The 144179-nt window shown below is 38.9% G+C and overlaps 3 protein-coding genes across 3 annotated transcripts; 2 read left to right on the top strand and 1 right to left on the bottom strand.

The window, feature by feature from the left end:
* The first annotated feature begins 41995 nt into the window (after positions 1-41995).
* On the top strand, positions 41996-44711 carry SMIM15 (small integral membrane protein 15). Its single transcript, XM_084225394.1, has 3 exons — positions 41996-42050; positions 42166-42222; positions 42957-44711. Exon 3 carries the CDS (start codon positions 42984-42986, stop codon positions 43206-43208), a length of 225 nt encoding a protein of 74 aa, XP_084081520.1. The 5' UTR covers positions 41996-42050; positions 42166-42222; positions 42957-42983; the 3' UTR covers positions 43209-44711.
* A 41-nt stretch (positions 44712-44752) lies between these two features.
* Positions 44753-102990, bottom strand: NDUFAF2 (NADH:ubiquinone oxidoreductase complex assembly factor 2). The gene is made up of 4 exons (XM_084224638.1): positions 102777-102990; positions 68352-68441; positions 59250-59290; positions 44753-45860 (listed from the first exon to the last, which is right to left on the bottom strand). Exons 1-4 carry the CDS (start codon positions 102901-102903, stop codon positions 45603-45605), a joined length of 516 nt encoding a protein of 171 aa, XP_084080764.1. The 5' UTR covers positions 102904-102990; the 3' UTR covers positions 44753-45602.
* A 141-nt stretch (positions 102991-103131) lies between these two features.
* ERCC8 (ERCC excision repair 8, CSA ubiquitin ligase complex subunit) lies at positions 103132-132702 on the top strand. Its single transcript, XM_084225250.1, has 12 exons — positions 103132-103252; positions 105214-105309; positions 105459-105560; positions 113625-113748; positions 115338-115419; positions 116091-116159; positions 118643-118709; positions 119994-120097; positions 121129-121253; positions 123834-124031; positions 130445-130531; positions 132198-132702. The coding sequence occupies exons 1-12, from the start codon at positions 103176-103178 to the stop codon at positions 132264-132266; spliced, it is 1200 nt and encodes a 399-aa protein (XP_084081376.1). The 5' UTR covers positions 103132-103175; the 3' UTR covers positions 132267-132702.
* The last annotated feature ends 11477 nt before the right edge of the window (positions 132703-144179 follow it).

Raw genomic sequence — 144179 nt, 5'->3', positions numbered from 1 at the left:
ACTGGCTACATGGAAGCCACATCATTGGCTATGTGGAAGTCAAGAAGTAGCTGTCTGGAAGCATCAGCTCCTTCTGTTTTCATGCTCTGCATTCATTTTAATCTGTGCAAGGTGAATTCACAGTTTTCACCTCCCAGCACTTCAGACAGGGAGCACAGAGGTGAAGAAACCACTGTGATTGCAATTTTTCAAGCAGAGTTTGGAAGGTGTCCTACATAAAAATCAGGTGGTCTTCAGATCACCTGTTATAGGGCAAATTACAGAAGAGTAGGAAAGAGATGTGGGAGCTAGGCAGAATTCTTCAATTATTTCACTGCCTCTTGGTCATTGCTGAGTTTTGTAGTGGTATCAACAGGCTACAGCTGAATGTGTGTAACAGTTCCAGAGGAAAACTACAGTCAGGGTGACATCTCTAAAAATACTTCCCAGTAACTTTAGCCCCAAAATTCATGCCACTCTAAGCCATCTTGTCCAACTCAAACTTAGTGCCACCAATAATGGCAGCAATGTTCATATCACATAAAAGAGGCCTTAAATGATGATTTAATATTTCCTCTAACAATTTAATCAAAATTATTTACAGCAATGTTTTACATGTTTGACTGCACTGTTTTACATCTCTTTAGAGCTGCATCAATGAAGACACGAAGTTCTACATCTCCAACTGCCTCTGAGATACTAAAAAAAAAAAAAATCACAAATAGAGGACTTATTATGTTCTCTTGTCACTAGTTCACTCTCATTCCAGCCAGAATTAATTTCTGTTACTCTTGACACTGTTCTGTTAGGAGGCTTAAAGGAAACAGTGCTACTACACTGTGCAAAAGATGGGGAAGAAAAATAGCTCTGTAATGAAAATAAACCCAGCGTTTGATGCAGACAGGATTAACAGATTCACACACTCACAGTCACACTGCAGAAGACAGTTTATGCATCTGGGCTCACACTGAGACTTTTTGCACAAACAGCATCGAAGTATTCACAACTCTGCCTGAAGTTTTTCTCAGTTTTCACTTTGTTGTTGTATTCAGCAATGAAACTTAAAGGTGGAAATTTGGGCCCAGAGGAGCTATGAGGTTGCCACAGGAACTGGGAAGTAACTAGAGCAGGTAGACAGGTGAGGGAAGCTGGGGAGATGTGGGGAGGTAGTGGATCATTTCCAGAAGGAGCAATGAGAAAAACTCTAGCAGGGAAACCATAGCCAAGGAGATGGGTGGGAAATAATGACATGGAGAAGGAGGAGTAACATCAGGAAGGCAGATCTAGAAACCATTTGGTCTCAAATGTGCTCTGACACCTTTGCTAAGATAAGCAAAATGTTCAGGTGGCAGACAGTGCCTGGGAATACCCAAGGTTTTCTCACATATGGTCCATACTCTCCTAATAAAAGCCTGGGGCAGTTTGTTATTAGCTTGCCTGTGCAAAACATACAAGACACAAACCAACAAATTAATACTGAACCCTGAATTTGTAGAATTTTATGACTTTTCATATTTTGTCCCTTCATTCAAATATAACTTTTCAATATTACTATTCATGTACTATATGTTCAAGTAAGGAAAGTTAAGGAAAACCACTACAACTTATTGAAAAGTCATAATCAGGTTGTCATGAGAGTGCCATGCTAAATTTTTTACTTGTTCAGAAAACTAGAAATGTGTTTAAAATGTATTCAAACTTGATTAGATATGGTATTTCTTTTAAAGAACAAAGATTGATGTGCTCAAATGAAAATACAAAATGTGATCTGTTTTTAAATTTTTTTTGTCATTTCCTCTCAAATTTGTTTCGACTGGCATAGTTAGCAATCATCTAGTGTGCTCTGTGGTAGTTTATTTTCCTTAAGCAAAATGAAAACCATCAGGGCAACCTATACCTAGTAGGGTTTCCAACAAAAGCCATTTTTGGGAATGAGGCTGCTCTTCCATTCCACAGTCTCCTGTAATCCCCCTACTTTCCTGCTGTAAATATTTTTCCAAATAGTCAGTCCCTCTCTATTCAATGTGTCATTTGTTATCCCAAGTTTCCCCATGAACAATGGGCAACAGAGTGTTGTGTTCATAGGGTGCAAAGTGACTCCTCTTCCTTTATTAGTTGCAGATGCAAGCAAGGAGGAACAGTCTTCCATATCAAAACCTATACTTTCATTAGAGCCATTCCCACAAAAGCTCCTCCCAGTCTCAGACAAGAAGGTTAACTGTGAACTAGAAAACATCAAAACAAAGTGTACACATGAGAGAAATTCAGTCTCCCAATCCAGCCAGCTCAGCACAACTGCCTTTAGGAGGCATATCCTCAAGATCCAACCACCTTCTTAGCAATCCTGAACAGATCCCGTTCTTGGAAGCCACTGTCTGCATATCTCCTCAGGTAAGAGGGTAAATATACTCTCCTTTTCATGAGTTTAGCAGAAAAGCTCTCTGATTAGTCACTAAAGCAAGACCAGGTAGCCAGGAACAGTCTTCTTCAGTTTTCTTCTGTAACTGGCTACTTGCAGATATGACTCTGTGCAGAGTGAATACCTCATGCATGGGGATAAAACTTCTACCCAGCTACCATCCTGATGGATCCCTCCAGTTCCTGCACCATGCAACCCAAAGCTGTAGTTAACACCAACAGCCAAAGAGGGGAAAACCAGCATCTGGCAGATCATTAAATTATGTGGTAAAAAAAAAAATAAATTATAGGCAAATAAACTTTAATCAAGTGCATAATTGCCTCTGGTACCTAAACTCCAAAAAATTTAATCTATTAAGGTTAATGAAACAAGAAAGAAAAAACACAGAGATTGTATTGCTTCAACTTTGGGAACCTCTGACACCTCCAGCCACAGTCTCTTACCTACAGGAAGCCTTGTCACAGTCCCCGTTGTGCTCCTCTCCGTGAGCAGTCACAGGACTGATGTACTGGAACCGCCTTTTGGATTTTATATTTGCTTTCAAGACAGCTCAGCTGAGTTGCTCCAACAGAGTATCTAAGGCTTCATTGTCTTCATGGACCTCACTAAGGACTCTCTGGGAATTATGAAGTCAATAACATGGCTGTTCCAGCTCCCAGTTTGATTGTCTGGGAACTACATGATGGGCAGAGCACCTATAGCCCTCCCAAACAAACTTCCTATCAAGCAGTCAGCAAGAAAAGCATGAACAAACCACAAACAAACAAAACAAGAATAAACAAATTCTTTCCCAACAACAACAAACCCTAAGGGAGCTCAGGCCTGAACAAAAAATTGGGGCATTTTGTGGTCCTCAGTACCTCTGAGCAGTACTGCTTCCTCTGTATCTGTGCTCACTCTTCCAGGATGTGGTGGATAACTTCTTCCCCTTTACTGGATGTTGCCATTCTCCTTCCTCTTTTAAAATTGCTCACCTATACTTGTTAGTAGCTTTCAGCTGTCAGGCAAGGCAGCTTCATTGGTTATTACTCTCACAGGAATATCTCCGTTTCTCCGTCTCGCTTTACTGACATTAAGTGGACAATTCCGGTTGCCTTGCCCAAATCATAACAAAGAAAAACTGCTTGGAGAACAATTATTTGGCAGCCAGTGTGTATCCTTTGTATCAATCACTTTTGAGAAACATGAAGCTATGTCCACTTAATTAGGGAAACATGGCACATTCAGTCTTATTCTGATCCTACATCTCATGTTTGCCTATTTTATCTCTTAAATGCAGTTATAACTACACTGGCATATTTGCTTTGTTTTCTCAAACCTGTTTTTCTTGTTATAATAGCATGTGATATATCAGCTTTTCATTGCAATTAAGAAAAAAAAAACCAAAAGCAGTAACACTGCAAGTAAGTAAGACTGTGCACACATTCCAAGGCTGTGATAACATCATCACAAGTCATGAGAGCTTTGCTTTTTGAGAGTATCTTCTTGCCAGAATGGCTGGGTGTGGATGCCTTTGGGTTAACAATTAGCTTTGTAGGGTTTTTTGGGTACAACTTTTGATTCCCTTGACTGTGTTTTTAAGATTGGAAGGATGCTTCCTATTGCTAAATGCTACATCTAAATGTGACTAATTACATCAGAGACAACCAGTACTAGTGTTGGTAGGAAGAACACTTATGAGAATGACCATTTCCAGGATCACCTCAGTAGGTTCCTTTTGGCAGGCTGATGGTGTTTAAAATTACTTATTTTAGAAACTTTCTTTCCAAGGCTCCTCATTAGGTGACTTAAAGTGATTGTGCTTCCTTTGATTTACGATCTACTGTTTGTTTTCCAGAAGAATTTGGGGCAAGGAAATTTGACCCCCTCATGATGACCTCCAAGTTGCAACTCTCATGACTCTCAGTACTGATGGATGTCCTAAAAAACTGTATGTTTCTATCTCATTCTAAAATCTCTTGAATACCTGATGGATCATGAGATATATTCAGCAGTTTTATCTCGGCTGAATGCATTCATGATAGCACCTCCATAATAATTTCAAGGTCTACCACTTTTTTGTTTAAACTGATAAGGCCTCATTTCAAGCACCACTTCAGTGTTTTTGTCTCCCTTCCTTCTTGGCCTTTCCATGCCAGGTATTTATGTCTTCTTTTCCTGCTGGCTACTGCATGCCAGCAAACTTATTGCTATGGCACAGAATGTACCCCATGTGTCAGAAGCATTTTTTAACAGAGTCTAATCTGAATGTTGAGTGAAGCCATGCTTTATGTAGAGGAGTTTTAATTATTCTTCGGTCTGTGGAAGTGGAAAGTAAGGCTAGGATGAGGAGGACTGGGTTGTCAGGAAGATAGCTGCAGGGAATCAGAATATATCATTACCTAAGGGAGTGGTATCCTCAGTATTCATCTACTTTAATTCTCTCACCAGACACATCAAATGACAGTGCTGTAGGGCTTAAAAAAATTGGGGCGAAGCTGGGGCAGCAAATGGCTTATAATGACAGCCTGTCTAAATGTCTGAGTGGCAGACAAGTGGAGAGAAAAAGTTTGCAGTACAGGCTAGCTAAGGTGGAGTGATAACACGTTTGGATTTAATCAGCTTTCTTTCTCTAGCTAGGTTTGACAACTGGCTAAGCCGGTTATCTCTGCGTGAACTTCACAGCACTGTCTATTAAATTATTTGCTAAGAAAATTGAGATTTGGCAATCATCATGGTTGTCCAGAAATAACTGTTATTTCATTGAACACAAGAACTAAGGACTTGAATGATTCTTGTTTATTGACAGAAACGAGAGGCAGTCACAGCCTGATTTCTTTCCACATCTTCTAAAATGGACCCAAGTCAGGAGTCCAGTGCAGGTGGAATTAGTGTAAAGAAGGAGCTCTCCAGGAGAGAATGTAGCTGCAGTTCCACCAGCTCTCTTTTTCCCATGAAAATACACGTTTTTCCATTTTTCCATTTCTGTGTTACTGTTCACACATCAAAACCTATTTCCTGCTCCCTAGGCAAATCTGGCTTTTGCTTCCCTAGCTCATTTAGCTCTTGTGGTACTGGTGGTAGCTACCCTTGGCATTGTGGTGCATGTGGCACGAATACTTGGCACAACAGCCACAGGGAACCTGGGAACCCCCTGCTGGTCCCACCAGCCTGTGAGGCCAGCAGATGCTGGATTCACCCAGCACAGCTAGGAGCCCTGGCATATCCCATGAATTCTCATGGGAGCTGAGCTGTCTCACCAGCCCAGGACTTCTCTTCCCTGCCCAGACTGGATGGTAACAATAAGCTGACAAGTGAGGGACAGTATAATACTGCCACACCACTTCAGCACAGGAGACCTAGCAAGCTTTTCCATTTCCTGTGAAAGAGAAAAGATGGAAAAATGAGAAGTGCCCACATGGAAAGATTGGGTTGCTTTTACTTGGCTGTGTGTGTTTAAAAGTTGGGGTTTTAGCTGGGGTAGTCACAAGCCTCCATTAATAGAAACAGAAGAGAAATAGGCACTTCCTGAGATATATTCATGCCATCTGAGACAGCTATCCTAAAGAGGCCAGCCCTGGCAGGTGATTCACCCCATCTAGCAATTCCTCCACAGACTAGAGAGGGAGACTAAACCTTCAGGTAGCAAAAATTAAGTCACATGAGTTCAAGATAGATTAAAATAAACATGGTAATACCATCCTCCAAGTGTTCTGCTAATGTTATTTTTTTCTTTTTTAATGTTTACTGTTATCTGGAGCCAAACGTTTATTTACTAGTGAAATGGGTCAAACCAGCTATTATAGATCTCTCTCTCAATTAGCAGCAGTTTTTGTTACCACATGAGACAACTAATGCACTATTTCCATCCTGTGCCATGATAGCCTTTTAATCAAAGTCTTTTCCAGATATCATAGCCCATGACATCCCAGGGGAAGACATAATGATTTTTCTCTTCCCCTCCCTGCTATTTAAGCAGACAACAAAGAATTGCTCAGACACTAATGTGGCTAGCCACATATAGATCTAGAGTATGTAGTATTATAAATATGCAGTATGTAGTATATAGACTCTTTGAACTTACACACCACTCCAGATTTCCAAATTATTTACCTGTGATAGTGGTCAGCAAGTGTTGCCTTGCCAGGAAACTGTAAAAAGGTCACGGCCAACAGTCCTAATTTCTGCTCTCCTGGTTACACATCAGCTGACACTGCATCTATTTCCTGAACAGATGCAAGAACACACACAGAACAAGATCTGCATTTCTTTCCTGGTCTAGGACCACAGTGAAATAATGTCATGCAAGACAAAAAGGAAAAACCAAGAACAAAATTACATACTCTCCTCTAAATTACCTGCAGTCCTAATATTAAAAAAAAATACAATAAGCAAGCACAGAGGAGTATGGGAATAATGTCACTAACAGACAAGTTATCAGTCAGTACGTGTTTCAGCAGCCTGGCTAATTCAGGCCTCTGAAAACATCATGGAAGAACTTGATGGAGACAAGGAAGAACTTGTAGTGGGCTCCAGAGAACCAAGACAACATGGCAACCCAAGCACAAGGTTCTCTACTCCTTCACAGAAAAGATAATGCTCAGTACAGTGACTAGAAAATGGCATTTTTGCCCAGAGTAAACATGTCAATTCTCAGCAAAGGGTGCAATTTAAAATATATCCTTATCCCCTTGGCAGCAGTATTGCTCAGCTTTGGCAACTCCTCACTCAGCTTCCTTCCACAAATCCCCCTCCAAGATGCCAAATTTCCAGCATACCCATGGATCAGATTTGGATGTCAGAAATACCACTAGGTGTCTACAACTCAGGAACTCTGACTTTCAGCAGTATAATGTCCAAGTGTCTTTGGCTATAGACCAAAGATTCTGAAAGGCCTCATAGAAAGAGGAACAGAGAGGCTGTTCACACATGTTTTAGCCAGCAATGCTATATCTCTTCCTAGGCTGTCAGTTTCCAATCTGCAGTGCACTTGTTGTTCGGTACAGCTCTTCCTAAAGAAATAAAGACTCCAGTTTTCCAACAATATCCATAGGGCATGTGCTACATTAAGATTAAGGGCCAAAGGCACACAGAATTCAAACAACCCAAACTGCAATGGACCCTGGAGGGCTCCCCTGATCAGGAGCTGCAAAAACAGGGAGGCTTAGCTTTGTAGGGGAAAGGCACAGGAACTATCCCAGCTGGTTTTTGTTGTCCCATACTTGCATGTTGGGAAGAAACTTTAGCTCATTACCCCTCCTCATTAGCTCTTCATGGCCTCCTGCATGGTGGCTCAGACTGGAGGAGTGGGAGAAAGACACTAGTGGCTCATGAAGGGTTCATTTTATTTTTTTACAGACTCAATGCAGGGGCTTATTTGCTTCATATCTTGCTTAGTATTAAATCTTTGCAGTAAACAGAGAGCATGGGAACATTTGTTAGAAGCAAACAAAAAGGCCATAAACATCTCTTTCATATTTAAACAAATATTTGTACATCTACTCATTCCCTTTTCTCTGTCTTTAGGTGTGTATTTCTTCGCAGTAACATTTATCTGCGCTGGATTGATTTATTTATTTACATGCTTAGATTGCCATCTCACAGGGGCCCATGTTGCTCAGGTCAAGGCAAAAGCCAGGAAAAGATGAGGTTGTGCTGACAATATAACTTGTAAATCATCCAAAAAGTTTGGCATAAGCTTTGGTGACCTGTGAGTGGCTGCTGGCACTGACTTTGTCTGATGGGGGTTTTATCCTTCTGTCTCAACCTACCAGCCCATAAATGTGGTGCTTCATCTGCCATGGCCTCCACAACAGCATGATCCAGGGCCACCATTCAAGGGCAGAATATGAGGCTTCTTAACTTCAACTTCTGAGGGAAATCTACATTGCTAGTCCCTTCTGCCTTTTGTCTTTGCAGTGAAATGAAACACATATTCTAATAATTTTAAAAATACATTCTTAGAGCGTTCATGTTTTTCATTCCACCATTGCAGTGCCAAAATGTTCAGAACCAGCCCATCTGTTAAAAAATTCTGTTAAAGACTTAGAAAAGCATAACTACCTTAAGCCATTGACCAAAGAGCTGGTAGACCAAAGTCTGCAAGACGAAAACATCATCAGGGGACATGTACTAACTTATTAATGAATCAACAAATTCTGCTCTATGCTGTTGTTCTTTGGTGTGCACAGAATAAACCTTCCAGACTGACACACATCATACACAGAGGCCCATTTCTGGCTTAGGGATCTAGGGACTGAATTGCCTTTGGTTTGGTCCTAGACCTGAAAATAAAAGATTTCACTTAGAAATATTACTCGTTTTCTGAGCAGTAGTAAAACTGATCTGCACTCTAAATATGGCTTTCAGCTGTGTCCCACTTCTCCTGAGGTGTAGCTACTCAGTCTTTTGCTGCTGTGTACTCCTTTCTCATTTGGGCTGCACTGGAGTTTTCTGGGCTGCTCTTGCTGCCATTCCAGGCAGAGCACACAGATTTAGGGACAAGCCCCCTCAATTTCTGGAGGGTTTCAATGAAAGGACAATCCATTCACTGGCTGGCAGCCCTCAGCCCTGGGTTTGGTCATCCATTTGGGCCAAATCCTTCCTTTGGGTATGGTCTAACGTGCTCCCACAATGTGCTCAGTGGCAATCCTGACCACTGAGCTAAGAGCACAATTTAGATGTTAAAGATGAAATAAATCCTGATGCAAAGTCTTTCCTTTGTTCTTTGTTATCTCCAAAAGAATTTCAGTCTCCCTTGCAGCTGTTTTTTTTTTTTCTCAAGTAAAAACAACACTTTTGTGGTCTTTAGAAAGAATTAATAACTGTCAAAAGCCTCTGTTAAAAATAGCCCTGTGGAGCATTTAAAGTGTCATTTCTCTTGCATTGCTACTTTTAGGCATTATGCCTAACTCCATAGGATGCCTTTTTATGTGCTGCCTTAAGTAGTTGCATTTCCTGTTGCAGGGATGAAAGTAACACACGCATTTTAAAAAAATACTCTCCAGCTTCTAGTGGACAAAACTATTTATATTGAATCAGTGAAAGTATCTCTGGAGTAAGGCACCCTTTGAGAATAGTGAAGATCCTGATATTGAACCCTTCATTACAGCAGTGGAACTGCTGCCACGTACCAAACCAAATTCATTGCCTAGGATTGTGACTACAAAAAAATCCCTAAACAAATTAGCAAACGAACAGCAAACCCTCCCTCATGGGTTACCTGCAAGCTCTTACATTTAAATGGGCAACAAACTACATAAGAATTCTTGGATTAGTATTTTCCAGATATAGCATCTCTTATGTCTTTATTCTATAGAAATATTTAATTAAATACTTAACTAAAAATATTATGCAGAAATGAAAGTCTGTTGATATGCTCTGCTCTTCCAAGATGCTTAAAATATTGTTGTATTTAGGGGAAAATGGGTCAAGAAGTCAGGGCAATGTTAAGTTTAAGCTGGGGTACTACCAGTTTCTGAAGATTACAGATTACACACACAGACACACATTTAGACTCATGATAATGTAGTTTGTCTTGTTCTAGGACATCACTTTGTTTGTATGCACACACACACATATTTAGACTCATGATAATGCAGCATATCTTGTTCTAGGCCATCACCAACATATATTATCGATGTCTTGTTGAAATAACAGTTCTGTTCAGTTCTGCTGCTGATGATCTGTGCTGGCAATGAAGGGGCTGGAAGATCAGTTATCCCATGTAGTCCTAGAAACACTCTGCAGGCTCTTCAGGACTCTCAGCTCCTTGCTGCTCACTCCTTGAGGGCCTCACTGCAGCTGGTTCCACACAGGAGCACACAGTGTGGTCCAGGACAGCTAAGTAACAGGAGCAGAGGGAAAGAAAGGAAGGAAGGCAAATGGACATTCTCACAGACTCTGCTGTTGGCTTGAATATCTGTGAGAAGCATGGAAAAAGCCAGTCCAGTCACTGAATATATGCCTAAAATTGATAGGGAGTATCAGACGACTTTTTTTTCGTTCATAATTGTATGTCTCAGATTTTGAAGAATTAGGGATTTTATATTCCACTATATCTTTTCTGCATATAAAGTAATTCTGTAGAAAACAGATGATCAGTTTTGAAATTTCAAAAGGGCTCTGGCACTATTAAAAATCTCTTCCTCAAGTGCAAGTCAGGTTGCTTGTCCATCTTAATTGAAGGGACCAGAACTGTAAAGTGCATCCTGTATTTCAGGGAGTGGGGTCTTGCTCAAGATGAGTAGAAAGTGTGTTGTGCAATGGGGATCATGGCAGTCCTCTATTTTAGAGTCAACCATTTGCCCTCTCTTGAAGGTGTCCTTTTCACTCAAAGATGTTTCAGGCAAAGGAAAGATACTGACTTAATTTTTGATGTTCAGGATGGCTATGTGGTTTTTTGTTTTTTTTTTTTTGTCTTGGAACAGATTGAGGTTGTTTTACATAAGTAGAGAACATGATGTATTTCACTACAAAAGGACAGACAAAAACAGAAGCACTTTTGCAAAAGTACTTCATAGACATAATAGAAAAATAAAGCTGTAATTGTCATAGGGAGTGGAAAGACAGTGATCAAATATCTTGACATTTTAAAAAAGAGCATTTTATGTACACTTTTCACTTTCTAGATTTTAAATCTGCCCTGCCTCCTCTTTTTCTGCCACCTAGACTGTAACCAATTCAAGACAAAAAAAACATGTATTATGACTCAGGATGAGCTCCATTCCTACAAACCAAAATTAATCAAAAAAGAACCATTGGAGGGAGTTCCTTAGCAAGATTTGTCTCTAGTAGAAACAGTACATTTTTTACAGATAAAGATAAGGCTTGAGAGCAAGGTTGGCATCTGGCACTAAATCTTCAGTGCAGAAGACAGAAGGATCTGCTGCACAGAGCTCCATGGTGTGCAGCCTGGCTGAGCAGTACTTGCTATGCAGATCAGGAAAGGATGGCAACAGCAGAGGCTGTATACTAATAACCCAAGTTTCAGCTGAGACTCTGCTATAACACAGGCAGAAATCCCCTGGCCCTATAAAAACTAGGCATCCCATCCAAGCTAGTCATCTTGATTCTCTCCCTCTTGTCAACAGTGAGAAACAGACTCAGAGAATTACTCTGAGAAGTAATTTTTCCTTCCTCTTATAGGTACATGCCTTAGGATAACATCACTCATTCTGAAATAAATCTTGAATTGAGACAGGTTACAGTGTTAGCACCTTGCCTCTTTCACAGATTTTAGCAGCTTCCAATTAAAAATGGCAGCACTGTCACAATGGTGGAAGCCTCTGTGAAAATGCTGAAGGAAAACAACTTTTTTTGCTGCTGAGCCTACTGCATGTGAATCCACTTCAGGATGCTGCAGGTCATGGAATATAATAGACTGATAGACAATGTAATAATAATAGAATCACAGACTCATAGAACAAGGTGAGTTGGAAGGCACACATAAGGATCACTGAGTCCAGCTCCTGGCCCTGCACAGAACCAACCCAAAAATGATATTATGTGCCCGAGAGTATTGTCCAAATACTTCCTGAGCTCTGGTCAGCTCAGCACTGTGATCATTTCCAACCTAAACCTCCAGGCCATTTCCTCGGTCACAAGAGTGAACACATCAGTGTCTGTCCCTCTGCTTTACCTCATGAGGAAGTTTTAACTGCAGTGGGGTCTCCCTTCAGTCTCCTCTTCTCCAGCCTGAACAAACTGAGGGATTTTAGCCGCTCCTCATATGGCTTCCCCTCCAGGTCCTTTGCCATCTCCATGGCCCTCCTTTGGATGCGCTCTAATAGCTTCATATCCTTACAAACCTGTGGCACCCAGAACTGCCCCCAGCACTCGAGGTGAGGCCGCCCCAGTGCAGAGCAGAGCAGGACAATCCCCTCCCTTGCCCGGCTGCTGATGCTGTCCCTGATGCCCTGGACACAGGTGACCCTCCTGGCTGCCAGGGCACTGCTGGCTGATGATAGTGCAAATGCCAGAATTTTTCAAAGCTGGATCTATATCCACATTCCCTCTGTGAGTAGCTAAAAGGGAGCAGTGCTGGCAAGTAGGAGCAGCAAGCCATTTTTGCCATGCAGCATGAAAGGCTGGGATGACACTTCTCCAGCTAGCTCCATAAATTAACATTGTCCATTAACAGAGTGGATGACAATACAACAGACAGAGCAGATTTCCCAAAGAATTCATTATAGTGGATTACTGTGATGTGGATTGCACTGCCACATAGATCCCTTTGATAGGTTTAAGCTGCACACCCCTATATGAGAAGCGTGATCAAATGTTGAATTATTTTAAATACTCATCTGAGAATGAAATTGCGTACAGATGTAAATATTCCCTCCTGTTTCCAAAAAATCATCTAACTCTTAACGGAAGGGGCATATTGCCTCCTCTGATCTCAGTATGTAGAAGTTGCATTGTAAGGGAATTTTGAGTGAGGTCTTTGCTGCACACACCAGACATATTTTCTTCTTAGATTGAGTCTATTAACCTAGGTTTGCACCACTGAAGTCAGTGAAATCATTCCAGCTTTTTACTGATGCAGAGCAGTCCAATGTGTGCTGGCTGCAACATTAGCCTTCAGATTGCCTGTTCAAGCAAGTCCCACACCATTAAGCAGGTTTTTTTGTACAAAACAAACTGCACTACAGTGAGAGTGGGGGTAGCTATGCAGTTAAAGCTCCAGCACTAGCTTAAGGCCTCTTTGTAGTGTTGTTTAGGAGATTTAAGGGATAAACAGCTACACAAAGCCTGCAGCTCTGGATGACTTGGACTGGGAGAATCAGGAGCCCAAGGGTGGGCTTTACTGTTCCCTTTTCTTACAAAGTGTGTTGGCAAGGAGGGAGCAGTTCCCTGTGAGAGCAGAGATCCCTCCACAATGTGACTGTTCACAAAACTTAGAGTGGCCCTGAATGAAGTGCACAGTTAGTGTCCTACTACAAAATCCTCTCCAGAGAGAGGAATTCTCTTCTGCTGTGTAACCTACACCTGCAATAGAGATGCAAAGCGAGCAGTTGAGTGCAATTGTGTCTTTACATAGGTTTATACCTGGGTATAGCTGAGTTTTAACTTTCTGTTCATATCATCACAAATAAGAAGGAAAAGCTGGCATCTGGTGACCCCATAATTTCAGCAGTGCTACAATCAGAACAAGAGAGGTTATTTGGAGAGCTTCAAAGAATCTTTCCCATTCCAGAATCAGACCTCTTGCTGATATCTTAATTCCTCACCCAAATAATAATGCTGAAGCTTTATTAGGTAATCGATAAGAGATATGTTACAGTGTATGGCTATCATAAAATAATCATACCCTGGAGCATTTTGAGGCATGAGCCTTATGCCACCAATCAGATTGGGTGAGATTATCTTTTGATAACCACACCCTTGGGGAATGGCTCATTTCTATTACGAGAAAATTTTATGGTTGGGGAAAATGTGCATTCCTGATGTAGAGAAATGAAAATGGTACCTTAGAATTAGCAGCTATTTCTATCAAGCTGAAAAAAAACCAGATTTACTTTTGGAATGCTTCAGGGGAATTCCTCACTATCCATGCTATTTCAGGGCAAAAATAACTTTGAAGCAGGTGACATGTTTGGAAGTCACTTTTAGCCTACCATTTATATATAACATATATATATATATGTACACTTCAAAGAAGCACATGGGAAAAAATAGTCAACAACAGGCTTGCTGTAGAGCTGCAAAACAAAGAAAGGCATCACCTTGCTTTCTTTAATGACAGCAACAACCATAAACCAAACAACCAAGAAAAACCCAAGAAATAATAAAAACAACCTAGATGGCTAGGTATTGTTTCTGATGTCATATATGCTACACGTCCAATTGCTGTTTGCATACATTAGAAGCCTATCTACAGTTATTTTTTGTTTACTGTTTACTAATATGAAATTGTAATGTTGGAAAAAGTTTCATTTAAAGTAAAGAAAAGAGCGCATTGCACTAAAACAGAAAACAACCTTTTTCAAATACAATGGTTAGAACTAGCAATTGCCCTTGGGTGTGTACATTGAAAATGTACTCATACACTCTGCTTTTATAAACAAACTCAGTGTAGACACTGACATATTTTGTAATTGTTTTCTTTGAGTGCTCATAAGAAACAATTAAAAAGGTCTCAAATTTGCTTTTAAATGTGATTGCAAAATGCAGTTTTCAGGTATTTATGAACACAGCTGTATGAAACGTCTGTGCACTCAATCAATTCATGGTCAGTATTCATGACAGAATTCAATGACTTTGCTGAGTAAGAGTAAAAATTAATAATAAAGCCTTAAATAATAATAATTTCAGGACTTCAGACTAAAGCTAGATTTTTCTTGTTGTTGGAGCTACTCTCTGTGCTCCCTTCCACCCTGCTTCAACAGATTGGGAAAGGAAGCCACAAAGACATGAAATGTTTAGCCCCAGTTTGTCCAAGAAAGAGTCAAAAGCAGAATTATTGCATAAATACAGAGCAAATCTCTCCAGTATGACTTGACGTGGCCCGAGGGGGCTCAGTCACTAAGGGGAGCCCAGTCAGGGGGTGCAGTGACTGGGGCTGTGCCTGGCTGGTGACCAGCCACCAGCAGTGTTCCCCAGGGTGCAGCTCAGCTCTGTTCCATGTGTTTATGAGCCATCTGGATGAAGGATTGGAATGTACCGTGAGCAAACTGGCTGATGGCTCCAAACTGGACGATGCTGTTGGCGCCCTGGAGGGACCAGAGGCCTTGCAGAGGGATCTAGCTAGCTGAGAACATCGGCCAGTCCTCGCTGGCGTGGCGTCTAAGAGCAGCAGGAAAGGAGCGGCTGTTGGGCAGCCCTGCGGGAAGGGATCTGAGGGCGCTGGCTGACGGCAGCTCGGGGTGAGCCCAGCGTGCCCTGGCAGCCCGGAGGGCAGACGGCGTCCTGGGAGCCTGGAGCACGGCACTGCCGGCCCCAGGAGAGGGGATTATCCCGGTGTTCAGCGCTGAGCAGCCTCACCTGGAGCGCTCCGGGCAGCTCGGCGCCCCACAGCTTAAGAAGGTTATGAAGGTCCTGGAGTGCTTCCAGAGGGCAACAAAGCTGGGGAGAGGCTGGGAGGCATGTCCTGTGAGGAACTGCTGGGGAGTCTGGGCTTCTCTGCTTTCTAGAGAAGGAGCTGAGCAGTGCCCTGATTCCTCTCTGCAGTTTCCTGAGGAGGGGAATTGAAAAGGCAAATGTTGCCTCTCCCTGGGATGCAGTGATAGGACACGTGGGACTGGTCCCATGGAGATACCCTTCCCATTGCATCCAAGAACTGTAATGCCTGACAAATTATGTATTACACTATCAATTAATAATAAACTGTCCACTGCATGTGAGGAGAGTTAGCTATGACACAGAGGAGGTACAGGAGGGGTTCCTCTCACCCCGAAGAAAGGCCAATATGCACATTGTTACACCACCTGAGTTCAGACAGGGATACCCTGCTAAGATCATCCCCACAGCTTTGTAGCTCCTACGAGGGATCAGCAAGGGATCACTGTGCACACCTGCCCACAGACTGCTCAAGGCCCAGCCTCCTGAGACTGCTTTGACTTCTCCCCCTCAACACCCACTGCTTCCTGAAGCAGAAAATGGTTTAGACTTAGTCCACAGAGGCTCTGTCCTGGCAATATTCCAGAATTGCTGATATACTGGCCACTGGTGTTGCAAAGAGACAAGGCTGTAATGTAGCCAGAATCTGGGCCACGTACTGTCCAATTAGCTAAAAAAGTCTGAATATTAAAAAGCAAATGTGGCAAGCAGATCTTTGACAAGAATGCTAATGCTGCACTTGGCATTTGTTAGTCCTGGGTCAATAATTCTTTTTATTATTCTTACAAATTGAATCTAACTATTAGAGTATTTATTTTTAATTCCTTGTTGATAATAATACCAGAAAAATTGACATTAACTTGTGTTTGTTTGTCACATTGACTATTCAGACATGGGATTTTTCACTGAAATAATGGAATGTACCTTAAAGTAATTTTTATCTATTAGATGTATGACACATGGAGTAAATGTCAACATGAGTGTTAAAGGCTAACATTTCTATCCAGACTCCACAAATATCTAAAACCACTAGGGGGATATGGGCAGAATTAAGAAAAAATACAATCTCATGATTTTTTCCTTAATTCTCTCTCTGAATTACATGATATCAGCTTGTATGGGATGTTTCCTATTTCTTACATGAAAATTTCAGTAATGCATACCCGACCCTCTTAAGTATAAATTAATTTTTTCTCACTAAGAGCCACTTGCAGAGTGAAAGCAGATCCATGTCCCGTGCTCAGTCAGGCTCAGCTGCAGCACCTTGCCCAGAACCATGTCCAGCTGGGAGTGGAGTATCTCCACAGATGGAAACTTCAGAACATTTCTGGGAAACCTGTTTCAGTGTTTGATGTAAAAAACATTTTCTTGTGTTCAGATAGATTTTCATGTGATTCAATTCGTGCCTACTGCCTCTTGTGCTCTCATTGAGCACCCAGGAATAATCTCCTTCTTAATTCCCTCCCATCAGGTATTTAGGCACATTTTTGGGATACACCCTGATCCCTTCTCTTCATAGGGACATACTGAGCTATGAAGAACACCAGGATAAACCCCAGTAGAAGAGTAGTGCATGATCTATAACTGCAGCCTGCAAAACCATTTGATTAGAAAAGTCAATTTCTCCCTAGCAATTCCCTGAAATTAAAGAAATACAGCCTTCTTCAGGGCTGCACTCTTCTACCAGCACTGTCCCAGATTTTTTGATTTAGAGGTGAAAGACTAGACAATTTCACTTTGAGCATGTAGTTTTCAAAATGTGTTTCTCAATTTTAGAAGCATTTTCAAAGTGCAGGGGTCTGCCATAAGCTGTATGTGAGGATGAGAAGATTGGCTTGTCTCAAATCCAGTCATTCTCAGCAGCCATTCTATACAGCTGGTCAAGACGTGGCATTGGCTTCTGACACAGAAATACAAGTGTGCTAGGAACTGGAGCAGACAAGCACTCTTTCATTTCCTGGGTAGAGGGGAGAATTTGTCAGCTTGTCTTCTATTGGTAGAGAAAACTGATATTAAAGAGAAGATTCTGATCCAAATGGATTTAAATGTCCAAAGGGATTTAAAAATATAAAATCACTAAGACTGAAATGAGAATACAGAATGATTGTGACAGGTAAAAACTAAGGAAGTCAAAGCAAAATAGTCAGTACTGCTGTTGGACATCTGTCCCACACACTCCATAGCACACTGGTTGGCCACTGAAAACATCTTAGAAATTTTCTATTGAAGAGGCGTTCTTTTGTGGCCTTTTTTTGTGTGTTGTCTGGGATTTTTGTTTGTTTGTTTGTGTGATTGTTTCACTTTGTTTTGGATTTTTTGTTAAATACTTTCCATGCAGGAGGGAGAATTCCTAAGAGTTAGATTCTCCAAAATAAGTAACTGGAATGGAATGCAGGGTGGTGGACAGTCTGGTCCCCCAGAGAGGAGATCATGAGCAATGGTATTTTCTTACCTTCCTACATTTTTAATGAAGATTTTTTGTTACATTTAAATATCTCCTTTTTTCACAAGATTTGTAAACATTTATCACAAAGTAACTACTAAGCCCTTAGGGTTCAGCTCGTGAATGAGAGAAGACCAGGCTGAAAACTTTGCTCACAATTCTTTCCATAGCCCCCCCCCAGTGCATGAAACCCCAGCCTGCTGCAGTGAGTGGCAAAGCTACACTGACTTGAATTGTCAGGATTTTGCTCACTCTTAACCACTTCATGGCAGACATCCAATATGTTACTGTAAACTCTGCAAGCACACTCTTTAAAACTTGTTAACAACTTAATGTTTTTGTTCTCAGAGGAGCATAAAATTAATCATTTCCTCAAGACCAGTAAAATCCCACATTATAATAATTCATTTTAAACCTGTAAAATACAAAATGCCTTTGTCCAAGGGAAATGGACACACAGGGAAATGGAACCCAAGAAATGCAAAGGGAAGAACGTGGTGGTTCCCTCTCAACCCTCCTTGATCATTAATGTGTTTGCCATTACCAGGACTGGTGTAATTATTTAGGAACCCAAAAAAGCACTTCACTCTTCATTATTCTTCACTCTTCATTACAGTGTGGTATGTATTTTCCCCAAAATCAAAAATAAAATAGAAAAACAGTAAAAAATTAGGAGATAACTACAACTCAGAATAAAGATGAGCTTCCAGTCTAGCTGTGATCAGCAAATATTTCATCTGCATTCCAGCTGAATCTGCAGGGTTTAGGTCAGGCATTTTCACAGAAAGGAACTACTTCTTGGGCAGTAGGATAAAGGCCCTGCACAGCTCTGAATACACTAACTGTGGCCCACAAAATGGTGAACAGAATGAAACCCCTCATCACTTATGGTTGGCAGGAAGGATCTGAATTCACTGGTTGCAGATAGAAGAGCGCTAAATTTTACTTCACTTTAAAAAATTGTTGTCCTATAAAGTATAATTTAGTCAACTATGAAGTGCATACTTTAAAGCTTCATTTAAAACCCAATCTTTTTCCCCAAAGCTATTTTAGATCACCAAACAAAGACTTCTTAGCACACTGGTAAAAGTATGGCATTCTAGTATGTGAAATGTCATTCCAAAAACTTTCCACCTGAGGCTGGTTAATCATGTACTTCCCTTGACAATGAATCAATTATTTTTAATGAAATTATATGTCATACTTTGCAACTGAAAATTTGAAGGAAAGGCAAATACTTCCTTCTAAAACCTTCTCTCCCCTTGAAATTGTGAACTGTTGAAATGCAAGGGATAAATTGTGTTCTGTTTGGGTGATACCCAATTTCCCCTCATTTGACCAGCTCAGTGGACATCCTGATGTTACATCAGTAGGTCTCAGTGGACCTACTGATGTTTTTATTTTTCTTTGATCTCCTTGGGAACCAAAATCAGAAACAGTAAATATCTTGAAGGAAAGAATTAATTTGAGACTGATACAATGCATTAAATACCTGTCTTAGCCAAAGAGGCTGTTGAAGTAAGTGGGAAAATTTAAGCACTGAGACCTACATACAGAAGATTTGATGAAGCAGAGTTTTGAGCAGAAGGGTTTGATCCAGAGAACAACCTTGATTCTGCTCTCATCTTTTCTGCCTGCTATCTCTTGTAGCCTTAGTTAGATGAATGTGAGCAATCAGAACGAGATATAGTCATGACTGAGTCCCTTTCTACGATGACACCCTTCATCCACAGTGTTAATTTTATAAGTTAGTCTCACTGCCTCTGGGCTCTAGAATCCCATAAGCACTACCTAAATCCCAACAGATCAGCCTACAGTGTCACCAAGAGACCCAGAAACTCATGGAATGACATGTAAGCCCTGCTCAGTAAATGTTCTCCAAGCACACCTAACTAGAGGTGACAGAATGAGATCCTTCAGTGAATGCAATTGCATTTGCTATCCTTTCCAGACTGCTCTGTTAATCCTTTTCTGATGCTGCTCCTAGTGGCACAGGTAACTCACATACCCAGTCTCAGGCCTAGAGCACTTATCTGAAATGAAAAAACAGTTAAAATACTTACTTAACCACAGCGAGCCCACAAATCTTCCTTCACAGAAGGCAGTATAAATGCCTGGGACACAGGTTATGAAGGAAAAAAAGTAGCAAGTAAAGGGCATGATTTTGTAGTGGGTCACAGGTCTTCTCCCAGGAAAAATGTCAGAATTCACCTTGTGCTTCAGCTGCAACCACAAACTCCAAACACATCTGGAGAGGAAGGAGTGAAACATGTGAAATTAAAGGAAGGAGTGAAACATGTGAAACACACTCTTAATTTGAAGGCCTACAATACTCACAATATTCTCACTATGCTTCTTTGTAAATATTGCTCCTTAATCACCAAAGTATCCTAAGTGCCTTCTGTATCAGAGGGTTTATAACTAGCTGGCTATCTTACTTCTCTTTTCAGTTTCTGGGATATGTGTCTCACATTCACAAACACAAGTCTTCCTAATGTCATGCCAGAAGATTTACAAAACTTATTCACAGGGCATCTGTTATGTTGTAAAAGGGGGTAAGAGTTAAAGGAGAGCCATGGCAGCAGTAAAAATGAGGGCTGCAGATGCCTTTGTTGTTTTAGGAAAGCATATAGCTCTAAAGATATTTGCTCTGATTTAGCAACACAGAATAGACATTAAAAAATAGAGAGTATCTTTGGTGAAGAGCACAAGATGAGAGCTTCATGGGAGGATGAAATTTTAGAGGTGGATTTAATTGTAATAAAGAATACACTGGACATACAGGAGGAAACACAGGTAAGAAAGATGAAATTTATATTTCCCACCATATGTGTTCATTTGGTGCTGCCAGCCAGAGTGAAGGACAAACTGTCCTGGAAGACTGCAGGTACTGTGATGCCTCAAGTTTTAGCTTTCATGTTTTCCAGATTCTCTACTGCTTTAGTGTGTAACTCTGAACTTCATATGAAGTGTTAGCAAGTTCTCTTCACAGTTTAGTTAGACAAAACAATCCTTTTCCAGCTGAGAACCAAGGACACCATTGCAGCTTCAGGCCCAAAAAGTACAAACAACAGCAAATTGAGGGGAGCAGTCTGGGAGGATGGGACTTCAAACCTGAAGCTGTAACTGGACGACTAACCCCAATATGTAAATGGACCAAAACTTACAAAGTGTGAAAACTCATGACCATCATCCATCTTGGGTCCATCTGGGGTCCAGCTTGGGTAGAGCCCCAACCAGGCTCTTGTGCCACCCAAGGTGTATCCTTTAAAGGTCTTTTAATAAATACCAATTTTATTCCTTTTACTCTGTCTAGCCTCCATTCCAGGCAGCCTCTCTAGGCATCAAATGGGGAACATACAAAGGACAACAGTTTGGAGACTTACAATAAGAAAATTGTTGTGGTTTAACTAAACTCTTCTGAAGGCCATACTTTTAACCATTACACTGTTAATAAAACAGCAGGTGCACATAGTTTTAGGGAAAAAATGAGTCACAGAGTATGTGGGAGATGGCAGGGTCTGGCATGAGCATTACTGCACAGGAGGCATGGCTGAGAGGCAGGAGGCAGCAGATCTATTTCAGACTGTGCCACTGGCTTGTTTCTGAGTGAATCACAAAGATTCAAATACTCAAGACCAGCTTCTAATTCCAGATGCTTTGCTTTAGACACTGAGTCTCTTTTCAAAAGCTCGGGCCACCTGCAGTTCTCCCTATAATCAGATGAGATAGTCTCTGGATGAAGTCATAAATATCTCAAGCCAAGTTCTGAACAGCTAAGAGTGAGGTTTCATGTTATGGCAAAAATGACTGGCTAGTAGACTGCTGGTATAAGAGCTGCACCTCATTCTCCCATGAGCTGCTTTTGCTTTTCTTGGGATAGGTCTGACAGCAGAGAGCCAGAGGCTAAACTGGCAGAAATACTCACTTGTAGGGTTTACATATCTTCTGGATTAGCTCCTTGAGTCATCCTCACAAGCATTAGAGGGGTGCAGGGAAGCGCAGAGGTAGCAAGGAGAAGTAAGAATTCCCTCTGAGGAAGTCATGTTTCAAGGCTAATTTGAACATATATGTCTTATCCTCACCAATCATTTGTTTCAATCTCACCTTTTGTAAAATTGAGATGAATACAGGTTATTGTAAGATCACACTAATGAGAGTAAGAGAGAGGAAGTACAAAGACTAAGAGCAACTCCATATGAATACAAATCTTCAGAACATTGTTCTTATTCTCGTTTCTGCACAACTGTATCTTCTGTATTCCTTTCAGAGAATCACTCAAGTTCAAAAAGACTCCAAGATCACCAAGTCATTCTCACCTCTCTCCTTTTTAATGCTCTTAAACTCATATATTTGTTTAGAATCAAATCTAGTTGAAATATGCTGGCTGTATAGTAGTTTCAATCAGCCTGTGTGCTGAAACTGACCCTGTAACTTTTAGTTTTACTTCATCTGTGCTGCTGTTTCTTGTACCCTGAAACTCTTCAATCAATGCCTCTTATCAGAGCCGACAGGAGGCACCGCTTCCAGTTCTGGAGGAGAGGGCTTGCAGCAGGATCACCACTGGTCTGCCAATGCCTCTCCACAAGTCTGCCTTTGAGAGGCATTTCTACTTCAAATACCCAATTAGTGAAATTTTGGCTCTGCTGAAGAAGGCAGTGGGATCTTTGCCACTTGCACGTAGTGAAGCCAAGATTTCATCCACTCTATATGCAGTTGCAGTACACTGAGGCTCAGGACTTTAGGCTCACCCATAAAAGGTAATTCTCTGCTTCTAAGATAGCTCAGGAACAGTTATGGACCACAAATTATTTCATGATGACAGCCCGCACAGAGACAGATATGTCAGCATAGCTATGAGAAAAGGAGGGTAGATGTTGAACATGAAATCATACTTAGAGCTAACAGGTGTCAAAAGGTATGATGGGGGTTTTCCCACAAATTTCAGACTAAAAGAGCACCTGAAGAAGAACACAGGAAGCACCAAGCTGCATTTGTCAGCAGCTAATCAAAAAAAGTCCACATGAACTTAGATTTTACTTTCCGCATGAGTAGGTAGTTCCATTATGCAGCTCAGTGATAACAGCAATAGCAGTAACCAGTTCAGTCATATTCATTTTGATTCCTGTTGCAGCTATTTTATAAGCTGATTTATTGACTGAAACACAAAATATGACCAATAATTAAAAGTCAGTGATATGTGATTATATTCCCATAACATCCCAATAACCTGTTAATGTGGAAAAAATATGATGCCTACTCTAAAACATAGATCATTATCCACAAAATTATGCTTTATTTATAACTGATGGTACATGGCTATTAATAAAGTTTAATATTTAAATATTCTTCTGAAGTTTGATAATTGTACAATCCCATCAGGGTTTCCTTAGGACCATCTCATTGAAACCACAGCACTTATTTGTGTACTGAGTACAGTACATTCAGTAAGACTTCATCACCTGCAAATGGCCTGCAAGGGGCCTGCATCAGTAACACACATCCAGAATTATTCCTTATCAAAAAAAAAAAAAAGAAAAAGCTGAGAAATTAAATTGATAAGATATTAGAACTGTGGGAACAAAAGAAGCAGTTTCCCATAGGCACAGAAACAGGGCAGTTTGAGCTGTGAAACATTATCCTACAAGTAGAACTCTACACAGTACTCTACAAAGTAAACAAGGGAGGGGAGAAAAAAACTCTAAAAGGCTGTTTTCTTTTGTGCTCGCTGTTGAATTCACAATTATATTTTTGCGCATGGAAAACACAGTTTAAAAAGTAAAACAATCTCAGTGGGATGTTTTTATACTTCTTGTTCAGTATGACTTAAAAATAAAAGCCATAGGAAAAAGGTACAATTCTCTGGTATTTCTCTTAAAAACAGGGGAACAAAGTCGCAACTTTTCTATTTGCATCTGGTTTGTTACATTTCAGTGATGAAATAAAAACTACTTTCGACCTGTAAGACGCACACAATCTGTAGAAATTGGCATCATCCCTTTGGCTACATTTCAAACAACTAATTTTGTAAGTCCTTAGCCATTTACTCAACCCTTGGAAATGTCATTCTGTGGACAAAATAGACAATACTCCATGTTCACTGCACTAAGCAAACAGCCATTCAAAGCAAATATTGACAGAACCTCACTTAATGCAGGAGAGAATGTCCATTTCCATTGCTTTATTTTCTTTAAAATTATGAAGTATTACACTTGTGAACACAGGAAGATATCTATATCTATGAATATACCCAAGTTTAAACCAGATTAGGCCCCAAAAAGGAGATCCATCTTTCCAATTCATGCAGGCAGAAATTAATAGAAGCCTTCCACTCACTTCTAAGTGCACTGAATCATGCAGTTAGTCACCATTGCATGGTTTAAATCAACCTATAGATGGGTAGTTTCTTCTAATAAATATATATGCTCCTGTTTTAGTCACTATTGTGAAGTCCTTGTACAAAATTTTCCTTATGCTCAACAGAAAATAGGGATTCATCTTTTTAAAAGAAACATCTTGCATGTCCAAAAATAGCTAAATTAGAAAAGTTTCTGAATGCATAAAGAAAGAGGTTACTTTTACAGGGTTGTCATATACTTATTTCCTAGCTTTCTACTTCCATATTAGGAAAGAGGACTGCAGTCAAATTTCACAGATGCAACACTGGATTTATTCTGGTAGAGAAGAATAGAAGGAAAGTAAATTTATTTTTTATTTTCTTATGAATAGTAAAGTATGTTGGACAACAAAACAAAAATTGATCATGGTTTACTAACAAAGGTGAGAGCTGTCCACGAAATTCAAGGGTATCTTTTCCAAGGCAACATCCACTGCATTTGAAGTATTTTTCCATAAAACTACAAAATAAAGTGAAACAGAAAATAAAGCCAAAAGAAAATATGTGCTTTTGTTTTGCAAGCATTTTGCACGCTAGGAACAAGAATAACTTATAGCAACATCTCCCTGGGCTACCTCAGGGATATTCTGAGGCAAGCTGCTGACTTCCAATAAGAAGAGGGCATAGGCACCTACAGGAATACTTAAAAAGCCTAACATTATTTAGAAATACTTTCTTCACGCGTGCTATAGCAGCTTCCATGGCCAGGTTCTGAACCTATGTGTTTCCATGGTATTGGTATTCCATGAGTGAGAAGGCTACAGGATTCAGAGAGATTCTCAAAAATGTTGTAAGTTTACACACACAGGTACTTTTGGATGGTACAGCGCTTACAGCCAGCACAAAGTTTCACAAAAGCCACACACACTTTCTGTGAAATAAACATGTGGAAGGTGAGAGCAAGCCTGAGTGAGACGAGCCCATGCACCCCAGTTTGCAGCCCAGGGCCAGGCAGTGCTTTTGAATCTCCCCTGTAGCTCACAACAGCACCCACACCCTGCCCTGAGGAGGGAGGCTGTGAGAGGCCGGAGTAACTGGTGTGGGACTCGGAAAGGCGTCATGCTGACAGGGAAAGAATAAAAGGACAAGGAAATGGACAGGCATCTTGATGTTCCTTTAGCTGGTGAAGTTCTTTCCATGTGCTTTGCTTTGCGGGTAGGTGTGAGAGCACAAAATCCCCCCTCCACATCATATGACTCCAAGGAGATTCTGCTGCCAGGGTGCTGCATCATTTTTGCCTTACTTTTATTGCATTAGGGATGGCACTCACTTGAGAGACCAGACTTCTCTCCTTTATGTGATGTGCAATAACTCATATTTATATAGAGATTTATACACATAATGTTGGTATTAATAAAACTAGTTTTATTATAACTAAGGTTTTATTTTTTATATATGATAGATTTTTCTTTCCTTATTGGTATTTTTTCCCCATGGACAAACAGGTTAACCAAGTATGCATGTTAAAAATGGATTCCCTAATTTCTGCCATATGATTTCAATACAAACACTTTTTAATTTCCAGATGCAATGAAAAGAGATTAGTGTGTATTTATAAAGGCTCTCCTGCATGTTTCTTTTTGGTTTACAAATTTCTTTTAAAGTAGTGTGGTCAATACCGAGTTGTTTATGATAAAACGAACAGAGATAAACAGAGTATCATGCTGGAAAGAGGCAGATAAAGAAAATATCTCTACCTATACTGAAACAAAAAACATAGAACATGAAGTTGTGTTTATTTCTGGAGACAAGGAGAGATTGTTTTGGGTTTTTTTTTAATAAATGTTTATGCTGTGTGAGAAGCAAGCTACTACCTAATTCTCTAGTAATGAGAATTATGTAGTGCAAATTCATTTTTACATTGGAGGGAAAACATCTACTGCATGCCATTCTCTTGGTTGTAAGGACTGCTATATCAGCTTTTTAAGATTTTTAAGGTGTCCAGTTTGAAGAGTATGAAGCACCCACCAGAAGCACCTATGTGTGCTTCTGGAGTAATGAGGGGGAGTCACACCATTCTGTGTGGGAGAACTGTTACATTACAGCATGAGCAGAAGGAGGACAGGAGCAGTACATACATTTGAGATTATCTGACTTGTATACTCACAGTAAGTTGTTTATGGGTGGTCTACTCATATGACATTCCTTTAGCACCACACAAACAAGGAGGTATTTCCAGAGGTACAGTTAATTCCTTCCCAAACAGAATATTTCAATTAAGTCTAATAAATTTCACCCTTAAACCATCATTTCATTCTAGCAGCTATAATGAGGAATTAGGGTTCAATTGTAGCAGGTAGGCAAGATGAATTCCTACACCAATACTTGCTAGAGACGCAGCTGAATTAGAAGCACAGGAGAAAAATCCAGTGCATGAAGTAGGGGAAAAGTTATCTGTTTGAATGGAATGCAACTCAGGATGGGGATGGGATGGGACAGCATTAGGGACAGAATCTGTCTGTCTCTGTATCCTTAGCTGAAGGGAGACAAAGCCAGCAGCTTGGAACAGGAGGCCATACAGAGAAAAGGGACCTCTCAGAAGACTGCTGTTTTCTGGCATAGTACCAAAATGCAAGCGACTCTTCTTCAGCCTATAATGCTGTACAGAAGAAGGTGTTGTGAACTTCCACTTCAGCAGCCTTCTCTGGCCTCCTCAATACCATTGGCAGCATCACCCATCTGCTCAGGATATGCAGGTGGTAGATGTTACGATGCCAGCAGTGAAAAGCCACGGGGGCTGCTTCTAGCTGGACAGCTGGATTCCTGCAGGGTCCATGTGCCCCAGGGAGCAGGCAGCTTGGGCCGGATAGCTCAGCCTTCCAGAGGCTGGATGTCTGGAAACCCACACTGCTTTCAGCCACGGCCACCTCAGCCAGCTCAGGTGATATCAGCTCTCAGTGATCTCAGGTCTTTTATAGTTTCAGCTCTTAGCTTGCTAAGGCGCTCTGGCTAGCAGTGGCTTCTCGGGGCACATGTGGAGAGAGAGAGAGAGAAGGCAGCCTCGGGGGTTCCACGGCAATGGTTTATTGGGGGGGCCGTGAGGGGTTCCACTGACAGCTCTTCTGCCAGAATGGGCTAAAGTAGCCCCTTATACAGGGGAACAAGGGCTCAGGAACTGACCAGTTGTAAGGGTTAGGGGGGAAATAGCCTATAGGGTCACAGAGAGATAAGCTGGAGGACCAGAGTGAGGGCTTCTGGCTTAGTTACTAGGACTTGGCATTTTCTTATGTCTGAGCCTCCATCCTCCATGGAGCCCCAGCTAGCCCCGTATCTGCTACACAGCAGAGCCAATTCAAATGGGAGCCTCTAGAAGGTTTGCAGGCTGGGTTACACAAAACACTTATTGGGGGACATAACAACCTAGATCTGTTCTAAGGATTGGAAACTGTGGGAGTCAGATTTGGCTGACGTGCCCTAAAGTCTAGAGATGTCCCATTGGCCACCATCTGAAAATCTTGCTTTACAGTACAATTGTTCCTCATGATTCTCGCTATTTAAGAGACTCATATCCTATCTCATCCCCTAAAGGACCTGGATACAGAAGACCTCCTTGTTTCCATTGTATGACAGATTAATTCCACGGATAAGTTATTGATAATGTAGGTAGACATTACTGTCAAACAAATTTAACAGCCAGCTGCTACCAACACTGGCAATTCCTCCTCCCCTCTACTTGCTCTTCAAGCCCTGGCACATGGAAAAGTGTGTTGGAAAAACCTCGCTTGTGGTGGAGTGCCTTTTTCTATTATGGCTTTAAAGTGGTTTGTTCTTTCCTGTTATAAGTGAAAGTAGTTTGTTCTGGCTGTCCCCCATGCACGTTGGTTTGCCCCAGAGATGTACCCTCCCATTCCCTGCCCACCCACCTGAAGATCTACCTCTTACCCAGATCCTTCCCTGCCACACAGGGAAACCCTGCCCTCCTCCCTTGTCCATCACAGAAACCCCACCTTTATCTCTAGAAGCTTCTGTGTCCATCTTGTATCCCTCAAATACCCATTGGCATGCTTAGTCTGCTCTCCTCCCCTGTTGTCCCCCTCTGGTTGTCACAGTGTGTACCCCACCTTGTGCTCCTCCGCAGGTTTCCTGCCATTGGTCAAGTTTGTATCCTCCCCTTGCTGACTCCCCCATACTTAAGATGCTGTAACTCTGTTTGCCATCACTTGCCCCTGGACCTTCTCAAGGATTAAAGCTCTTGGGACCACACGAGTGATCCCTCTCTTTCTCTTATTCCAGATTTCTCGACTCAACATTTCGACTCGACAAGATTCCAGCAGCAGCCGCACAGAGCAGCTCTGCTGTTTCTGGGAATGAAGCAGCCCTGCTTTACCACCACCCAGAATGGCCCAGGGGGTGGGCAGGGGGTGGCCACTCCTGCCACAGGCCAGGAGATCAGGCTAGCCACACACCTCCCCGAGCAGCCACCGTGTCACTCGCTGACTCGAGGAAGGAGAAGCAGTGGGGTGTGCTGGGGAAACGCCAGCACATAGGGCCTGCCCTTCACCTGGGGCAGCGTGTGTCAACACAGCAGCAAAATTGGGTTAGAAAGCTAGCCTATCATGAAAGATAAGTTTCTTGGAACATTTGTCAGAGAACTGAAAAGTCATGGCAGTTTCAAATTTCTTAGCATCCAACACAAAACTGAGCTTTGCTCCCTTTAATTCACTTTGGAAGCAGGAAATGTAAAGAGAAATTTACACAGTATGAATGTCTGCCAACAGACTAATTCTATAAAGCTTATACAACTTTATTTTATACTAACAGTCACAAATAGATGACTTCCAAGTATCCAGCTATTTTTTTGGTAAAAATCTGTTGGCAATCTAACCTAGGAAAGGAGATCTTTTAACTTGCACCAAGGATTTTACAATAAAAATACTTTGATTCTCTTTTAGTAGTTATATAGGGTCTTTCATATGGAAGAATACACAGCTAATAAAAGCATAAAAAATAAAATTCCATGTAGTTCCTTAAAATTAATCTAAATAAAACCTGTCCCAAAATATATTCATCTCAATTCCTGCTTAGGCAAAGTGTAATTGCCCTGAAATAATGTAATTCTTTGTTTCAGAAAAAGTCTCTGAAAAAAAATGGAAATTCCAGGTTCTGATTATAACTCTTATGAAAGGTTGGAAGGTGTAAGAAATTAGATATTTCCGTCAAATCCTCAAAGAAGACTGTGTCTGCCACAGTCTCTGCACATATCTTCAGTATTGGACCAAAGTACAGGTCAAACACTTGGCCCTTTCCACTGCATCATGTGTTCTAGGAAGAAATCACCTCAGTCAAATAGGAAGAATCATGGTCTCTGTCAGATGGACACCTCATATTCTAATTTCTATTTCTTTCAGAATTCTTCTCTTTCAAATATCAAAACAATGAGAGATGTACTTAAAAAGCAGAAAACATTTTATTATATTTCTCTGTGAAAATGTAGTTCTGTTTGAAAAGTTTTCTGGCCTTCAGAATTAGAAATGCTAAGCAATACTGAGAAAAAGGAACTATATATCCCTTATTTCCTTCTTTATATTTCTTCTATGTTATCATTCTGTTATCACTAGGTGTCTGTTAGATAGATGTGGTCCAAAACCAGAGCCCCAAATCTGACACTTCCCAAACTACTTGAGAGTTCAGGAATAAGAGAATATAAGAGAGTACTCCTCAAGTGAGGCCCTAAGCTCTGGGATCTGATTCCTCCTGGATTTAGAAACATTGCAGGCATGCTACACAATTCCTTCTGTCTTGATGTTCAAAGAAGATGAGGCCTGAGAGATGGAAGGGCTGGAAATAATGAAGAGCAGCGTAGGTGGGTTTCATAACACTGGTCCCCAGAGTGCTTTTGTTTTTTTGTGTAAATAGTAGCATCAAGAACAGGAAATTCTGATGAAGTGAAGTATGCACTGAAGCCTCGAAAGCTTTCACCAGGATAGATGCTGACAGGTGCTTAGAGCTGTGGGGCACTGTACGTCTTTTACTGCTCCCACAATGACTGCAGTATCCAGAAACCACGCTGTATAATTGAACCAAATGTACCAAATAAGTGCACTTGCTAAATAATACACAAATATGCAAGATCTAGCTAGAGGCATGCTGCTGTTCTGGCTGGTTTCTGGCAGCATCTCTGAACTACTAGCACTACAAGCACTAAACTGTGTAACGAAAAGGGGCATGAGTGATTTAGAGAGACATTAGTATATCCTTATACACTACAAAATCAAATTGGTTGCTGCAATCAAATCAATAAATAAAAAAATGAATGTAGACTGTAAAAAGAAAGCAGCTCACTATGTTGTTTTGTTTTGTTTTTTTTTTAATGAGAAGAAGTTACGTGCAATGTTTGAGGGAATTGTGGTCAATTAGAATAACATTCTCAAATATCACAATTCATAAGTGAGAAAGATTCAGATAATAATGCTAAAGTAATACTGAAATGGTCTGGAAGCTGAAGTGGTCTGAGCTGTATCTGGTTTCAGCAGCCTGTGAAGTAATTTAGTGCATTGTATTTGTATTCTAAATGTTAACCAAACAAGTAATAAACAATTATGCACAGTTTTCTCCTCCAAACCAAAATCAAAACAATAAAAACCTTAAACTTAAGTTCAGTTACTAGCTACAAAGACAGACGTATCCATATTTTGGCTCCTTTACATAATGCAAAGAAAATACCAGGGCATTAAAGAAGATATAAATGCAGATAGGACTAAGTTCCACTTAAATAAGCTTTGTGTGAGAATTGTGCTTACAGAATTAAATTTCCCCTTATTTGACCACTTTCTGCATAGACTCAAATTAATTCCCTTTGGTTTGTATAGGATAATTCCAAGTGTCTTTAAAATAGCAGTGGTAGACAACAGTATTAACTCGTTTTTTATATTGCATGATCATACAATACCCATCCCCAAATACAGTATGATAGAACACTATTCTCTTTATAGATAGGTTTATATATATGTGTGTATAATATATATGAACACATATGCATATGGTTATATATTTGCCTGGCTTATAGCAGACAACAGTGCAGTTCAGTTTTGTCTGTGGTATGCTACATCTTGATATCTGAAGTTTTGGGATTATGCAATTCAATAGCTTATTAGGGTGTGAAAGTGAAAAATGACAGAAGAGATATCTCTGAAAATAAGTTTGACATTTCCTGCCTTGAATGTTACTCAAATTAGAGCTTTAATAACACACCAGCACATACTGTTTTATAGCATTCTCACTACTACAGACATCCCCAGCTAGAGAAGAAGTGGGGCCATGGGAGAACTCCTAAGATGCAAAGAAGTTTTGTATAGAACACCAATTACATGAGAACTGCAACCAAGATCCAAGTGCAACCTGCCTACAAGAAAACATCTCAGAGATGCTGAATGAAGTGATGCACTCTAATGCAGAAGGTAAATGTCAAAACTTCATGTGATTTTCCATACTTACTGACCACAGTACTGAACTGGCCAACTTTTAAAAACCAAAAGGACAGATAATAAAAAATTAGTTTCAAGTGAACACTGAACTCATACCATTTCATGAAATCACTACCTTGTTATATTTGCATTTAGTATGTTGCTTTCAACATATTTTTTGCTTTCAACAGATTTTTTTTCAATAGCCTTTTGCACAGCCTATACCTAATTTGAAGTCATAGTCTTTTAAAAGTTATTTCCAGTGAACATGTTGGAATCAGGACTGAAGATTTCTGAAAAAAAATCAGAATTGATTGTGTGTGACTTATCAGCACTTCTTAGGAAGGATGGCTGATTTATCTCCAAAGGGCCAATATCAAGCAAAGCCACGGTTCTGCCATATGGCATCAAAGTGCTGATATTTAACTCACACAATTTTTTTCCACCTATCATTTATGGGACTATTAATACAAGCATTTCCTATGACAGAATCGACAAACCCACCACTGTGGCATCCCAATTCTCAGTTCCAAGATGTTTTATACTTCTCTGGCACCACAAGAATGTTAAAGAAAGAAAATATTATCTGAGAATATATCCTCACTGGGCAGCCACTGCCACCATTAAGGGATCTTATCTGAATGCCTGATACAGGGGATTGGGACACAGCTATTTTGTACTTTTTGAGGAAAGCACTGTGCAAAGAAGAAGTCCTCCTACGTGTTTTACCTGCCTTGATTATGCGCGTCTGTTTTAATTTATTGTCTTCTGAGGCACAGGCATTTTGCAAAGCACTTGCCCAACATGAAGTTCAGCAATCATCTCTAAGCAATTCACACAGTCCTCTCCTCTGCCTTCAATTTCTTTTTTTTTTTTTCTGCATTTTCTCTCAGCTTCTTTTTTCTGCAGGTTCTCCAGTGGTGTAAAATGAAGATGCAGCTACCAAAAAAGCCCAACAATTCAATACCTGCCTGCTATACTGATGGAAAGAAATGATTTTATGAGTGCATATTTTGCATCATGCTCTTCAGTGTCATTTTTGTGAGTTTGACTCTCATTCCAGTCAAGTCAGTAGGAGATACAACAGCAATATGGGCAAGGCAGAATTGGACTAGGAGTCATGAATACCCTTCATGTCACCAAGGAGTCTGAGGTCTGCTTGGAGCAGTTTGTGGGAACCACCAGAATTCACATATCTTTCTGTTCTCTGTTCCAAAACAGAGAGAGAAAAATTTCCTATAGAAATGTTTTAGCAATTAAATAAACACAAGCACGGAGAAATTAAAACTTCAGGACTGAGTATAAATATTCTTGACTGGTTAAAAATGTTTTAAGAATGAAAACTAAGGGGCCATGTCTCTCCCTGCCTTGAAAAGGACTGTGACTAATGTGAAAAATGCTTTTAAATCAGAGCAGAAAAAATAGTGCCTTCTGGTTTTTGGAATACTTCCTTGATAGTTTTGATGAAGTGAAAGCTCTCCTTGGAGAAAACACATTGCTTCCTATAACATGCCTGATGGCAGCAGGGAAGAAAAGGCTTCCCTTTCAGAAGGAAATTGGAGGAAAAAGTATAAAATTTAAGACAGAAATGAAGCAAAACTTGGAATGCAAAAATAGTCCTAGTCATGCAGGTGTTTCTTTGTTCATCACAGTTTACTGGCAAGTCTCAGAATCAAGGACATTGTGTCATATTAGGCTGAGGGAGTCTTGAAATGTGAGAGCAGGTAATTCAGTATCCACATGACATAAAAGGCTGGGCTGAATCATAGTCCTCAAACATATTATGAAACGCTTCCATAGAAAAAGGATGTCATAGCCCTTGGCTTTCTCCAGCAAACATTATATAATGTGTAAAATAACAGAACAAACAACTTGGAGAGGTGTGACACAGAGCATGAACACCTACCTCAACATTCAAGGTAGATGAAAGATTATAATTGTTGGGAAATAAAGTGAATCAGACTCATAAAATAGAGTCCTGTCTCTTAATCTGGAGGATCATTACACAATGTACCATAATATTGAATAAGACTGTTTCAAAAGCAATAGTGATAAAATTATGGTTTTTAATTGGGGAAAAAAACTATTTATAGGAGACAAAAGTTTTCTTTAGGTGCCACCATCAACAGGCATTGCTGCCACTAGAAACACTATCTTCAATTTAACAGAATATTCACTAAACATGTAACAGATGAAGTCCCCTGTAGCCTAGTCTACATGCTGTTTGATTCTGGCTACGGGCAGAGCAGTTAGTTCACCTTACCATGGCCAAAACCACAGCTGTGGATCTTAATTTCTGTCTCTAGACATCAAAGGAAGGCAACATTAAATAGATCTCTATTGGATCTTGGAATATTGACATTTATTAGGACCCAAATGCATCTCTTCTCCAGGAACTGTGGTCAAGTACTGCTCAAAGTTCTGAACACCTCAGTATATGAAGAACACAAACCATTAGAGTATGTCCAGATAACAGTGGCCATGATGGTGAAAGATCCTGAGGATAAAACTATGGAGTAGCAGCTAAATTCACTTGGCTTCTTTGTCTTGGAAAAGACAGAGGTGAGGTGTGACCCTCTGGCAGATTACAACTTCCTCTAGAGAGCAGGGGAGGGGGTGGTCCTGATCTCCTCTCCCTGGTCCCAGCAATAGGACACAAGGAATTGGAACGAAGCTGCATTAAAGAAAAGTTCAGATGGGACATTGGGAAATGGTTTTTCACTGAGAGGGTGGCCAGTCACTTGGACAGATCTCCCCAGAGAAATGATCACAACAAAAAGCCTACCAGAGTTCAGGGAGCACATGGTCATCATTAGGTTTAGTTTTAAGCAGTACTGTGAGGAGCAGAGAGTTGGGCTTGGTGATCCTGCAAGCTTCCTTCCAACTGGAGACACTCTGTGTTTCTCTGATTCTATGATTTAGCTGCCAAAGGCTCAAGTTCACCATTGGCTTCATGTAGATCTGTGACCTTGAGTCAGAGGTGTGTCTGGAAAGGGTGGTGTGGGAAAAAGCTGTAGGTGGTGGGGTTCTGTCCACTTCTGCTGCAGAGCAGCTTCTAAGCTCAGGCTCTTGCCTTCAGTCTCTACTTGTGCTTGGTCTTCCACCTTCCAGCCTCTTGGCTCTGATCCTGACCTGATCACTTCATATTCTGTCTTGATCTTGGACTGTCTCATTCCTACAGGCTTGCCTGGTGGTCTGGTCTGCAAGCTGAGCCTTGATGCCATCACCAGAGCTGCTCTGCTCTTCGTGCTGAGGTGGTGTGGGACTGCACCCTTGCCAGTGTCCTGCCCACCTCCACCCCTGGCTCGCCGGCTCTCAGAGTGGCCTGCCCTTATTGCTTCCTGCTCAGTGGGCAGGGATCCTTTGGAGGGGACAGAATAAATCCCAGAGCTCTTAAAAACCATGAGTTCAGCAAGGAACACCTCTACCTTTAAAAGCATACCTGGCCTCTTACACAGAATTTCTGTTTCCAAGAGAGTCAGATGAGGAGTCAGATGAGCATTTGAATGAACTTCTCTTCTATGCCTTAGAGTGGAGAAACAATTGAGGGAAAAGCACCTGATTTTGTTGCAGTGTGAAACATCCTGACAGCAGTTTTTGGCTATCTGAGCTTCGTAAGCTACTCTGTTGAGCTGGTTCTAAACAAATCAGACATATGCTACTGTGTTTGCTGACAATCTAAATTGTACAAGTTTAGTTGGTTGTTTTTCCTTAGTGATGTTATTCTAAAAGTATACTCCATATGTCTGAAACTTAGGAGTGGACCTGGCATTGCCAAGGACAAACAAGCTGCCACCTACACAAAATGATGTGTGTGATCAACAATTCAATTTCAAGAACATACATTTTAACATATGCAAAACTGACCCCCACTGTTATGATGAAGGTAAATTTACGTCCATGAGATTTCTCCGTTGTGAAGGCTCTTGTAAGAACATTATTTCCTATAATCTGAAGAAGAAACAAATAAGTACAAATTCCATAGTAGTAGAATTACTTTTCTGATTATCTTTTGAGCATGCAGTGTAATTTAAATATGTGATGCTGAGGCTGAGGTACTTCAGACAACAAAATCAGCATCAAGACTGACATTTAGATATTCTAATTGTGGTGATGCTTCTTTAGGTTTAATCATTCTTGTTTGCTAAGAATGAGATGAAAAGCTTTTAGCCTTAGGTGTTTTAATTCTAACATGAAAACTAAGTAAGGGAACATAACAGAATTTTCTTTTTGTTTTGCTAAAGACTCCTTTGCTAACAAGTAGAAGGCAAGAGGGTTGTACACATAATGCTACAGACTGTTAAAGCATTCCATTTTATAGAGCTAGGAATTCACACAAGGTACAGACTCCCACTGCCATTGACAACAGTTTCTTGCCATATAAGATAGAGCAGGAAGCAGCCAACAATGCTGGGTCTTTCAGATCTGTGATTCATGCATATACTACTTTTCTAAATTAGCTTAATTTTGAAATGGACCCTCATTATCAATACCAAAGATTTGTACAATGTCTTTCAGCAGCAGAGAGATCACAATACTTTATAAAAAGTTCAAACTTTATAAACACACAGAAGAAAAAAAAAATAAACAAAAGATTCTGCCATGTTCAGATGGAAAATGACAGGTATAAAACACAGAGGAAAAAAATGTACTATAAGATCTAATTGTCCAAAAAGGAATAAGGAATTTGAATTAGGGTGCCTTACTATTACAGAAGTCCTGACTCATAAATTATGTCCTATTACAAGAGTCTGCAACTTCACTTTTATGCTGGAATACCTAGTGCCCTGAAAAAAGGAAATCAAAACCACTGGAGGTATGAAAAGGAATTTTGTTGAGGAAAATGTATTATTTAAAGTTGAATTTAGCAAAGACACTAGAAGAGCTGTGAGATGTACTCTGACTATGTAATGAACACTTCAAGGCACTGAAACAATAAACAGTACAGTTATTACTGAAGTATCAGGAACTCATTCTTATGAAATATACAGATCATGATGATTCAAGAAAAGACGTTGTTGCCGACACTACCCTGGGACATCTTTTCAACTCTAGTTAGGGACAGTGTGACCTGCAGGAAGCAGCTGTAACACTCAATGAATCAATATTGTTACTTCTTACTGCTCTTGGAAGGAAACTATGAAAACAGTAACTGTGTTCAGCTTTCCCATGATGAAATGCGGTGGTTACACAGAAGTGTGGCCTCTTGTTCTCTAGTTCTCAGAACCTCATTCTCTTGTTCTCAGAACATACAAAGGACTTATATACACTCCAGGTGTTTTACCTTAGACTGTACGTTAGTCAGGTTAAAACAGGATGTCATTTAAGACTTAAATGTCAATTCCTCTTCTCAGTTTTGTCTTGTCTGCTGAAGAAGCCGCAACAATTAACTCAGTTGTACACAGTTTTGAGATGTCTAGCTGCACGCTAGAAATACCAACATCTATAAACAGGAATAGGGTGAAAACATAAATATAAGAAGTTTAAGAAGTGAAACCCTACTCCCTGAACTTGAAAAAGTTGTATTTAAAACCCTTACTTGCACATAGCTTTGAAACAGACATAAGTTGCTTGTTAAACTCACGCTTCTACAAACTCAATGAAAAACTGTATCCTAGAAGTTCAACTAATAGGCATGCTAACACGGCTTCTTTTATTCAAGAACCTCAAAGTATTTTAAGAAGGTGAATAAATATTAGCCCCTACTATACATGGAGTTGATTCACTGGAAGAGATGCTGTTTGGTTTGTGTTTCTTGCACTTCAATTTGGCATTTCACTGAGGTGTTTAATCCTCAGTCCTTAGGGCCCTCCATTGTGTTTGAGCATAAGCAGGCAGCTTCAGAGAATGTGCATTGTGGAGGGCCTGAATTACTGTTCAGACCTACCAATCTTTCTCCAGTGCTTTTCAAACTTTGTTGAAATGGAGATGAGACTTTTGTAGAGATGGCTAAAATTTTCCAAATAAGCCCAGGCCTAATGTCACAGCTGCTATATTTTCATGTGATTCCCATTTCTTATCTGATCTGCTACACTAAACTACCTCTGGGAAAAGATCTGAGGATTTATAAAGCTGTATTGGTAATGATTTTTTCCCTTCTCCTTCCCTTTAATATAATCCACAACCCTAGAAGTCAGTTAATACCTGCATCGGTGATGACCATAACAGAACACAGTAATGATCCAAGAGATAAAAGATCCCTACCATTTGAATAGCTCCTTTTTCTATCTTGGATAATTCTTTTCCCTTTTTGAACTACAGCAACACCTACAATAGGAACAAATGAAGACTAGAGTAAGGCACGATACACTTTAGTTCTTCAGTTATATTATTCATTACAACAGTAGTAAAAACAATGCTACTACATAAATAAGCCCACCCAGAGCACAGAAGGATTTGATCATTCTTTAATAAAATATTAGAGAAATGTACTTCTATGTTCTGTTACCTTCTTAAGATACAAAAGTGTGCAGCATATTAATCTTTGGGTCATGCACTGCTCCAACATGCCCTGTCCTTGAATATATATAGGAGTAGAACAATTTATAAGGGTTGTCTGAAGTTAATTTAGTACAGCAGCAGTATTAATCATTATTTTCACCACTTTCATCTTGGATATTCAGACCTAACTGTCATTGGGAATGACAGCCAAACTACAAATATTTGGGGTTGACAATGCAATTTGCAGAATAAAGACAGACTGCAACTCCACTTCAACATGAAACACCAAAGTTTGTAGCAGAAAAAGAATTCCTAATCCCCAGTGCTGCAAAGGAGTTTTATTGGCTTAAATACAATTGTAAAAAACAGAATGTTTATTGGCTGGCACATACTGTGAATATATCATACATGGTCAAAAAACTGCCAATAAAGCTTTCACAGCTTAGCTATTCAACAAGCTGGAGGAAAAAAATAAACAGTCTTTTCACTTTACAAAACTCCTAAAAAAGCCCTACCACTGTGCAGTGGCACAGAATTCCAATTAGCTCTTCTAGAAACAGAGATATTCAGCAAGTGGACTATGCCATGCCCAACACATTAGTAAGTGCACATAAGGATTACTGGAGAATTCATGCTGTATGTAGAAAAAAACTAGCTTCAAGGAACTAGTTTATTCTCAGACTGTACAAATGAAAGAAGAGTACAAATGAGAGAAGGGTAGCTAGAGATTACACTGAGGGAAATTTTTAGCAGCTTCCTTATACAGAAAGATTCTCGACTACTGATACATGTCAACACATCTGAGTGAAATGAATGCATTTACTCAAAGCTTGTCTTCATCACACACAACCAAACACTTCACAGACCCTTCAGTCATTGCTGGTGTGAGAAAGGCTTTGCTTTCATGCAAGTAACTCTCCCATTTTCCATGCCTGCATTGCATTCCCAGCATTGTATCTTATTTTATTATTTCTGGAGTTTTGGAGTGCTGTTTCCATTTCCCTGCCCACTCCCTCACTGTGATCTTTGATCAGTGCATCCTTCCCTGAGAGATACAAAATTAATGACTGTCTTGAAATACACACAGGCACATACATAACTATAAATAACAGAACACGGTCATGTAAAGGAATTCTAGATTAGATGTAAAAGAAAGTGCAGATTTGCAAAGTAGCAATTCAGTGACAAAACTATAGATAACATGAAATATGCTTAATGTGGTCTTTTAAAGTTCTCTAATAGCGTACTAAGGGTTGTGAAGTTTTGTGCAAATTGTAGTTAATTCTGAAATTTCCATTCTCTCTTTGACTGCCTAAGGTGATGAATTCAGAAAAACAAAACAAGTATCCTGATCTACCACGTGGTTGGATTATTCTGAATTTGGTAAAGTGCAAGCCACAAATGAAGACCTCCCATCTGGTAGTATTCCCATAACATCTCCTCATTCCTGTTAAAGATGCACTGCAGCTTTCAGTCAAGGTGGTAGTCTGGGCTGGTTTTCATAGATCTTAAAAGGAGCAAAATTATTATGTACAAGACTTCTACTACTTTGTCAATATAACCAGTGAATAGCTTCACAAACTGTTAGGAGGAGAAGGACAGCAGGAAAAGTAATTAAGTAAGATCTGTTTTCTAGGAAAAGTGAATTAAGAATACCTGCCTTTTTTTTTCTTCCCTGCCACAATGAATCAGGTACTTTTCCTCTCTAAAGCAATAAGGCAAAGAAAACATTGAAAGGCAGACAGATGGACAATTTCTATTATGTGAAAGACTGGAACGAGAAATTAATTTTGCAGTGGTTATATTAAAAAGCTTGTATATAGCTGCTGACTAAGTCAGTGCTTATTTTGGAAGATGTATCTGAATTTGACATTCAAACATCAGCAATGTAACTGTGTCCCCTCTAGCCAAATACGCAATTTTACCAGAAATAGGATATACTTACGTAATACTCACCTACTTTTAATTAGCTATACAGCACGCAAAACCTTCTTATTGTGATACCATTCGATACATCTCAGAAACAGAACCTAAGATCCAATATATTGATATTGTTATATTCTGCCAAGATTTACAAACTACAGACCAACCAGGGACCCATAACTTCTCTAAGAGTTTTAATGCTCCCATAAACGGCTGAGTAACCCAAGTACAGAGATACATGCACAGATAGCTCCCAAAGATCTTGGAGTCTTTGGGGGTCCTGGTCTGGAAGCTGGTCAACATTATTTCAGTTTACCAAATGGGCATGAGGGAAAATCCAGGAAGGCCAGTTGGTACAATCTCAGTACCTGGAAAAAATATGGCGAAGATCACACTGGCTGCAGTTGAAAGGCCACTTGGAGAATAATTCAATCATCAGACAGAGTCAACAAAGTTGCACAGAAGGAAAGTCCTGTTTGACAAAGTTACCTGCCTAGTGGTTGAAGGGAAGGACATGGGTGTAGTTTTCCTGGATTTAGGAAGGATTAAGAATTCTTAAGTTTGGATTAAGCCTTCTGATGCTGTCCCTCACAGCATCCTTCTGAACATGTTGTCCAACAGTGGGTTCACAGTGTGCTGGGTGAAGACCTGGCTGAAGCGCAGAGCTCAGAGGGGTGCAGTCATATCTGCCCAGTGACCAGCCACCAGCAGTGCTCCTCAGGGTGCAATTCTTAACAATGTGCTGCTGCTTTTGGTCAGCCCTGAAAATGCCAGGCAGTTGTTCCGGGTAACACTTGTTAGGTACCTTTCAAAAGAACTATCCTATCCTATCCTATCCTATCCTATCCTATCCTATCCTATCCTATCCTATCCTATCCTATCCTATCCTATCCTATCCTATCCTATCCTATCCTATCCTATCCTATCCTATCCTGGCCTGGCCTGGCCTGGCCTGGCCTGGCCTGAAAAGATAGTACACTAGAGTCTGAACCCAACAGACATGTTTTAATAAAAACACACAAATAATGCAATTTTCCACACAGCGAAAAATTGCATTCGACATACTGAAAGTGAAGCAATCTAGATTATCATTCAGGTGTCTTGTCAATAACTCCTTAGCAAAACATATTTTTATTTAGCTGTTTTCTTCCCTTGAAATAATATAAATATTCACATAAAGAAGATATATGAAATCATATTGCTGTGGTAGGATTTGCTGGTATAGTACAGAGAACCGATCCTGAATTGCTCGATACAATTTGAGATTTTGCAAGATCCTCTCATGTATTAACGTAATATCCTAATCTACACTTTTCCTTGCATTGAAAACATAACAAAGTTGTTATTCACATGTCCGTGTCTGTGCAAGGGGAGAAGGTTTAGTACAACATACAAAGGCAAAACATGATTTTTTTTTAATTGATTTTTCAGTAAGATCATATGAAAGGCTCAGAATATACGGCGATGAGCTGAGTATTTTTGCTGAGGTTAGTCCAGTGGGGAGCAGTGCAATAGCCAGCGGCTCCTGCACGGCCATGTGGCCCCGAGAAGAGCCACGCTGCGCCCACCCGAGCGGGTCAGCAGTCCCAACAGGACCAGGACACACAGGAGGCATCTTGCCGAGGTGTTGGCCAGGTACCCGCGGTCTGCTCCCGATCGTTCCCCGCGCCGAGCGGCCCCAACACGGGCGAGCGCACGGAGACACCACGGCGCTCCCAGCTCCGGTGCGAGACGCATTCCAGCTTCCAGAGGCTATTCCACATGGTGAACGACCCATCCGGGTACCTCGGGAACTCCTTCCTCCCGGCTTACAGCTTGTTCTTCCCGGACTGACGCGCGCTCCCGCTCCCCCCGCGGTGGTTCCCGGCGGCGGGCAGGCGGGGCGCGGGAGCCGCTCCAGCGCCGTGGCGGGCGGGCTCTGCTCGCCGCTCCCTCCCGGCCGGGCTGGGCGGGGCAGGCGCCTTCTTCCTGTTTCCGCTCGGGATCCCGGAGCCCTGCAGGGCCGCGGTACCGCGGGGCGGCGGCGGGCGGGGGGCGGCCCCGGGAGCGCGGCTCGGGCGGGGGGCGCCGGCGGCGCGGGGACATCGCCGTGCCCTCACGGCCCCGTGTGTTCTCTCCGCAGGGAGCTCGGCTCGCCCTTCCGCCGCTCGGCAGGCCCGGAGGGTGCCCGGGGCCGCAGGTGAGGCGGTGCCGGCCGCGGCGGGGCGGGAGGCTCGGAGGGAGGCGGTCGAGCGTTCGCCACGGAGGCGCGCTGGGGCCGGCACCGCTGCGGGGGTTTTGGCTGCCCCGCTGCCGCCAGTTCTGTACCCAAAGCACTGCCGGGGCTCCCTCGCCTCCCTGGTGAAACCTACAGAGAAATAAACCAGCCGGGCTGGCTTTCCTTCACTTCCAGGGAACCACAAACTGCACTCCCGCACTCTTTTATCATTTAGCAATACATTCTTGGTAGCATTTGCAGCTCTGTTGAATTAAATGCTAATTATTCTATAAACGCTGAACTTTTAACATAGGGTCAGTGCTTTGTGTTACATTTTCACATACTATGCACTGCTTTTAACTTCTAGCAAAAATGATCTTGCCCTTTAATAGTGAACAAGGACAACTTATGTTAAAATGGTACTTGGTATCACAGAATCAGTAGGGTTGGAAGGGACCTCTGGGATCATCCAGTCCAACCCCACTGCGAAGGCAGGGTCACCTAGAGCAGGTGACACAGAAACCTGTCAACCTGAGCTTTGCATTTCTCCAGAGGGAGACTCCATGACTTCCCTGGGTAGCCTATTCCAGTGATCAGCCATCCTCAATGTAAACTTCTTCCCCATGTGAAGGTGGAGCTTCTTGTGTTTTATTCCTGTGTATGTCTGCTTTTATTTTGCTGAGTACTCAGAATTAATTTTTAAAAATATTCTACAGGGTTTTCTCAGTAGGAAAACAGAAAAGATGTTCGATATTAAGGCTTGGGCCGAGTACATCGTGGAGTGGGCTGCCAAGGATCCCTACGGCTTTCTCACGACCGTGATCTTGGCTCTGACACCGCTGTTTGTCATTAGCGCGGCGCTGTCATGGAAGCTTGCAAAAATGATTGAGGCCCGGGAACGGGAGCTGAAGAAGAAACAGAAACGCCAGGAGAACATTGCAAAGGCCAAACGAACAAAGAAGGATTAAATGGGCAAAAATGGCCTTCCTTGTGCAAAGAATTCACTTTTAAAATGAAATACTTGTACATTTTGTGTTGCAACTGTCCTTTGATAGTTGATCCTGTTATTTCTTGAAGTATGAAGTTTAATACTTCACTATAATTTTTTCCTGCTGATTTGTGTTAAAATTTATCCAAGTGACACTTGTTAGAGTAATTAAATTTACTATTTGTATTCTAGTGCAGGTTACTTTTCTAAATTTGCATGTTAAATTAAAAAATTAACCTTTTGGATGGCTTTGGAGGTAGATTTTTTTTTTCTCTTAGCTGAGCTATAATTTAACAAGTGTCTTAAAATTATCAAGTTTAGGGGAAAATATGAATAATAAACTGGATTGCAGAAATGCAATTTTTGGCATACCCTGAGCAGGGCTGTAGAGACAAGCTAGCTGTAGCATTAGGTAGCAGACATGACTGATTTCATTTAAGGTCACTGCATATGGCTGTGTGTGCCCATAGTGGCTGCCGTGGTGTATTTGATGGTGCTGCTTGTCTGCAGAAATAACCTACATTAGCTTTTCCTTTTTCCTGAACTACAAGCCATCAACAGACTTTAACTTCAGCCCAAGTTCTAGGAGACTGATTGCTTGTTCTTACTAGCTTCATTTCTCTTAAGGCACTCATGTTCTATAAAACACAGTACTGTTGTTTGATCTTCCCTAACAATCACCTGAATGCTCCTCCTGTAACTCGTTTGTTTTTGCCTTCCTAAATTCTTTATGCCTCAAAGAATAGCCATAAGTTGGGTGACACCAAATACCCAGGTGGCCTAGTGTTCTGCTATAGCAGATGGCTGTGCAAGGGTGTTGCACAAGCTGGTGACAGTAGTTCTGGTGACAGTAACCAACCGCCTGGCTACCTTTGATCTAAGACTTGAGTTTAGTTAAGATTTTTGTTCTCATGGCCCTTGAAACTCTGCTGCCTTACAGGTTGCCAGATGCTGACATAGTCAAAAAAGTCAGGTTTGTGTTGTAAATACATCAAAATTATTTAACCTTATTTTCAATTAATATCTTCTTAATAGACTTGATTAGTTTTTCAAAGTCTAATTTTTTAATAATAGTCTGTGGTGACCTCTATGTAATCTAGTTCAAAGGAGCTTGTAGCAGTCATTAAGATTTTACATTTTGCATCAGCATGGAGTTGTGCATTCTAGCAGCTACTCTTTGATCAGGTTTAAAAATAAAACCTTAAAATAATACCATTGTTCAAATGAGGAGACCTATAGAGCTGGCTGACACCAAGGGGGATCAGAAGTGGGGAGTCTAACTGAAATTACTTTTAAGTAAATTTGAGGTTGATCCCCTTTCAATTTTGTTGGTGAAAGCAAGCATTATTAGAATATGACATTTGGGCATTTTATAAATATGTGAGATTAAGTCTCCATGTTTTGTATGAAGTGTTGTCAAATATGTATGTGTTCCACCTTTGATACCTACATAGCTTGAAACACAGGGAGGAAAACTAATAAGGGATACACTCCGTAAATAAATTTGATACTTTTTGAAAAAAAATTGTGTGGTCTTTATTTTTATTTGAAGTTCTCAAACATCATCTCTAAGCAAATAATCTGCACATTTTATGTATCTAAAATATGGCCAAAATGATCTCATCATCTAAGGAAGTCCATGGATACACAAGGAATAAAAACTAATTTTTTTTAAAATATTCATGACAGTCCCTTGTCCCAGACCTAGTGTTATTTTCCAGCAGCTTTATCAAGTACTTCTACCTTCTATTATAGCAGTTATATGTATGTTAACTGACTTTACCCTGTAAAAATTGCTGTCTGCAAATCAAACATTCAAATATGTTGACTGTTTTAAAATCAAACATTCAAATATGTTGACTGTTTTAAGTTACAAGAACATCTCTACGATGAGTACAGTGTGTAATCAGTGTAGCATCACAGTGATTCCTGTTAATGAAATCAACATTTCCGTCTGCTTGCCAGTGGAAAGCATGCTAGCACTGCCAAGGGATTTATTCTGAAGAGACATCTTGGCCAAGGCTCGGGAAAATGTAAGTGTACAGACAACAATTCTTACATCAATAACAGTTTTAAAACTAAATTAGTCTTCAAGGAAAAAAGCAATTTGGGCTTCAAGAAAATTTGTCTTTTAAGTATGAGTTCAAGAGTAACTGATGAACAGCATCTGACAATACCAAACTTAGTAACACCCTGTTTTTCACTAAACCCAAAACACTTCACAATACTTTGTCATGATCAAGCCTATTTGAATAGTTCTGCAAAAGTAATTCAAACTGCTTTAATACTACTTTATTGTACTCTTGTATATAACAGCTGTATATGTTGTCTGTTAAAATATTAACCCATTAACAGTACCTGTCCATTGTATTGCTTATTTATTTTGACCACTACCACTGCCTGGTGGCATCCAGGCACCTGGCTGGAAGATATTTGCAGTGCTCGTGGGGTCTTGTGAGGGCTCCTTCTTTCCATAGTAAGGGGCAGATGCGTGGCCTTTAACCTGAGTATGAATTGGTTCAGCAACAAGTCCTTCCTCATACTCCTTGGCCTGAAGCAGCTTATCCTTTTCAGATACATCCTTGACTTTCTGCTTCATTTCTTCTCTATAATTTTCATTCCTAAGAATCTCCTAAAAGCACAGTAGAAAGATAATTAAGTATGTCAGAAGCAAATGCAATATACAGTGTTGCAATAAAACATTTTAAAGTAATTTTTCTTGATTTTATAACCCACATTTGCAGATATTAAACTAACATAAAATGTGGCAAAATTAGTTGGTTTCCACAACTACAAATTCAACCATAACTGTATTGCGGTGTCCACTTCACTATTCTATTGGAGCAAAAAGAAGAAAATAAGAAATTAAATACATCAAAAAACGTGAAAGCACATTAAAAATAGGGCTACTTTTTGCATTGTTTCCTATGTAGGAGTTGATACTTGCAGCTATTTATCATTTGCATCTGTTCCTGTAATTCACTATGCCTGTGGTGTTAGGTACCTGTGCCTCAGGGCACAGTTTTGGGAGAAACAGATGTGCAACCTTTGGAGTCTTGCTTCTGCAAGACTACAAAATAAATAACTAAAATCACAAAATTACGGATTGGTCAGGATGGAAGATAGACCCATAGACTGTGGGTCATTTGGTCCAAGTTCATTCAACCACCAGGGTCATCCCAGTGCACACGGCACAGGATTGTGTCCAGATGCTGCTTGATTATTTCTGGTGAGGGAGACTTCTCAATCTCTCTGGTCAATCAGTTCCAGTGCTCAGTCAGCCCCACAGTAACAAAGTTCTTGCTCATGTCCAGGTGGAACTTCCTAAGCATCAGTGTCTGCCCACTGCCTCTCGTCTTACTGCTTGGCACCACTGAGCAGAACCTGACTCCATCCTCTTGACACCCTCCCATCAGATACTGATAGACAGTGATCCCATCCCCTCTCAGTCATCTCTCCTCAGCTCTTCCTGGTAGGAGCAGTGCTCCAGTTCCCTAATAAACTTCACTGCACTCTGCTAGATCTGCTTTAGGAGTCCCATCTCTCTCTTGTCCTGAGGAGCCCAGAACTGGACACAGCACTCCAGGTGAGGCCTCAGCAGGGCTGAGTAGAGGGGCAGGATCACCTCCCTCCAGCTGCTGGCAATGCTCTCCCTAATGCCCCCAGGGTACCATTGGCCTCCTTGTCCACCAGGACATGCCTGGCCACCATGGACAGCCTCTTGTCCACCAGGACCCCAGGTCCCTCTCCACAGAGCTGCTCCCCAGTGGGTCAGCCCCAGCCTGTGCTGGTACCTGGGGCTGCTCCTCCCCACGTGCAGAACCCTGCACTTGCCCTTACTGAATTTCAGCCATTTCTCTGCCCATCTCTCCAAGCTGTCGAGGTCCTCTGAAGGGCTGCATGGCCCTCTGGGGTATCGGCCCCTGCTCCCAGCTCTGCATCCTCAGCAAACTTGCTCAGAGCATCTGTCCCTTCACCCCAGTCACTGCTGAGCAAGTTAAACAGTCCTGGGCCCTGTCTGAGCCCTGGGGAACAGCGCCAGTGACTGCATCCAGCTGGACCCTGGGCCAGTGACTGCATCCAGCTGGGTTCTGCCATTCAGCCAGTTCTCAATGCTCCTCACTGTCCACTCATCCAGTCCACAACTCTTGAGTTTTCCTACAAGAATGTTGTGAGAGACAGTATCAAAAGCCTTGCTGAAGTAGAGGTTCCAGTGCTCTCCCCTTCTCCATCCAGGTAGTTTCATCATAAAAGTCGATCAGGTTGGTCAAGCATGATTTTTCTGCAGTGAATCCATGCTGACTATTCCTGATCACTTTCCAGTCATCCATTTGGATACAGATGGCCTTCAGAATTAAGAAAAAGCCTGAATTCTTTTCTCTACACCAGTACACTCCTCTGTGAACAAGACACCATATTATTTTAGGAATTTAGGTGCTAAAATACAAGGGGTACTGCCAAGAGTTTAAATAGCAACTATGAACACCTAAGAATGCTTAAAAGAAAGTAATTAAAGAAAACCTTATGTAGGGGGTTGACATGGCTGAATGCCAGATATGCACCAGAGCTTGTCACTCCCCTGTCACTTTGGTTTCTCTAAGCCTTCTGATGTTGACATTCTTGTAGAGAACTTTCTCACACACTTTCTGTAAACAATTCATTGTTTTGCATTCCTTTATGGAGGAGGAGAGAGTTGATAGACTGTTAGTTAAACCAGTGTCTGTGGAGAGGTGTCACTGTCACCCTCCAATCCACTGTCACCTTTGTAAAACTATAAATGTTGGAGTCAGAAAATAAACTGCCCTTTTTTCTTCTTCACCCTGAGAGCGGTGTGTGTGTGTGTTCTTTTGTGTCCTACAGCGACACTCCCCTCCACAGCTGAACAGGGGAGAAAAAATATAATGAAGAGTTCACAAGTTAAGGACCATGAGAGATCACACACCAAATGCCATCACAAACTCAATCCTATTGCAGGATGATGAGAAGTAAGATTAAATCTTAAAATCACCTCCCCCGTACCCCTCCCTCCTTCCCAGCTTTGTCTCCTCCCCATAGCAAGTGCAGGGAGATGGGAAACGGGAGTTATGGTCAGTTGATCATACATTCCTGCCATTGCTTAGAAAGGAGCCCTTCCCATACACCATCACAGCATCCTGCCCATGGGAGACAGTTCTCCATGAACTTCTTCAGCATGGGTCCATCTCATGAGCAACAGTTCTCCCCAAACTGCTGCAATGTAGGTCCCTTCTATGGGGTGCAGGACTTCAGGCACAGCCTGTTCCAGTGTGGATCTCCCACAGGGTCACAAGTCCTACCAGGAAACCTGCTCCAGCATGGGCTCCTCTCTCCATGGGTCTGGAGGTCCCTGTCAGGACCCTGCTCCAGCCCAGGCCTCCCACAGGTTCACAGCGTCCTCTTAGGCATCCACCTGCTCTGGCCTGGGTCTCCGCATCCCTCAGGACTACCACAGGCTGCAGGGCCACAGCTGCCTCACCATAGTCTGCACTAGGGGCTGCAGGGGAACCTCAGCTTTGATGCCTGGAGCACCTCCTGTCCCTCCTTCTCCCCTGACCTGGATATCTGCAGGGCTGTTCCTCTCACATATTCTCACCGTGCACAAAAACTCTACAAAACTTTTTAAAGTCTCCTTAAATATATCATCAGAGAGGCATTGCCACTATTTCTGATGGGCCCAGCCTTGACCAGAGGGATGTCCATCCCAGAACTGGCTGAGACTGTCTCTGCCAGACATGGAAGAAACTTCTGGCAGCTTCTCACAGAAGCCATCCCTGTAGCTGCCTGGCTACCAAAACCTGGCCATACAAACCCAATATACCTTATCTTAGAGGTACCATGGAAAGCAGCCCCTTTTCTTAGATCTTAGTTGCCTCTGTACTTAAATTCAGATTCACTGAGCAGAGGCAGAACCCTTTGCATACAAATGGAAATTGAATGGAAATATACTAGTAATACACAAAGGACTTTGCAAACTGAAGAGGGGTGAAAATTCTCACATGCTCAAATAGAAATATTGCCAAGCATTACAAGATGAAATTTTCAACAGTCAGTATAGCAAAACTTCTTTGTGGCATCTTTCAATTCTATGCTTGTTTACCACATGCCTATGTAAATCCACCACAATCTTATTGATTTCCAGGGGATTACTTCTATGGTGCTTGTAATAAGCCACTACTAAGAAACAAGTAAAGCAAACACCTTTGTGATAACCGAAGGCTCCATCATTGTCTCTGGTAAAACAATGGGAAGTGATTTATTAAAATACAAACACAACCTACTCCCTATGAACAGCTATTAATTAAAAACCTCTTTGAGTGATTACTTCAACATAAGGTTATCTTAATCAGGTAACAGCAGCTGTAACAAAACACCAAATGCTCCAAGTCCATTTAAAATGTTGATATATAATTGTTCTCTGTTTTTCAGACTCAAATAAGCTTTTAATCAGCTTTCTGTGGACAAAGTATAATTGTGATAGAGTAAAAAGAAAAAGTGGATCTTAAAACAAACCAAAACAACATGAGAAATGATTCTTAATTAGTAATTGCAAAAAAACCCACCCAAACCAAAGTGACTTATTCAGAATTTTCTATACAATTTACCAGGATAAAATTTTTCTACTACCATATAAATACATCCATTTTTGACATTAAACTCATGCCACTAACATGTACACTGAAATCACTGGGTTCCTGTGCTCAAGTTAAACAAAATATGAATTGGAAATACTGGGTCAATTGGCATGTTAGAAAAACTGGGTCAAATACATTCTCACTTTGAGATTACGCTGCTAACCAATCCTTTCTGTCTGATCTGCTATAAAAAGTAACTGAGGGCTAAAAGTCAGTTTGTTTGTAGGTTTTTTTCTTTGTTTAAGTTACATTGTCAGGTTCAGAACACTTATATTCTCTCCTTCTTCAGGATGAATCACAGTATTTTATAAGGTGGCTATCTTTACTACAAACTAACCCCCAATAAGTTTTCTGCTAAAGTATAAGTACACAAACACGTTATGTGCCCTGACCATTAAGCAAAGTACAAAATCTTTCTATCCAACCCAGAGAACACATTATCTATCAGATAGCTGCAGTTTTTAAAGGATTAGCTTGTTCTTCCAACACTCTCTTTTTGTAAAAGTAAATTATATAAGCTCTTTGAACCAGCAATTCTCAGGAAATACATGGCATCTCAAGAGTACCAGAAATGTCCTTCAACAGTTTTACTAAAGAAAACTCTTAAGAACTGGGGCTATGCTGCAAAACAAAAAACAAAAAATGCCTTAAGATATCCAGCCCCATTCTAAAGCAGTTGAACTCCCTATGTGCAGATACTTTGAAATGTATCAGCTCCCAGCATACAGAACAAGATACACATGATATGCCAAGAGCTACATTCAACTACATGTTCTGCAGCTTATTTTTAGGTGAAAAAACAAGACATTTTATCACTGCAGGCTGTCCAGCTTTGGTGATTATTTTAAGTTGTATGAAGTTTTTAACACTTCTAATATTTGGAGCTGCATGTCTTTCCTCCTTAGTTGGAGTTTAACAAAGTGCTGTCTAAGGTTTCCTTGAAGAACATTATTATTAAGGAAATACCAAAGTAGCCCTTTGTGGAGTTTGAGGCAGCTGTTTTTCATCCACAAAACTGCTGACTTCTGCATAATCTGAAATTTTAGTATTGGTAACAGCTGCATGATCAAAGAATGAACGATAGCCTGCTCCTAGGAGCAACACAGCTCAAGACATCAAGCTGTATTTCCTGCCACCAGCATGAAATTTTCACTTCTGTTGCAAACTACGTGTATTTTGAAGCTCTCACAAAACTCCAGCAACTGAGTTGTATCACAAAGTATCCTCTGTGGCATGGAAACTGTATTCACCTCCACTCCATACAAGGAGAAAAATCTAGACAAAGGATTTTAGATGCCTACCTTACTGTACTGGAAGAGCTGCTTTGTAGGGTAAGTATTTGCAATGCAATGTTCTTTTGCTCTTGAAGACTCCCATATTGTCACTCCTTTCCCCTTCCTGAATAAACGAGTAGCTTTACAGAATGAATAAAATTAGTTGCTCTTGGAAGGAAGATGTCATGAATACAGAAGAGGGTTCTCTAGACACACTCATTCCTTCAAGTGGAGTCTGGCTCAGTAGTGACCAGTCTTTGCTGAACACTTCTTGCTATTCTTCTCCACAGGTAGACGGCGGTACCAAACCCTTTCTATCCTGCAGCACACCCTGAGGAACTAGTTCTCCCCTTTCCATGACCCTCAGCCCTTATTAAGCCAGCCATAGTCACATCAGCACCTGGCTCCCACAAAACATATTCCAGCTCCTGGGCACAAAGTTGTGAACAGAGCTCTAAGGATGCAGGTAAATGCAGATAGGCAGTACCAACGTACAGTGTCTAAGGGGCAGGGTTTAAGACGTATTTTCACAGATTGGCAGTTTCCAGAAGGTTTTTTAAACACCTAACCTTTCATTACTAAGGGTTTTATTATTATTAATTTTGAGAAAGATGTCACTTTATCTTTTCAGATGGGTTTGTATTTTGATTAAATTAGAAATAAATAGTTTCATTATGTTATCTTAGAAACTATTTCAATGTCCCAGGTTACCATAAGCTGAAATACTCATGATTTCTCTTGATTTGTATCTTGTTAGCTAGTTACTGTGTGATGCCAGAACTGAGAAACAACTGGACAGATTTTTTGAACTGTAGACAGTGCAATTCATAGAATACTCACATTTTGTGTCTAGTTTGAATATTTTATGTTTAATCATTAATTAACTTGAACTTATAACTCTGCCTGTTAAAAATTCATACCTGTAGGTTGACAAAAATTTAAAAAATAACAAATGGGATGGAAAATTGTTTTGGTAGAGTATTAAAGATATTGATGTAAGACAATTTAACATGTCAGAATTTTTCTTCATTATCAAATTAACTGACACTCAGGCAAAATCCTAGAAGTTAAGCTGAATCACCGTTTTTTAGAATATCACCAAACAATTAAACTAAACTCTGTTTTCCAGTTTGACAAGTTAAGTAGGCAAGATGAGATAATTGGCTATTACATCATATTTCAAGAGTAGGAGGCAGAGAGACGACCTCATCTTTGGTGAATGTTCTGATCCAGGGCAGGTCTTGATAACTCAGCAACTGAACATGAGCCCAGCAGTACCAGCTTGGGAATGAGAAATAATGTGGTAAATGAAACTGCATGGCAAACATAGAGAAGCAGTTTGAAATAGAAAGGCTTATCTGGATTAGCTGAAATAGTTACTTAAATCAAACACTGACTCAGCTGACTGCTAATTTTGTAAGGAACATACACTAAATATCCTTGGTCCATCAACAAACAATGTTATTCAAATCAATTTAAGATTTGTTTTATAAAGGTTCAGTTTTTGAGCAAATCTCTGATCAGTTACAATATTTAGTTTTACATGCAGTGCTAATACCACATTTACTACCATCCTAAATCAGTTAAATATTAATCATAACTCACCAAAATATTAATCATAACTCAGTAAATTTTGTTTAAATTAAATCTACAGACAAGCAGTGCTTATGATTACTGAAGTACTATAGAGCTAGATAAGAACTGCAGAATCTCTGGCATGAGCTGACATAGTTTCTAGGGCAACACAGTGTAACACACTTGTGTTTGGTAAGAACATGTAGCAAGAGGCAAAAGGAAGAGACACCGGACAGGAAAGTATATCCCCAACACAATGGAGACAGTAGGGGACTGTAAACTATATCCCCAACACATGGAGACAGTAAGGGTTTGTGACTGAATTATTTTTACAATTCTGCAAAGGTATTTGTCCACAACTACACATGCATTCAAGATTACAGATGAGTTTGTAGAAGCAACAAAAAACACAAATTAGCCTGTGACCACTGCACTCTGCCCTGAATAAAGGGCAACACATAGCCCTGATCTCCACAGAGCAAACAAGGAACTGCAGCCGTGACTCAGTCGCAGTTTGGTCTTTGCTTTCCCTAGTCTACGTATGATGTAATTTGTACCAGCCCTTTTCCTGGTACGCTTCCCTTTGCCCTGCACCCCCGCCCAGCTGTGCTGTCAGAGAATCAGGACACAGAGCCTGTGCTCCATGCACTCCTTCCCACATGGATAGGAACAGAAGAGCAGCAGCCGCTCTTTCCTTGACTGCCCTGGAATCTGCAGCATGGGCAATCTAGAAGCAATGGGACAAACTGGTGCCCCAATACTCCTGTGCGGAGGTTGGGCAAGCAGTTATATTTCAAACTTGAAGAGAAAGTAAAAATGAACAAGAGGAAAAAATCCAAAAGATGATGGCTTCTGTAAATGCTCAATTAATTTTTTTAATTGACTTCTATAACTACTCCCTTCTATTTAAGATCTTCATAGCTCTGTTCTTTATACTGTCAAATATTACTGCCCTTTTGCACCAAATAATAATCCACTCTGGAATCATGCATAATTTACTATGCAAAACGCTATTTAGTGCAACCTAAGTTATTGAATATGGCCCAAATCCTGGTTGTGATTCTAGACAACAATGGTGAGAAACAGGTTGATCAGAGACATGTTTATCTCTGTGCTTTTAAAATATTTTTTCCTTGAACCTCTTAATCATACTATAGCTTTTGGTGGCTTCAGAAGAAAATTACTCTTGAGCTAAGCCCTAATCTCTATGTAAAAATATACAATCTCCATATCAGTGTTCTCATTTTACAATTTCTCAACTGAAGCATCTGAAAGCAGACAGAAGCAAAACTATAATATGGAATCCCAAAAGTGTCAAACAAAGCATTTTTCTAAACTGCATTCCACTCTCCTTAAAGGAATGTAAATTCTGTGTAAACTAATCTACATGAATGAACCTGCTTTTGATAATACCATCTCTCAAATAAGTAATACTTATGATCAAACAAATGGGAAGAGTGGATATACATTGTGGGAACTAAATAGAATTCAATTTCAATGTAATTATTTGGGGGTTGAGAGGAAGAAAAAAAGGAAGTATGTTTTTTCCTTGCTTGACAAGGAGTTTGCCAAAAAGGATAATTACGGATACCCTAGAAATGGTTTGAAAGAATAGAGGCATCATCACATTATTTTTTTTTAGCATTTCACCTTCTATCCAACTGTGCAATTCAGAACTCGCTGAATTTTATTACTGTGTAACAGGTACATACTGCATGAGAAAAGCAGCCATTTACTGTGGTTTTCAATTTCAAACTGTTTTCAGGATCTTGATGCTAATTAAAGGAACATGCAATTCTACATTACTTCCCATTAAATACTAATGTAACACACACATACAGAGCAATAGAGAGGTTTCAGTTCAAACTGAGATTTGTGACTGTGCAGCCCTGGGTGTGCTAGAGAGGAAGCAGCTTCTATATCAGCAGAGAAGTGCTATCTAGCACAAAGACCTGTGTACACAAGGATGTGTTACTATGGGTTCACATCTACCACTTTCAGGATAACATGTTGTTGGGTTCAGAGATAACCCACATTTCCCTCCACGCCAGTTTCTCTTGGCATTGCCATAATTGCAAGTTTTCTCATTAGTTTTCTGACATCCCAAAGAAGTCTGTAACTTTATTTCTGTCTCCATTCTACAGAAATGGCCTTAAATAATGCCAACTTTCTCAGTTACCCTTGAACCTTAGGACATTGTCAGAAGTAGTAGAAGATCTGTTATGGGAGGAAATAAGGGTTAGATTTCTAAATATATCTTGTGTTATGGGTGGCAGAATTCTTTAAAATCCTCTACAAATCTGATGCCCTCTGAAATAAGAAAAAAAATCGAATAGAAGTTAGGCACAGAAAGGTCTGAAGAGAGGTACTCTTTGTCTTCATGAGCATCTTTTCTTTCCTTTCCAGACAAGATGTGAAAAATCCAAAATACAAAGATGCCAGTTTTAAATTTCTGTAGCTGGAAGGTGAACTGGGGTGTAGGGGAATATGCAAGACAGCACTTTTATATTTACCTTGGAAATTTTTGGATAAGCTATACAGAAGGTGGACTATGGCTCAAAGAGTAGAAAGCAATGGCCTCTTAAAGAAATCATTTCCGTGGATGAAACATCTTTCTGTAAAACTGCTATATCTCAAGACAACTTTCCTTAATAAATTCTGACAATATTAAAGCTGACCAGGTGAACTAACACACATATAAAGTGAAAAATTATTAAATCTGCTTCCCCAAAATAGCACTTGATTAAAATTATTTTAATATTAGTAGCCTTTAAAACATTCTCATTAATTTAAAACTGTAAGGTGCTTAGACAGTGACATATTTCATATTTGCCAGAACACTTTGCTACACACATCTAATTTCCTATATGCATAATAAAGAAATGTATCCCTAGTTAAACTGGTTAAAATACAATTTAGAGCTGCACAGGAATCAAGGTAATGATTTTCCTCAGCCAACCATATATGATCATACTCAATACACATATAAAGGGACAGATGACAGGATGCTACAGTACTGCAAAAATATTTGTATTCAAGCTCAGATTCTCAATGTTATTAAGGAGTATATGTACTGTACACACGCTGTACACATGCTCACGCAGGACAAAGGTGTGATCCAGAATTCTGTATCAAGACAGATTCCATGATTACCATATGAACAGACTATGTTTAAGCAGAACATAAGAAACAATATGATCTGCACTAATTTGTCAAGTGATCACCATTATCATAATTAAGCTGAGACTTGGCATATTTCAAGCTGTAAAAAAATCAAAAGGCAACCGCTAACCAGTATCAAAACCCAAGGCTTCTGGCATTAACATTCCTTATGTAACTGGCCAGGTTAGAAATAATGAAGGTGATGAGCAGCATTCATGAATTACATCTAGCCAGACACATAAGGCAAAGTGACTTCCTTCAAAAATGGGGAAAAAGGCATGGGCACACAAGGAGGAAAGAAACCATTAGGGATGTGATACATTTAACACTGCACAAGCTGACTTGGAGTATCCTTTAAAAAAAAAACCCCAAAACCAAAAAACACCAAAACAAACAAACAAACAAACAAACAAAAAAAACCAAGCCAAAACAAAACAAACCCAAAACCACACACACACCAAAAAAAACAAACCCAAAAAAACAGGAGAGAGAAACTAAAGAGAGAGATAAAGCATCTTCTTCTGAGCAAAAGCAAAAACTTTATAATGGAAACAAGCAAACAAACAAAAAAAAATCAGTTAGGTGGTTGTGGAAGAAAAAATTGTTTGAATACAAAACATGAAAACATGATCAAGTCTCAAGAAAATCATCAACAGACTTAGCTTGATATTATGACCCAATTATTCTGAGCATGCTCAGGGAGGAACAACTCACATTTGTTCTCACTTAAATGACTGACATGTCCTGATGATTATGCATGACATTCTGTTAGCCTACAGTATTTACCAAACCATTGGTTCCCAACATGTGGTCATCAGTGTAAACAGTAAGATCCAGCTGCTTTGTGAAGCTGTAACTCTGCAATATTTTCAATTAAAAATTCATCATGAAGCCTGGTAATCTGAGTAGTTGAGCAACCTCTATCATCAATAGCCATGAGCTAATAAAAGATAAGACAGACAAATATAAAAATCCCCGAATATATGGAGGATGGTAGGCTAACAGAAGTGGAACAGAAATTGTAATAAAGTTTAATATATGTTCATTTGATATTAAAAATAAAAAAAAAATGAAGGGCAAAGGACAGGAGAGAGAGGAAAACCATTCAAAAAAGTATTTTTACAGACTGCACAGGTAGGAGCACAGGCACAGCTCCAGAAACTTACGCTTTAGGAAATTTAAGATTTTTACAATGCAATGATGACACCAAAATGTCATTAAAGCAAAAACATAAAAATTGTTGGCTTTACATCCTATTTCAGAAATAGTCTGGTCTCATGAGAAATACATGAAAGAAAAAAGATTTGTTATACAGGGTTTCAACATGGAATATGCCACAAATATTCCCTTGTTTTATAGCTGTCAAACAGCAGTTTTTCATACCATCTTTACTGTCTAAAGGGGAATATAATATGGAATAGCATCCAGTAAGGTTTATGTAGCTAAAACACTAAAGCAAATCAGCCCTAAAAATAGGGACCAAACAATATGCTATATGTACTTCACTACTATAATCATAATTATATTAAGATGTAAGGATTTGTGCCAGTTTCAAATTAGGAGAAAAGCAGATCATATATAGCGCCCCAAACTATTCTCCATAATAGAGAAAAAAAATTAGGCTTTACTATGGCGTATTAAAAGATATGACTGGAGCACCCTTTTCAAAATATTAGGAAGAATTTTTAATGTACATATATTTGAACTACTTTTTTTTTTTTTTACACAGGAAAAAAACTGTTTAGAGATTACTTGAAAAGTTAACTATTTTCAAATTCCTAGTTTATAATTTCTGCTCTGTGATACGGTTAGTGCACAGCCCTGCAGGTGAAGCAACTAGCTGCTAAATTATTTCTCAGATCTATTACCCCATGAAACTAAAAATTTAAGTCCTGTATCTTGAACGCACCATTAGTCACAGCAATCTTTCACTCTCCATAAATTGTTTTTTCTGGAAAGTAAAATATTTAGAACACTATTGTTCCACAGTTCTCTCATCTGTGGAGACTTCTTGCTCCCTATTTCAAAAATGAACCAACATCTCTAGCACCAGAAGGAGTTTTATTGGACCAAGTCCAGACTCAAGGCTGCCTGTCTTGGAGAAGTTTTACCTCAGAGCAACTATCAGAGCAGCCTGGCTCACAGAAATGATAGAACAAAAGACACACAACACTTCCCATCTTCAAACATCACATTAAGTGGTAATTTCAACAATAAAAGTTGTTTGCAAACAGTTGGTATAAGCCAGAAGTAATTAAAATTAGGTCAGTCCAAACTTAGATGGAGCAACTGTTGTAGTATCAGTTCCATAGCTCTACATAAGTAACTAGATTGGGGAGGAAAGGAAAAAAAATTTAAAATTAAAAAAAACCCCACATTTTCTACTTCCCTGAATAGGTTTAAAGATAAATTTAACTTAAACTTCTTTCATTCTATTATAGTCCTTACTGTCTCTATAGCCTCAGTGACAAGTGTGAAAGAGGGGCAGAGAGCATTAGTTGAAAAGCTGTATGTTGTGTAGGAGCTTGTTTCAATGACAAGCTTCCCCAGGTCATCTCAACACACAGGCAGTCAGGACAACTTTTCACAGGCCAGGATGTTCCAGAAGATCTCAGTGACCCAAATGGCTGGATATGACAACATATCTTGAGGGATCTGAACTTGACACAGTTAGTCCTGATGGAAGTATCTGCCTCCTTGGGTGTAATTTTGAATCTTCTGCAGCAAACTATGCCTTCTCTCTCATTCCCAGCTGGTGCCTAGCAACTTATAATAGAAATGCTGGGCAAGTCATGTACGTGTGTGCATGCATCTGCATACACAGATCAGCAGCGAAACTTGTTTCTAAACTCCTTACAAACTCATCAGCATGAAAGACACTAAGGGACATTTCTCTGCTTTCTCTTATGGAAAAAGACAGCTGCAACTCCCTGTAGCATTAGCACTGTAAAATTCTAGTGCAATTGGTTTTCCTGTTTTGATGAATTCACTGGCAGCTGGTTTTGAAACCCACATTTTAATATCAACTACCATGAAAAAAAACTTTTATTAATTAAAAAGACATAGCAGTAGTTTAAGATTTTTTTTAATTGAAGAGGCTTTTCAATGGTTATGATCATGTTAAAGAACCTATGCATATCATCTTAAAAGAATTCATACAGAGAATGACTATAGAATAATAGACTTTATTTTACTTTTTGCTAAGTGTTAGATATCTAGTCAGTGTGCATTTTCATCAATTAGGCAAGGAACATACTAAATTCTCCCCCATAAGTAGCAGATTACTGCACAAATGAGTCCACTATAAATTAATTATGGTAGTTTCATTTCAATTGAAAATTAAAAGACATTTCATCTCACCTCAATTGTGGGTGGATCTTCTCTCTTTTTTCTTATCCATGCTGGAAAAAAAAAATCAAATGGATTATTTTAAAGATCACAATCAGTATTAAAACTCAAAATTATTATTAATATGTAAGAGAAAGCAAGTATTTATGAAAAAATTACAATAGAATTCACCACAACCTGGCAAACCTGTCATTTCCCAAAATGTAGGCACAAGATGTTATTTCCTGTTTCAATACTCGGTCTTCAGAGAAGGGAGGGGTGGTGGATGGTGTCATCTCTGTGTGGAGACCACGGCTGGGCACGGTTTATATACCATCTTGGCTGTCAAAGCAGGGCTTAAAAAGCAGGGCTTATGGCCCAAGCTTATTGTTGAGCTTGCAATACAGAGTTGAGGTACACCCTAAGAAAATGACAAGCTGACTGATGGAAAGTTAGAACAGCCTTAGACTATTCTAGTGAAAAAGGATTCCTGTACATGCTTCAGCCATTCTTAAAGTTGAAAACTTTTTTATGTTACTACCAGGTAGAATTCCTTTACAGGTATGAAAGGTACAGCCCCTGACCTGATTGAGGGACTGCAGAGCCTGGACTGAACACATCATGTAGCTCTGAAAAATTACTCACTGCCAGGAGGGGCGGGTACTGTGACCTGGGGAAGGATCCCTCCAACTCAGTTTATTCATGCTGGAAAAGACAGCAAAGGAATGGAGGAATGAAAGCGCTGGCGATGAAAGCTGTCCTGTGGCTCAGGTTTTCTGAATGAGACCCACAGTTATTTGCCCACTCTCATCACTAACACTGCAGTTAGCTGAGACTGTCAGGAGGCAACAATCCAGACACCACATCGCAGATGCTGACAGGTCTCACTTTGTACAGTCAATGAATTAAAAGAGAGAGCTCCAACAATTACAGACATTATTTAGAGGAATGACCTGACACCACATTTTAGAAATACCACTACTGCAGCATTTTTTCATGGCTTTTTAATCTACACAATTGGTAGGTTCCTGGTTGGATACTTCAAAGATATTTCTCTTTTCTGCCCATATTTTTCAAATTAATTAGTAGCAGAATGCAAGTAACCAGTAATAAACAGAATGACAAACATAAGAAAAGCCACTTCCAAGTGCTGAGATGCAGAAAAATGTTATGTTTGTTTGGGTAATTAAGATTTTTGTTACTATGCTTGAAAATTAGAGCAAAAATAACATTTTGCTATAACCCACTCAAATTCCTGGCCTCACCTGTTGCCATCTATAAAGTTACAGAAATGCTTTAAGAAGTAAATAGACCATATTTTAATTTTCTAATACCACCCGTGCTGTATTTTGATGGGAACCAGGTAATGATTTTGACAAGCCTAAGACACTAAAACCTGCAGAGTCATAACATCATCTCATTTCTGAAAATGCAATTACATAGAAGGTGAAACACTAACACCAGCAGCAATATACAACTGGTTTTAGGGAGAATAGGTTCCAATTAACATAAGAACAAAGAGAGATGAAATGGTAGAACAGCTTGGAATTTATCCAGGATGTCAATGCCAACAGCTTTGGTAAAGTTTAATGGTAAAATACCTGCAAAGATATGAAGCAAGGTAATGCTTTCGGTTCTTGTCTATCAGATGCCACTTCCTGAAGATATGTACTTTTAAATGTCTTTCTCAGACTACTTTTCTTAAAAGCAGTCCCTGTCATCTCTTCTCAGCATTCCTAACAAAAAATAGATCCAAATCTATTGTCATTGTGGAGAAGTGACAGAGCTATGAAGACTTAGCATCACACTTGCTGCCAGTTTTATGTCAGTGGAAAGAAAAACAGCCCAATAATGTAATTCAAAATACAGCTAAGTGACTTTCTATTAAATCTATAGAACCTTTTTGCATGTACCTATAGCACTCACAAACATTTAAATTTTACTAGGATTTCAAACTACAAAATCTGGTAAGATGAAAGACTAACTGAGACTGGCACTTCTCAGCTGGCTGCCTTGCATACACTCTGTAACAAAACCAATCATGCTATTGGAGAAAATCTTATCACATAAGCATTTCCTCCTGAAGGAAGTTACCTTAGCCCATACTCAGCAACAGTTCCAAATTACTGAAATACTTGGCAACATCATTCAGAAAAAAAGGAAAAAATAGGAGAGATTTCAGATACAGCAAAGTGTGTATACTAGACACTAATCAATAAAAGATACAGCTGGAGAAAAAAAGGGGAAAATACTAGTTCAAAATGTCTCTTAAAGTAAAGCTTAAACTATCAAAATTTAACACATTACTTTCAATGAAATATCATCTTCTACCTTGCCATGCCTTGCTTCTGATCTGTGGAAGGACAGTACCTAATACCACTGTTTTCAATCCCACTGCTCTCAACATGTAAAAAATGCTTTAGTTTATTTGAAATTGCCAGTATTTTCTTAAAACACCAGCTGCATTTTAATTGCAGATCATTACAATAACTGATCCCTAAATAAAAAATTTGAAATAAGACAAGCTGCAACTAGAAAGTACTGCTGAAATGTAAATATTACAATAGATTTTCTTACAAGACCACCTGTGACTTTTAGCAGTTCTTTGACTAATGATCTTCAGATGAATGGAATACTTCTAGTAAATAATTTCATAATTTAATTATCTACCTCATTTAAAAAGCTGCAAACAAAACAGTGAAGGGTAACATAATCACATATGTCCTGTGAACAGAGGCTGTGAAGTAAGGACCACTCCACAAAACATTTTCATTCATTAACTGAACTCAGTACCAACACTCAAAAGCAAAGAAACAAACCTTAATTTAGGAAGAGTTTTTATATTAAACATTCCATAATAGAACTGCATCTATTTAAGTACATAAATAATGCACACAGTTTTAACACCGTGCTCTTTTTCTTTCCAGTTATAACAACACTTGAATACTTGGTTTTATTGGAGTTATTAACCTTCCTGTTTTCTAATAAATGTCAGGAGTACAAATGTTTTTCAGCTTAATGGTACATAAAACTTGTTGGCACAAATATTGATACTATTTTTCTGAATTACTACAAGTAAATTAATTTTAATATCTCTCATGAACTGCATAAGAAATTCATCATTAAATAAAAGATTTCTTCACTGCCATGTAACTGAGGGAGGAATATAGTATGAAAATTTACTAAAATCTTTGTATATCCATAAGATGAAGTTAGTTAGATTTAATGTTATCATACTCCTCTGTGCAAATCCACTTCTCAAATATTGTTCATAAAGCTCAAGAAGAAATATGAGTTTAAAAGCAAAAAAACCCATCATTTGATTCCAGTATATTTTAGCACACTGCAGTTTAGCATCCAATAGTTTCATCAGTCTTTCAAAAGAAATACATTTGACTTATAATTCACCCAACCACTCCTTAATCTTTGGGGCTAAGAATGGGAGGACTCTAGTATACTTAATTCTCACCAGTTTTTATGTGGCTCTCTTTAAGACAGGAAAATTTTTTAAAGTCTTTCAAATCTTTGACTTTTAAGTTATCAAAAAAATTTTGAGCACCCAACACACGGTTCAAAAAAAGCACCAACAGCTCATAACTCAGGTGTAAGAGAAATTCATAGTAGCAAAGGGAGAATGAAGGTATACAAAAATATAACCGATTTCCTACTGAGTTAGCACTACATTTAACAAAATTCAAGTAAATAATATGTTGAAGTTTATATATTTTGCATTCTCTTTATACATCTGCATATACCCAGATGCAAAATACATATATCTGTCTATACAGTTGAGTAAAGAAAAAGCTCTTGTACCTTTTTTTATGATCGGCATTCCATCTTTGGTGAATGGACTTTTAAATGCTCAACCGCTTTATACCATAGTCAAATATTTGTTGATGGAAACAAGGTAGGTAGGTAGGTATTTAATTACATTTTATTTGAACAACATATGCACATGTATATATATATATACTTAAAGTTGACAGTTATAGCCGGGAAAAAGTTTTACATTACATTCCCATTCCCCAAGACAACAAAATGAAATGCCTTCACCATTATCAGCCAGGATGTTTTAAACCTGGCAGAGAAGGTAACATGTATGTACTGAGTGCAACCAAAACACCCCCCTGCCCCCCAAAGCTTTGGCAAAATGAATCATTGCCCCCTTCTAAAACTGCTGCTTCTAATTTTATCTGGATGTATTCATTTTAATTCCACCTTTGTCTAAGAGGAATTTTGCAAGTACATTTCCTACCTTGAGACATTTGCATTCTTTCATCAGCACTCATTTGCATTCTTATTAGTATGCATGAAATTTTCATTGAACTTTAAGACTCCTACTGGCAGATAACACACTGCAATGTCCATAAAAACAAACATGGAACATGCATTAATCACTAAATGTTACCAAAAAAAAAGAAAAGAGACATTAGGAGTAGATGGCAATAAAATGCTGTATGAAGCACGCCTTCTGCTGAATCTCTGGTATGTAAAATTACAATTCTCCCCTCATGAGCACTCCTGACATGTCTTGAGGAGGTGAATTACACGTACTTAAGCAGGTGAACATTCAGAACTAAAATACAGAAACGTTATCTGTTGTGTGCATCCATACTGCCCAAGGAAAAGTAGGCAGTCACACTCTGAAATAAAATATAAGAGACTTCACTGAAACAAAACCAGGCAATATTTGTATTATTACTGTATACAAATATTTGTATATGGATTGCAGTCCAAATTTAAAACTACAGCACAAGAGGAAATACACTTTTGGATTTTTAAAATAAAAATTAATTTAATTTTAAGTGTACAAAGAGCTAACACTGAGGATAACACAAGGGATTCTGTTTTAGCTTTACAAAAGCCTTAATGCACATTTCAGAAATTTTAATAAAATTTAGAGGTCTGATAATGTAGATAGTTCAATCCTGCAGAGCACTGAAAACTAACATCTTTAGGATAAAATTTCCAGAGGAGTCCTTCAGGAGTAAACCCTTGGCCTTGTGTTCACTAAACTCCCAGGATCAGTACACAAACAACCTCTCCAGAGTCAAAGAAACGGCTTGCACAGATTGAGTCTGTGATCTAGATGATGCTTTATAGCTTTCTACTTGGTCTCCTTTACTTTATTACATGTTTAAAACTTGATAAACACAGTACCAGAATCAGTTCCTTAGGTTACCAGCTGTCCAAAAAGAATGTCTTAGGTACATAGATACAGAATGAGACTTAACTTGTCCCCTGTTCCAATTTCTATACAGCCTGTTCCCACTCCTTATACTATCCTTTGTCCTGGGTTTCATGAAAGTTCTCCTCAGACAAGTGATGCCTGTAAGTATTTCCAGAGATGGTACTTACATTAATTTTAGTCATAAGAGGTTTATTTTTCTAGTCATACAGTCAGTCATACAGTTGTGCAGGGTAACAAAGAAAGGGAAAGGGTGCTGGGATGACTGCTTTTAAATGAGGTGGCCATTTAGAATTGTCCACAAGTAAAAAACCCTGAGTCCTGGCAGATGAAAGACAGTACAGGTAAAAGCAGCTCTCTACAGGTCCCAAGAAAAGGAGATAAGGCAACAGTCCTAAAAGTGAAAAGTCTGAGAGGAGTAGGAAGGAGAGACTGAGCCGAAACTTAAGCAGAGGCCTTGGATGTCAAAGTACATACACAGGGTTTGGAGAGGAGGCCCCTGGAGATATAAGTGTGTGCCCAACAGAGTCCAAAAGCAAAGAGAAAACAAAGTAGGAAATATTAAATAAGATTTAACCTTATATTAATCTTTTACTGTTCAGAGGAAACAGGAAGTATTTTAGAGCTCCTTCAGCAAAGTCTCAGGCTATTTGCTGGAACGATCAGCATCCATAATAGCATAAATTATAACATGAACACCCACAGAAAGAATGTACTGGGGTATTTTCTGCATCTGGACAGAAGACACACAGTGAAAGTTCAGCATAGGTCCTGTGGGCCTGGAAAACTTCTAGACCAATGTTAATGAGGAAAAATTGGGACAGAAATGTAACGAGCATTTCAGCAAAGAGTGTCTAAGAATCTTGAATTAAACTTTTCTTACTCAGATAACTGGCTTCTATAGTAGTATTTGAACTATCTACACCTTCCATTCCTTCTCATTTTTAACTAATTCAAAATTTCTTTTTTACAAGAGGCAAAAAAGAAATAGTGATGAATTGAAATTCAGAGCATCCTACATCCCTCACACCCCACAATATGTAGCAAAGACATAATAGGTCTTTTAACCTAGCTTCTCTATCCACAGCAAAAATACCAGTTTTAACTTGTTAAAATTCTACATCCATAAAACCATTTGCAAAGGTTAGACTAGCATTGGACAAAAAAGTACAGGCTAGCCTTTATTCCGGAATTCCCATCTTTATCTCTCAGAAGGATACACTACACACCCTTCTGGTTAATAAATGCATTGGGGAAAAAAGCATGCATGTATTTCTTCTTTCTAGAGAAATTCAGTAGTATTGTGGTTGAGGAATGGTACTCCCCAGTTTACTTCTCCCACAAAAGCTCCCCAAACCACTTGCTCTCTCTCCACTCCTCTTCCACCCTTCCCCACTGAAGGTGGCCAGGGAGGAGGATGGGAGGCACAAAAAGGCAAAGATCATGGGGTGAGATAACAATTTACTGGAAACAGCAGTGAGATAAGAAAACAAACATATGTTAATACTCATAATAAAAGCATACAAAAGAGAGGGCAATTTACACACAAAATGCTCACCAAGGATGATGTGAGATGACCACAGCCATGTTTTTTCCCAATCAGAAGCCACAACCTTTTTCTCAGAAGCCAGAGTCCCCTTCTCCTACTCCCAGCAATGACCTAAGGTGGTACTGTGTACCATCTGGATTCTGGCCACACCCTGTCAGCCACACCCCTCCTGGTGTGTGGCCAAAATCAGAACAAGTACTTAGAGGGAAAGACTATTACTCAATCTGCAAACTGCAAATTTTCCTTTCCTCTGTGAATTCTTTGTTGACAATGTATTTGTATTTGCTGAAATATCACAAAGAGAAAACTTTACAGTTAGGAAGATGAGGAAGTTAAGTAATAAAACTGTAATGGTTTCTTTTCCAAAACAAATCTGAACAGGATGCCTTGATTTGAAAAGTGTCTCAGGTCTAGCAGGTGCAGCTTTTTAGACAAGTCCATATGCCCTTGACGGTACGTGGTATTTGACTTCAAGGTCTTATCACACACAACATCCCAAAAATTTGCAACCTTCAAGGTACCACATTGTCAAATCCCATGCATTTGCGCTAAATTTCTGAAGAGATATAGCAGAGGATTTTTAGTGCTACACAGATCCCAACAGCATGAAGCAATGAGTTTGTATAGCAATTTGGTTGAACACTGCAGTCTAACCCCATTTGGGAAAGGATGATTAGCCCACACCCCTCTGAGACAGTCTGACTGTCCGCATTGTGTTCCTGTTAATTCCAGACAAGCACAGACAGAGACTTCTGAATTGTCATGAATGAGAATTTCTTCACAGGAGAGCAGTTACCTGAAGCTTCTTCATATGTGCTTCTTGGTGTCTGTGGTGCAGTGTTTGCATGACAGTCACAGAGAACTAAGATGAGCTCTAACTGATAGCTAGAGAACTTTTGGATGAGGAGAAAGACCTTCAAAAAGCTGGATGAATAGCATTCATCCATTCAAGCACCAGATGATTTAGTTAGCACAAGCCTATCAGGTTGCTGGTCTCCTTCAGAAGATGGCTCTCTTGGACTGACAAAGAAGCAGAAACAGCTAGAGCAAGACTTGCCAACCCCCTGCAGGTACTGCAGCAGTAGAAGACAGAAACTCTTGATACCGCGGTTTCGCCATAGCTGGGAAACACTGCCAATAGTGTTGAAACACCTTTCAGAAGCTTTCTGCTCTTAATACTAGCCTCAGTTGATCACAGCAAAAATCCTAGGAATTAGTGTAATGACAATGATAAAAAACCAGATAAGAATGTTTTCTATTTCTCTACTGACTCCATGAAGGGATATAATGGGCCTGAAGTTTTCTTTTTGTTCAGTATCATCTCCCTCGGAGAAGAGGATCAAGCATAAAGGAATGAGGTAAAGCAAGTATGCTAAGACATTTCTTTCAAACATGTTATAGACTCAATTAATTTGCAGCTCACTGACAAATTAAACCACAGTAATATCTATGTATAAAAACAATTTCTCTTCCACCAATACTTTTAACCTCTTACTGAACTCATGCAAACTTCCAGCAAGAAGAATAGTACATGATGAGGAATTCCAGAGCTTAAATACATACTGCTTAAAATCTGTTTGCTTTAAATCTACCAACTTCTGGGAGAAGTCTAGGTATTTTTCTCTCCCAAAAGCATGTTGAGTAATGGGTAGCCTCTACATACCATTTCAGCATTCCTTGCTTATACTGTTTCAGGGATTTCTTGCTTATGCTGTAGAGTCCTGGATTTTAAATCACATTTAATCCCATACTTGGCTCAAGCACCAACAACCTCAAAGACCAACATATACTCTGGTTTCTCTCTTTATCCAAGAGCTGATCAGCTAATCCTAAGGAAATGCGCTAACTTCCCTGAAATGTTTATTATATCACAAATTTTCAGACAAGATTTAATCAGTAGTAGTTGGACAAGATGGTTACTTATTAACAGGTTCTCCAGCTCTCTACTAGATTGCACAAGGGAGAGTATAGGAAACCAAATACACCATAAAAAAAGCAGCCCCATCACTTGTGGTACCAATATGTAGGTCAACCGACCTACATATTAACACTGCAGTGAAGGAACAATAAGGCAGTTTTGTTTTATTTTAATGCACTTCATGCTGATTATTCAATCAGATCCTCTACAGGAACAAATATTTTCACATTTAATAGGAGTAAATCATCGCCATGTAGGCTTTACTTTCATTAAGTACTGACTTCTCAAACAAAATTTATCCTATTTCTAAAGATGTTACTTTAAGAATTCATATTGGTATGCAGTTAAATAAAAGCCTGCCTTACCTAAATGAAAGATAACAAATGACTTGTTCACATAGTCAGGCTTTCCATTAAAAATACAGAGCCTACATTCAATGGCAAGATTATGATTATCTTGAAATAAAACCAAAATATTTACCTTCCCATTCTGGTGGAAAGTCACCAATTTGATATTGATATGCTTCACGATTTACTGCTTCTACAAATCTTCTTTCTGGTATAATCTGCCCTAAAGCAGAAAAAAAAAAGAAAAATACAGATATTTATATTGTATATTTTATACATAATTTTATATAGCTATATTAAATATATTATATAAAACATTTATTTATACTTATAATGGGATGAAAACCAAAGATTATAATACTGAGAAAATTATTACCATCTAGATGTCAATTCGAAACATTATATTTCAGTAACTTCAAGAAAAGCTTCCATGTTCTCTTTTTAAGCTGACTTGTATTATTGGTGATAAAAAACAGCACCCAAAGTTCACTGATTAGGTTTGCAAGCCACCAGGCCACATCATCTCCAATCACTGGCATCTCCCTTGTGCTTGTGACATTTTTCATAACTGCCTAAAAACTAAATATTTTCTTTGTTAAAACAGAAGGTAGGAATCTGACAGGGAACACTCTGTATATTGAAAGGGGAGACAGTGTGGGGAACCTGAGTCTACCTCCCACATTCTGATTCTGTTACTGCCAAAGAAGAATTAAAAACTTCGAACTGTGTAAGGTGGTACACAGCAGATTGACTGTCAGATATTATGTTACTGTATGGAGAAAGAGTATTTTAATTTGCTTTTTAAATTAGCAGGTACTGGAAATATATGCAAGGTTCCCATCACTCACAAGGAAAAACCCAACCCTATTCCCTAGGCTCTTTCCACCAGCTTCCTCTCTTCCTGGGGTGTTGATATGGAGAATTTTGACATTTTGAGGAAACATTAAGTATATCTGCATAAAATATTTTATTTAATAATGAAGTGATTAATGCATTTCATTCCTTCAGTATGCTTTAAACATGTATTTCAACTGAAGTTATTTTAAAACTGATACCAGTTGGGACTTGGAACCATTAGTAGCTAAACTCCACACTATCATTCATTATTAAGTATTTAATACAGTAAAATAAGAATTTGTATACAATGTAAAATTCCTTTTCTAAGATTTTTCTTTAGCTTTATATATATTTTTTTAAGCAATGCAACATTTTTATTTTTTCAAGATAATGTGATCAGGCAAACAATATTGTGTAGAATGCCTTTATCTTCAAAATTAGATATTTTTAATCAGTGTTGGAAGTTACACAATTGATACTTATTTGTTTTATAAGTATACAATTCCTATAAACTGCTGAAATGATAGTTCGTACCCAGCTGTAACACAATTTTTTTTTTCAACAACACAATGGATAATTTAATTTCTTACAGTGTTCATCTACAAAGCAAAAGAAAACTACAGAATTACTTTCTTCCCATGCAGATTTCCAAAAAAGCTGAACAGGTATCTAATTAGGGCTGATCCTATACAAGTCTCAGAAAAAACACTCTTCTCCAATCTTGTAAAGTTACTAGACTTTACTGTCAGAACAGCACCTTTTAAAAACCTGTTCTTAATTTGAGTATCACACCATCTGAATAAATCACCCTAAGAGCAGTGAAGAACTGGTTTTTTTCTAACTGCTACCACAATTAATAACTGGTATTATTAAACAAAATATTGCACTTCTTGTTCTGCTGCAAACTTTCATAAAACTCACATAAAAACTCATCCTCCAGATCCCACAGTCAAATCACACTATAGAGCCAAACTCAGAAATTATTTCCCAAATGTGTTATTTTGAGTACTGCTGGTGGCTTTTAAGCCTCTCTGCATTTGTGATGCACATAAGACACTAATTAACTTCAACTGTCTGATTTGCCTTGTCCCCTAGGTTTTTTTTGACAGACCACCACTGACAAATAATTTACATAGGCTTTTGTAGGGAAGATCACACTGAGGCCTCTTTAGATGTAATTAAAACATTTTGCAGTTTAGGGAAGTGTTTTTCATACTAAATATTGACTTTATTGATTGTTTTGCTTCTTATTAATTCATCTCCATATTTTTAAACAAATACTTGGGTCTTTGCTACAGCAATGCAAGAAACTTCACTTGTAAGAGCATACATATGAAGCAATTGAAAATAGCACCATAAGAACAGTTTTAACTTTAAAATTAACCTCATTTTCATGTGACCACTGGATGTTAGAAACACTGAAGAACCATTAATGTTTCAAGTTGGAATTATATATATAACACAATATATCCAACTGCGTCTTAAAAAAATAGCACTCACTTCAGAGAGAATTTAGCAGATGTACAGAACAGTAATATAGAAAATCAGATCGTTTACACTGAACACCAAAGTAGCCAAAATTTGCATCGGTTTTCAAGCCAGCAAAAGGGCCAAGAACATTGCGTAATTGACAGATCTTTCAGCAAGTGATACAGTATTTACATATGTTACATGTTTCTCACTTCATATATTTTCTCGAAACCTTTCAGTCTCAGTCTATTGAAAAACCAATGCTTCATGACTGAAGTGAATTTGTATGAAAGTCCCAAAACAAAAGTGTTTAGCAGAAGTTTTGTGGCCTGCTGGCATAAGAAGGGGATAGTCAAAGCCAGCAAAGGAAATACTCAGTGAAACATAAAGGGAGAGTCAATGGCATAATGAAGCAGTTTCTAAATTTCTACAGCCTTATCTATACACTAAGGAGACCAGAAACCAGGTTATAGTTTCACAAAAAACCCCATGGTTAACAGTAGAAATGCACAGATGTTATAAAATTAAGATTTTAATTTTTCAGTAACTTCTAAGGAAGAGTCTTTCTATGGGCAAAATATCCTAGTTAATCCATGGCAATCATTAAATATTATATGTATGTATTTACATTTTGAAAAAGCCATTGAAGAACTTTTCAAATGAAAATAAATTAATCCCAAAATTGTGGTGTTCTGTAAACAAATTATTACTATTCTGATGCCAATTTCGAAAAAAAATAAGTACGCACACTATTCTAAAGATCTTCAGGAGTCCCAGCCTGATTTTCACTGTTTACAAAAGCATTATTTGAAAAAGATTTCTGTTAACCCTCAAACAAGTTTGTACAATGTGTACAGCTAAACAAACTATGGCACACATAATGAATGAGAGCAGAAATGGGACCAGAAACAGGGAACTGGATGTTTCTGGTACCTGAACTGAGCTACCTGAACAAGAGCACCTGTCAGATATAAAATATAAGCATGTGCTGCAGCAGATGGAAATAGGATCTCCCTCTGACACACTACTATGTGAAAGTAAAAATTTCCACTCAAAATGAATGAACATCAGATGTGCAAGAGAACTCAGGACTAGGACTCTTTTGGCTTGCTGATTTGCAACATCTGCATGCTAAGAGTCCATGGAAGAAACATTCCACTAAGATTTTTTTTTTTAATTTAATGCACAGACTGAACTTGCAGCCTTTATGAATTTAAAGCAAATGGCCTAAATTCCAGATTGCACAGCAGTGCTCTAAAACTTCATGATGAAACAAGCATGTCTAAAGCTTACCTTTTTACTGAAGTGCTATTAATTTGAAGAGATTAAATTGGACTTCATTTACTAACAGCCTATATTTTCCTTGTCAGCAACCCAACATAAACTTCACTTTCTCAAAACAAAGGTTTCTAAAATTTTTTTCAGTAGTATCTGAAAACTCTCAAGGAACAGGTCACCCATTTCTTTCCTGTTTGGTAACCACCAAATAAACTGTAGATTTTCCTAAATGTGAAGCAGTACTTAAATTACCAAAGCAACTGAACTATGAGCAGTTCTTAATACCAAGCAAAGGAAGAACCACTTCTCTAGGAGTAACAAACATGGATTTACATATCTATAGGCTGCAGGAGCAGCTCTTCACTATCAGAACAGGATCAAGAGCTTTCATGTCCACTGAAGAAGGGAAAAATTTGTTATAAAAGACAACCCTTTCAAAGGTATCAGTTTGTGAAAGCCACTATCTTTTCTTTGCATAGATTTTTAGCTGAGTGAGTCTGTTCACTGATGTTACGTCCTGGTCATATTTCCAGTGTTTCTGCAGCAAATACCTTTACCTTGGGAAAGACACAAATATTTTAAAATAATATCTCTTTCCAAAATAATTATGGTTTTTTCCCCAAATTTAGATTTGTAATTAACTTTTGCTTAGTGACAAATTAATAACTTCCAACAGTTCATTATATTCATTCATACAATCAATACAGTATCCTGAAATACAAAAAAGTTAAGTATTTGCACCTAACATTTACCACTTACAGATGCAGTTATATTTTCTCCAATAAGTATCACACTTGAAATAATCTAAAATGCTTTATAAAATCATAACAGAAACACATTTTAACTTTTAAGACCAGGCAAGGCCACAGATGTGCAATGGTTCTAATTCCATTAACCTGAAATGAACCAGATCAGTGATTTCCAGTTTTACAGCAATGCAGGATCAAGCAATGTTAGGCTTGTTAAGTGCTGACTCAAGCAAGTCCACAAAAGCTGTAAATACCAGACACTCATGGTCAAGAATTGTGTTTCAATTTTGCTACTTATATTTACATATTAACAGCAATACATTTGGCTTTCCAGAGTTGTCTGCAAGTACTAATTTTCCCAAAGAAAGATACCTTTCCTCAGACTTCTACTGAAAGTTTGAAGCCAGGGAAATTTCTTCAATTTTTGGGAACATGTACTGTCAAAGAAAAAGACTGACATACACTACAAACATTACAGTCCCTTTTCACTTCCCAAAAGCATTGCCAGCTGACAGTCAGTCACTTCCTCTGGGATAAGTGCCCATGGAGTTCATGTATGTTCACACAAACCTTATGTTTTGAAAACCTGCTGTACCTTAGACTGTGGAAGTTAAGTAACATTTGTTCGAGAAACAATTTCCTTCAAGGGACAGATGATCTCCTAATCTGGCTGCAGGATGCAGCACCACCAGTTCCCACTCCCTGCTCCCCACTCTCTGGAAAGCCTTATGTCTTCCTCCTCATCTGTAAGCCCATGTCTTTAAAAAGAAGCACTGTTTTGTAAATGAGTCTACAATAAGCCTAATAGAATTACACAACCTTACATTCTTTTGGGAACACAAATGCAAATGATACTAGTACAAATGACAGGTCCTTGGAGAGCTGAAGGAAGCTCAGTGGTCTGTCACAGAGAAGCTTTCTCCCAACTTTCTTTTGGTTTCTTTTGGTCTATCAGATTCAAGAAATGCTTTACTACCAATTACTGTCAAAATGTGAATAAATCGAAGAATGAGGTGCTTAATTTATTCTGTAAATGTATGGAAAATAGCTTAAAATGAGAACTTTGCATGTAAAAAGGGAACTTAGCAGGTAGATAGAAAGTGCACAATAACTTGTACTCACAAAAATAAAAACATAAGGCAGGGAGACAAAAAGGCAGTCATTCAGGGAAGAGAAATGGGTAAATGACAGCAAGAGAATGAACTGCAAATAAAATTAAAAGAAAGTCACACCTGTGAAGAACATCCATTCCGCAATATGACCCAACACAGCAGTGTTATGGACTGGTTTGGATGATTCATTATATATGTTATTCTTTTTTCTATAAAATTGCATCTTTCATTTACACAGAAATAATGTTTAGTTTATTTCGTTAGAGTTCTAAAATAAACAAGTATTTCAAAGGTACTTTTTTAAAGCACTGTTAAACAACACATACTAGCAAGCAATATTTTCGTTCATTAATAGTAATGTAAAATCATTTACCATTAAACAGTTTGTTGTTTTGGACTTTTTTTATTACCCTCTAGCTTTACATTGTCAGGTTACTTTCAAAGCTCTATTCAAAAGTTTGTTTCTTTAAGCTGGTCTGTGTGCATGCACCCATTAGTTAAGGTACTTTTCATCAACACTGATCTGGAGGAAAAAAACCCCACAGTTTAGCTGATTTTGGTGGGCTCAGAGCAGTGTAGGTGGTGAAGAAATTAAAAAAAGCCTTCACATACTCAAGGAATTGCAGCAATACCTGATCTGCTTTCAAACCTAATTTGAGCAGAAAAATAAACTTAAAGTGCAACAGGTGAGAACAAGGACTAACCATAAGTTGAAGCTTTTTACATCTGAGTCAACCCATTATTTTATTTTATTCTTCTACTCAACTCTCAGACTTTGTGTGGTCTCTATTCCAGTTAGAGCAAATGCATACACAAAAAACAGAGTTGAGAGTTTTCCCTGTTCTACTTTCACAGTCCCAGCTTAACTAAATTGTAGACTAAACAGAAAAAACTGAGGTTTATGTGCTTTCACATTATGTAGGTAGGTACCTAATCATCAAGTACTTCAATACCTATTTGAGCGCTCATTGGTTTAAGAGTATTGCACCAGGTGCAACTACTGTAATAGATGTCAATAAGTTTATACAAAAATTTATTTGTGAAAGCATTTACACTGATGCCAGAGAAGGAAAAGAATGACCACTTTTGGATGGTGACCTCTAGAATTGTATAGCTTGTAATAACTGTAATACAAGTGTTTGACACACAGAGTTTACAGCCACCAAAAACACAAGCTGTGATACTTATAAACTCTATAACCAAACAATTTCATTTCTTTATACATTAAAGACTAGTAGGTTCCTAAACCCACTGTCAGTAAAATTAAAAACAGTTACTCTGTATTGTTTTATCAATTTAATCTCTAAAATGCAAACTCTCAGAAATAAAGACAGAGAGATTTTCATTATTGCAAAGTTGCCCATTTAACCTAATTAGCGTTCTAATTCATTCTTTGGCGTGAGCAGTTCAAAAATGTGGTCCCTATCTCTTTGTATTAAGATGTCACACAAGCACTTTAATTCTTAATATCAAAAACACATGACTTGTGTCTCATCATGCTAAATTCTGCATTGTCCAGCTGTGGAGAACTCCCTTTTTAGTTTCTGCAACATTTGAGTGTCTACTGACCTCAAAACTCATTTTTGTTGGCCTTCCTTAACTGCAGCAAAGGATGGCACCAATGCAGACTACAAACTATGAGGAAAAGGCTCTGGACACAGTTTGGTGTGTGTAGCTGCCTTGCGGAGCTACAGGCAGAAATCTCTAACATAAAGATTATAGAAAACATCTCAACACTGAACTTCTCCACAGTCTTAAGATGCACAGATATTCAGAAACAAAGCTGTCAATGGATGGACAACAATGATCGTTTTACTGCTTTACTGCTTCTATTAAAAAAGAAGATACTTCAGGAACACTTCACCTTTTCCTTCTCCTGCCCTCCTTATTCCATAAAAACAGAAAGGGACAGAAACATACAAAATATTGTAACCAAAGAAGATAACATTTGTTATATTCTATCATAGTATTCGTAGTATTTGTCTCAATGGCATTACTTACTAACTGTTTTGATAACATGAATTTGTTTTTTGTAACTGCCTTTTTTTTTTGTAAATGATGAACATAGTGAGACTTGTTACTCAGACAAATAAACCAAAATCTTACACATTCCCTCTTATCTGTGTATGTGTATCTGTGTATGAATGAGAGGGAGGAGCATGCCACAGATGAGATGAGATTTTCACCCCTAAAAAGATAATCTATTTTAGTATATTTCAATACCGTTCATTTACTATCCTGGGAATTTACTATACAATCAAATTACATGTATGATAAATCTTCTGCAATTATCAGTAAGAGTCTTCCAGTTTAAGGACACTTCTGATTTACAGTTGCATTTTACATACTGTACAGATGACTGCATGTACATTTAAAGATCAAAATTCAAATATCTTCAGTTCAAATCAGTTAAACTAAAAAATATTTCCTTTCTGGCTGCCTGCATTTCTCTTTAATCGTGGTCAGTATAGGACCTTATTACAAGTAATTTGCTACTATAGGACTGAGGAAAAAATGCTAGCCTCACAAGTTTTGTCATTTTTCCCGCACTTCCCCTGCAGGCTGCTATTGTTGATGGCCTTTATGGAAATATAAATTCAATAAGCAGCTGCAAATTTCATGAGACGTCCATCTTCATGCTGAATTTCTAACTGAGTGTCAAAACAATCTGTGGATTTCTCCCTGATGAAACACACTTTGAATTGTAAATTTCTACAATTTTCCCATGTTAGAATTTGAGCTGCACTAAAATAGAGCCAGCCCAGATATAGTGCCTGCCAGATTGAGACAAGTAATTTTCCCCTTCATTATCTCAATTCTGACATTGAAAGGGTTAAAAATAACCCAGGAAAAATTATCTGTTTCCTTTTTTTTTTACGTTGAAAATTAAATCCCATTTGTTCTTTGTAGAAGAAAAATAGAAAGGTCTTCAAAACACTCCAGATACTCTCAAATTAGTTATTTGAACCTTCATTTTACATATTTTGCAGTAATAAACCCCCAGCAAGTAGCTGCAATAGAACTTAAAGAATTTCCTGTGGAGCCAAAATAACTCATAGAGATAATTTGTTTCTTCTAAGTCCCAATTTACATTAAATGTTGATGGAATACAGAAAATAGATGCATATATCACAAAAATAAAAACTTTAATAGAGTTTCAAACTGTTTACAGTTTTCTGAACACAATAAAACAAAATAAAGTTTCTCATTCAATTAATGTTTCTTGTAGTAGCTTAGGAGGCACACATAGCTTACCTACTTTATTATAGCAGTTCAAATATTTTGCTTTAGACTAATATTTGTTTCTCTCTTCTGTAGGCATCAACATTAAATCTAAAAAACAATACCGCTTAATCAATTTGCAAGCGAACTAATTAGTCTGTTTATTATATATAAAGGAAGTAAGAAATAATCACAGAAGGAAATTCACTATTAATGATGATTCATCTATTCATGTAGTTGAGAAGTAACTGACTTTCTGGTTATTTTCTTCTCTCTAGGATAAATATTGCAGTGGGATGGATGAAGGGTTTTCTGAACTGCACTTCATCACTAAAAAAAATGATATTGTATTGGATGTTTCCGTACAAATACCACATTCTAAAACACAATACTGTCTTTCAGTTCAGGGAAAATTTAAATGGGCATCTTCTTTTGTATACACCAAACTTCCAGTTCATTATCAGAATGAGGAAACAAACCCAAAAGGGAGCTACAGAGTAACTCCATTGCAAAAGACTTCCAATGTATTACAGTTTTATCACTTTATCATTTCTACTTCTTTTATCACAACATCATTTCTTCAGCTGAGTCATTCCACCTTGCCTGCCCCCTCCTTCAGTTAGCTGCCCTGCATTCTGGTTTATGTGAACTGGAATGACCTGAGAGTTGATCACAATTCCAAACCCTCAGAACTGATCTACACACTTTCCTTGACTGGTTTCTCAAACTTGAGTAAATTCACTGATTTACAAACCAAGAAATATGCAAGAGTCTATGTCAAAAATAAGGTCAGTCTCCAAAAAATACCCAAGGAAAGAATGCTGGTATGCAGCTGGAGAAGGGCTTGCACTAGTTAGGTGAAATCTTATGCTCTGGCAAACACGTGGGTCAGACAGGCATGTTGCTCAGAGGAAAATTGCTGGGCTTCCTACACTTACTAAACTGACCCTTATAGACTTGCTATTCTTAGAATGTTTCCTGCTCACCATGACAAAAACACCCCTTAACTTTGCTGAAAATGTTACTTTGAGAGAACTCTGATTTAGTTTCATTGAGTTACTGTATCAGTCGGATGTCATAGTTTGTCTCAGGTATCCCTGTCCTTTCCCAGGCACCAATCACCTTCCTTCCCCCCACCCCGACCCCTGCTGGTGCTGTCTGTCAATCCTGGCATTCCAGAGGGCATCGAGTGACTGGCAGAGCTCAAAAGATGCCCTGCATCCCTGGGGGCCATTGGCCCACCCAGGGGTCCCTTGCACCTGAGACCTGCCCACCCTGTACCTGGTCGGTGGGATCCCTACCCCTTCCTTCCCCTTCTCCTTAGCCTAAAGGTGCTAGCAACCACGCGGTATGGGATTCTGTTAGAAGCTGTTACAGGATTCAGAAGCCTGCCATCGGAATAAACTCTGGATCGGACTCTCTTAGCAGAATCCACTCCTTTCCTTCACCCTCCGCCTTAAAGCACCTGCACGGAGGTAAACCAGAGCTTTGCCTGTCTGGGCATGTCCCTAGGGCCAGCCGCAGCTTCCAACAGCCAGAGGTGTCTCTGAGGTGAATACACCGCAGGTGCTGCCTTTTGGTCAAGTAGCTAAGGCTAGGCAAGCCCCAACAAGCCCCATCTAGACATATATTGGAAATAATTTCCATAAGTTACAACATTCAGATCAAATAATCTTGATACTTTCACATTTATCTATCATAAACTTATTAGCTTTAACAGAAAAAGACACACACCAATCTCTCCTCTAATACAACTAATTTTATATAGTGAAGCAGATGCTCTGTCCCACATGGTTTCCAGTCACAAGTTTTAGCTAAAAATTCTGCTCGGGTAGGTAGCAAGAGTGGTAATTACTGAATGTATTATAATAGCTTTCATTATAACAGATTCTTGAATATTATGTGGTTATTTTTATCTGTGGAGCCTACCAGAATGGAAGGTAGGCATAACAAGACAATATAGTTCTATTTCTCAAAATATTGAGAGTACAACTTGTAAGAGTTTGTAATAATTTCAAAGCACAGGAACAAAGAATCCTTCCTAGCTGTATTAATCATTGCATGATAGCTGGCCTCTTTATGATTTAACTTTATTTTGTATTATTTCAAAACCTCACAATTTCTCAAAAACAATTACTTCTATTTTATCCATATCTTCCAAGCTGTAGGCCACGACACCTTATTAAAGTGCAGGGTGTTGAAGTACTTCCAAAGGAAGCTGATTAAACTTCCATTGAATCCATGAAAGTATAGAATTTTCCAATTTATGTGTGGAGTTGGGTTTGCTAACCTCTAGGCATCCTATCAAAACTGAAAACACCAAAGTAATTCAAAACTTAGGGAAGTAAATGAAAAGTGAAAACAGTTTTAATTAGCCACACAAAGCTACATAAAAGAAAACACACAGTAGTACAAACCCAACTGTGATCCTTTAAAAAACAGTATGATCTATGTATGCCACCTTCTGCACTGTAAAGCCACTGAAGAAGTGTGATTCTCTTTTTCCTTCCAATATAACCTAGGATGACAATAAACTTGTACTTTGGCAAGGTATCAGAAGTACCTCAAAGAAACAAAAATTGTAACTTTTATGGTATTAAGGTACATCACCTGCAGATTGCATTACCTTCCTCCCACATTAAAAGCTTTGTTCTTAATTTAGTAATACCTCCTGCACACACATGCATAGAAGCTCATGAAGATTTCCTTTTTCTTACCTTCTTCCTAAGACAACTAGAAAAGTCTGTAAATGGCAAGACTGCTTAAAAAGATTGGGTAGTACTACTACCTTAGGAAGCTGATTTTTAGAATACAGCATAATCATTGCTAATACTGGAAGCAGGCAAAAGTGAAGTGAATAATAATAAAAACCCAAGAGATCCATTACTTTCTCATCCAAAGTATTCTGTTGCAAGGCAATCTAGTCATTCAATTAAAAAAAACTTGAAAAATGTCTTGTTGAAAACTGCTGTGAAGTTTAACCAAGTCTTATAAACCAAACAATAAATAGTTTCCAAAAGCGGGCACATGCAGTAGTTAAAACTGAATTATTTGGAATTGATTCACCATAGGCATAAAACACACAACCTCTCTGGGAATCTGAACTCTCATATGTTCTACATGGTCTTCACAGTTTATGGCACTTTGACAATGAAGCAGGGATGTGACAAACAAAGAATTCTGCAACAGTGGCCAGTTGTCCAGTGCCATAGTCTTGTACTTAAATTCTCTCAAGAAAAGCCTGTGGAAAAGCACTTGAGCACCAGCAAGAAGAGAAAAAAGAAACATTACAGTTGTTACCATTGAGAGAGAAGGAAACACAATCACAGTACTTCCATCAGGGGATGCATCCCTAGAGAAAAATTGTCATATTAACCCAGTAAAGTCCCAGAAAAATTAAAAAGTGAATGGAAATGTCAGCTTATCCCTCAGGCAAAACCTGATTAATTTCTAGATTTCTGTAAGCTTTGCTTAGATAATGGCATCTATAATAACACTGCATCATCCCTAATATACACAACGTTTATCTTTTAAAAGGAAACACGACTAACATCCACCCTCCCCAGAAAAAATTCTCAGTATAACAGAAATATGTGTGCAGGTTTTCAGAAATGCTTGTGTTCCAGACCTTTGAACCATTAGCAAAACTGCAAGAATCATCATGTTGCTCAGTGATCTCCAGTATCACTACTTATGATAGTCTTAAAAGCCTTATCTGGAGTGATGCCATGCTAATTAATGCAAAATCAAGCAAACAATATACTTTTTCTACTATACTATACATTAAGTGTAATTTTCAAATGTTTTCCATCAATGAGATTATCAACAAAAAGAATTTTGAATCACCAAAAGATCCTAAAGAGGCTGTGCACACAATATAAGAGCTCTCTAAAGCTTGATGTAAAAGGAAAACTAAAATCACTAAACAATTTCTAGGTGTCTGACATCAAATCCTAGCCTTTCATGTTCATTAATATTTACAACTGTATTCCTACTCCCCACTAAAACTAGCACAAGTTTCAATGCCTTTCTTTCACTTATTCGAAGATTAGCTCAAACTGATTTGTTGTGTGCCTATTTCCTCTTGACAAAGGGAAAAAACCCAACTAACCAACTATCATCAAAAAACTGTTTCACAGTTGTTTCCCATAACATTGCATCTCCTCTACGCAAACTTCCCGCCCTCAAGGGCATGAGTCTTACAGAATTTAGGAGTCAACAATGCAGACAGAGATTTTAAAGACTCTCTAATTTTATTTTCTCTTGTAATCTGCATCACAAATAACAGGTTCAGAGTACTGTCCTGCAGAGAAAATACTGAAAGCAGATCACTGAAAAGGAAAACAGGAGTGGACTTCTTTGTATGGATTCTGCCATCCAGGGCTTTCTACCCCTTTGGAATAAAAAAGAGGTGGGCATAGGAGATCCATCTTTTTTTCTGAAGCCAAACAGTGGAAGTCCTGTCTATGATACAGGGTAGTAGTGCCTACCAGACCAATCCAACATCATATCCTACACATCCATCACACAAGTTGCCTTATAACAATTTTTTGCACCATTTTATTTTGCACCTACGAAACATCTAGTTTAGATAGTGTAACTATCTAAACACTTACTATACTGAAGAAACTACCAATCACTTTCCTTTTAGTCACTATTTTGTTGTTTTTCAAATGCAGACAGGGTATTTGCTAGGTCTTTATTATACTTTTTAAAATATGTATATAACTATTACTATTATAACTATTATTATAATGAGTAATAGTGCTATTGTCCACGATAAATATATTTTGCATTCTGTCTTCCATTTTACAGCAAGTTGCAGTTTCTTTTTCTCTACATAGAATTAAGTACTGTGTTTCAGTCCTCATTCATCGTCAGCAATTTTTTACTCATCACATTTACACAAATCTTCAGATGCATCCAATAGCATCTTTTCTTTTGAGACAACTCAGTCACTTTTTGGCCAACATACAACATACAACATATGTTGTATGTTTTCATAATTAGCAATGTCATAATTTTTTTAGTCAGCTAAATCTTCCTTCTAGCCTTCTCTTTTCTCCCCAGTTTAGTTGATCTAACTGAAATAATTTCATTTAGTCCAACTAGATAAAACTGGTAGACATATATGATTACAGATCCAAATCCAGAGCCAATGCATTCTTGAGCCTCATTGCACAGAAATGGCTCAGTATTTTACAGAAACACCTCAGTACCTCTGCATCCACACCTGTTCACTTAGAAAATGCATCAGAACCCCATTATCCCAATGTCAGTCCAAGAGTTTGCCATCTTATTCATGCAGACTTCCCACTCTTGCCTAGAAATTACCTCCTATAAACTGTTTCAATTTCTCAAGCACTTTATGAGATCTTCTATAACATATGATTTCATATGTAACAGAATTATGAATACATCATTATTTTAAAACACTAACAATTTAAAGTATTAAACACTGATGATTTAATCTACTGTGTGAACTTTACAGTAATATAAAAGTTTCAGTCTGCCAATAACTCTTAAAAAATAAATCTGAATGCCTTTTGAAAAGACTCAAAATAAAGCATTACTGAGTAAATTACAAACTGCCATCTAAGAACACAAAAATTTCCAAATTCATAGGAATATTGCCTTCATCATCTGCAGGCTCTTTCAGCAAAACAGAAGGCAAAATACAGAACCCGCCTTGGGAAACAACCCTGATAAAAAGAGGCATGTGCAGCTATTCAGAGATATGCTGGCTACAGACGAGCTAGGTAGTCAAAAGGGGTAAAATGTTATTGCTACTTGTGAATTGTACTTAAAATTATGCACAGTGGTTGCTATACTTTTCACAGCTTGAGGGTATGCGGGGGAGGTAGGTGAAAAAGAGAGAATGAATATTATTGAATACTTCATATATATCATAATTTGTGTGGTCCCTGTAGGGCCACAGAAGTGACAGGAAAAAAACTTGCAATTTGAGATGGGCCAGTTTTAAATATAAAATCACTTCTTTCTGAATCAAAACTGTACTGAGTCACCTTAGTATAAATAAAACTTTAAAAGCCCAAAAAACAATGGATTATACTGTCAGTTTCAGAAATTATAATGTGCTTCAGAGATTAAACATTCTTCTCCACAATTGAACAGATGGAATTTCTGATTGTTAACTGGACCAATACTTCAAATATAGTTCAAATTAAACTGACAGATACTGCCTTTTAAGAAGAGGTGCATAATCCCAAAAATAATGAGTGCTGCAGATATTGAGCTGACATTATATCACATTATACATTTATGCAATACTTAAACTAAATGTTAAAGACTAAGAAACAGGGTTTTAATTTGAGGAAAAATACCCACTTTCGTATTAGTAGTTGTCATGAATAAATGGTATTTTGCGTCTCTGTTTAGGGAGAGTCTGTAAGATTTAGCAATTTTGTATCTGATGGTTATTTGCTGTTACTTCTTGACTGTTGCTGCTCAGTTGTCAGTTAACTTTTTCATCTGTATCTACTCATATTCTTTCCTTATTGGTGGAATTGGTTGAACCAATTGGATTGGAAAGGGAGGGATTGGAAAGCAACTCTTTCTGGAGTGTTCACCTTTAAATCAAGACAGCAGGGGAAAAAAAAGAACAAAACACTGCAGCATGAGATTCCTCTAAATCTCAAAGGCCGATATATTTCTGCTCACTTTACTCCTCTGAACTGTTTTACTGGTTCCAAAATCAGTTACAAATGGACCAAATCACAAATATCAATCACCATCCAACACTAAAGCTCCCACCAAAGAGTGCTCTTTAAAACTTTTCAGTCCTTTTAATTCCATTTGTTTTCTAACTATATTTGTTATGAGGAAAATTTCTGATTTGTTCCAACCCTTTTCTGCCTCTCACCTTATTTCTAATGCTTACTTACTTGGCCTTTCGTGACATTTCCTCTATAAAGTCAGTCAACAATACTGCCTTCAAAAAAAAAAAAAAAAAAACAACAAAAAACAAACTACAAGAGCAAAACAAAAAAAAATGCAAACCAAAGAAAACCAAAACAAAAAACATCAGCACCACACCCTTTCTCACTACAGTTGCATTCACTCTATGCTACTTCACTGGCTTCTTGCTTTTTCAATTTCATCAGCAAGATGAGCTAGAAAAGCTCCAGTGTACTACTGCATTTACAGCAATTTTTCTAACAGCTACTCTCAGAAATACGTAACTAATAATTATCTTGCAGTACTTACAGGGCAAGTACCTCATGGCACTGCCTGTCCTTCATCCCTGCTTGTCTTCCTGTGTTTCACCTCTGGAGACACTGCAATCTTTGCAACACAAACACCCTTCAGACAAGTATTTGTAGTACAGATACCACAACATAAATCCAATCACTTTTACTATTTCTTTCTGATTCAAATTACTGCTAAGTACCCTCCACAGTTCTGTTGAGTTTCCTATCAATGTTCGTCCATCTTATACACAGAAAAACAAATTCTTCTCTACTAAGAGTTTAGTCCTGCCTCCTTCTATCTTACCATCTCTCTCTCTCACTGGCTTCTCCAAATACATGTATAATTTTCCTATGAAAAATTGCATGTCTAAACCAGGTCTTATTATCCTCCCTTTCCACATATTCATGATGAATGCCATCATTCCCCTCCTTTCTGTCCAGTACCCAGGGTTTCTCTGTAATAGGATATTTTGTATGATCTTCCTGATTTTCCATGCTGCTAAATCTGCCATTCAGACACAACTACAACAACATAATTTTCCCATGTCAAGGCACGTGCATCCCACCCTACATGAATTTGTAACACTGCTGCAAAGATTGGTTATCTACTCAGGAACTGTGGGAACTCAATTGTGTCTTTAGACCCTCTACAAGATTTCTATTTTTCACTTGGACTACAGCATACTTTGTTTTCAAACTCCTGTGCAAGGAGTCTCCTCTGTACCCTTCTCCTCCTTCTATAGCCTGAGACATGTGGACTTCAATCACATATGGATATGTATCAATCAAGTAAAAGTTATTTTCCATGTCTATTCACTAAATGGAAGAACTCAATGAATATACACAAAGTAATTTCAAAGTTTTCTTTTACCTTCTCTTTGACTAAAGTATAAAATTTCTGCCATGAGTGGGTTGTGGTTTTGCTAATAAGGATAGCCATTACTATCCATATTTACGTACAGAACCTCTTAGGCATCAACTTTAAACACCTTGAATAAAGGCTATCCTTCCATCTCAATGACCAAGCAGGTACTAGAGATGCAAGACATTGCTGTGGCTCATAGGCATAATAAAAATCTGAAAATAAATTTAAACAACACAGATGGGAAGAACAGTGCTGCAATATACAGGAAGATAAAAGAAAAGTAGATATGGCTCTTGATCTCTCCTCAGCAGTACAGAAAATTTTGAAGCAGTTCTACTGTAGTAGTTCTTTTTTTGAAGTAGTTCTTTTCCTACTACAAGATAAAAAAATTGAAGTAACTGTATATAAACAAATACATTTCACAAGCAACAGCTGAACTTCACTATTCTTCCAATTTAATTCTTTTTATTCTAGTTCCAGAAGAAGGTACTTCTTTTCAAGGTTTTGGTTTTTTTTTTTTCCTTTTTGATAGAATACAGAAGATAGAAAACAGGCATCTCCAGATAATGAATTTGCAGTAAGAAGGAAGTTAAATATTTGAGATTTCCTAACTTACTTTTTTGTTTGTTTTTTTTTAATACACCTGAAGGGAGAAAGATAAAAAGAGAGGCTGACAGAAAAATGACAAGGAATCATCACTGCTATTGCATTACATTGAGCAGTGTCAGTGTATGAGTCAAGATGCTATAATCCACCTAATAGCCTTGTGCTGGTTTTGGCTGGAGTAAAGGCAATATTCTCCCCAGTGGCTGGCATGGGGCTGTGCTTTGGATTTGTGCTGAACACAGGGCTGAAAATACAGAGATATTTTTGCTGTTGCTGAGCAAGATTCACACACAGCCAAGGCCTCTTCTGCTTCTTATACTGCCGCGGTGGTGAAGGGACTGAGAGTGCCTGGGAGGCTGGGAGGGAACACAGCCAGGACAGGTGACCCCAGCCGAGCAAAGGGATATTCCAGACAAGGTCACATCACACTCACTATACAAAGCAGGGGCAAAAAGGAGTAAGGGGGGGGTACATTTGGAGTGATGGCACTTATCTTTCTCAGTAACCATTACACTGCCATCCTGAGATGGCTGATTTTCTTCTATATATGGCTTTCACTTTCCCTATTGAACAGTCTTTATCCCACCCCTCAAGTTTTCCAGCTTTTACCCTTTCAACTCTTACGCCGATCCTGCTGGTGGGAGAGAAAGCAAGCACTGCATGGGACTTGGTACCTGACTGGGGTTAAACCACAAGCCTCTATAAATTCACACTTGATAACATGCAGAATACATGATCTAGCATCAGTGATTTTATCATTAAGTAATGTCTATTTTATCTAATATATCTATTACAACTAAAGAGCCAAGAAGCTAGACACCGAAGTCAGACCTGATCTCAGGACATGTTTGCCAACAGAAGAAGAAAAACAAAACCAATTTTATAGAACAGCAGGTAAAATTTATTTCCTTCCTTCACCCACCTATAAAGAAGACTCACATTTGCACTTTACACATTTGAACAGGACACAGCATCACATTGAGTCTGTCTTTGGTTTCCACTTTGCTACTATAACAGATTATCAATTCCTTCTCTTCTAGCTCATGCAGTTTATTTCCACTTAACTGCCCATTTACATTTAGGTAGTTGTAGTCCTCCCTCATGTTATGCCACACCTTGGTACTAGAGAATGATTTCCTTCATGTGCTCTACACCAGGATAATACAGCTACAGGGATTCAAGACCACTTGAGAAGGAACACAATCCCTTTCAGCTAAAAAGAGGACAGAGTCTTCAAGTTGATGTATTTTAATCTCCAGTTCTTTTCTTTTGATTAATGAGGTAATGTAACTTTGTACTGGCATTTACATTACAACCCCTTTTAAAGAATACCAGCCATTCTGCAACCACAAACCAGATTATGGAATGCATTCAGTTTGCATGGTAAGTATATGGATGTTGGTAAGCAGTCTGAAACTAAGTTTATATCTAAACTTCTTGCTATTTTAGATCTTTGAGGACAATTCAAACAAACTTTTTCAAGATGCAGAAGTCTTTGGAAACATTTCAAGGCAAAAAAAGCATTCAACATAACAGTTTTTCCAGCACAACAGATTCATAAATTTTAGCAAGGAATGGCTAATACACAAATGCTTGAAAGCCAGTTTCCATCTTCACCCATCACCTCATCCTTTCTTCGTATCCAGAAGAGTGGCAAGGTGGGAAACTCAAGAAAGTGCACCTCCACTTTCCTACAGTCCTTTATGGTAAAGTCCAGGAACAAAAGCAGTAAGATTTTCATTGCAGCAGGCCCCCCGGGTGAAAACTTATATCATCTTTTAGATTGGAGAGCCAGTAGTACAGAATTTGAGAGATCTCAATTTTCCCTTGGGTAGAACAAGATGAGTGTTTGCCCCTATTCTGTCGCTCCCCCAGAACCACACTGGTTGTGATAAGGTGACTCCCTCTCATGGCCAACTAAACAATACTTATACCCTAATCAACCCAGTGGTAAAATTCAACACAGTCTTTTTTGGGTCATGAGATAGTAAATCATACTAAAAGACCTGATGTCTTATGTACTTCAATAACTTACAAATGTATTACTACAAGATAGTTTGATGACTACCCTTCATGCTAAAGGTACAAGTTCAGAGATAGTCATAATTTGTAAAAAACAGATAGTAAGGATAGTAAGAGACAGTGCCAAGCTGTCACTCAGGAGGCAGGTTAGGATGAGTAACTAGTTGAAACCCTCTTTCCTTTTTAGATGCAACTGTAAATGGCTGCAAGGTGCTTGGGTGCCACACACCTATTTCTTTACTTCAACAGTCTGTCCACCAGCTGCTTCAATATTATTAAAGCAAATCTAATATACAACAACTAACTTGTGACTTATAGAACAAGCCTATTTTTTGCTGGTTTTCTGGTACTTTGAAACTATTTTGGTAGGCTGGTATGGTTAGGCATTCAAGGCCTCTAACTCAGATTTGGATCAGCCAACTTTCTTTTATTGAGGGGAAGATGTGAACAACCAAAGGACATGGAAGTATCAGGCTTATGGACTGTACTGAACTGTCTTGTTGCACAGAAGCAACAGAGCAGCAGAAATCAGTTAAGTGATTAATTACTCCAGAAAAAAATTTACTGCACCTTGTTGAGAATACCTACAGTCTGTTTCAGAGGATAGAGTTAGTCACATTTGGAAATACCATGCCTGTTGCAAAAGTCTAAATCTAATATGCCCTGCAGGAGACTGCGCCTTCCTAACTCCTCCCTGCTCTCAGAGGAAAGTCCTGGTGTGGAATGGACAAGGGCCTCCTCAGAAGTATTACCTTACTATTGCACAGGATCTGTTCAAACCACAGACCTTCAGTAGACATTCCATCAGCAAAAGGTTTCTATAAAGCTTGTTAAAATACTCAATTTGATAATCTTCTCTTCTTGTAACAGGGTTAAATGGCTTCTTCCAGAACTGAAAAACAGTCTAATATACCTGCCAAAACCTTCTGACCATAGCAACAAATCATAGTAAGCTTCCTATTTCAGCAAATATTACCACTTCTTTCTCATACAAGAGATCTGTTTTAATCTAAGACAAAACAAAAAATCAGTATCTCATCAGTAATCCAATAGAAACACTATGGAGCAAGCTACATAAGGAGGCATGTGTTCCCCTGGCAGTATTCTAGGTTCCTCCACCCAGAGTCACCAGTCTCCCACTACACTTTAGCTCAAAGGTTCCACCTTCTTTTTTTGTCCCACCTTCTTAACTCAGGGAACCACATGCTCAATTTTTTCAACTGAATTAAACTAGCTCAGGAACAGTTCTCATGAATGTTACTTTCAGCTTGAAGAAGAAGATAAGGGATGAATGAGATCTCTCCCTTTCATCAACTACAAACTCATGTTAATCAACAGAGTCAACCTCATTTCATCTTCAGGTTCACAACAGACTCTGGCTCCAGTTCTTTGGACTTTTTCCCATGCTATTACATATCTGGGTCAGACACAAATCCAGAACGGCCCATTTTCCAGCTCTGGCTCAGAAATTGCTTACACAGCATGTCTTTTCAATCCGAGATGGTGAAAATGTCACAAAACCAGATGATTTCATAAAGTACCTGTCATCTCCTTAATCATTTCAAGAACAACCTAGGAAGTTTTGGTATGTTACACTGAACCAATGTCAATGCTTATGGATATTGATTCTTAGATCTTCAATCAGGGATAGACTAAGCAAAATTTTTTCTCTGAAATTAGAAAATATACAGCTAGAAATAGCAAGTGCATTTTAATAGCATTAAAAAATGTCTCCATTTTGATCTGAAAAAACTCTTAGAGAGTTACAGTTATTACACTGAGTAGTAAAAAAAAAAAATCCCAAACAGATAAGATAATAATCACAATTTATTTCTAAAACTATCTTTTGATTATGTTATAATCATTAGATAGGTTTAATCTAGATTTTTGTTTTGTATAAGACAACAGCAGCAAAGTTCTATTGCTATTACAAATGGGAATTAAGAAAAACAATATTCGCAACCAGCATTTGCAAATCTCCACAGACAGGTAAAAATGTAGCCTTTGATTCTTTAGAATTACCCAGATTAGTAGTTCAACCAGCATTTCAAACTAGAGGAGCCACAGAAAGTAGCCAACTGGGATTTTTCTCATTCCTGGATGCTTTTTAGCTCTTTACACAGCTTGTGCCATGAACCAGACCAAGTAATTCTTGCAGGAAAAAATCAGCACACTAAGTTAGACAGTCAACAGATTTAGCACAAGGCTGCACAACCACTTGTGGTGAGGATTAGAAAGCAGACATGAGCAGCTAGAGGTAGGAACAGGACCACTGTTTTTTTGTCAAAAATACTAGACTCAGAGATCAGAGATTTACTTTATCACAGAAATAAATATGGATAATAATTTGACTATAGCCAAGTAGTTTTGCAGAAAATTGAACTATTAGAAGTTTAATTTTTGGCAATTTTATCTATCATATTGCCTAGGTCAAGTATTTACAGTTTAAACACCAGAACACACTACATGCCTTAAATTAGCCATTTAAATACAGAGCCCTCTCAATATGTATTTTGCAAAAATGGCAAAAAGTGGAATACTGGAAGATAAAAGACATTCTGTCATTGACTTCAAAAAAGAAAGTTTTGTCTCATTTCTTATGGAAAACCATTCAAAGTCTCTATTTTAACAACCTTATGTAGTAAAAGAGAAAACAGAAAGATGATTCTGACCATAATAAATCCATATTAACAAACATTTCCTAACTGACTAAAAATAGGAAAAGATAGATTACAACTGCTTATGAAAGTTGTGCCACTATATCTAAAACATTCATAGTATCACCATTAGAGGTTGGCACCATACCAAATTTTTTTAATGTTTCTGGAGGACCAGTCCATCTGAAGCTTTAGTTGCTTCAATATTGTGATGACTACACTAACCAGTACTGTAGCTAACATACAGGGAAAAGCCACCACCTCTAAAGTACAAGTATATAAGGTGTGATGGCTAAACATCAACTTGTAGCACTTTTCAGGCATATTTAAAAAGTTTGGGTTTTTTTCTTTGCACTCTTGCTCTTCCTGAACCTTTCATAACACTCTCACAGCAATGAAGCTCTAGTGCATGAAGGAGGCTTATCTGTTTTTTAGTTTCTTTCAACACAAAATGAAGGCTTGTTGATAGGAGAATGAGGAAAGCCGCTAGATACAAAAAAAATCAGGTTAACACTGAACTTGCTGTGCCTGGCTGGCCTTGGGCTTGTCTGAAAAAGTAGCAGCAAGCACCACTTGGAGTGAGGCTGCAAAACCAGCAAGTAGACAACACCTACTCTCTTTAATTGCAAGGTCTTTTAAAATTGCCTGAGGTTTTGGGGGTGTTATGTCCTCCCCACCCCTCCATAATTGCTACTGTTAGTAACTGTTTTTCTTTACAAATTAAATCATTCCTGATGTCTGGCAACGGGAGCAAGTGTTCCTTTAGTACCCTGTTATCTGCATGCAGATAACAGCAACCAGTCTGGAAAACAAGATATTGACATTCTGAGTGCCTGGGAACTTTATTTCTCCCTTCCTCAATTCCTAATCAGTAGGTCTGCTTTACAGGAGAAAGAGCAGAAACAGCCAGCAGCCTCCTTCGAGTATCAATTTATTGTACTGAAGATGCTGAATTAAGACATGACTTCTAAGTCCTCTATTATGCACTGCACATTCTGAGAAACAGTATCAATATTCTGCTGATTTAAGTTTAAATATGCAGCAATAAATTTAGTTACCAACCTTTATATGAATCAGACATGAACTATACTCCTGGATGAATTCATCCCCTGATTCAGGCAGAACCTTCACCTTGACTGCTATCAGTCTTTGGATAACACTTTATAATCCAGAGAGCAAAACATATCAAAGAGCTCAGTATGTCTATCTGAATTTCTTCATTGCATTGTATATCTTCCTGTTAAAACTACTAAATTGGGGTACTCCTCGCCATAATGAGTCACTGGTGTGTGTGTGTATATATATACAGGGTTTGTGTGGCCAGGTTCTGTTAGAGGAGGGGATCCCTGCAGGGCAGGGAGCTTCTCTTCCCTGAGAAGCTGTGAGAAGCTCCCCCATGTCTGACAGAGGCAAGGCCGCTGGACAAGACCAAGCCCATCAGCAGCACTGATGGCACCTCTGGTATACACACTTTACAGAATTCACAGAATGACTAGGTTGGAAGAGACCTTCAAGATCACTGAGTCCAACCCATGCCCTAACCCCTCAACTAAACCACTAAATGCCACATCCAATCATTTTTTAAACACATCCAGGGCTGGTGACTCCACCAGCTCCCTGGGCAGACCATTCCAGAACTTTATCACACTTTCCATGAAAAACTTTTTTCTAACATCCAACCTATATTTCCCTTGGTGCAGCTTAAGACTGTGTCCTCTGGTTCAGTCAGTTTTTTCCTGGAGAAAGAGACCAACTTCCACCTGACTACAACCACCTTTCAGGGAGTTGTAGAGAGCGATAAGGTCACCCCTGAGTCTCCTTTCTCCAGGCTGAACGCCCCCAGCTCCCTCAGTTGTTCCTCACAGGGTTTGTGTTCCAAGCCCCTCTCCAGCCTCGTTGCTCTCGCTCAAGTGTCTCAACGTCCTTCCCAAACTGAGGGGCCAGAACTGGACACAGCACTCGAGGTGCTGCCTCAGCAGTGCCGAGTGCTGCGGAAGGGTGACCTCCCTGCTCCTGCTGGCCACACTGTTCCTGACACAGGCCAGGATGCCACTGGCCTGTATGGCCACCAGGGCACACTGCTGGCTCCTGTGCAGTCGGCTGTCACCAGCACCCCCGGGTCCCTTTCTGCCTGGGCACTGTCCAGCCACACCGTCCCCAGCCTAGAATGTAACAGGGGGTTATTGGCCAAAATGCAGGACTTGTTCAACTTCATCCTGTTGGACTCTGCCCATCCATTCAACCATTCCAGGTCCCTCTGCAGAGCCCTCCCATTTTCCAACAGATCGACACAGGATCCCAGCTCAGGGCTGTCTGCAAATTTACTAATGAAATACTCAATACCCTCATCCACATCATCAATAAAGATACTGAACAGAACCGGCCCCAGCACAGACCCCTGAGGACACCACTGGTGCCTGGCCCCAGCTGGATGCAGCACCATTCACCATTACTCTCTGGGCCCGGCCCTCCAGCCGGTTCCTAACCCAGCAAAGAGTGCTCCTGTCCAAGCCACGGGCTCCCAGATTTTCCAGGCGTGTGCTGTGGGAGACAGTGTCAAAGGTCTTGCTGAAGTCCAGGTACACAACACCCACAGCCTTTCCTACATCCACCAGGCAGGTCACCTGGTCATAAAAGTAGACCAGGTTGGCCAAACACAACCTGCCCCTCCTAAACCCATGCTGGCTGGGTCTGATACCCAGGCCATCCTGACAGTTCTGTGTGATAACACTCAATATAAACTATTCCATGACCTTTCTGGGTACTGAGGTCAGGCTGACCAGCCTATAATTGCCAGAATCCTTCTTTCCACCCTTTTTATGAATGGCAGTCACATAGGCCAGCTTCCAGTTCTCTGGAACCTCACCCATGAGCTAGGACTTCTGGTAAATGATGGAGAGTGGCTTCACAAGCTCATCTGCCAGGTCCCTAATCACCCTGGGATGGATCCCATCTGGTCCCACGGATTTATGAACATCCAAGTGGCTCAGCAGCTTTTTGACTGCCTCCTCCTGGATAACAGAGGGACCATTCTGCTCCCTGACACCATCAACAAAATAGTTACTGCGCAGATGAAATTGCAACCAGAGAAGAATGAGAATGTGTGAGAGGTAAAACTCTGCAGACACTCAAGTAAACAAAGAATGAGGGTAAGAAGGTGCTTCAGGTGCATAAACAGAGATTTCCCTGTAGCCCAAACTTATTTGGATATGAGTCCTTTGAGGGTGGTCTTGTGGTCATATGGGAACATCCCATTCCTCAAAATTCACTTTTGGGGTCCCAGATTTTCTGATGAATCTTCTTTCCTTGAGAGTATCTCAAATATGTGGTCAGGTCATGACGCACTTCTCTTATCATTCTTTACTCCAGTACTCTATCTGTGTTCTCAAAACTAAGACATCAACTAGTACATATTAATCACTAGTACAAATTAACAATGAAGCATTAGGTGCCACAAGCCTTATTAGTCACAACAGGGAGTTAGCACAAGGCCACACTGACCTCTGGTATTTGTACTAAGCACTGTGTGGTACAAAACTGAATACTAACCACGGGTCATTCACTACTGTGTGAGAGCTAAAAGAATTTTCCAGCAGCTTCCCCCACTGCTGCACAGACTTCTACTTGAAGAAATATCACTTGTTCAGTAACATCTGTAGTGGATGTTCTGTTCACTGGACCTCGTGCTGCATATTGCTATGTATTGCCATTCCATCTTTCTGTTTGTAGCTGTCTGCACTAACTTTTCTTCATCCTGGAGTTTGATATCCCTCTTACAGACACAAAATATCAGTCAGTACATGTGCTTGATCATTCCAAAGCTAGTGACATTTTCAGTTCCTACAAATCCTGCAGAAGTCTGCCAGAATCCACCCTTTCTTTGACCTCTTCTAAAAATTTCATACTGACTGCAATTCCTGCTGATGGTGTCTCCAGTTAATCCAGTTGAAAGAGGCTAGTTATAGCACTTCTCCACTTCAAGAAGGATGAAATAACATTGTTTTTCATACACAAATGACCATAAACAAGGAACATTTAGAACTTAAGATCTCACCTCCCTATTTCATCATTTCCACTCCCTCAAGCAGTCACATTTGTTTCTCAATGCTCTTCCCTTCTGTGCAAACCCTGTGCCCAGAGTCTGAATAGGAAACTGATTCTTCCCTTTCCTCAAAGCAAAGCAGTTCTTGTATTGGCAAACCTGATGTTAAAACAATAAAACCCCTGGTGACAGAAACTTTGTTATTTTAAAGATTTATAAAGAGCACAATAAACTTATAGCACAAAGCAGAAGCCAGACATAATTCTTTACCACCTTCTCTATTCTTCAGGAGAACCTTAAAAGGTTACATTGGCCCATAGGGTAGCATGCCAACACTACTCAGCTATTTTTAATCTCATGGTTTCTCAACTACAATCTTTTGTTAAGCTCTTTGTCATTTTATCTTTTTTAAAATGACACCAGTGGTGGGTAGCCCCACCAGTTTCATTTAAATGCTTAATTTTGTTTGCACTCATATTTTACAGTAACCAACAATTCCTAAAAACAGACACACCAAATTAGGTACCAGCAAAAATGGACACTGCAAATTTTCACATCAGAATCACAAGTAACAAAGCATGTATACAGTATTTATAATCTTGTTTACCCAAATTCATGTAAATAATGTGCTGAAATTAGTTATACACACACATATTAGAAAAAAGTTCCCCGTACCTGCTAGCGACTACTTGCACTCTCTTCTGTAAAATCTGTTCTTTCATTTCGCAATATGATTTCAAACCCTAAAATTTTAAACATAGGTGATTTGTTCTTTTTATGCATACTAATGATGGAATTTTTTTCCTTCTTTAGAACCAGAAAAGTAACTTGAATTCTTCTCGTATTTCAGAATAATGAAACTAAAACGCATGGAATTTAGTCAAAAGCAGGCATGATGATATACCAACAATCCTGACTGATGTAGTGATCATGTTTGCAACACACTCACCCCTATTACTCTTAACTCTACAGGTGTTGGCTGTTCAAATCACCATGACTAAAATACTGCTAAGATTTTTCTACCTATTGAAAACATCTATCTTTATAGCACTACACCACCTTTTTCTCTCTATACACCAGTATAGAGAGTTACTAATACAAGGAAATTTTTAATACTAACACATGGAAATTTTTTAATTTTTTTTTTTTTACTATCTGATTTTTTGGCAACTGAAGAAACCTGAAAAAAAGATACCCACTCAAACCATTACCTCTTTGCATACATACCTCTACTGAAAGAATCAAAACAGCTTTTCAAGCCAAATGCACAATAATTAACTCAGAAATGTACAGCATATGAATGTTAATAGTAGCATGCAGAATTCAAAAAGATCAGCATCTCAGTTTATACCAATATACACACTGAAGATCAAACCTGGCTGTAGCAACGGTCAGATAATATGCAAGTTATTACCTGTCTGCATGACTACTTATTGCTATTCCTGGTTTTTCAACTCCGAGAGATTAATACCATACCTCTTGCCAGTTTGCTTCTGGCAACTAAAAGAAAAACATACGGAACAGATTATCATGAGTGCTCTCATGTGGCACATCCAGGAGAACAAGGGGATCAAGTCCAGCTAGCATGAGTTTAGGAAAGGCAGGTCCTGCTTGACCAGCCTGATCTCCTTTTATGACCAGGTGAGCTGCTTAGTGGATGAGAGAAAGACTGTGGATGTCACCTACTCAGACTTCAGTAAAGCTTTCAATATGGTGTCTCATGGCAATCTTCTGGAAAAGCTGGCACTGTCACTTGGACAGATGCACTTATCTCCCTTAAAACTGTGTGGGTAGCTGAGCCCAGGAAGTGGTGGTGAATAGAGTTTCATCCAACTGGTGACATGTCACCAGTGGAGTTCCCCAGGGCTCCGTACTGGGGTCAACCCAGTTGTTCAATTTCCTTACTGATGATCTCAAAGAGGAAATTGAATACACTGTCAGTGAGTTAGCAGATGACATCAAGTTGGATTGGAGCCTTATCTCTTCAAGGGGTCTGGGCAGGCTGGATCATGGGCTGAGGCTAATGGTGTGAGGTTCAAAAGGGCCCAGTGCCAGGTTCTGCCCTTGGGTCATAACAACCACAGGCAGCTCCACAGGCTGGGACAGAGTGGCTGGAAGTGCCTAATGGAAAAGGACCTGGGGGTGCTGGTGACAGCAGCTGAGCATGAGACAGGCTGTGCCCAGGTGGGCAAGAAGGGCAATGGCATCCTGGCCTGGATCAGCAATGGTGTGGCCAGCAGGGCCAGGGCAGGGATTGTCCCCCTGTGCTGGGCACTGCTGAGGCCACACCTCGAGTGCTGTGTCCAGCTCTGGGCCCTCCCTGCAGGAAAGGCCCTGAGGGGCTGGAGAGAGTCCAGAGAAGGGCAGTGGAGCTGGGGCAGGGTCTGGAGCACAAGTCCTGTGAGCAGCAGCTGAGGGAGCTGGGGGTGTTTGTCCTGCAGAAAAGGAGGCTCAGGGGTGACCTTATTACCCTCTGCAAGTGCCTGACAGAAGGGTGTAGCCAGGGGTCAGCCTGTCTTAGGCAACCGGTTACACCACTAGAGGAAATAGCTTCAAGTTGCACCAGGGGAGGTTCAGGGTGGACATCAGCAAGAATTTCTCCACAGAAAGGGCTGTTAAACATCGGAACAGCTTGCCCAGGGAAGAGGTGGTGTCACCATCCCTGAAACTCTTCTCAAAACCACTGGACCTGGCACTTAGTACTAGTTGACATGGTGGTGTTTGGTCATAGGTCATACTAAATGGACTTGGAAGTCTTTTTCATATCTTTATGATTCTATATCATTGCAAACAAAGATGGGTTTTTCAAATGTTAATGATTTTATAATCTGCAATGAGCTCTTCAAAGTGTAATTGCTTTGCTATATAATGTATGACCCAGATTGAAAAGCTATTTTGTTATTCCAGAATTACTGTCCTAGAAACAAGCAGTCTGCAGTGCAAGTTTTACTTCATTACAAACATACATCCACAGAATTATTTTAGAACCATGTTTCTGTGTTCTAAAATCTCTCCATAAACGAATGCTCAAGAGAGCGGTCAGCACTTGCTGTTCTGTTTTTGAAACAACGTTGCCACCACCTGGAGAAACCTCTAACTGACAGGCAGTGCTGCGGTGTGAGAGTCTGTACATGGAAAAAAGCCAAAACTCTCACTTTCTCCATAGAATTATTTCCTTAAGCAAGATAAATAGCCTAAAATTTGGCTTTCTATTAATGAATGAATATTCAAATTCTGTGTTTCATTAGTAGCTTAGCATTAGACATGTAAAACTAAAATTTATTAGCTTTTCACCAACATTTGAAAAGCTAACTTGAGAAACTACTTTTTATGCTCAGTAATATAATGTACAATTATCTGCAGTTCTCAATAATCAGCTTACGAATCCTTCATGCAATCACAACCAGTTTGTCTTTTCCTCAGACTTCATTCCTGTTAGCAAGGAAGCTAACATTAAGACTCAGAAGAAAACCATAGCTGTTATCTCTGAAGATACACTTTGGAGATTTGTTGCTTCTTCCCCTCTCTGCCATTCATCATAAAGCCTTACAGGAAAGTTTCAGTCTAGTCTTCAATAAAAAACTGTATTTTATAAAAGATTTTGAAAGAAAGTAGAAATTCTACTCTAAACTTCTGATGCACAGGAAGGTGACAGGCCACTACCTAAAATAAGAAACAAGGAGCAACTAAAACTATCATGGAGGATTCCTTTAGTCTCTACAGAACCTTAAGTCTTTCCAATTTTCATTAAAAAGTCTACATACTTCTACTAAAGACTGGATTCAATCAGATACAGGACAATTTATAAATACACAATGCAACTGAATACTTAGTACTTCTCCTTATATAGATTCTTTTTTATTTATACATTTTTCGTTTGCTGAGAATTTACTGCACAAGATACAGGCTTATGCAAATGTGAGTGGGCATTTCACATTAAGAAAATGTTTCTCACAGAAGTCAATGCTTGCATTCAATTATTAGCCACTGATTAATTTACCACTGAAATGTATTTCTCAGTGGTATTTGATAAGAGTACTGAGAAATTTTAGCTTATAGCATCAGAAGCTTAGGCCACATATGGCCCCTAACACAGAGCTTGTGAAACATATAAAAACCTATGGAAAACAATGCTTCCTGCTTTTCCCAGCAATTCCTGGTAAGCTGACAAATCAAATCAAATCAAATCAGACCTGAGTCTGCTGCTCCCATAAAGAGAACTTTAAAACTTAAGCCATACTTTTAACAGTCCTACATCATCTTTGAAATAAAACTGACTTCTTGATGATAACCTACTCTTCTTATAAAAATTTGCCTATGGTGGTACTTTACAGGGCTCATTTTAACTCTTAATCATTACAATACATAAGAGTGAAAATGAAGATATTGAAAATGTGTAAATATAACCTGCTCATTAATTAGCCTTTTGATGAAAAAAATTATATACCAGATCTTGAGTATTTTGGGCCCCTTATCCTCCTGCATTTTTAAACCAAAATGGTTATTAGGAGTCTTGATAAATTATTTTCCATGGAAAATGGAATCAGCTATTTCCAGCAAGACATATTTGGTTGTAATAAATGCATAAACTGTATGAGGATTTTGTTTTTCAATTAAAAATATATGAACACTCTAAGTACCACTCCATGTTCTACTGCGAGAACAATTAATCATGTACCAAAGCTATGGCAATGCCCTGGCAGTATCTTATAGAATATAAGAAAAATAAATTTCTCACATTGATAAGTCTAGTCTGTTTAGTGAAATAGTTGTCCAAGACACTGAAATGAGTCATCGATCACTACTACTCAGTCATCTACTCCCATCTTTTATCACAACCAACTGAAGAGTCATCTCAGAGTTAATAAGTTATGCTGGATGTTCCTCTCATGACAAGCTTGGTATAGCTGCATTTTATCACTGTCATCACTTAGGATCATCTTGTAAAAACCCACCACTTACAGAATGCCATGAAATACAGAGCCATCTTTACGTTCAAATAAGCCCATCTTACTATGTTGTTGAAGATGTGACCTGGCTTTCAAGATGACAGGTTCTTCCCCATTTGAAAATAAAAGTTCTTGCTAAACAGTAAACAGTGCATCTTGTCCCAAGTTTCATGCTTTCTGGAAATTAATTACTCTAATTTTGAATTCTCCCATATTCCTGTTGACAGCATAGTTACTTTTTTGGGATCTTTTCCCTCTATATTGGCACTCAAATTTTTCTTAACTCTTTTTCTACTTTTAGCCATTACTTTCTTTACCGAATCTAGTGACTTCTTACTCTTAGTCTAGAGACTTTGAACACTCACTTTTTCTCTTTCAAGAGAAATAAGACAACCAGACTGAATCAGCATTATTTTACATCCTTCTTCCTCTCCACTTCTGAAGGCCAATTCACCCCAGAGAATTACAACACTCTTGCAAACTCATATATTTTTGCTATTACTCATTAGAACATTTTGAATTAAGGCAAAACAAATGTTAAATTAGTACTTGCATATCATTAACATTTTTTTAATCTCCACAATTATTCCCTTCATCCCCACAAAACCTATTCAAGTTGCTGGCTCATCTAAGAACCTAATTTCTCAGAGACAGGCAAAATCAGGAATGAGAGGTAGCCTTCCTATGATGACAGAAGTAAAGGTGATCTGAAGGTAAACTTGCTACACCTTGAGTTTGACCTGGACATCCAAGACCATAGGATATTGGTGAGACTACCTCTACTGCAGCGACCTGAATCAAAGCAACTGTAGTTCTGTTAACCCTGTGCTGCCTTTATTTATCATGTGCTGACTTGAATTGCAAAGTGGCTTTTGAGTTCATAACTTGTTTTTTTTTTTTTTTTTTAAGAATAATTCTTCATTTATAAAACATTTAGAAAAATAACAGCATATTAGGTGCTGTGGCAATGTGAAAGCCATACCTGCAGCATATACCTAAAAATTTTGTACCCCTTTGACATCTCCAAAGTTCATATTGCAGATATTCAGTCCTGGAAAACACTAAATTTAAGAAGCAAACTCTTGTAATCACAGATGATGGAGGTATAAGGAAACTCAACATCAACCACTTGTATACATTGACCTGCTCCTACGGTTCCCTACTACAGACAAGGCCTCAGGTTCCAAAAGTGTTTTGGACCCTGAACTCAGTGTAGAAGAGCACAATTCACAACAGACAGAAAGAAAACATTTATTCTTTGCATCACACAGTCCACTATTTCTGTTCCAAACCCCTGCCAAAGACAGGGCAGGCCAAAAAAAAGTTGTCAGATGGCTTTTGATAGAAGCAGAAGGTGGCACAGACACTACCTACACTATTTACTCTCACCTCCAGCTTAAGGTGGGATGTTGGCCTGAAACAAAGCCCAGCCTGTCCTGATAGACCTACCCTGTCCAAGTGATATACTGGATCAAAAGCCAGTACAGTACAAAGGGATCAAGCACATCTATCACCTGTCACTGTGATAGACCTACTCAGGTCTATCCTCCCTAAATCTGTAGGGCAGACAGCAAAGCACAGTGCAGACACACTGCAGTGACCTTGCAGTGAAACCTGCACACAACATCTCACTGGCCTCATCGGTTTTTTTTTAGTGTTGTTCCAATCCTGCATTGGTCTCTATACGGTTTGGACACTGGGTGAGCCATGAATTATATATGCAGCAGATCTTCCTAATGTACTACAAATAACGCTGCCCAACACTTGAAAAGAGAGCATTGCTTTCTCAGCACTTTTTAACTCCTAGTTTCTTTTAAAAGCAAACCATCATAAAGTTTTGGTGAACATTTTACTTTCTATAGACCTTCCTCAATCTCTATTACCTTTGCAATCCATATCTTAAACTTCTTCACAAAGTTATTAAAGCCCACAAATGCCAGGTGTGGCCGTGTTTGTACAGCACAGGATCCTGCTCAAAAATATTGTCAGAGGCAGTTGGTTACCAACACCCACGGCAGTGGTTGCAACCATCTGTAATCACTTCACTAGTGTCAGAATGATTTTTCTCCTCAGCCAAAAGCCTGAGGGAGAACTGGCATACTCTCCAGTTCCAGCTTCGGAATAGATGAAACCTCCTATCTTTTCTATACTGGCACAACAAGGATGGCCATTCACAGAAGTAAAGGCATAAATTACAGTGGAAATGAGTGTGTAGGGAAGTAGAATTTCCTACACCCAAGTAACCCCAAAGGTCAGGGAGCACTACATCTTAAAACAGTAATGAACACAAGCAAGTCCATTTTGTAAGAAAAGGACAGTCTGTCATTTCAACTCGAAATGAAGGAAGAAAATGGGTATCCAAATTAAGAGGTCACAGAAATGAAATTTGTAGCAGCACAATACTTTGATACATGCTGAACTACAGAAAAAGCAATATTTGAACGCTTCCATTAAAAACAGAAATCACATCAATTTCTTCTTTGTTAGCAGAAGGCATGCTTATTTCTTTCAGAGTTCTGTCATTCTGCTTATGCTGAGTGATTAAAGTTTTTTTAGATCAAGCTAAAGCACAGTGACAAATATACAGAAAAAAATCAGAATTTTCACAAGTAGTATTTTCATGAAATCGCAGCAGTAGTACTTGCAATACGAGTACTTCCTAGTCTCTACTTACATACAGAATAAGGGCATCCAAACTCCTGGAACACGGGCAAAACCTAGAAATGTATTTTCTACAGGAGTGGGATGTACATGTAAGAATTACCTTCACAGAATTACATAAGTAGTTAGGCTAGAAAAGACCTCTGAAATCATCACCTGCAACCTATGACCAAACACCACCATGTCAACTAAACCATAGTACTAAGTGCCAGGTCCAGTGGTTTTGAGAAGAGTTTCAGGGATGGTGACACCACCTCTTCCCTGGGCAGGCTGTTCCGATGTTTAACAGCCCTTTCCGTGGAGAAATTCTTGCTGATGTCCACCCTGAACCTCCCCTGGTGCAACTTGAAGCTATTTCCTCTAGTGGTGTAACCGGTTGCCTAAGACAGGCTGACCCCTGGCTACACCCTTCTGTCAGGCACTTGCAGAGAGTGATAATGTCACCCCTGAGCCTCCTTTTCTGCAGGACAAACACCCCCAGCTCCCTCAGCTGCTGCTCACAGGACTTGTGCTCCAGACCCTGCCCCAGCTCCACTGCCCTTCTCTGGACTCTAGCTTTTAAAAGCTTATGCTGAAGCACTCTGGATTATCGAGAAGAACAAATAATTGCTGCCTACGAAACTAGTACAGGCTGCGCTCTGAAACCCTTCAGTGAGTGCCTTTACGGTTTTTCTGGCATTAGAGCACCAGAAACCCGCACGTGTTTCCCGATGCGCGGCACTTTCCTTTCCGCTACTGTTCGGCCGCTATAATTTTTTATCAGCCGCCGTCCAGCCGCCCCTCCGGCTGCGGACAGAGGCGGGCGGCTGAGAGGCCAGGCAGGGGCGCAGTGCAGGGTCCCCCCAGGCCCGCCTGCCGCCGCCGCCCCGCTGCGTACCTGCGCGGCTCTCGTACTTGGGGACCCGGTAGTACTTGTTGCCAAACTGATCGGTGCCCACCAGCTCCTTAGCAGGCCCCACGAGCCGCAGCCGCAGAGCGCGGAGAGCCTGCCAGGCGCGGCTCATGCCGGGACCCGACGGGATGACCGCGGCACCGCCGCCCGAGGACACGGAGCGCACACCGCGTCCCGCTGCGTCCCGTCCCGTCCCGTCCCGCCCCGCCGCCTCACGCCCGCCCGTGCGCAGCGCCGCCCTGCGCAGCCCGACCCCGCCTATGGGCGCCGGGCGCGCCAGCAACGCCGCTGGCCATTGGCGCGGACCGGCCCGACCCGAGCCAATCCCAGCCGCGCCCGCCACAAGATGGCGGCGCGGCGCAGGGCGGCCCGGGCGCTCCCGCCATGTTGGGGCTCGTGGCTGCTCGCCAGGCCGGGCTGGACGACCCCGCGCGGCTGCGCCGGGCTGAAAGCACCCGGAGGTACCGGGGCCGGGGCGGGTGTCCCTGCGCGGGGCGGCCCTGGAGCGGCAGCTCCTGGCTCCGCCCTGCCGCGGAGCCTCGCTTGGCCCGGCCCGCACTGGGGCGGCCCGGCCCGGCCCGGCCCGGGGCGGGGTGAGGTGAGGGGCTGCGCTGCCGCAGCTGCCCTGTGCGCGGGGGCCGGGGCGGGGGAGCTGCAGCAGTGGTTCGGCAGGCCTGGGGTTTGTGTACGGTGTGCTCAGCCCTGGGCGCAGTGTGCGCAGCGCAGTAAGCTGTACCTCGCTCCCTGCACCTCGGAGTTACCGCTCTTGCTGTCCGCGCCGTTGCTCCGGCGGGCTCGAACTTCTTACGGCTGTGCTCCGCCTGCGAGCAAACCGGTGTTTGTGCCCTCATCTGCTCGTCCTTCCTTTTCCCAACCCGGCCTGTTGGCAGGTTGAAGAAAAATCAGATGCAGGGCGTTCCTCAGCAGTTTTTGTGGGAAGTGGCGGCAGCATAGACGGATTTGTTAATATTCCCGCAAAAGGTTATAATGTGGTATTTGTTCAATACCGGAGAATCTATTTTGCAGATGTGTTTCAAGATAAATCAAATAAAGCCTACCTTAGTTCAGTTACTCACCCAACTTCTGGATCTATGGTGGCGATTTATAGCTTTCTGACGCTGTATCATTGTAAAACAAATATTTAAGATTGAAATTAATTTTGGTAGCTCAGGAAGCTTGTTTCTGGGTGCATTTTTACAACACAGTTATGTTCGTCTGTGCCCTCAGCCCTCAGGTAGCATTCAGTGTTAAGAACACTAACACATTGGATGGACTTTACTTGGACAATTGTCTGCAAGGCATTTCTCTTTCTAAACTTTTGAATTTTGACTTAAAAAGAAAAAAATCGGTAGTCTTAAGTGAATTTTATTTATAGCTGTGTTTTGAAGTAATATATTTAACACATTTCCACAGGGGGATTTCTTGCTTCCTGAAATTCCATCTGGAGCTCAAAGGTTTTAAATTGGGTATCTTGTGTATGTCAGAATTCTTATTCTAGGTGAATTTCTGCATAATTATGTTTCACATCGTTTAAGAGAGCTTAAATGATTTTCTGCTTTTGTAGCATGTCTACGGACATGATGATGGTGGCCTGCCTGTAGCTGCCTAAGGGTCTCACATCAGGATTATTTGCCCCTTGAGCTGAAGCTGAGTAGGGGCACTCTGCCTCAGAGCTTTTTTGGTTACCCACTTAGTTATGTTGTTCTTGTAGTGGTGTTGTACTTTGTAGTAACTGGTGCCATAGGAGACTCTGATCATGTTGCAAGGCTAAATTTTATATCAGGTAGTATGATTTAATGAAGCAGAATATCTCTTTTTTGACTATGCAGTATTAAAATATTCAAAAATACAAGCTAAGAATTGCAGGTCAGAAAATGTTGCCGTGGAAGCTTCATTATTGGGGGTTGCCTAGTTTTTATTTAGTATCACAGAAAATGTAGCATACAAACTTCGTTTCATTAAAGGAAATACTTTAAACTTGGTAAACTAAATTACTTTGTCCACTAGGTGTCCGTAGTTCCAAGCAGGATGAAGCCTGAAAGGATGCTACATGATGAAGCTTTAAAGTAGCCAATATTTGTGGTGATTACAACTTCTTAATGTTTCTTTTTCTTAGGGTTTTCAAATTGCATTCCAGGTTTTGTTTAATATGTTGACCCAAAATGCAGTTTTGCTTTTTCTTTGAGCCCATTTTATGTATTTATTTCTCTCTTACCTGCCAAACAACAAAGTATTTTTCTCTGCCTACTTCACAAGACTTAGTACTACCTCTGTATTGTGTAGCTTTGCAAAAAAATGGCAAGGATGAGTTAAATGCATTGAAGGAGCATGAAACTAGATTTCAGCTGTTCAAAGCTACCTGATAACATTTAATGATTCTGTTCTTGGTTTTCATCTCTCTTACTTCCTTTTTTGTGGGTAGGGTTTTAAGTTTGGAATTAAATAAGGATAGAGATGTGGAAAGAATACATGGAAGCGGTATCAACACCCTTGATATTGAGCCTGTTGAGGGAAGATAGTAAGTATATACTTTAGTTGGTACAAATGTACTAAGTTATTCACTGTGTTTGGGTACTATGGATTTGTTGTCTTGTTGAATATGCTCATTATATTGAGCATATTGAGATTATGAGTGTTTTAACTTCTGTGCTTCATTAATACTTTCAGCATGTTATCTGGTGGATCAGATGGTGTTATTGTACTTTATGACCTTGAAAACTTGAGCAGGAAACCAAACTACACGTGTAAAGCACTTTTTTCAGTTGGAAGGTAAGTACTCTGAAAGTCTTTTAAAAGAACATGATATAGCTCTTGTGTGGCTAGAATTAAACTTGCAGATTAATGTCTGTTCTTATTTCTAGGATAAAAAAAGACTGTAGAAAATACTGCCAGAAATCTTTGAAGGCTAGTAGCAGGAGCTAATTGTTTTATTCTTGATTTGTCTATTCTAATAGTTACAATATATGTACAGTGACTCTAGTATTGTTTGAGCAAATCTATAGCAATTTCAAAAGTTAAATGAATGTACTCACATGGAAACTAAAGTTAGACAGTCTTACGTTGCTGTAGACACCACAAAAAGAAGGCAGACCTAGTATTCTAACCTCATATTTTAACACTAGAAAAAGAAGACAGGGAAAAAAAAAAGAAACCCAGACCTTCCTCTAACTCAAAATTTCTGACCTGTGAGTTTTCTTAATGTTTCATTTTGAGATTTGGTGCCTCTATGTCAGTAAATGAGAAAGAAGTTTTGGTACTGCTGTAGAAATGTTCCCTATATTCCCCAAATACATATAATACATATATTTGAGTAAATACACTTTTAAGCAGGATTAATATGCAATTATTTACATGATAATTCCATCTGTTTGGAAAAAAATCTAACACCTATATGCAGTTGTTTGTTTTATTTCCCCTCTCCCTCTTTCCAGCTTTACTAGTAGTTATTTTTAGTTCCTCAGGTGTTCAGCAGGTACAGAAGTGATTTGTACAAAACTTCTTAAGAACATGTTTGAATGAAGACAGGTGTGCTACTGAAAAAACGGGATATTTTTTTCCAAAGAACACAATAATACCGTGCTGTGTGCAATCTTTATAAAGAGTCTAAGCCTTTATTGATTTGTCAGGCTGTCCCTGCAGGCGATACGAATTTTTCCATTATAGGCATTAAGTCTTCTAGCAAAAGCTGTTTTTTACTTTATTTGGATAAAGGCTTGTCTGGTAGGTTAGAACTTCACCTAAGACTCACAGTAAGAGATATTCTATTTCATAATAGATTGGCAGCTCCATTTTCCCCTTATTTTTTCCCAGTCTACAAATTATTTGAGGTCTAAGAGTCAGAGGCTTCATGAGTCAGCTATACAAGAATAGAACAGATTTGTAACAATAAAAGGCCTTAACAATATCTTGAATCATAGGAAAGAAAAAGGCTAATAGAACATAGCTAATAGAGCAAGTGTTGATGGCTGGGCTTCTTGCACAAAATTATTTTAAATTGTAGTTAAGAACATATAATGACTGTACATCTCTAAATCTCATAACTGAGATGAATTCTGAAACAGATGATGCAAATTGAATAAATTCATGCTAAGAAGGCAATGTAAAAGCTATCAAATCTGTGTTAAAGTCAGGGTATCATTAACTTCAGTTAGGTCAGTAGAAATAATCCATCCTTAAAGATTCTCTTTAGGAATATGGTTAGTTGATTATCTGTTTCTTGAGTAGATGTTAATTTTCATAGCTGTGTCTTTTATTTCTTACCACTCGAGGCATGAATTTTGTTAGTAGAATTGGATTTTGTGTGGCACTGCTCTAAATGGCTTATGATTATTATTGCTTAAATAACCTTAGTAGATTTCTTTCCTTAATTGTTTATTTGTAGTATTCCTGAAGATTCCTAGTATGTTTTAAATACTTGCTAACTAATTAGCTGCAGTTTATATATATCTTTAGATATTTGGAATATTATTCAGAGTTCCTGACTTAATAAATGAATTTATACTGCAGAAGCACTTTCCTCCAACTGTCTAGCTCCTGTCTTGGAAGGATATAGTGCTAGTCTTGTGAAAGTTTGCCTGTCGTCCAAGATTGCAGGGCATAACAGAGGTTGGTCTCAAAGTTGCTTAAAGAATATCCTGCTAAAGGCCCTTTAAAGCTGTTTCTTAATACACCCCTGAACTGGGCTTGCTGATGATCCAGTAGTATAGAACAACAAAAGAAGTAATTTCTGGTGGTAGGCCCCAGAAATTACCCCATGTTTCAAGTCTGGGATATAGGGCTACTATTGCAAATACAAAAATAAGACTTTTCCTGTTTTCCTTGGAGTCAGCACAAAGAGCTTTACCTGGTTTCGTATGATTCATGCTGACCTGTGACAAAAACTGGCATTTGAGAGTAAACAAACAGTGCCCATTTCTAGATAATATGCAGATAATGCTTATCTTTAAGGTAGTCTCTACTACTAAAAACATGTCTAGGAAAAATGAATGACAGTGACCTATTATCCATAGAATTATTTGTATTTGTCTTTGGTAGAAAAGGCTAGGATATTTTGAGTAATAGATGAAATTATTTCACATGGAATGAACTGGGAATAATGTACATCCTGAGACATGAAACTAGGCTGAATGGCATGTAGCCACTACTTAGCTTAGCCAGATCAAAGGTGGTTCCTGCAAAGCTACTCAACAGTTTGTTAGTTCATTCACCAGCCCTGTGGATTATGGGAGAATTGATTGTTCTTGTGCAGAGTTGATTACAGTCCAGTGTTGTACACTTATAGTTACTATACCCAGATAATTAGTTCCATGGATTTAGATTTTTCTGCACAGTGCATAGAAGTTCCTCTCCAGGAGTAAGCTCACTCTGACTCAAGCTTGATTTCCTGGATCTGCAGGTACTGAAGATTTTTAGCTTGCCATGGTTTAACTCCAGCCAGCAACCAAGTTCCACAGAGGTGCTTGCTCAGTCCTCTTCCAGTAGGATCAGGGAGAGAATTGGAAGGGTAAAATCTAATAAACTCCTGGGTTGAGATAGTTTTATAGAGAAAGCAAAAGCTGCAAACACAAGCAGACCAAGGAATTAATTCACTTCTTCAGCCATCTCCAGGAAAGCAGAGCCCCATCACACGTGGTTACTTGGGAAGACAAATGCCATAATTCCAACTGTGTCTCCTCCTCTTTCCTTGTAGCCCCAAGCTTAATATACTGAGCTTGATGTTACATGGTCTGGAATATCCCTTTGGTCAGCTGGGGTCACCTGTCCTGACTCCTTCCATCTTGGCGTGCACCCCAGTCCACTCACCAGCATGTCAGTATGAAAAGCAGAAAAGGCCTTGGCTCTCTGTAAGCCCTGCTCAGCAGTACAAAAGCATCCCTGTGTTACAAACTCTGTTCAGCACAAATCCAAAATGTATCCCACGCTAGGCACTGTGAAAAAAATTGATTCTACTCCAGCCAAAACGAGCACACCTCCCTGAAGAATAGAGGCATACAATTTGTTGACTTTTAGCACTGTGCCAGAGTAACAGGCCATTCTATGATACGCGTCAGAGGTGGAGGTGCAATGCAAAAATCATTAAATGAAGCTCAAAAGTTGCTTAGTATTGTCAGTGCTGGCTTCAGGCTTACTCCTTAAAGAGGAGAGTCTTTTTTGCTTTGTAGCAACCCAAGCTTTATTAGCTCAGATGAAATCAGAACTATAAGATGTCATGTGAAAAGGGAAGATTTCCTCAACCCCTAGTGTTAGATGTCAGTGCCCTGGGAAAGCTGAGACCTTTGTGTCCAGCCAGCCCCTCAGCACCCTTTCATAGGGACCCTTCACTGAATAGTCCTGCTGGATCAGAGGGTGGTTCAACTGACTTGTCAGGGACACACACCAACAGCATAAGGGAGACCCCCCCCTCAGCGGGGTTTCCCACTTTATCCAAGTACGTTACCCACTGCCAGTGAGTGCCAGTGTCCATGAAGGACTCACTCCAACTATGGAATAACATTTTTTATTAATAAGAGAAAATTATGACATGTTAAGGTTTGAGGCCTGCCAGTGATCATTTCTGATTGCAAAAACCCCTTCAGGCTAATATTCAGACAAAATTTAATCCCTTATAAAATGCACATAGAGTAGGGTTCTTCCAGGCATTCCTCTGGGGACGAAGACAGATCGCCTTGTTGGCTGATCCCAGAAGTTATGATGGAATCTTCCCTAACTTCACAATTTTTGACTTACTTTTGTACTATTCCATATGTTTAGTTGGAGCTTGAGGTATTGTACTTTGTTACTAAATGGTGTAAAATTCTCTCCCTTTGCTCTTAAAGCTACAGTCAATAAAATGCAGAGCCCATGCTCAGTGAGGGTTGTTCTAACCCTGGAGCTGGGTAACTTGAGGTTGGCTCAGTTGATTAGATCATGATGCTAGTAATGCCAGGGTTGTGGGTTTGGTTCCTATATGGGCCCTTCACTTAAGAGTTGGACTTGATCATCCTTGTGTCTGCCTTCCAACTGAGAATATTCTATGATTCTGAACTTTGGGATGGAGGTCGTGTTAGTATTACAATTAGATAATAATGAACCAAGTTCACCCAAGGAGAGCAATTTTTCCACAGTTGCTGGTTCAACAGAAGGACATCTTCTCCTGTCTCCCTTGGGGGACAGGTGATATGTGGTTTATCAGATACTAAGTACCCCTCCCTGCAGGCATTTCAACAGTGCCTGGCCATGGTGTCAAGGCTCCACCCCGCATTTCATCCCCCTTAGCAGGTGCTTGAGGTTGCAGGCTGTTTGTATGGGGAATCATTGTGGAATAGCTTTCAGTCATGCTCACCACATTCCATCCAGAAGAAGCAGCTGCACTTTACCCTATAATTCCCATATCATTGTAACTTCTGTTAGGATGCGAATATAGCTTCTCGGTTCCCTCCTATTTTGCCCCCAGCCATCTTTCTGCATCATCCACCCATGACTAGTAACTCAAACTTCACAATATCAGAACAGAATTTGAGAATGTTTCGCACTTTTACACAGTGCAGATCATATAATACATTTCCAGTGTGTGGTTATCTGGTATTACTGAGGGTAGCCAGTAATTGTTTCATAATTATCCAAATCCTAACGTACAATATGATTATTAGAACAAAAAGCAAAAGAATTACCATCAACAACATGACAACAGGGTGAAGCACTCTGTTGAGAATTCTGGTAGCTTTTAGTGACCATCCAGAAAGGGTGTCACACCACTTTAGTCACATACTCCATCATGTGATTTGTTTCTTCCACATCATGATGGACAGTAAACAAAGTCTGTTGTCCATTTTTTTTGTGTTTGTTTTCAACAAGCAGCTCAGGTCTTTGTGTTGTAACAATTTCTTCAGCAGCATGAGGTTCATACCAATGGGAGTAGGCTGCAATCTTGAATCAGAGTATAATTAGATTCTAATATTTTAATAGGATACAATAGGAGCTGAATAACTTAAATTGCATTCCATAATGTTGGCAAAATTATAGCAGAAATATGAGAGTGATTACTTGTGTCTACAGTAATATTGTCCACAAATACAAAATTACAAAATCATAAAAGCTCATCCTTTACTAATATACACGGTTTCCAATTTTCGTGTATCTCAATATGAGAAATATTTTGCTCGGTGCCGTGACAAATATCTTGGGTTTTGATGTTGCTACGTTCACAAATGTATCCTTATTGCCGTCATGTAATGCATGTGTTGGCATCAGTAGTCTTACATTTATTTCCATCTTTTCAGGCCCATACTCTATGTTCCGGAGGATGAGTATAGTTCTGTTGTGGTTTAATCCTAGTGCAATGACTGGGTATATATCATATAGTGAAGCATTGTGTATTGTTAACACAAAAGCTGTGGCTGTGCTGCTGATGATATCATAGGTAAAATTGACTAAGTAACAGCAGAACTGGAATTCCTTTGAAATTCAGTTGTATTATCCTAAATTACCTCTCGAATTTCAATGAGTAATGGTTTCTTTGCCTTCGCGTGTGATTGCAGCTGTCGTCAGTGCATCCATAGTTGAGCTTGGATAGAAGTAAGTGCTAAAGAAACATTGGTGTGGACTATGCTAAGTGCATCTGTGATCAACTGATGGTCTTTTTCATTATCACCCTCCCACTGAAGTAATATATCAATTTGAAACCATTGATTATTTCCGAAAGCCAAAAGGGAAGCTGAGGGTGTTTCAGTTTATTGAGGGTGTTTCAGTTTATTGAAGTCGCTATTTATTGTGACTAGTTTTGTTCCTTAATAAGTCAAAGTCTTGCTGTTTAGAACTCCCCATCCTGTTCACAGGATACCAGTCACATCCTTCCTGTTTGCCTAGAGGAAGTGATGGTTTGTTTATGCAGCCATGTTGTCCATCATGTGTAAGAGGTTTTCAGGAGCAGTGAGCTAGCTGATTGGATTGTGGAAACATTTTTCTGCATCAACAGTTCAACTTAATTGTGTTGAGTTAAATAACATTTACTGTTAAATAACATTTGTGTTCTTGATTAAGAAGGAACCAATGTTATAAGTGTGAGGAGACAGTTCGATAGACGGCTGCGGCTGGGTTGTTAAAAATGGCCCTTCAGCACTTTTGAATTAAATGCCCTTGTTCAGTCAAGAGTTTGGGTCTGTTCAAAGAAAAATCACAAGTGTTGAATGGAATATTTTAAAGGTATGCTAGCACTCATGTTTAGAAGAGCATGTGGTTTTCTCCCTTCAGCATAATCCACTGCACTTTGACGTACTTACAACAGTGTGTAAGACTGTTGTCATGCATTTAGTTATTTTGAATTCAGCCTCCTATTGAGATGTCTCCTTTAATTTCCTTCAGAGGTGAAAGGTGTTGGTTTTCATTCTCCTTTATGATGATCCACTCCTGCCTTTAAAAGGTAGTGTTATGCAGTGCTGCTGTAGACAAATTTAGGCCAGGCATAGGTACACTGAGAAGTGCATACTCTTCTATACATGGCAGTACTGAAGATCTGCATCTCTGTTTGCGGAGATATGATATTCCTGCAACACTTATTGCTTGCGGAGGCCAGAACATTTGATAGAACAATGAAAAGATAAGATCTGAAGTAATGAAATCTCATGGAGTCTTTTCTAGCTACAGTTTTGTCATAAGTACTGCATTTAGCTGGGATGGAGTTAATTTTCTTTGTCATAGTTTGTATAGTAGTATTTTTGGACTTGTAACCAGTCTTGATAGCACACTGATTTTAGTGAGTGCTGAACAGTACTTGGTAGTGTCAAGGCATTCACCATTCCTCACTGCCCCTTCAGGGGGTGAACGGTAGGCTAAGCTGGAACACCTGACCCACGTTTACCAGAGACATACTGATATTCCATACCATAAAATGCCATGTGCAGCCGTCTAAGCCTATGGTGAGGGGTTACTTTAGCATCACTTCACTGGTTGGGGGTTTGTTTGGTTTGTTTTTTTCCCTGGGTTCACAGGGTTTGTTTTGATTTGTTCCCTTTCACTTACTAAAATGTATTTATCTCAATCCACAATTTTTCACACCTTCACCATTTGTATGCTCTCCCTCATCCCATTGCAGAGGGTAGAGTAAGCAAACAGCTGGTTTTGGGCCCCTGAAGCTGGATCCATGTGCATCCAGCTCAGACGTGAGTTGTCTACCAGGTATTGGAGTGGCATACATTATTCAGAGCCTGGTCAGTGAGTCTGTATCCTGGAGCTGTCAAGATTGGTTCTGCTATCTGTTCTTTCTGCCACAGTTAATTATTAATTACATTGCAGTCTCTGTATATCCACACTTCATTTGAAAGTTTCCTATTGTTTTTCCTCTTTGATTTCTGAATGCAAATATAAATGACTCTCAGTAACTTAGCCGACTGCTCTCTGGGGACTTTGTCAGACAGGAATTGCCAATAACTATGTAGCTGTAATTATTCGTTAATATTAATTAATTTCTTGAACTGTATGTGTGATTGTATTTTTTAGTGAATAATATCTAAGAAGCATAAATGGTTTGTAGTGTTAAGCCATAACATTTAACATAAGATTTGTAAACATTGCAACTTAAATATTCAAAAGGCAGTTTTTGTGCTTTATGAGTGTCTTGAGATATGCTACAGTTACCATATTTTGAAAAGGTAAGGATCTGTAGTTTCTTGAAATGAAGACTTTTCAAAGTAATGAGTATTAGTTGACTGAAAATCAAGCCAAGAAAAATACAGTTATTGAAAACCTCAGAACAAATTAAGAAAAATGTTTATGTTTTCAACTTGTCATCAAATACCAAGACAACTACAAGATGGTTATCAAAACTCTAACCACTTGGAATATTTTTCTTGATTTTAGGAGTCATCCTGATGTACATAAATTCAGTGTGGAGACAGTCCAGTGGTATCCTCATGACACTGGCATGTTTACATCGAGCTCATTTGATAAAACCTTGAAAATATGGGATACGAACACTTTACAAGTAAGAGAATTTCTACAGATTGCAACCTTCTTTGTCTATGTTATTTATTGCATATCTGAAGTTCTCACGGAGATGAACAGGACTATGTATCCTGAAGATGAAAACCAGCCACATGTCAGAATTGTAGGTGCAGCAGCAGGGTGGTGTGGTCCTGGCATTCGTGTACACCTTGGTGTGTACTTGCCCATGAGGACCTGAATGCCTAAACTGTAGGAGACCTTGGAACCCTTGAGACAGTTCCTTTCTGCTTTTGCTGTGGACAGGAATACAGCTTGTTGAATTTTTGATGGGTAAACTTGTCCAGCAAGGTCTGGTCTGCAGTTCATTCTTGGGGATTGTTGAGTCTAATGGCAGTGGCTACCTATTTTTAATAACCAGCATCTAATAACCAGTACTTTGGAAGGACTGATGTTCTTGGCATACAGGATCCAGGTCCAGAATTCTGCTGTTGTAAGCATTATAAACACCATTTCTAAAAATCAGTAGAGAATGAGAGAAACCATTAAAACCATGCTAACCAATGTAACTGACATTAATAAGGTAAACAGATTATTTAAGAATTTATGTTGCTTTGATTCAGTAATCCTGGCATCATGTGTTGAACTGTGAATTCGTGTCTGTGGTTTGTCCTGTTCCCTATGAAGATATACATTGATTCCTAATATCATTGATAGGTAAATGTTCATAAGGATCTGAAATTGACATTGATACCATTTGACTGCTGTTTCACACATGGCAAAATAATTATTTGAAAAAAGATCTGTCATTCTGTCGTTCTAGAGACATAATAGGGAACAAATTTTTAGCTTTTTTGGTTTGGTTTGGGGTTTTTTTTAAGATATAAAGCTATGTTTGCAGTTGCTAAATCTTCTCATAAAAAATTAAGACTCCAGATAGTTAGATAGTTTTGTGATCATCTCTTGAAGTACACAGTGTACACATTAAAGTTATTGAATGACCTGTTCTGCCACTAAATGGTGTTTTTGAAAGTACAGACAACTCAGTTTTAAGAGATTTTTCACAACAGTCTTTTAGAATAAGACAACAAAAGTAGTTTACCTGGAAGGAATTGTACTTATTAAAGTAAATATTAAAGTTTATTAAAGTAAATATGTTCCGTTAGTTTTAAATGGTCATGAGGCAGATAATAGTTTTATATGGAACTGTTTTACTTTTTTAGGAATTGAAAATAGTGTGTGGTACTTGTGAATGAAAAGGGTCTTTAAATTTAGTCTGAAGTGCCTTCTTCCTGTTGACTCTATTTCCATATTATAACCTTTTCGTTTACCTACTAGCTTTATTAATTTTTGGTAACTGTAATCCTTTCCATTCATGCTTCTCATTTGTCAGTTTTCATGGTCTGTCTTTTGGGTCATCTGTGAGCTCTGGTGCTGTCCTGCTGTTGGAAGCAGTCTTACTCTGTGATGTTTGTGTTATCTGGCTTCTAATCAGGAGAGAGTTGTCATTACAATGTAAATAGTAATATTTCTATTAGTCTTACTTGTTGCTGTTATTTGAAAAATAATGGTGAGCATCTACATTCTGCTAATATCCTTGCATTGCAATTAATTAATTATTTGTATCATCAGCCTGCAGATATATTTCATTTTGAGGGGACAGTCTATAGCCATCACATGTCTCCAGTTGCTACAAAGCATTGTTTAATAGCAGGTATGTATCTGTTTTTAAGAGATAGATAGATAGATAGATAGATAGATAGATAGATAGATAGATAGATAGATAGATAGGGTTTATAATGATAAGCAGGTAATATTTCAGTTGGGTTTTTCCCCCTACTCTGTCTTATTTTTACATAAATCAAGTCTTGATAAGATGTAAGTTTACTGGTACAATAAAATACTGTCCATTAGTTGGATGATGTCAGTGACAGTATCATATTTGTTCTTCTGAAATAATGCATCAATCAGTTCTCCTTACTGATAAAATTCTTAGCTGTAATTAGATTCTTTCATTACATAAGTTATCATTTAAGGGTTATTAGATCCAAATATAGTAAATTTTGTAAATAAATCTGTGTATTGCTTACATGTACACAATGTAACTATGTTTAGCAAAAAAATATTTGAGGAGACATTTTTAAGTTTCCCAAGTATGATCCTGTTTACTTCCAGTTTCTAAATTTTGTTTGGACTAAAAATGTAAATCTATTATTAGAAGCATTAAGCATAAAGCATCATATTAATAGAAGCATTGCTCTGACTGAATGAGTAGTTATGCAGCTAGCATTTTTCTTCTATTTTTTGTCATTGCTAAGGTTTTTTTGTTGTTGGTCTTTCAGATGCTGGTGGTTTTTTTAGCTGTCTTTGTTTCTCTTGTTACAGTTGGTACCAAAAGCCCCAAAGTACAGCTCTGTGACTTGAAGTCTGGATCCAGTTCTCACATTCTGCAGGGTACTTTTTAGTCTGAACATAAATGTTAAACAATAACTACTTTGAGTAAAAACAAGTCCTGTAAAGAAACACTGTATACAATGTAATCTTTGTCAGTAACATGACTAATTTATTTGTAGCCAGTTGTGAAAGTTACACAGTGGCAAGAGATTCTTCTGGGTGTTTTTCTAGAGCTAATGAATTGCAGAATAAAAACATTAATCAATGACAAGTTACTACCGATGTTTGGGCATTTTCATGGTCTAACCAATACTGATTACTATTTATTGCATGGTTAAATGTTGTCATTGGTTTGGGGGGTTGTGGAATCAACAAGTGATGTTTTACTTAGTCTTTAAAAAAAGAAGAGCACGTAAAACAAGAGAAACTCCCCACCACCTTCCAGAAAGGTAACCCCCAGAAAAGAAACCAAAACAAATAGAAAATTTCACTGCTTTTAAGAAGGTATCCCATGGAGATATTTGAATGGATTTGTTTAGAAGTTTCTGATTTCTGTAGAACAAGCTTTCTGTAGAAGGATATTACCAAATCGTTTCCATTTTCCTAGTTCAGTTACATGTAACATTTTATTGTTCCATAATCCATTACTTTTGTCACTCAGTGAGAACTTGCCTTTGGTGGCTCTTTTCTAATGTGTACTTTCTGGAGTGTCAGTATATATACACATGCTCAAGAGAAGGCAATCATGAAGCAAATCTTCATGCTTCAACTGTAAAGAAGCATTAACTCAGACACAGCAATGTGAAAGTGCAGCTTTATTTCTTCACTGGCCAGCTAAGTCTCAAAGGAGCCTAGGTGATTTTTTTGTGATGCAGAGCTCAAGCTGTTAAACTATGAACTGATTTGGCTACAGCAAGCATCTCATGTTCTGTTCCTAGAACCTAGAGCTCCAGTCAGGACAGTGATAAAAACAGTTCTCTAAAGATCCTGTTTGGTTTCATCAGGGCTTCTTAATTTTGACAAGCATTAACAAGAGTTAATGCTTTCTAAGCACAAGCTCCGTTGTGTCTTTGTACATAGCCTGTAATAGCCTGTTACCTCACGTGCAGTATTGAAGGAGTAAGTGGAAGGAGAATATGTTACTGATTAGGGATAGTCTAGTAATTCTTTGCAGAGATGAAGCAATCAGTAATGTCTTGACCATATACATAGGCTAACTCTAGCAGCTGAAATGGAAGTATTTGCATGCCTGTAGTTTAATTAATGGATCCCAATAAATCTGTCTACTCTGAGCCTTCTAAGTGTATCCTGTAGTACCTGTATCTTGGAGGTTTTTCCTATTATCCTGGTCATTACAGTGATTTGATTAATTCGGGTAATGGCAAAGCACCTACTAGAAGATGTACCAGGAACAAGGTGGTTCACACCACCTCTAAACCGCGTTAGCAAAAATGCATTTTATAGTCTAGTATATTTTTCAGCAATATGTTTCTGTTATGGTATGAAGCATGATTGCAGTCTTTCCATTTAGGACATTTTATCCTTCCCATTGTCTGTACTTATTTAACATAACTTGCCAAGTTTTAAAGTGTGGGTGTGTGCATGTGTGTGTATAAAAAAACAAAACCAAAAAACATGTACATTCATATATATGCAAAAAGACCTTTCAGATCATTGAGTCCAGCTCTTAACCCAGCATTGCCAAATCCACCACTGAATTATGTCTTTAGGTGGCACATCTATGCATCTTTTGCATATCCCCATTGGTAATGGCTCAACCTGCCCTGGGCAACCTGTTCCTGCCAGAATTTTATTTGGAAAGTATGGGAATTTTTCCTAACTGCCAATCAAAACCTCCATTGATACAACTTGTGGCCACTTCCTCTCCTATTGTATGTTACCTGGGAGACTGACCCCCACCTGGCTACAGCTTTTTTCAGGTGGTTTTTGAGAGCAGTAAGGTTCCCTCAAATCTCCTTTCCTCCAGACTGAAAACCCCCAGCTCCCTCAGCTTTCCTTGCAGGACCTGTGTTCAACACCCTTCACTAGCTTCATTGATACTTTAATAGTTAAGGGAAAAAATACCACAAATTCAGGACAAAACTCTTAGAGGATAAAATGAGTGAAGTTTTAATTGTAAGTATGTAAGGTAGATATAGTTTAAATTTAACATTATTAAAGGATTTGAAGAAAAATAAATGGAAAGTTCCTTCCATATATGAAAATACCAGTGCCGCACAAAAAGCTGTGACTGAGTTGTAATGTGTTTTGCATAGGTAAAACCATCTTTATTATCAAAAATTATACACATTTAATACTGTGTGTATCACTTTCTGCTCACTGAAAGCCCGTTCAAGGAAGAAGAAGAAAAAGGAGAAATAACTTCTGTCCCAAAATAATACAGTTTCACAGAATTTAAATTGATGTTGCAATTCAGGTTATTATTCTGGCTTGGTGAATCCTATACAACTAAATATTTTTTTTTACTTTCAGTTATTTACACAAAATGGTGTGTGCAACCAGCTTTTTCATGTAATTTTTAGGTCACAGACAAGAAGTATTGGCAGTGTCCTGGTCCCCACGTCATGAATATGTTTTGGCAACAGGAAGGTAAGGATGTTGTGAACTGTTGAATGCACTGGAATATTGGTCAGTAAAACTTTTATACATTCTTTAGGCAGACTTACTTCTATTCAAATGCACATCTGGAGTTAATTTTCTTCATTGACTTTTACCTGTTCACAATTTTATAGCTTTTCCCTAGAAAAATGATACCTGAAGAACTGTTAACAAGTCATGCTAATTTTATAGCAAGTTTGTACAGAGTTTTGAAATACTAACTGTAACTACTGGTATAGGAAAATGGTAGAATATTAAGGATATACTCACTTCTTACTGTTTATTAGTGTGTGCATTGCTAATCCATGTTGTAATAAAGTAAAACATGATTATCTCAAATTACTGTTCTGGGAATCACACTTACCTATGTCAAAAAGAATAACTTGAATAGCTTAGCTAATGTAACTTTCCAAGTGACAGTAATTTAGTGAATATGGATTGTATGTTGATATTCCTGGGCTTTTTTTGTTTTCTGTCCAGATATTTTTAATGTAAAAAATCCACTTGGCTATTTTGTAACTTTCATGTATGTTAGCTTTTGACTATAGTGTGACATTTCTCTTCTTGCTTTTTAGATGCTGTGGTTTTTTTTTCTTTTGCAGAGAACAGCTATTTCATAAGTTTAGTGGAATGGCTGTTTTATAAGTTTAGTGAAGTTACCTTTGGTTTCTGAAATCAGGCTTCTGAAAGGCTTATCAAAGTTGGAAGATGTTTTAACAGTGTGTTGTTTAGGGATTGATTTGTTTGTTTGTTTGCTTGCTTGCTTGCTTGTTGGGGTTTGTTTGTGGGGGTTTTGTTGTTTTTGTCTTGTTGTAGCAGATGAAAAGTTGTTTGCTTGTAGACAGCTTCTGTACCAGTCATACAATAGATCTGTGATAACAAAAGCCCAAATTCTCAGACCACTATTACAGACAGTGTTGGAGTCTGTAGCTACAGTTTAGACACCAGAAGAATTAGCAAGTTTATTCGCAGGCTGTGTGTGTATGCAAGAGTGTTATGTTGTAATCAAAGAGATAAGCGTACTGTGTTACAGGTGATGATTCACTCTTACGTCGTGATAGTGTACCAGCTGAAGTTATTAATACATGTAAATGAAAGTCTGAAGTCTGCCTTAAAATATTTTTAATGGATTTCTGTTGACTTGAGTGTGCCCATATGATGAGTGGTTCAGTATAGTTGCTGGACCAAAGTGAGTGCCAGGTGTGTTGACCAAAGACAGTTTCTGAACTGTAGTGCACTCAATTTCCCTAATTTTAGCAAATCTGTTTGTCTTAGTGCTGATGGTAGAGTAAAATTATGGGATGTGAGGAGAGCTTCTGGATGTCTGAGTACACTTGATCAGTACAACGGAGAAAAGTCCAAAGCATCATCTGAGGCAGGTAATACAAAATATAACTGGTGGCAATTCATATGTAACTGAAGTAATTCTTACATTTCATGAATATTTTTGAATACTAAGACCATCAAGGGGGGTAGTGATAGTCCAGTTGTTACTTAGCACATAACAGAGGCCATTCAGATTTGTTCAGTTACTTCTGTTATAGAGTCAGTGTTTATTGTTTGGGACCTTGTTTAGAGAGATTGCCTAAACAATAGCAGTGTATCTATTCTAAATGGCTTTCCTCTAAAAAGGAAAATTCTGTTATCTTTTTTGTGAGTGGTAGAATTCATTTATGCTGTGGATTAGCCTTTATGTAAGTACAAAATTGATTGAAATTTAAAAAATTATTGAGAGGAAAATTTTCTAAAGAAAGCTAGTACTTGGTCAAAAAGAAAAAATATTGTTTAATGAAAACCAAAAGTGATGTCACTCCAAAGACAACTAGTGCCATTTCATACATTCCTTTGAAAAACACATTGACTTGTTCGATCTCAACATCTTTCTTTTCAACTTCATTTTCGTCAGCCAGGTTCAAAATTATTTTTTCGTTATCTAATATCAATTGTATTGGCTAGGGTATTTAATTTATTGAAATGTATACAAACTAAGCCAATAGCAGGTAATAATTATTTTCTAATAAAATCTTTAAAAAGCAGTTCACACTTCTACCTAAAAGGTATGTCTAAATTAGGTACTGCTGTATAGTACAGAAAGACCTTATCCTGACTGCTTCAGAGCTGGCCAAAAGCTACAGCATGATGTTGAGGGAGTTGTCCAAAAACCTCTGGAACACTGACAGGCTGGGGGCATCAACAACTGGATGATAGATTGAACAGAATTGGCCCTTGAACTGCACCCTGTGGAGCACTGCTGGTGGCTGTTAGCAGGCCAGATTTTTATAAACCAAAAATTAAATTATTTTTAACTGAATGTTACCATTCAAACAGCACTTTAAATGCTCCACATTGAAGGAAAATGTAAAGTAGTAACTTTTCTCTGGAGACCTGAGACAGCTCTTTTTCCTGGCAGCAAACACTGCTCACAATGGGAGAGTTAATGGTTTATGCTATACAAATGATGGACTTCACCTGCTAACCATTGGTACAGATGATCGGATGCGACTCTGGAATAGCTCCACTGGAGAAAACACCTTAGTAAGTTTTCAAGGAACTTCAGTTGCATTTTTACTTTCATTTAATTTTAAGAGATTTGTAATTTTTGCAGCTGTCAGTAGAACTTGGATTTTATTTTCATAAAGGATGTAGCTGCTCAATTTCATCACTAGAACATTTGGTAAACATTTTTTTCTTCCAAATTTCTTTTTGTCTAGTCATTGTAAAGAAGAAGAGTATGAAGAAGCCTAATCTACTTAATGATTGAATGTCATTACTCTGAGTCAATGAATTTGAGAGTATAGCTATAAACATTTTATACAGTAATAAAAACATAAATAAGCAGTGACTTCTGGTAGAAAGTTTTGGGTTTTTAAAAATTATTAGTTGCCAGTGTACTTTCCATAGAGCAGTTGGCCGTACCTGAAAGTTTTACTGACTGCCTGGCTTTCTTGCAAATCTCTTTCTGTTTTTGTGGAATCTCTCCTGTGGAGTTGCATGACAGTATTAAAAATATCTATTCATCCATCCTTCCAAATTTGTGTTGGAATCACACAGCAGCAGGAATGAGGGGTGGGAAATGTGTTAAATCTCTACTGATGTTGCAGTCTTTTCAATGGCTTTTGGATTTTTTTTGTGCTGAAGGTTTTTGTTTTATTTTTCTGTTCAGTAATGAAAATAGTTTTCTTTGTTGATTTTGAAAGAAGAACAGACTAGGTAAGTCAGTGTCCATGGAAATTTAGTCAGCTGTAATTATGGTCTGTCATTGCTATCAGGAAAGAAAGAAATTTTGCTATACCTCAGAAATGTATTAATTCTACTGCTTAGTTTCAGAACAAAGCAAAATAATTCTGTATGGATATTAAATAAAAAGACTTCTCTCCATCCTACCCATATTTGGCAGTTTGTTCTCAGCACCTCATACACAAACATCTTCCTGTCTTTAAATCACCACCACCAAAGTAGATAATGCAGTTTGTTCATTCTCCTGTTGCCAGCTGGATCACTGGTTTTTGGGTTTTCTGTGCCTGTTAGTTCATTGACTTTTTTATAGGCTATTTTACAGTTTTCTAATCTGGTGTGGAATAGCTTGACCCTGCTTTACTTTTTAGAGTTCAGAGTTGTATTGTCCAGAGTACTGTATTTTCACACACTGCCCAGAGTTATTGCTTAAAATAATTTTAAGGCATCAGCAAAGAAATAAATGCATTTAGAAGTATTACAAGTTTTCACCATAGCCCTTTTATTTCCCTGACTAGCCCATCCTTTTGACCTTTTTATATCTTTCTAAAGGTATAGAAACTAGGCCATACATATGATTTTCTTTTAACAATGTCACTGTTGTGTACAATATTAGCAAAACTCTCTGTGTTAATCTTAAATCTCCCCACCTAAAACTGAAGGCCTAGAGTTAAGAAAGAAAACAATTCCAATTCCAAAATCTTTTGACTATAAGCTAAGAAATTTGTGAAGTTCATAATGTAAATATTCTAACACAACACATTTTCTTCATGAAAATATAATCCAAATTGTAATGCTTTGTTTTAATTAAATTTGTTTAGAGGAAGGCTATACTATTTCCATGAATATATTCCTCTATCTCTTCATAAATATACTTTTGATGTTTGATAGAACCTAATTAGACTGATACAGTCAGCTGGAATATTTTCAAACATGTTTGCAAACTTCACTTTCAATCTTTTATGAGATTTTTATCTGTATAAAACTTGTCAAGAGTTTGAAACTCTATGGAACTGTAGCTTGAGATACTAGTAGAGGTCTTAATAAGATGCTGTTATGCTATTTTAATTCGCAAGACTTCCCTTACACCTCACCACTAAGGTCTTAGAAATTTTTCCTATCAAAGCTACCCTGGGAAAAAATGGTCCAGTACTTTTTTGTTGAACTTGTAAATAATTTCAGTGTCTCATACCTTTTGTTACCAATATCGTTGATCTGTTTGATTTTTTTATTGCTATTTCCAGTAAATTGTTCTTATCTCAACCCATGATCTCTGCCTTTTGTGCTTTGAATCTGAGGCAGGAGAGTGAGTGTACTGAATTGGAAATGCCATTCTTAAACCACAACAGGTGGTAATTCCTGAACCATGTCTAATTTCAGTGAGGGTTTAGGTGCTTGATGTGGATCTGGCATGTAACAGCCTGGTGCAAATCCTGTTTCTTAGTGTGGAGTTGCTAATTTTCAGGCATTTCCTTCTTTCCTTCTTTCCTTCTTCTTTCCTTCTTTCCTTCTTTCCTTCTTTCCTTCTTTCCTTCTTTCCTTCTTTCCTTCTTTCCTTCTTTCCTTCTTTCCTTCTTTCCTTCTTTCCTTCTTTCCTTCTTTCCTTCTTTCCTTCTTTCCTTCTTTCCTTCTTTCCTTCTTTCCTTCTTTCCTTTCCTTCTTTCCTTCTTTATTGATATTAAGAAGAATAAACTTTATCAAACATAAAAATGATTCTTTTGATAGACATTTGTACTTTGAAATATCAAGAGTTATGTTAATATAACTCAAAATTAATTATATTGAATATTAAACATGAAGTAAAATTGACCTTTTAATGTAATTTCCTGGGGTTTTACTTAATAGCTGACTATGTAATCTATGTGATCTTTCATTTTGCAGGTGAACTATGGGAAAGTCTGCAATGAAAGTAGGAAAGGACTCAAATTTGCCATCTCTTGTGGCTGTAATCCAGAGTTTGCCTTTGTTCCATATGGAAGTACCATTGCTGTTTATACAGTTTTCACAGGAGAACTGATAACTATGCTTAGAGGGCATTATAGTACTGTCAACTGCTGTGTATTTCAACCTCATTTTCAGGTAAGTAAGCTACAAACAGTATTCCAGGCAAGCAGGAATATTTATGCAGATTGACTTACCATTTGCACTATAAAAGCATTCACTTTTCAGGGATATGCTTTAATCAAAGATCATAAGAAGGAGTACTGTGGCTTACGTGTCATCCAGGAGAAGTTTAGTCAAATTTTTGGGATGACATTTTCTGGATTAGGTTCCTTCTACTGCTTGTTTTGTCTCAGATATGTAACTTCTCAAGATACCTTTAATAATTTTTTGGCTTGTGTAGTCATAATTAAAGCATATGTGTGAAGGCTTTTGTTTTCTGTAAAACTGAAGAGGAGTTGTCTGACAGAGATATCTGAGACTAATCACATTAAGAAAGAATGTGAAGTGCCTTAGTACTGCGATGAGTACTGAGAAGGCTCTCAAATACTTTGCTAAGGTGATCTTGCTCAAAGGCCTGTAGTTACACTTTGGATAAAGTGCTGCCAACATTGTGAGTTTCTTAAATTAATCAGAGAACATTTCAACTGAGAAATACCATAGCATTACAGGGACTCATGGTACTGACAGATTTTTTTTTCTTCTCTGCCTTTTTTTCTTTTCCTATCCGTATCCCCCTCTGGTATATTTTTCTCTTGTAATAAAAGAGTTAAGGATAACAAAAGTTAATTTGTTATGAGATACTTTAAAACAGATTGTTCATATGGCATAGATTGTTCTAAGAGCAGAATGGATGATAGTATGGATTTTCAGGCCATTACATAGTTGCCCTCCTGTATTAAGGATCATACTTCATGTCCCAATGCTGCCTCCCTTGCCTGCTGTTTCTGAGTATCAGGCTGAAATATTTGAGGCAGAAGGGGTGTGGAGGTACCTTTTCATGACCTCTCATCATAGAAGTGACTCTGGTAGCATCTGCTTTCTGTCCAGTAGCTTTGATTGAATCACTGAGACTGTATCACTGGAGACAGACTTCACTGAAAATTATGGAGACATTATGGACACGCAGTAGACCTCAAGCTAATAAGCCTTTCTAGATCTGGGAGGCAACTGATAATAATAGTCAGTGAGATACATCAACTGCAATATTCACATTGTGGCTAAAGCACATCTTTTCCAGAATGTTCTTGAAAAGCTTTTTGTCTTTCCAAGAATAGTTTCCCAACAAAACTTCTAGCATGTTTATATAAAGTTATCTTTGGTGTTTTTCTTGATGAACTGAAGAGGTGAGGCTAATTAGGTCTCTCTGTAAAACATGTTTTACTTGTTTTACATGTGGTGTCGCTACCTTGGCATTTAAGATCCATGGTAAGGGATCACTCGTGTGCATATGCACAGAAGAACTACATCAGTCACTGTATCTAGAAGTTTGTGATGTCAACAACTTCATTTGCTTATCTGATGCGACTCCTGATTCTCTTTCAGAAATACCCTTTTCCAGGGTTCAGTTCTATACTGTAGAAGTGTGGATTTTCTTTTTTCGTAAATGCTGTGCTTTCAGTTATATTTACTAGTTAGTCTGAGAAATAACATATGTCGTTGTTTGCCACTGGCTTAATACCAGGCACCCACAAGAGTCATTTGCTTACCCTCTCCTGCTACAGTTGGGCAGAGGAGAGAGAAAAAAATAAGTAATGAAGGGCTCATAAGTTCAGGTAAGGATTGGGAGAAAAACATCCTAAGGGCAAAACAGGTTCAAATTCAAAGGTATAAAGTAAATTTATTATTAACAGTCATAGGAGGATAATGAGAAGTAAAACAAGCCTTTAAAACACCTTTTTTCCCCTCACCCTCTCCCTCCTTCCCACCGACAGTGCAGAGAGGCAGGGCTTGGGGGTTTGGTCAGTTCATCACAGGAGATCATCCTCTGTTCACTCAGGAAGAGGAGTCTTTTCTCTGCTATGTCGTGGGGTCCCTCCCACGGGCAAACAGTCTTCCCAAAAACTGGTCTGGTGTGGGTCACTCGTCCATGGGGTGCAGTCCTGTAAGGATAGGCTGCTCTGCTTTGGAGCAGGGGCTCTCTGTCTCTGGAAGCAGGGGCCCTTCTTTTCTGGTTGACTCTCCCAATAGATCACAGCTTTCTCTGGCGTCCACCCACTCCAGCATGATCACTTTTCCCTTGGGCTGCAAGTGGATCTCTGCATCCCCTATGCACTTCATGCATTACAGGGCGACAGCCTGTTTCAGCATGGTCCTCACCACAGCTTGCAGAGGAATCTTGGCTCCAGCACCTGGAGCACCTCCTCCCCCTCCTTCTGGACTGACCTTGGTGCTGCCATGTTCTTTTCCCTCACATATCCCCTCCTCTTCTCTATCTAGAAGAAAAAATGCTGCTTGTAGGTAGCACTGCCAACAAGTTCCACTAAGTCAAAGATTCCTGCAGATCCCGCAGTGCTGAGAAGCTGATCTCATCTAGGTTCTGTGCTGGGGAGCTGTTCACCGTGGTTTTGCCACCAGCCATGTGGCTGTGCCACCACCACGTGAACAGTGGTGGCTGCCGCAGCGCTGGCACTGTTCAACATCTCACCTCCTGCGGGGTGCCAGGAAGGGGAAGCCACTGCTGCCTCTGCCCTCTTTGCCCACAGCACGGCTGGCTAGGGGCAGGGCCAGGCAAGGGGAAGCCATGGGTCACACCGAGATGGTGGCATCCATGGTGCCTCATCACCCCAGGGAAAATACGTGTGTGCTGCTTTGGTTTTCTGCTTAAATGTCATCACAGAGGTGTTACCAACCTTTCTCACTGGGCCAGCAGCATGTCCATCTTCAGAACCATCAGAGAGTGGCTCTGTTGGACATGGCTGAAGCTTCTAGATGCTCCTCACAGAAGCTACCCCTTTGGCCCTCCCTGTTACCAATAAACCAGGCCATGCCAAATCCAGACACCCTAATCAGGATGTCAACACCAAAGGTAGTGCTACTGTTATTTTCACTGTGTTCATATATGTACTTCCAAGTATCTTATCCTATCTTGACACACTTAAGTGTATTCGTCAGTATTCATGTAATTACAATAGAAATTACAAATTTGTCAGTAAAATTTCTTTCCTGTAATATTGTTTGTTAAATTTATAGTCACCTCTTCTAATTTACTCTCTCAAGTATTATTAAATCAACATGCTGCAAAGTTATTCACAACTGTACATTTGTATTTTGCTACTAGTTTTAAGTAAAATCACTTTTGCTTAACAAAACATGCTCTATTGCAAATTTTGTTGAGTGTTTATATATCTATATTTTAACTCTACAGTAACTTAATAATTTAATAATCTTTTCCATTATCATGTTTAAGATTAAAATAATGTCAGTTCATTCTTGTCTATATTAATCTGCCTGGTTTTTTTCTTTCTGAATGGCATATCAGCTCACTTTCAGCTCTGGAATTTTTAAATGCATATCAAAATATAATTAAGCAAGCTGGAAGTTTTCCTTGATGATTCTTCTAAGTCTCACCGATGTAAGCTATGTAAACAGCGGTGAAATGTGTAGCAGTGGCTTTGTAACTTTTTTCTTACTTGTTAGCACTTAAGTGGACTTTAGTACCCTGTCTTCATGAGAAACAAGATCTATATCTTTTCCGTAGTTTTGGCCATTCCCGTCTAGTATTCTCTGTTGTTGTTAAGTTTTCTCCATATTAACAGTCTTATAAACTTTTCCTCCTATCTTTAACCCTGGTGACTGATTTGTGTCCTACCCATCCTCAGGTTTGGTCCTTAGATTTTTCTCACTAATTTTTTACTGTGTTCAGAATTCCTTATTAGTATTGATTGCTACCAGTCCCTCATGTCCTTTCTGCTCATTAACTGTATTTTAATTGCTATCTTTGTTTCACCTCATAACTAGAATAGGCTCTAAGAAGAAACTTAAACTTTGCACCAATTATGTATTTGAGCTGAGAAGTGTCTTGGAACCATATAATCAAATGTGATCACTGATAACCAAGCAGCTAGTTATTTGAAATTGAATTGTACTAGTCCTTATCTGTTCTTATCCAAATTAATTAGCATGTTTGTGTGAAATACCTTTTATGTTTGAGGTGCAGCATGGAGCTGTGTCCAGAGAGCGTTATGAGCTTTAGTTAATGTGTGTATATATGCCTTTTCTGATCCTAGGAACAGAACCATAAAATCCACTATATTATTGTTTGCCTGTACTGTTCTTTCGTAAATATCTCTATAAAGTTAATAAGATGTTAGACTGCTTGAGTAATAAATACTGCAGAATTTGGCCCTTTAATAAGAAGGAGGTCAGTAATTTCAAGGGTGGTGTGGAAAATCTTTGTTGTGCAATATTGTAGATGATGTTTACAGTTGGATCTAATACACTAGATACCAGTGTGCCATATTATCCTGCTTAGAATGATTTAAATTAACAAACAAGATCCACGTTTCCCTTTCAGAAAAATAAATTGCGTAAATCATCATATATGAATAACATGTCATAAAATAGTAGTATGCAACAGGAAGCAATTTTTATTTAAATCATACTGCTGCTCATGCTGTTCAAGAAATGCTAGTGACATCTGCAAAGGTATTTGGCAAATCCAGTAGAAGGCTATTACATAAAGTTAACTGAAAATTAAATTAGGTTTTATTTGCAGTCTTTTCATATATTGTACTATAAACATGCATAGATTTATGTTTGTAGTGCAATATATGTGTCTGTCTTGTATCATAACATAATTCTACATAAAGGTCACGAGATCTTCTTTTGACTGACTTACGGTGAGTCACCAGTTCAGGTAGTAATAGTTACTTGTAAGTATTGCTTAATGCAGTGGCTATTAGCTGAAGATCTTGCCATACCAGGATCAGAAAGTGAGACAAGTGGTAAGAAGGATTAAAATGGAAGTATGCGGATGTCACTGTGACATTGCTCATAAGGAGCTATTTTGGCATAGAAAGGTCTTTTAAAGTTCTTAGTAATATTCTATATTCTATCAAAGACAGAAGGCCGAAGTAGAGTACTGCTGACAGAATAAGGTAGAATTTGACCTATACTTTGGTGTACCATATCTTCTTTTAAGCAAGGTAAGTAGGATGGTTATCTCTCTTAAAATTGTAAATGCTAATCTTGAATGTTTTTTATGCATGAACAATTTCATGCATAGTACCAGCTTTTGAAAAATGTGTCAGCTCACTTGAATAAGATTACCCACATAAATGTTTATAGGAATTGAGCATTAAGTTTCTGCACCAAATGTCATCATAATTAATGCAGTTCTAATTATATATAAATTATATAGGAAACTTCCTGCAAAGACAGACCTGTGATAATATACTGAGCTTATACTGAATCAACGTACTCATATTGTGCACATATGCAGAGAGTTGCTAGTTTAAGTGTAAAAACCAGCATACTTAAAGAAAGGATTTCATACTGCATACTGTCAGCCTAAATACCACACAAAAACCCATATGTCTCACTCAGGCAGTTTAAATACATGACAATACTCAAGTGTTGTCAGACATAACATATAATAAGCAGGAATATAATTCAGTATTGAAGGCATATGAGAATATCTTCATACCTGTTAATTTAAGTAGCACGTTGGAAAATGCAAGTATGATAGGTTTGCAAAATTTACTGCAAAGATGGTGTTAGTATTTCTCCCCAGCAAAATTTTCTCATCTTAGAGTGACAGAGGAGTCTGTGTTTCCTGTAGTACAGAACTACAGAACTGTTCTTTAGTACAGAACAGTAAGAAAATTAAGATATATATGACTTACAGCTATTTGATGTAAGGACTGTTTGTTGCCATGTCTTGCAGGGCGCCTTGTGCAATGAGCTCTCAGTCCTTAGTCATTACCATAATAACTAATAAGAGTTATTTATATTAAAAGTAATCAATTAGTCTTTCTGATCTATGCCTTCCCAACAGGGTACAAGCCTCATATTGTACTCTATTTTTTCTTTTCCTTCCCTAGGCATACTGAAACTACATTTGCTAAATACTTCTTTGTTCCATACATATTCTCTTTTCTGATGTGAATTACTAGATTCTTGATTCTTCTGAGTTTATTCCTGGTTTTTAATTATAATAAAATATTTGTCCTTTTTTTTGTTTGTTTGTATGGTTTTTCAGTTTTTTTACTTGTCTATAAACAGTTTCTTAAGGTGCCTAACTGTTAAAATAGATGTGTTTTCAGGAGATAAGAGAGAGGGAAGAAGAAAAATGTATTTAAGCAACAAAGTTCATTTTAATGTGGTTTTGCTGTTTTGGTGAGCAATCTAGAAAAAAATATAAAAACATTAATTTTGTTTTCACATATTATTTAAAGTACTGCTTTATCCAGATTTATAGTATAAATTAGAAATTGACTATTGTCTTTATTTTTAAACAATATTCACTACCTTTTTTTCTGCCCAGTATGGTATCTATGTCACTATTCAGTAAATTTGTGTGAAAGTAACTTTTCTTTGTTTTTTTACAGGAACTTTATAGTGGTAGCAAAGACTGCAATATCCTTGCATGGATACCAGCTCCACGAGAGCCAGTTCCGGATGATATTTCTGAAAAGGTAGTGAATTTTTGAGTTTCAACTGTACTTTTTTTTGGCTGTTATGCTTGGGCAGGTTGTGTGGAAAATCATTATGAAGTATGTGATTCATCACCAACATTTTTAACAATTTCTAATTAAGAAGAGAAATGTCTGTTATTTCTGTGCAATCTTTTGATTCTTGTAGGATTTTGAGAAGACATTTTCTCTTGTAGTCTAGTAAAATCTTTTGCAGGCTGCTAGCTTCCTACTTAGTTAAGAGTAGTTCATCTTATTTGACTGTGGGTCTTTCAAATTCTGCTTCTTTAATTTTCAAACTGCTTTCTGCAGTTTATCCTGTTTTGGAATTATTGAGGTGCTAGATTGTATTTTAAATTGTTTAAGAATATACTGTGTATTTAGCAGTAAGTTTCGGGACACCATACTTCATGCACATATATTTTTTATGTGAAAATCAAAGACCCAAGGCAAGCCATTCATAGTGATTGCAGGGAAGATCATATGTAAGACTGTTTTCCATTAGAGTATTTTCTCTCTCTCAGACTAGAAATATTTCAGTGAACAGCCTGAGTGCCAGAAAGTCTATATTTTAAGGAACTGAAACCATTCACAGGATCAAAATCTGGCAAACTGTACTGATGTTGAAAAATGAGGATGTATTAATATTTTGGCCCATAGCATGTGAGAAGTCCAGTTTTTAAAATTTCAGCATCATTCCATTTTAGATGGAGAAATTATAAGAAGCATAAAATTGATACATTTGCTTTTTGTAAGTTTTTGTATTTCAAAAATATCCTGCACTTAAGCAGAGAAGAAAAATATAGTTCCAGAGGTTTGATACCCCAAGCCCAAATTGTGTTGACCTGAAATTAATATTTTTGGCATGAAAATTTTGATGTGAAGAAATTGGATTTTTCTTAGTCTGAAAAGCAAAAACCCACAGCAACAAGATTATTTATTTAGCTCTGATTAGAACGGCTCCTTTAAATTTGACACAGTGGCAGTATGTAATATATGCCATTGTTTTGAAATCTGTTAAGCTACAGCTGCTGTTTGCAAATGCTGTAGATGAGATTTCTCTGTAAGAACCTGTTTTGCTGTCCACAGGCCATTAATTCACTTTTCCTCCCAGGTGCTAGAATAGGCATTTGAGTGCTTGTATGACCAGAATCTGAACCCAGAATAGAAGTAAACAAGAAAAATAATTTACCTTAAGTCACTGTGATTCAGTGAACTGCATAGCTACACAAAGCCTTTAGTTGGACCCTGTTGGGGTTGAGGTGAAATATTTCTTGGATGTGGATAGAGGCCGGGGCTGCTTCCTGAAACTGTAATGCTAAGTTGTGATGGGTTGAGGATGTTGTGATCTAAATTAAAGCAGTGGCACACAATAAACACAGTTATAACATTTGTTACATTTTGTACCAAACATTTGTAATACTTCCAGTCAGTCCTCCAGATATTTTATGCTGAAATTGAAATTAAATACAGTACTATTTCTTTTCATAATTTATTATGTCTCAAATCAGCAGAATGTCTAAAAAAGTAGTTAAAAAAAATCCAGTACTGATGAGAGATAGAATAGTTTGTCTACATGTAGTCATTTAAAAAGTGCATTTAGCTTTGCCCTTATTTGATTGTAGTATTTTTTATTAAGCAAAACACTGCAAATTTTTATTTTCCCTAGTCTCTGCCTCAACATCATGTAAATCCAGCATATGAAGACGCATGGAGCAGCAGTGATGATGAAGGCTGAATTTAAATTATGAGCTGATATAAAATTGACATTCAGGCACTACTTTTACAGAAATTGGACATTGTTGGATTTATCACAACTGGATTTTAGGTACACTTCTGTTAGAGAAAGGTCTTTCAGAAATACATTTCCACTGTTCTCTGTGTTTCTTTGTCACTGTAAAGTTAAATCCAAAGGATTACTTTTTCATACTTGCTGACTTTTGTACTTACACATTGGTATATTTTATTCAGTGTTGAACAGCTGATAAAGAAAAAATAAAAGCCCTTGGGACCAGTCAAAATTATATTGCTTCTGCTTTCTTTAGTACATGAGGAGATAACCCATTCATTTCCAAGACACATGATGCAGAGGATTTTCCATGAAAGAGGGGTAGCTCAGAAATACTTCCAACTTACTTTTATCAATGTCTTGAAGGAACAGATTGTATCCATTTTCAAGTGGTTATGTGCTGTGGGAGTCAACAGATGTTTGTGCCTGGTCTTCTTGCATTTTCAGTTTTGCATGTTTTTCCATAAATGCAGTATTCACTTCAGAAAGAGGTATAGCAGGGATCCTCTATTCAAGTATTTATATGGTAACCCTATCATCTGATGTCTGAATCTGCTCCAGAAAGCTAAGAAAAGAAACTAGTTTAGAGTTTTTGTTGCTCCTGTTAGCAGGTTTTCAAGATCAACCTTCTATTTACGAATCACACATCTTTAGCAAACATGAAGGATTCCTGGACAGAAACAGGGTTGAGGTACAGTACAAGGCAGAGAACAGATCACATTTCAAATGAAAAATATTGAATGTAATCCTTCCAGACTGTTTTCATGTAAAACATTTTGTGGTCCTAATGCCTGCTCTGTTTTGAAAGGGAGGAGTTTTGTGGGGTTATTGTCTCATCTCAGTCACTAGTTTATGCTTCAGACATAATGTAGTCTCTATCACTAAAGAATGTTTTCAGATTGCTTAAAGCATCACCAGCAAAAGTATTGGTAAAAACAGGTCCAGTATAAAAGTGACAGCAGGACAAGTTTTGTTGGCAAGGTTCACTCTTAAGGGCACACTGAGGAAAAGTGAACAAAAACCCAGACTAAATCAATCCAGTCTAAAATAAACCTAAAACTGTGCCACATAACTTATAATTGAAGTTAAATGATCTAGCAAAGAATTCATATAGGATTTGCTATACCACAACAGTAACTTACTTACAGACCTAACTTACAAATCTAAAGTACTTAGAAAATGTAGGAGAGAGGCATTTCTTGTGCACTTGGTACACAATATACACTCTTGCATGCACACAGACACAAAGAGCCTGTACAAGGTGAAAAATTCCCCTCAAAGTAGAGAAATACCCACTTCAGATGCCTGTGTGAAGGGTGGAGCCTCAAGGAGTCAGGGGATCAGGGATCCTCCAAATAGAGCAAAATTGGGAGTTCCCTGGCTCTGAGAGGCCCCTCTCACAGGGGCTTTGCTGGTCACAGCTGCTGCTCCAGGAGAGCTGAGAGTCTCACTTCAGAGCACTGTTTGTAGGGCTGCAAGAGAGGGGCTTTGGTCATAAGTGTTCCATCCTGGCCACACTTTGGGTTGGAAACTTTCTTTGAAAGTGAGAGAAGAAAACATTATCACACTTGGGTTCTTATTCCGGCAAAACAAGTGTCCAAGGCTGTTCATTAAAACACAAGAGCTCATTAGACATCAGAAATTCCTGGAAGCAGACTGTTTTTACTGGCAAGTGAAGAGAGGCTCAGTCTGGGTGCTGTTCCTAAGGAGCATTTCTCAGATCACATTGGGAGAGGGATTTGCTGCACTATTGCTGAATAAACTTTTAAACATCCATTTTTGCCTAAGTTGCACCATGAATGAAGGATTCAGCTCAAGAAGAGGTGGGCTGTGAATTATTTGTCCAAGTATCTTCTTACTCAGATGACTTGGGGCTTAGTGTCTCAAACAGTTGAAAATAGAAATTAGTTGCCTTGGGGGCTTCTTGCACCTGGCATCTAATATCTTCTTCATAGGAGTCCTTCCAAATCCTCTTCTGATACCAGTTGTTGGTGGTATTATTCTCCTTCTTGACTGTTGTCCTCTGCTGGAGGAGAGCTGTTCCTGATGAGGGAAATGAGAAACACCTGTCTCTCATGTGGGCAAGAGTCCAGACACATTCTACAATCCAGCACCTGCAAGCCTTCCACATAATGGCAGTTGCTGACACGCAGTGTTTATTTTGTGAGTTTTAAAATCTCTTGGTACTAGCCAGCATCTCAAACACCAATTTGTGTGAAAATTGTGCTTTGAAGAATGGCGATTTTGCTATTATTTCCGTCACCACGTCTTTCTGTACTTGTGTTTTTATTCAAGCTTTTTTTTTTAGAACAATATTGTATTTTGTATCTTCTGCATTCCTATGGCAATTGTACTTAATTACTGAGTGTTGGTGTCTTCAAAATGAAAAATTTTAAAGAGCAGTGTAGGTATACTGTATATGATTTTTCACTGCCAAAACCTAGGTACTAAGCCAACAATATCCATTGCAGCTGCAATAAGTTATATGTTAAAATTAAATTTGAGTTTTCCCCTTTGTTTATGCCTTTCTTTTTATTTGATTATGGCATGTATTTTAATAGTATCAATACTCTTTCAGAAACCAAAGTGGAAGAAGTAAGAGTGGTATAGACTTAATCACGCTTCCCATCGGTTAGGAAAAAAACACATCTAAAAACCTAGTCAGGTGTCAAAATGGGTGTTCTGTTCATACTGAAATAATATTGTTCACTTGAGAGTCAACTAGCTCATAGCTAGATTCTTGCTGTTAAGAACAGTAAAAGTTAAGAGTTTAAGGAGAGAGCTTAAGCTGCAATGAACTGCATTCTTATCTCACTAGTGGTACTGGGATTTAGTCATATTGTATCAGAGAACATAGAGAATCTAATCTTAGATTCTTGAGAATTTAATCTCTTCAGGCTGTTCTGGGAATTAAATATTGCTTAGAAGACTTTCTTTGTCTGCCAATGCAGAGATTTTTATTTGAACTAGATACAGTAGGTGTCAAAAGATGGAGAAGAATTTATTTGTTCGTACAAGAGATCAAAGAGTTTTCTTTTCCTTCCAGCCTAAGGAAACAATGAAGGTGGAGTCAGACTGATCTAGTCCAACTGGAGAAATACAAAGAGCCTAAGACAAGTCTCCTTCAGCTTAAGTGGAAGTTGAGTTCTGTGGAGGCAGTAAGATAGAACTCTGATTATTTATGCCTAGGTTATGATGCTCAGGTACCTGATATTATTATTACCGCCAAGAAAAACCTTGTTCTTTTTTTCTTCTGTACACAGATCTGAAAGAAAGCATTAGCACATAAGAATTTCTATATAACTATCTCTCCAGTAGAGGGAATAACAAGTTAACATCATATGCTTACCTCTCTTTGCCCTTTTTTCTGTGCCTGGTGTACTAGCTCTTGCACACACACTTACAAATCATGAAACTTAGGGATTTGTTTGCCACCTTTTTTTGCATTTTTTGGGTTTCTTGTCAGGCCAGGCTTCTCACAAGACATCTGGGGTTTCTTTTTAATCAAGAATGATTTCCTCTGTCAGCTTAGGACCCAAAATTTAAGAGTCCCATCATAGTAGACCTGAAAAAATCTGATTTGCCAACATTAGTAGGATTTGTTGTTATGTTTTTCTTCCATTTTTTTTTAATACTTGTATTATAGTTCTTATCCTACATTGAATGTATACATACACAAATATCTATGCACAGAAGATATAAAAGTGCTTGAAATACCACTGTTTTGGCACCACTGGAGGATAGTTCTTGGTTTTGGTCCTACCTCATTTTTACACAGCAGTAAGGGTCTGGTTCACATAGTTGAGAATTGTAGGCTCTTTGTGCGCATTGGCCTAGCATCTGCTGTAGTGAATCTGCTAGTTTAGTAAAGTTTGCAATACCTAGTCACCTTATGGGCATATCAGTTAAACAACAACATCTGTGCAAATAGAGGGGTTTTTTTTTGCATGGTTAAGGTAGTCCTTAAAGAAAGAGCTTGAGTATTGGCTGCTACGTGATATTGTTATGCGGCTATTCTCATACTTAGCCACCAAGATGTGTGCTGAAGTTTTGACACCTGAGAGATGTTCTTGAAAGCTGTATATTAGTTTCATTGGTCTGCAGTTAGTGGTTATAATACCCAACTAAACAAAAGTATGTAAAACATATCAAGAAAGTCCTTTTGTGTGATTAAAGCTGAGTTATGAAATGGACATGCCTTCTTCCATCCTCCACCATTTTTTGTTTTCTTTTAGTCTATTTTATAAAAATAATGGGAATGGAGGATAAAAAGGGATGACTGAGTGGCCAGGAATTCAGGCAGGTGCGTAACTACTCCCCACATCTTCATCCCTTCTAATCATGTCTCTGTGTGTAGTCAGCCTTACCCACCAGCCCACAGGCTCTGCCCAGATGACAACTAACCAATGTCATCCGACCTGCTGGCAAGACTTAACCACATCCAGTCCTGCCAAATTCCACTGAGCCCAAAAGACTGAAAAAAAATATTTGGGGCTATTAAGAAAGCATTTTATTTACACATGAGAGTATTTTAATTGCATAGGCATACAGCATTGTTCCTAATTTTCATTTTATCACCATTTTCCTTCCAACTAAGTTAGAAAAAACCAATATATTTTTAGTGATACATTTTAGCTTTTTTCTAAGGAGTCTTTCAGACACTCACTAAGATCTGAACACTGGGAAGATTGCAAATCCACCCTTCTCTAACAGCTGTGAGGCAGAGATACATCTGCAGTCCTAAACAAGTTTTGTAATAAATTTCCTCATGCCAAAATGGAGATTATAATCAGCAGTTTAAATCAGTCCAACCAGTTATTTTTACAGCCATATGTTTGTAATCTAAAGTAACATGTTTAAGCAAGAACCAGATAATGTATTCAGCAACAAAAATGATATGTATATGCCTTTGTTTAATACAAAATGGATTAACGTGGGAGGCAGAGAAAAGGGGATTATTAAAAGATTTTTTTGCTGTTCTCTTCACATTTGGAAAATACTGAGTATTGTCCCTTTCTATTGTTTCTAATTGGAAGACATTTATTGAATAGACTACAGTACATTAAAGGTCATAGCTCCCAACAGAATTATTAAAACTTTCTAAGAAAATTTTGAATCATATTTTTAGAAAAGTTATCTCAAAATACATATTCATTATAAATGAAGAAATATGATTTTGCTGGAGATCACTGACAAGAATTAAACTTAAATTTGGTAGCCAGCTACTTCCATTTGTATAGAGAATTTAAAGCTGATTCTTGATCTTCTGTGTTAGTGGTCCAGGATGGCCTCTGAAAGAAATATAGTTGTTAATGCCTGCCTGCAGTATTTTAATTTCATCCACACAAATATATCTTGGTCTGTATGATGGATCTTTAACATGTCATTGCCATTTTAAGAAAGGGGGGACAGAAACTCCCGGGAAGAAAACAGAGCGACAAGAGAAAAAAAGATAATCCTTTTGTCGGGCTTATGGCATGTCTGTTCTGCAGGCAGCAGCGTGACACAAAGCTGGTGAGTTCAGTGGATGTGAGCAGCCCCACCACGCGCCAATCTGCCTGCCTGGGGGCGCTGCATTGGTTCACCTGGACGGAGGAGCTTTGTTGATAGGCTTCTTTCCTATTTTCTGTAGTGACACTGTGTCAAAGGACACAATGAACGCGGCCATTTGGGGAGCCCATGTTTGCTGTGATAAAAGATACACCAGAGAGTAGGTGTATGTTAAGAATATCAAGTTCTCATGTTTTGTGGCAGTTAGAAGGGAGTGTCTTGTGTTGCTCAACAGTTAATTACTGTTGCTATCACCTCCCACACTGTTCTGTAACACCATAGGAAATCAGCTGAGGATTATTCTCATGCTAGCAAAGATGAAAAAAAAGTGTTTTGGGACTTTATAAAATAATATATTTTCCCCATCAGTAGTTCTTCCAGGTGGAATACATGGTCCAGAGAATATATTTTTGTACCTGAATTGTGCATTATGGCTATGAGAGTTGAAGTTAAGCTAAGTATTCAAACAGTCTGATGCTGTTCAGTGGTTTTGAACTGTCACTAGTGCAACAGGAACTTTCGACTGAGTGGTTCTCTCAGTCATCTGTGGGAAATGGTCACATTTGGCATGTGCTTGGAATGTATTGCATGTTCTCAGGGTAGTGCACAAATTGTTTCCCAAGAAAAAACGTAGTCTAGTTTAGAGTTGCATGGAACTTCAACATCTGAATACTATTCATCATTATTTATAAAGTAAGTTTCCAGAACACCTAATTGTTTTGCAGACAGCTAATATACCTGAGGGCCTAAATGAATGTTTGAAATAGCTGCTTCATCCTGTTCTGCCACTCTGGTTAACTATTGAAGTTTAGGTTGACTAATGAAGTATATCAAAGTAATTTAAATAACACTCAGCAATGAGCTGCTGTATTAAAAGTAGATACCTGTGATAATTGCTGAATCTTGTAGTATAAGAATTATAGTTCTGCTTAGCAGAATTCCCCTGTGTTGGACTGTAGGTTTGATTACTTAAGGAGGCTTGCTTTGTGTGACCTAAACATGTAAAAAGTCTTACTGGTACATCTCATATCAGTAAGAAGGTTAATTATATATTCTGGTGGCCTTGAAAACTGTGCTAGCAAAGTTTTTCCCTTCCAGAAAGAGGAAAAATTATGCAAGTCAAGAGGTAGTAGTTCACAAGAGTGCTCAAGCACTAAGTGTGACAGGCACAAGAAAAATAAGAGTGTCACGGCTTAATCTCAGAGAGCAACTAAGCACCACACCACTGGTTGCTCATTCCCCCCCACCCCAGAAGGATGGAAGGGCGCAGATAATGGAAAGGTAAAAGTAAGAAAACTCATGGGTTGAGATAAAAATTGTTTAGTAATTGAAATAAAATATAATTACAATTATAATTATAAATTGTAATTAAAAGGAAAAAGAAAAAAAAAAACACAACAAGAAAAGAACAACCAACCAAAGAAAAAACCAAACCACAAAGAGATAGAAATAAAACCCAAGAAAGACGATTGAAGTGAATAAAAGCAATTGCTCACCCCTGACCAATGCCCCTCCGCACTCTTCACTTTCCCTCAGCTGTATATGCTGAGCATGATGCCATATGGTATGGAATATCGCTTTGGTCAGTTGTGGGCAGCTGTCCTACTTGTATTCCCTCCCAGCTACTTGTGTCCCCCAGCCTCCTCGGTGGTGGGACACAGTGAGGAGCAGGAAAGGCCTTGACACAGTCTGAGCACTGCTCAGCAACAGCTAGAACATCCCTGCGTTACCAACACTTTTTTCAGAGCAAATCCAAAACATAGCTCCATGACAGATACTGTGAGGAAAATTAACTCTACCCCAGACAAAATGAGCACATACAAGAAACAAAGGAGCCACTCTAGTTTATAGATGAGAAGGTAGAACCCTACTTGTGCCACAAGGTACATAAGGTGTGCAAATTCAACAATCCTCCATGTTACAGAGCTACATCACCAGAGCTAATGCTCACTTCTGTGTTGCCCTGATCTTCCAGACCTGAAAGTGAAAGTCCTGCTTCTTATGGACCAGGTCATGGGAGCTATAAAAGCAATGTTTTTCACGCTGCTCCATCTTCCCTCTATGTCCATTGCTTTATCAAGAATAAATTAAATACAGGTCCTTCATGGTCCCTAGCTCCTGTCTCCTCTCTCCCCAGCAGGCTGTTGATAATCTTTTCTATTAATTTGTGTCTCCTTTCTCTGCTGCACACAGCCATGCCCACACAGCTCTCCGAGCCAGGACATAATCCTTGCCTGTCTGTACACCAAAGTCCTCAGTCCTTTATACATCCAATGTAATTCATCAGCTCATCTTAAAATTGGTAGTTCTGTTTGCTTCTGAAGTATCACCAAGCCTCTCTGGGCAGTCCTTAGGCGCGTCCTCCCCTTTCTTCTCAATTTCCGTTAGGTTACATGCTTAGGTGCGTACAGAGGTTTGCTAATTCAAATAGTGTTTTGAACAGAATAACACGAGAACTTTGATCTGAAAGATACTTGACTGTGTTAGAGCAGAAATGTACCACAGAGTAAGGAAAATGGGAGGGAGATTTCATTAGCTTTTTTATAACTTGGTGTTAACATATACATGCAGTTTCTAGAATCACACTGGCTGCTTGTTAACTCACTTGGACGTGGTACGGTATTTTTCTATGAGCTAGTAGCTCATTGGTTTTTACACTTGGAGCATTTATTCAGTAAAGTCAGTCAAAAATGTTGCCTTGAAAACTTGGCATTTTAATTTTTTTTTTCATTTTATAATCGATCTGTGTTCATTATTCTCCTCAGTCACCTGCAGCTTCTTAAATTCTTGCAGTCATATACAAAAGGGATTATATAAATTAAGGTCTAGTTTATCTGACAAGACATAGTTAAATAAGTGTAGCTGAGGTATTACAGAAATCTTTGTAAATCATCTTCACTACTACTATTACCAACTACTCTATTAAAGTATTTCTCAGTTTTATAATAATTTTTGCAATGTAAACCAACTGTCAGCTTTGTTATTTATGCTCATTTGTAGATGATCTTTCTTTTTTTATCCAAATTAATATTGCTGCCTTTCATATCAGGATTTGTTAAATGCAAATCCAATTTGTCAAATTTAAATCTAGTTTCACTAGTCCAAACTGAATTAATTTCTCTTAAAATGTTCTTATTGCCTTGTCTCTTGTCACTATGTCCAAGACAGAAGATTTGATGGTACTGAGCTGCAAGATCTGCTCCATGCAGAATTGAGATTTTGCTTTGTAAGATGATTCTGCATTGTGCTGTCGGCAGCATCCCATGCCATCCCATTGTTGTGGTGTCCCAGGCTAGTGTTAACCCAGAAAATGGACAACTGACCATAGCTGACAAGCATTAGACCTTGCTTCTTTTGCATGATCATATCACCCACTCCTCTTCCTTTCTGGTATCCTAAAGCTTTAACCCCTTCAGTTGTCATACCACTGAATACTATTAGCAGAGGTATATTAAACATATGAATGATTTCATAAAGGATGAAAACCTTTATCCAACACTAACAGAAAAGCAGAAAACCATTTTATTACATTCATGGATTATAAACATTATAAATTGTATTATAAATTATTATAAATTGTTATGGGATAATTAGCCAAGAAATAAAGGGGTGTCTACGTAGCATTGCTTTACAGTACCTTGACAGAGACACCTCTTTTTGTTAAAAGCCATTGTCAAAAATATCTTGAGGAAAATAAAGAGTTCTCCCAAATCTTATAAAATCTGAGCTCATGCTACACAAACCAGAAAAGATTTCCTTGATTAGACTCTGCAGAAATCTGCCAGTAAGTAGTTACTCTGTATTACTCCAAATCCACCAAATGTTATTCCGGACAGAGCTGTCACCTATTCAGAAGAAGACAAAGGTATTACCAAGATGACAAAATCAGGGACAGCCAGCCATGTTTACCACTCTGCCATCTCTGCCTGCCTCCAGTTTTTGAACCACAGTGTCTACAGTTTTTTAACCTCTCAGGGCTGTTAAAGACAGTACAGTTGGGTACAGGGATGTCCTTGGCAACTGGGTGATAGAGTTCAAAATGATTAAAATTTACTTTCATCACCTCTCCTCAAGAGGTGGCAAGAAAGCAAACTCTCCTGCATAATTGGATTGCTTCTTTGCTCTCCATGAATGAAAATCCTCTTATGTCTTGGTAGATTCTTAAAAATAAAATGCAGCATAATGAAAGGAATTTGTAGGGAATGTCTTCCACTACATCTCTGGTTGCTTCTTTCCTTTTTTTCTGCTTTATCTATTTCCCTTTTTATACTGCTTAGACTGTTCTCCTCCCCACCTTTCTTTGTAGCCTGTTTGAAAAAATAAGGTGTTTTCTTAGAGACGCTAATCTGAAAACCTTTTAACTGTTAAAGATTAACCAGTAAAGCATCTGTGAAAAGCACGAACTTCCCTGACATTTGACTACATCCTGTCATATTGAGAAACTCCGCTATTGTAATGCTTCAATAGCTTGTTCACACTTAGAGATTGACATGATGGCACGAAAGTAGGTGCTGTCGGGAGCCCCAGATGCCCCTAACCATTAACGGGTTTAGGACCTGTCTTTCAGTGGCACAATCTATTGGTGATTTTGATTACAATGAAGTTTTCTACTGACTTTTCCGGGAGCGGCTTGTGCACTTTCAGAGTGGAACAGAGGAGGGTTATATGAGTGCCTGTGCACAGAGGGAAAGAGATTAATACAGCAAATCAGGCCCAGGCAGGAGACATAAAAAGGGCTTTTTAGTAGTTGGTATTTGGTTAACCCTGCTGGATGTCAGGCGCCCACCAAAACTGCTCTGTCATTACCCTCCACAACCGAATAGGGGAGAGAAAATAAAAAGCTCATTGGTTGAGATAAGGATGGGGAGGGGATCACTTATAGGTCACAAAACAGACTGAACTTGGGGATATTAATTGAATATATTACTAAAAACATCAGAGTTGTATAATGGGAAAATTAAAAACACCTTTCCCTAGTCTTCCATTCTTCCCACCTCTGTCTCCTTCCCCATAATAATGCAGGGAGACAAGGAATGGGGGTTATAGTCAGTTCATCACACGTTGTACCTGTCATTGCTGAGGGAAAAGAGGCTTTCCCCTGCTCCACAATGGGGTGTCCCCCATGGGGGGACATCCCGAACTCTTCCCACTGGCTACAATTCTTCACATACTGCTCCAGTGTGGATCCCTTTCCATAGGGTGCAGTCCTTCAAGAAAAGCCTGCTGCAGTGTGGGTCCCCCTGGTAGGTCACAAGTCCTACCAGGAAGCCTGTTCCAGCATGGGCTCCTCTCTCCATGGGTGGGCAGGTCCCTGCCAGCACCTGCTCCAGCCCAGGCCTCCCACGGGGTCACAGCCTCCTCTCAGGCATCCACCTGTTCCAGTGTGGGTCTCCTCCAGGGGCTGCAGGTGGATCTCTGCATCCCTAGGGACCTCCACAGGCTGCAGGGCCACAGCTGCCTCACCATGGTCAGCACCATGGGCTGCAGGGGAACCTCAGCTCTGGTGCCAGAAGTACCTCCTGCACTGACCTTGGTGTCTGTGGATCTGTTCCTCTCTCCTGTTCTCACTCTGCCCTTCTCTGAGTGCATCAACATTGTGCAACAACTTCCTGCTCCTTCTCAATTTGGCCGTGGCCAAAGCAGTGGATCCATCTTGGAGCCAGCTGGGATAGGATCTGTCTGACAAGTGGGAAGCTTCTTGCAGCTTCTCACCGAAGCCATTCCCACTACCAGAACCTGGACACACAAACCCTATACAACAATGTACATGTACGGCTGGAAAAGCAAAGCTTGGGAATTAGTATTTTAGATCACACAATTACTTCAGACAAGAAAACTCAATGCCCCAGTGTTGATGGGCGGTTTCCAAAAGGTATCCACACATGTTGAATTTTGGGGCCAAATGTGGTTCAAATTTTCAAAACATCACAATTTTATCTGAATTTCCAGAATTAACAAATATTTTGTCCTTTCCTGTACACAAGTTGGTGAAAAGCAGTTTCCAGTGTCATTGAGAAGTTTCCACTTGGCATTTTGCATAGTCCTCTTTTAGTGATATTAAAATATTTATTTATATCTCACAATGAAATCACAAGGTAGAAATCATTTCACAATTTAGATTGAATTAGACTAGACTGCTAATTTCTGGGTTTTTTTAGGAATTTCAGTAAAATTTCAAGTTGCTATTCAATTTTTCCCTTAAAAATAGAAGTAATTACTTTTATTATATTCTAATTTGTGATCTGGAAGCTTATGAATCCCCTAGCAGACACATAGACCAGACATCTAAGAACAAGAAGTAACCCAACTGAT

Source organism: Fringilla coelebs, assembly GCF_963513975.1.
Source record: "Fringilla coelebs genome assembly, chromosome: Z".
Taxonomy (NCBI): Eukaryota; Metazoa; Chordata; class Aves; order Passeriformes; family Fringillidae; genus Fringilla; species Fringilla coelebs.
The sequence above is the reverse complement of the archived record's forward strand: the minus strand, read 5'-3'. Positions and strand labels throughout refer to the sequence as shown.

Bases quoted from the DNA above. Each gene is read 5' to 3' on its own strand.
- SMIM15 (XM_084225394.1), top strand. From the start codon at position 42,984: ATGTTCGATATTAAGGCTTGGGCCGAGTACATCGTGGAGTGGGCTGCC.
- NDUFAF2 (XM_084224638.1), bottom strand. From the start codon at position 102,903: ATGAGCCGCGCCTGGCAGGCTCTCCGCGCTCTGCGGCTGCGGCTCGTG. The intron at 68,442-102,776 runs GTACGCAGCGGG...TTTCTGCTTTAG, and splicing joins CAAGTACGAGAGCCGCGCAG to GGCAGATTATACCAGAAAGA. The intron at 45,861-59,249 runs GTGAGATGAAAT...CTGTGCTTTTAG, and splicing joins AAGATCCACCCACAATTGAG to GAGATTCTTAGGAATGAAAA.
- ERCC8 (XM_084225250.1), top strand. From the start codon at position 103,176: ATGTTGGGGCTCGTGGCTGCTCGCCAGGCCGGGCTGGACGACCCCGCG. The intron at 113,749-115,337 runs GTAAGAGAATTT...TTGTATCATCAG, and splicing joins GGGATACGAACACTTTACAA to CCTGCAGATATATTTCATTT. The intron at 130,532-132,197 runs GTAGTGAATTTT...TATTTTCCCTAG, and splicing joins CGGATGATATTTCTGAAAAG to TCTCTGCCTCAACATCATGT.